The 142158-nt window shown below is 35.7% G+C and overlaps 16 protein-coding genes and 1 long non-coding RNA gene across 21 annotated transcripts; 12 read left to right on the plus strand and 5 right to left on the minus strand.

The window, feature by feature from the left end:
- Positions 1–2114: 2114 nt before the first annotated feature.
- LOC110681744 (disease resistance protein RGA2-like) lies at positions 2115–5813 on the plus strand. Its single transcript, XM_021857870.1, has one exon. The coding sequence runs from the start codon at positions 2115–2117 to the stop codon at positions 5811–5813; it is 3699 nt and encodes a 1232-aa protein (XP_021713562.1).
- A 675-nt stretch (positions 5814–6488) lies between these two features.
- LOC110681869 lies at positions 6489–14241 on the minus strand. 2 transcript variants are annotated; one of them, XM_021858017.1, is made up of 4 exons: positions 13475–14241; positions 12741–12848; positions 12471–12561; positions 6489–8850 (listed from the first exon to the last, which is right to left on the minus strand). In XM_021858017.1, exon 4 carries the CDS (start codon positions 6892–6894, stop codon positions 6679–6681), a length of 216 nt encoding a protein of 71 aa, XP_021713709.1. In that variant the 5' UTR covers positions 6895–8850; positions 12471–12561; positions 12741–12848; positions 13475–14241; the 3' UTR covers positions 6489–6678. The 2 variants fall into 2 exon arrangements, with proteins under 2 accessions (XP_021713709.1, XP_021713708.1); XM_021858016.1 differs by lacking the exons at positions 6489–8850; positions 12471–12561 and having other exon boundaries at positions 12693–12848; positions 13475–14239.
- Positions 8844–9782, plus strand: LOC110681870. The gene has a single exon (XM_021858018.1). It carries the CDS (start codon positions 8970–8972, stop codon positions 9177–9179), a length of 210 nt encoding a protein of 69 aa, XP_021713710.1. The 5' UTR covers positions 8844–8969; the 3' UTR covers positions 9180–9782.
- Positions 14242–15208: 967 nt separating the features above from the next.
- LOC110681745 lies at positions 15209–16056 on the plus strand. The gene is made up of 4 exons (XM_021857872.1): positions 15209–15231; positions 15405–15478; positions 15594–15685; positions 15787–16056. Exons 1-4 carry the CDS (start codon positions 15209–15211, stop codon positions 16054–16056), a joined length of 459 nt encoding a protein of 152 aa, XP_021713564.1.
- An 11082-nt stretch (positions 16057–27138) lies between these two features.
- LOC110681871 lies at positions 27139–34212 on the plus strand. The gene is made up of 3 exons (XR_002503358.1): positions 27139–27300; positions 27746–27844; positions 29784–34212. It is a non-coding gene; the product is annotated as an uncharacterized LOC110681871 (long non-coding RNA).
- Positions 34213–35306: 1094 nt separating this feature from the next.
- Positions 35307–36289, minus strand: LOC110681746. The gene is made up of 2 exons (XM_021857873.1): positions 36257–36289; positions 35307–36137 (listed from the first exon to the last, which is right to left on the minus strand). Exons 1-2 carry the CDS (start codon positions 36287–36289, stop codon positions 35307–35309), a joined length of 864 nt encoding a protein of 287 aa, XP_021713565.1.
- A 782-nt stretch (positions 36290–37071) lies between these two features.
- Positions 37072–40244, minus strand: LOC110681747. Its single transcript, XM_021857874.1, has 3 exons — positions 39753–40244; positions 38730–39434; positions 37072–38625 (listed from the first exon to the last, which is right to left on the minus strand). The coding sequence occupies exons 1-3, from the start codon at positions 40242–40244 to the stop codon at positions 37072–37074; spliced, it is 2751 nt and encodes a 916-aa protein (XP_021713566.1).
- A 14567-nt stretch (positions 40245–54811) lies between these two features.
- On the minus strand, positions 54812–60915 carry LOC110681872 (uncharacterized protein At2g02148-like). The gene is made up of 8 exons (XM_021858019.1): positions 60278–60915; positions 59654–59777; positions 59194–59535; positions 57695–57857; positions 57122–57245; positions 56997–57041; positions 56049–56312; positions 54812–55120 (listed from the first exon to the last, which is right to left on the minus strand). Exons 1-8 carry the CDS (start codon positions 60500–60502, stop codon positions 55019–55021), a joined length of 1389 nt encoding a protein of 462 aa, XP_021713711.1. The 5' UTR covers positions 60503–60915; the 3' UTR covers positions 54812–55018.
- A 1379-nt stretch (positions 60916–62294) lies between these two features.
- LOC110681748 lies at positions 62295–64136 on the plus strand. The gene has a single exon (XM_021857875.1). The coding sequence runs from the start codon at positions 62295–62297 to the stop codon at positions 64134–64136; it is 1842 nt and encodes a 613-aa protein (XP_021713567.1).
- Positions 64137–66730: 2594 nt separating this feature from the next.
- LOC110681749 lies at positions 66731–67396 on the plus strand. Its single transcript, XM_021857876.1, has one exon. It carries the CDS (start codon positions 66731–66733, stop codon positions 67394–67396), a length of 666 nt encoding a protein of 221 aa, XP_021713568.1.
- Positions 67397–75019: 7623 nt separating this feature from the next.
- On the plus strand, positions 75020–79500 carry LOC110681873 (30S ribosomal protein S16-2, chloroplastic/mitochondrial-like). 2 transcript variants are annotated; one of them, XM_021858020.1, is made up of 4 exons: positions 75020–75203; positions 75319–75463; positions 75567–75612; positions 79002–79500. In XM_021858020.1, exons 2-4 carry the CDS (start codon positions 75331–75333, stop codon positions 79240–79242), a joined length of 420 nt encoding a protein of 139 aa, XP_021713712.1. In that variant the 5' UTR covers positions 75020–75203; positions 75319–75330; the 3' UTR covers positions 79243–79500. The 2 variants fall into 2 exon arrangements, with proteins under 2 accessions (XP_021713712.1, XP_021713713.1); XM_021858021.1 differs by lacking the exon at positions 75020–75203 and having other exon boundaries at positions 75212–75463.
- A 1540-nt stretch (positions 79501–81040) lies between these two features.
- LOC110681875 (nucleosome assembly protein 1;3-like) lies at positions 81041–84959 on the plus strand. Its single transcript, XM_021858022.1, has 11 exons — positions 81041–81193; positions 81310–81353; positions 81492–81575; positions 82401–82493; positions 82857–82941; positions 83038–83099; positions 83187–83401; positions 83487–83664; positions 83754–83797; positions 83996–84203; positions 84537–84959. The coding sequence occupies exons 1-11, from the start codon at positions 81154–81156 to the stop codon at positions 84603–84605; spliced, it is 1122 nt and encodes a 373-aa protein (XP_021713714.1). The 5' UTR covers positions 81041–81153; the 3' UTR covers positions 84606–84959.
- Positions 84960–86699: 1740 nt separating this feature from the next.
- Positions 86700–92700, plus strand: LOC110681876 (putative pentatricopeptide repeat-containing protein At2g02150). Its single transcript, XM_021858023.1, is given in 7 exon segments — positions 86700–87712; positions 87715–89945; positions 90677–90793; positions 91526–91678; positions 91762–91841; positions 91931–92054; positions 92240–92700. Coding segments are annotated over 2 exon segments (2730 nt in total). The 5' UTR covers positions 86700–87027; the 3' UTR covers positions 89760–89945; positions 90677–90793; positions 91526–91678; positions 91762–91841; positions 91931–92054; positions 92240–92700.
- Positions 92701–93909: 1209 nt separating this feature from the next.
- On the minus strand, positions 93910–97479 carry LOC110681877 (zinc finger CCCH domain-containing protein 17-like). The gene is made up of 3 exons (XM_021858025.1): positions 97015–97479; positions 96235–96345; positions 93910–96135 (listed from the first exon to the last, which is right to left on the minus strand). Exons 1-3 carry the CDS (start codon positions 97147–97149, stop codon positions 94153–94155), a joined length of 2229 nt encoding a protein of 742 aa, XP_021713717.1. The 5' UTR covers positions 97150–97479; the 3' UTR covers positions 93910–94152.
- A 2204-nt stretch (positions 97480–99683) lies between these two features.
- Positions 99684–104369, plus strand: LOC110681878 (plant UBX domain-containing protein 7-like). 2 transcript variants are annotated; one of them, XM_021858026.1, is made up of 8 exons: positions 99684–100075; positions 100929–101063; positions 101760–101837; positions 101938–102006; positions 102135–102278; positions 102406–102508; positions 103568–103833; positions 103925–104369. In XM_021858026.1, the coding sequence occupies exons 1-8, from the start codon at positions 99974–99976 to the stop codon at positions 104087–104089; spliced, it is 1062 nt and encodes a 353-aa protein (XP_021713718.1). In that variant the 5' UTR covers positions 99684–99973; the 3' UTR covers positions 104090–104369. The 2 variants fall into 2 exon arrangements, with proteins under 2 accessions (XP_021713718.1, XP_021713719.1); XM_021858027.1 differs by lacking the exon at positions 100929–101063 and having other exon boundaries at positions 99692–100075.
- Positions 104370–105127: 758 nt separating this feature from the next.
- Positions 105128–114478, plus strand: LOC110681879 (protein CHROMATIN REMODELING 19-like). The gene is made up of 12 exons (XM_021858028.1): positions 105128–105949; positions 107309–107426; positions 108860–108900; positions 109003–109253; positions 109336–109516; positions 111397–111582; positions 111867–112040; positions 112453–112611; positions 113085–113162; positions 113439–113575; positions 113745–113963; positions 114048–114478. The coding sequence occupies exons 1-12, from the start codon at positions 105338–105340 to the stop codon at positions 114205–114207; spliced, it is 2316 nt and encodes a 771-aa protein (XP_021713720.1). The 5' UTR covers positions 105128–105337; the 3' UTR covers positions 114208–114478.
- Positions 114479–124266: 9788 nt separating this feature from the next.
- On the plus strand, positions 124267–134592 carry LOC110681880 (protein indeterminate-domain 5, chloroplastic-like). 2 transcript variants are annotated; one of them, XM_021858030.1, is made up of 4 exons: positions 124267–125219; positions 125840–126239; positions 130597–131888; positions 134161–134592. In XM_021858030.1, the coding sequence occupies exons 1-3, from the start codon at positions 124994–124996 to the stop codon at positions 131831–131833; spliced, it is 1863 nt and encodes a 620-aa protein (XP_021713722.1). In that variant the 5' UTR covers positions 124267–124993; the 3' UTR covers positions 131834–131888; positions 134161–134592. The 2 variants fall into 2 exon arrangements, with proteins under 2 accessions (XP_021713722.1, XP_021713721.1); XM_021858029.1 differs by having other exon boundaries at positions 124271–125225.
- Positions 134593–142158: the final 7566 nt, after the last annotated feature.

The following is a 142158-nucleotide window of genomic DNA, read 5'->3' on the forward strand; positions in this document are numbered from 1 at the left end:
CCGACAATGTTAAAGGGGTTAAATTACCTAATCAGTATTGCAGGGGCTACTCCGTCAATATTATAGGGATATTTTGTTCATTTACAAGTGGACACACAGCGTGGCCAGCCGCACACAAGAAGCAAGGTCTGTTTGAAAATTATTTTATTATTTAAAAAAAATAGATATGATGAAATAAGTAGTTCAAATAAACTTCTTCATAAGGGTTTTTCTCTGTTTTTTTTAAAGGGCTTTCCTGCTGATGACACGACTTTGCTTCCATTATCAAACAGTCTCGACTGGTAACTTGGTAAGTTATAGACATAATCGACTCTCTTTATGCAAATCTTCCTCTTAATGAGGACGATGGTGGATCTAGGTGCTATTGATTCATCGCACCCCATTGAAAAATTGAAACTTAAATATGACATTCAAAGGTCAATGTATGCAAAATGACTCCAAAACCTTAAATTGAGCAATTTTTTGGACACCTAAATTTATAAAATAATATTTATATTTTGGCTTTAAATAATTTTTTAGTTGACACCGTTTGAGCTTTACTCTATTCACGCAATACACTTTGACTCGTTTTTGTGATTTATAGATACGATAAAATTATAATCATATGGAATCTTGTTTGAATCGTCTATATGACTATAAGTATATTGACTCGTTTTTGTGATTTATAGATACGATAAAATTATAATCATGTGGAATCTTGTTTGAATCGCTATATGACTATAAGTATATTTTATTATTATCCACTTTTTATAATTTTACAATGTTAATAATTGAAGTTATTAAGCGTTTAAAACATACGTTGACAAGCCTGATAATAGAAAGGTATCAACTAAAAAAAATTGAGGAAGTATACAGGTATGCGCATGATATACCCAATTGCACCAACCGATTATTAATGATGAGAATAATGAGGACCCCTATCAATATATCTTAGGGTTTGCCGACCTACAATGATATGGTTACCTAACTTACCTCTTAAATATAAGCAAACATACATGTGCTGCTTTGGATTTTGCAATAATGTACTCCGTAGCATCAATCCTGCCGTGGACCGTGGTTCCAGCATCTTGTCTGAAATTAAAAAACGCATTCTGAATTTTACTCGATCGAAAGGCCATATGATGCAGGGGAAAAATAATCCATTAATTCGTTAATCGTGCAACAACATGCTAACTAATACTCCGTAATATATTGAAAATGTCTAATTCAGATTAGCAATGCAAAGAGAATCTTGACGAAGTTTACTAGTTCAATTGATAATTACGTGTTTAGTCAACGGGACCTTACAGCTAGCTAAGCCGAATAGGCAGCCAGATACTAACTCAAACAAAGCTCAGACAAGCTAACTAAAATGGGTGACATTTCTCAGTTATTAATTATGCAAATAAAATGATAGATAAGGATGATGCACTTTGTTATGTAACCCTCAGTCTCTAAACTCTCTAACTATATCATGATTATTATCCATCGATGTGTAATTTACTCAAATCTGCTCTTATGAGATGTAATGAAAGCAATTATGCGATGCTCAATTTTTCATACAAAAGGATGTAGTCTGTAGATATATACTCTGTAATTTATTTATTTAATTAATTAATTATTTTAACGGTAAAGAGAAGACCCTGACTGAACCTCAACCCTCATGGTTTTTTTAGTTCGGTATTTGCGGGTCAAACACTTTGAGAGTAATATAGTAAGGGGGAAATATAAGGGATCTCTACCCTCAAAATACCTCTAGTGGGGATTGAATTCCGGCCCCAATCTCAAAGTTGGAAGGTACAATCTTTCTCACTATGTCAAGCTTAGATTGGTTATACTCCGTAATTACTACAGTTGCAAATCAACTTTTTGGCGGAATTTGAAAAATGCATAAATAATATAGTATTTTAATGTTTATGTAATTTGATTCTATGGCCAGCTGTCTGAGTGAGTGGGGGTGGTGTATGTAGGGATCATTGGAGGGGGGGGAGAAAAAAAGAAAAAAAATTAAAAACTTTGGATCAATTAATCAAACAATTAAACCTCTTACCCTCTCTACAGAATTCATCACCTGCCACTAAATTCCTGTACAATAATCAGCATTCCTTGACTAGTAACGGCCAACAAAAGCAAGAATGTCGGCAGAACAAGTGACATTGGTGAACCTCAAGAGAACCTTGAGTGACTCAGAAAATGAGAAGCTATTATCTTCAATGGAAGAACTCCAGGCTTTGAGGGAATCAATTGTTATTGTTAACGGTGCAGTGGCAGCAGCAATGAAAAAAAATTATCATTCGAGTGGTAGTAGCCTCAAGAATCTGGGGGCTCCGCTGTATCAAGCTGATGACCTCGTTGATGAAATCATTGCTCGCTATCGTAGTGGAAGGCTTTCTGGAGTTGCTGCTGCAGATCTGGAAAGAAATCTCAGATATGCCTTGCATAGAGTGGTCAGTGCCAGTAACAGAATTACAGAGAAGGCCGGTGTTCGCTTCTCCTTTTCTGTCCCCTCTTCGCCAATGGCCAAGCTAAGCAAAGTCTTAGGCGAGCTAGGGAAGAAATTGGAGGAGCAGCATGGTTCAATTGATGACGATCTTCCTGTAAGCTCAGTCGACCCTCCTCATGATTACACTCTCTCTGAAAATGAAGTTATTGGGAGACAAAGATATAAGGATAATATCATAGATAATCTACTTAAACACAGAGAAAACGAAACAAGTGTCTCTGTCATTCCTATAACTGGATCAGCAGGAATAGGGAAGTCAGCTTTGGCTCAGTTAGTGTATGACGACGAAAGAGTAAAGAATCATTTTGACTTAAGAATGTGGTTTCAGGTCTCAGAGATAGCTAATGAGAGGGAAATCATTCAAGAAATTGTGTGCTCTTTTGCAAATAGGGGGTCTAATTACAGGCGAAATCCAAAACCTGCTAAATCTCAGCATCTCAATGGGTTGACATTTCGTGATATGTTGGGATGTCGAAGTATTGATACTTCTGGGATCCATCCTAATACTAGTACTAGTAAAGATGAAGAAAACATGGAAAACTCCTTTACTACTAAAGAAAAAGAAGATGAAGATGTAAATAACAACTACGAGCGCCGACTTCGGAAAGAGATTGAAGGGAAGCTCTATCTACTTGTCCTAGATCATGTTTCCATAAAAAAATACGGGTCCCCTTTGAAAAAGTTATTAGCAGCAGGTGCAAGAGGAAGTCGAATTTTATGGACTACACGGCTCTTTGAGGGGCCAATTTTTGCAAAAAATGAAATTATGAAGTTCTATAAATTACAGGGGCTGTCAGAGGATGATTCAAAGCGTCTGTTCAACAGATTTGCTTTTGGAAAAGACTCACAAGAGATTGAAGAAAAGACTACAATGGTGACGGAAATTGTTAAAAATTGTGATTTTGTTCCACTTACTGTAAAGGTTGCAGCAAGCTTTCTTTATGACAAAAACAAAGATCAGTGGTCATGTTTCACTAAAGAATTGAAAGATAACAAGGACAAATTTGAACATGTCTTACATGTGAGCTACAATGATCTCCCAACTCGGCTTAAAGCTTGCTTGAATTATTGTTCTTTGTTTCCTGAAGATTTTCGTTTCAACAAACACGACCTGATTAGTCTCTGGATAGCACAAGGATTCGTTCACCCACCCAACCAGGGTGAAAGTTTGGAGGATGCAGCAGAGAAGTACTTTCTGGAATTGTCACGACGCTGCTTCTTTGAGGACGTCACCACTGATTGCTTGGGAAAAATAGTCACTTGTAAGATGACTCATATTATGTGTAGAAAAGAATTGCAATATTCAGCAGGGGTTGAGAGCTTGCACATGACAGATAAAGGGGTTAGTCTGGAAACAACATGCAAACATGTTTCTTTGACATGTAATCAAGACTCGTTGAAGAATATCTCATCATCCGTTCTCCAAGCTCAGAGTTTACGGGCACTTTTCTTAGTCAAGGAGCCAGACTGTGACGCAAAGATAGATTCATTGCAGTGCAACACGTTGATCTCCAGTTTTAAATGCCTTAGGGTGTTGGACTTGCATGATCTTGGAATAGAGGAATTGCCAATATCTATTGGCAAGTTGATCCATTTGAGATACCTAGATCTCTCCAGGAATGATGGTCTGGAAACTCTCCCGAAGTCGGTCACAAAATTGTACAACTTGCAAACACTGAAACTCAACTCCTGCACAAAACTGAGAAGATTACTAGGTAACTTTGGTGAACTAACAAACCTTACACGTTTTGAGGTTGATGAGTGTGATAGCTTGCCTTGCATGCCTCTAGGCGTGGAGCAATTAACTAAGCTCAAGACGATGAGTCGTTTTGTAGTTGGTCAGGATTGTTGCAAAGACATGGTTAGCAGTGGGTTGAAAGCTCTGGAAAAACTCAACTTCTTAAGAGAAGACATGGTTAGCAGTGGATTAAAAGCTCTAGAGAACCTCAACGACTTGAGAGGACGGCTGGAAATTGAGTTGAAAAGAGGTTGGACAGCCACGATAGAAGAAGCCTCAAAGGCAAAGTTGAACGAGAAAATCCATCTAGACAAATTAAAAATCAGCTGGGCAAAAACGGTCTCAAATTGTAAAGATACTTCACAGAGTTCACACAATTCCAATCAAGAAAAAGTATCTCACAGGCAACTTCTTGATAATCTTCAACCAAACCCAGAACTCAAAATCCTCTGTATAGAAGGATATAAAGGGCAAGACTTTCCAGATTGGGCAGGGGTGAGTATGTTGGCTTCTTCTCTCCCGAATTTGATTGAAATCAGCATTGAAGGATGTGACAAATGCACACATCTCCCACCGTTTGGGAAACTTGAATACCTCAAACGACTCACCCTGAGACATATGGCTAATGTAAAATATGTGCAGAGAGAACCTTTCCACCAAGAACCTAGTCCTGCATCTCCATTCTTCCAAAATCTGGAAGAGCTTAACCTCCACAACTTCTACAAGTTAAAAGGATGGTGGAAGGAAAAAGTGCCGATAAAATCTAAAGAACAAATTCCATCCTTTCCTCGTCTTTCCAAATTAAGGATATGGAACTGCCCAAAGCTGCGATCAATGCCTTTATTCTCAGGAGTTGAAGAACTAGACTTGCGCAACATCAATCAGATGCTTCTAGAAGAAAGTTCAAAGAATTTTCCTACTGAGACTCATTCCATAGTCAAATGCCTTCAAATTAAGGACTGCTCAACCCTCAGCAGCTTCGCAGAAGTCAAAAAGGGGTTAGGTGGGCTCGCTTCTTTAAAACAGCTTGTGATTGAAAAATGCCATTCTTTGAGTTCATTGGCATCAGAATTGTCGAACCTCAAATCCCTGGGGGTGCTGGAGATTTCCAACTGCAAAGAGCTCGACCTTTCTGATTACGTATCAAATCCATGGACCTCATTGGCAAGTCTTCACCATTTAACCCTGAGAGATATCCCAAAAATGAAGACTCTCCCTGAGGGACTGAAGAGTGTCAAAACTCTTAAATCATTATGTATATCAGCTTGCACTTCCCTGACAGAATTGCCATCTTGGATAAATTGCCTGACAGCACTCCAGCACCTTCAGATTAAAAGCTGTGAGGCTGTAACAAGGCTGCCAAATGAACTCAAGGAAGTAAACTCTCTGAAGAAAGTTGAGATTACCGAGTGTTCTGCTTTAATGGAACGTTGTAGAGAGCCTACAGGGGATGACTGGCACAAGATCAGACATGCTCGGGTACTGCTCCATAAGTCATGGCGTTATGGACATACCTCACAGAACAGATCTAATGTTCGTGCACTCACAGATGTTAAGTACATCGTCATACCCATTATAGCTGCAGATACCTAATGGTATTTGAGAAATTTCAAATTTCTAGCAAATGTTATCATTTTTTATTGTTTTTATTTTTTTGGGTCCTTTCATTTTGTCTTGTATAGCCTTGAATGTATCATATAAAGAGAATTTTATCATCTTTTACACAAATCCTTCAGATTATTTTCCGCTTGGCTGAAGCTGTACAAATAATACAAGTACAAGGTTTCAAAATAAAATAAAAAATAAAAAGAGTAGTACAGTCTTAATCAATGATTGATCCTGACCGTTACTTTTTTTTTTCCTCAAAGTATGGTCTTGCTTGGTAATTACATCCGTAATTATCATTGTATTACTTCGCCATTCTTTTACTATTGCTATATGAATGGTGATTATGTTTTCCAAAGTATATATTAATCCTGATACAACATTAATAATATTGCGGTAAAGATAATAATTAAGAAAAAAAAAAAAAAGCATATACCAGTAGGCAATAAGCATGAGCTTATCATGGTGTCTAGAATGCCTTCTAATACTAGAACACAACATGAAAATCGAAATAATAAGCAAGAGCAACCTGTTGGACACTAAAATATCAGAACTGTGTTTATAAAACATGATTAAATCTTATCAATTTATTTTGTTTTCCAACTGCTCACACTCTGCAGCTTTGAGCTAAAAGTAATATTATGTTACAACGAGAAGAATAAGTTGAGCAAAAAGGGTATAGCATACGACCAGTCAAATATAATCTTCCCTTAATATGAGCGCGAAAACTTTACAACTCTCTATCTAGAAGCTGAAGGAGAAATAAAATTACAGTTGGGTAACAGAAAGAAGTAAAGAAACAAAGAAACCCAAAGCTTTTGCTGATGGCCAGAATTCTGGGACCTTTAATCGATTATACACCAGAACGTATGTGGATGCCAATGGCAATAGTCAAGATAGTAAGGATACAAAAATAAATAACAGCATGGATCAAAATAGAAATCCCACTGGTGCTCATATTTCCAAACTCCACTATCCTTGTTCTCGCAGGCAGTTGAAACAGCAACCCTGGCGACAACAATATGAACAGCCCCACAGACACCACCACCGGCCCCCAATCTACCATCATCTTTCTCTCTGTTTTTTTTTTCCTGACTCCTGCTCTCACCCTCCCTCTGCTTCTCTCAAGTGCTATTTCTTTAAGTGTCACTCTAGCAAACACCTGTCTCTCTCTTAGTCTTTAGAAAAGTGTAAGGAGAAGGAAAGAATTCAGAGGGAATATGTAGAGCAAATGAGTGGGAATTCCTTGGTGAAGAAGGATAAGAATGAAGGGAAGGAAGACAAGCTAACGAAGGAAAAGAGAAGCAAAAGAAGAGAAGTGGGGTAATAAAAAAAAGCTAAGGAGGGAAGGGATCAGGAAAGGTATAGATGTTTTAAAACACTTAGTGGGTTTGCTTTAGTAGATCAAACAACTGTTTTTCCAATTTACGCTTCACAATATAGTTAAGAATTACTGTCTGTGTGTGTGTGTTATCTTCTTTATGGGTGCTTTGCCTTTGCTTTAGTTTTCGATCGTCGGAAAAAGCAGCAGGCAATGTGTAAAGTTGTGGACTCAAGACTTGGAAAACGTATGCAAGGCTTCTTTTTTTTCTTGAGTTGGCTACTAGGCTGGTTATCAAAAGCTATTTTGTCTAACAAGATTGATAAAGCTAAACATGATTAGATACAGCAAAGATCCTTTCACATTTTATATGCCACTCATTACTCGAGAGAATGAAAACAGACATATGTATGTACATACTTTATGAAAGGTAAGTTATAATACTCTCAAGGCCAAAACCACGCTATTTACATGTATATAATAACACTTGACATATTTTTATCTAAATGAAGGGGAAAAAAACACTCTAACCAGACTATAACCCTCATTTTCTTGGAAGTGAGGGGTTTAATATGCAATCATCATTCTATCACAAGGAAGGATTCAATCTTAAGACCTCAAGATTACAAAATGAATCATCAACCAATTATAAACCTTACTTGGTGAATAAAACAATTGATATTGACTTCGGATTTCTTCTCTGTTTCTCATACCAAATAGTACCAACCTTATGTCCAACTTTAATATCGCGTCTTCATATTAATACATGCTACTAATAAAGACTCACCACTTAGAAATTAAAGGTTATATACTCCATTCAATAGACTACAGAAAGAAAGGAATCCACTTCTTTTATCCATCCTTCATTTGTACTCATTTACTTCCCATGTGGTGATGTGCATGTAATAAATTACTCCCTCCATTCTTAAAAGAAAACCTCATTTTTCCAAAAATTATTATCTCTAATTAAAAACTTGTCTTTCATATGGGTGAGAATGTGTGATATGTCATCCACTAACTTCTATTCTTTAATCAACTTAATTCAACAAAATCATGTAATGTCACTATATTTTCTCACTTCCCCAAAAACAATACACTATTCTCACTGTCTTTTTTTATTCAACTAAATCAACGATTCCGTGCCAAAATTCCTCTCCTCAAACCTTCATGTCTATGAAAAAGGTTTTTTTTTTGGTAATATTTTCATTTTGTGTAATAAAACTGTAGTAAGACAAAATATATAAACCCACATTACCTACGGGAAACCAGCAGCCTAACATTACCTCTATTGGTACTCAATCAGCACATTACCAATTCAAATAAGCCAACAATAAGTAATACTTTAAATAAAACACAATAGTCATAAACAAAATCAACAGCTAATAAGTTATATATAAAAACGACTTTTAATTATTACCATATTATTACCATATTTAGAAAGAAAGCATTGAAGATGCTCTAGATGAGGACAAACTGGTTTTCTTTTAGAGGCTAACTTGAGATAAAAGCAAAAGCTGAAGGTAACCCTCTACGGGATGTCATCTACCATGAAGTACAGAATCAATCCTAAATCCCTATCAAGTTCCATGATTTCGATCTCGTGATGTTTCCTTCCAGACTGGGTCACCTCTTTTGTCTGAGCACTAATCAAGTTGTATTAATCTGTCTCTCTCTATCTCCCAATCTACTGGCCCAGAAACTATCCTGTATATATAAATGAGACTCTGTTTAATCTCCAAAATATCACACCAATCACCATCAATACATCACTCAAGAAGCCATCTAAAAAAAAACAGGGCAATCAGTAAGGCAGAGAAAGAGTAATGGCAGATTGGGGACCAGTGGTGGTTGCGTTGGTTCTGTTTATTCTGTTGACGCCAGGACTGCTGTTTCAGCTGCCCGGAAAGAACAGAGTTGTGGAGTTTGGAAGCTTGCAGACCAGTGGGATGTCAATAATAGTCCACACCGTCATCTACTTCTGCCTCATCACCATTTTCCTAATTGCTGTTGGTGTCCATATATACACCAACTAGCCCTCACTCCTATGCTGAGATTTTCATGTTTCAACTGTCTGCTATTTTGATTTGTTATTTATTGGTTTGTTGGCATTCAAATCCATTACTTTAAGATGTTTGACACTCCTATAATGTAATCCTTTAAAGATGTTTAATGATATTACAATTTCTATACTCAGACCACTGAGAAATACTTGATCTTTAACAATCACGTAATTGCAGCAAAGCATAAACTACACAGTAATCACTTGACAACAAGAGAATGTATTAACTAACAAACAGCAAATCACAAACTATCATGACAACAATAAAGATTTTGCACTCTGCAGAGTGATGCAAAATCTATAGTATATCATCAAATATGACATTGACCTAAAGTTTGTGTTAACAAATAACACCCTTGGCTATGGCTATGTGTTAGGATCCAACCTCTTATGTCTTTATTTAGCTTATGTTAAACTTTCAATGTATTCGTGTAAGTAGTTTAGGCGCTAGAGGAGATTATTGTGTTACTGTCATTTCAGTGTTCACTAGTATTTCTCCATGTAAGCAATATAAAGCTCTATATGGAGCGATGGTTGAATGAATGAAAAAGCTCCTATTCGGGTTGCCTTGCTTTAAGACTTGTGTGTTGATTTAAGCCTTTATAGATATTGTGTTTGCCTTGTTTTAAAGCTCCCCACCAAACCAAGAGACTCTCAAAGACGCCTACATCCTTGTCGGTTCCGCTTGTGCCCGCTTCGAAGTATCGGCCATCACAAGCCCCGACCCTGCACTCGTTACTAACGATTGCCTCATTGAGATACCTTTGGTCCGTGTTGCTGTGTGCCCACGAACCTCTCTCACTCTAGGCTTGCGTTCTTGTTTCTAAAAGATAAGAGTGCGCCGCACGATCCGGTGTCAAACCACTCGGACCGTGACAGCTATGGCAATAGCATAATAGCATATGTAAGCCTGATAAACGCGTAGAACATTAGCATAGCATTTTAAATATACTTGTTAAAGTAATTTTAGCAGAACAAAAGCATATTTGACATATCCCACAAAGGAAAAAGAGATTCTACTCTGTTTTTTTTTTAAATAGCTAGGGGATTCAAAGAAGTTTGATCAAACTGTAACAGGAAAAAAAATAGAGACAAATTTGATAAGAGTAACAAAACCTTTAACCTAAAAAAGAAAAACTAAATCTGATCTAGTCAAATAATGAATCTAAATTGACCCGAAAAAGATAAAATATATATATATATATGCAAATAAATTTAGTAGTTCGTATTAAATATCTAAAATTAACAGTTTAACACTATAGACAAATATAATTGTGGTGAAAAAGATGGACAAATCAAACCTTAAAAGTTAAAACATAAGAAAAAGAGTTGCGGTTCTTTTTACTGTTCAACTTAAGAGTTTGTGCCAAATTGCGTTCACTTACGTTGAAAGGGTCAAAAGGAAACTAGTCAAACTACAACACACACACAGACAGAGTCTGGTCAAACCCTCAAAAGAAATCTAGGCTGTTCAAGTTACTCCAAACCCTCAATAAAATAAAATAAATTAAAATTTTAGAAAAATATAAATAAAATAGAATGAAAAATGGTGCTAGAGTTGAACCCATGTATTTCGACTATTTCCATAGACCATTTCTTTCTGATCTAGTTATCCCTTCCCAATAGAACATAAACCACTGTATCCAGAGAAATTCAAGATTACAAAACAAATGGCACTTTGGGGAGTATCCCTGGTGTTGCTGGCATTTATATTAAGCGTAGTGCTATCACCAGGAATGGAATTCCAGCTACCAGGTAATAGTTCACAGTGAAATTCAAGAGGAGGCACAATTGTTCTCTGTATTTTTTTATTCCACTTTTCTTTCTCGCTCTCATCGTCATTTTATTACAGTAGCATATGACCGGGAAACTAAGAGTCCGAGACACACAGCATGTGATTGTATTTACTATCCTTTTGGTCTCAAAGCCCCGTCTAGTAGTTAAAAATATGGCTACAAATTTTATTTTTATTTTTTTGGTCTAAAGTAATTCATTTATGCTTTTCATATGCAGACCCCTTCATCTGTCTGCTCATCTGCAGCGCACCTTGGTGCTAACTTCTAATTTCATTAGTAAGTGTCTAGCATCTTTGTATCTCAAATGTCAGGTCAAGTAAGCACAGAAAGTAAAGAATTTTGGGGCTACAAGAACAGCTGAAGTGTGATTTTTACTACGAGGACGAAAAGGAACTGTGAAACATGTAAATCAATTCTGTATGTTTATTTTTAAATAAATCCAATCTCATCCCTTCCTGTGTTCAGGGTGTTCAGCACTCACACTTTTTAACTCTACTCAATCACAACCCTTTACCCTTCTTAAAGGTTTGATACAAAGGCATGATCACCAAATAAACCTAGGCATAAAAATCCCCGGATATTTAAAGAAACAACAAACAACACTTTTCAACAGCACTACAACACTATATTCATTAAGTCTATATGCTGCAATAAGTTTAAGCTGTACATTTGTACTTCTTTTAGGCTAAGTCCACTACACTGTATGAAAATAGTTGCAAAGAAATTATTGTACATGGCAAAACTAGGAGGAGGTTTTCTAGGGGAAAAAAAAAGAAGCTAGTAACTAATTCTGTAATGCAGAAACCCCTAATGAAATTTAGATTTTATGGTACAGAAACCTGATTCTGCATGTTCTTAAGCACAGCGCCATTTCATTTGGTTAAGTCATCCATTTCCTGGACATGATTGCAAAAATGCAAGAAGTCTGCAGTCATAGTAGGATTTCCAGTAAAGGTGTTCAGTAACAGATGGAAATTTCACTACAATGAAATGATCTGTAGCTGAATGAGTACCCAGAAGAGATATAAAGCCATAAAAAGGTACAAGGATGAAGGTTGATCAAAAAGAAGACTCGGAAGGAAGAAAGCTAAAGGAAGTTTAAGAGACAACATTGCCACAACAGAACCTGACTTCAGACCTTACAGAAAACCCTAAAACCTACTCACTTAGTAATTTGATTCTGACTTCCGAGCCAAAACAAAGCACATCCAAGTGACCCAACACTAAATTATCCAGAGTCTACCACTTAGGCACTTACACCAAATCCAGAGTCAAATAAACAGAAATGTCTAAACAGTATCCAAGAAATTACTTCCAGCACTACAGAACAGCAAAATTTGGCTGGTACAATTACTTTTGGCATACATAAAAACTAAATGAGCAATTACTATATATTTATATGTTTAACAATAAGATAAAAATGCAGAAATCAGTCAACTAGCATTCATAGAGCAGAAAAACAATCTTACAACACTAATGTGGACAAGATTCAGCCAACGTAACTCAGCAACCGAATTTCTACAATTGACAGGCCATATCATCCTCATGAGCATTTCCAAGCTGAAAAGAATGAGAATGTTTAAACACTAGTCAATAATACACTACCACCAGACCCAACACACAGCTATTTCTGGCCTATTTTAAAAATGATCAATTATCACAAATGCATAATTTTAGCAAGAGTATGAGAATCCAAAAACCAGTCATCTAGTATTCATTAAAGAGAAAAACATTCTTACAAGTTACAACACTAATATACTAGGACAAGAGACCGCAACCACATTTCAGCAACCCAAAAGTTCTCTCTACAGTTGACAACCCACGCCGTCCTTATAAGCGTTTCCAAGCTGAAAAGAATACAACCAAAACACAATTAGCACATGCACTATGGCTAACCAAACTTAAGTTTATAGAACAACAATTAAGCACATGAAGGAACTAAAATTTAGAAGCTCAACAATGGGCTTCAATTTCCTAAAGATTCAGAATCCAAAAATTGTCTCTCTTTATTCAATAAAAACTAGAACTAGTGAACTACACAAACTTGCATTAACAATTCTAGCATATAAACTAAAGGATGCTTATCGTAGACAACCTCAGACCAACCAAGTGAATCGGATATTGATTGATACATAATTGACTGGACACTACTTGAAACTGGCTATTCTGTTCCAAAACAGAATGTTCCAAATATCTATTCTCAAAAAGGAAACATTGATTAGCAAGTGCGAACATAGTATAAAATTGAGGTTTTGCCAGTTATTCGGTTCAAAAAGGTAGCTAACTACTTAAAAACAACAGGTTCCATTAATCTTTACAAAAAAACATGGACCATATATATACATCATTTCAATCAAATAACAAAATCACACATTATAATTACAGAAATAGAATGAATATAATCAAATATACATAAACCAAGAAAAAAAAGGGCTAAAAAAACCCTAAATTGGAAAAAAAGAAGAACCCTTACCAGGAACATGTTGGGGAGATAAAGCCCAGCAAAGAAAAGAACGTCCAAAATCAGACAAATTGGAGAGAAACCCAGCAAAATAAAAGACCAAAACAAGTCCAATAATCCATGGCATCAATATAAATCCAATCAGAAACGCCACTGATCCAAGTATCATCAAAGTTAGCGAAATTCCCAAGAACAAACAAGCAAACGACTCCGGAGAAATCTGTGTCGGGTAATACGGCGTCGTATTACGGCGGATTGATAACGAGGAAGAGGGAAAAGGAAGTGTGATCGGAGTTGGATACCGGAGAATATGAAAAATCATAGAACAGAGGTCGTATAAAACCCTGATTTGCGGATCATCTTCTTCGTTTCTAGACATTTTTTTCCAGGAAATTTCGATGATTTGATTTGGATATTAGGGTTTGAGTTGAAGGTTTGATTGTTTGAGATACAGAGAATGATGGCGGCAAAAAAAGATAAGGATTTTGATTGAGTTTGTAACTGAAATTTTGGAATTTTGACAGATATAGTTGAGTGATTGCACGGTGTACGTGTACCCCTAATTGGCCAACTAGAAGGAGAATCCAAAGTGACTGAGTATGGGCAGTGAAGCGAGCCAACGAGCAGGAAATAGCGGGGCCAGGTCACTTTCCGGTGCAATTAAGTGTTCCCAAGTCGAGAGAGTCATTGGGTCGGCCGGTCGGATTTCTTCAAATTTCTCTTTCCGATATAGAGCAAACTTTTTGCTTAAAAAAAAAAAACATATATATATTATCTCTTCTCCAATTTTCTCCACTACTTTTATTTTATACAATTTTTTATTTTCCGCCAACCTCACTACCTCCATATTTTATTACTTTTTCTAATTTCTCCTAAAACTCCAATCATGGAAAAATGGAGAAGTATATATATATATATATATATATATATGGGAGGGATCCGGTAAGAACCCCTCCTTATATAAGAACCCTACTTATATAAGAACTAATCTTAATCGTAAGATTAGATTGATATGAACGGCCACGATTAAAACAAATCACAAACCCTCAAACTCAAACAGCTTTCACTTTCTCTCTCCTCAATCTAACTGTTTGTGAGTTTCTCTCTCCTCAAAAGTGCCAGAAGCTGAACTTCGAAGAACTTTCAACAATTTTCCTTCATTTTCTCGGTTAAAATCAACAACATCAATCATAAAATAAGTTAAATTTCACAAATTAAGAGCAAATTTTGGCGAAAAAACTCTAGATATCACAATTCAGGTATGATTATATTCGACCATTTGTTTGTTTTTTCACGAATTTTCAGTGATTTTTGTGATTTGATATTTGCGTTTTATCTGTTTTGATTTTCATAAATTTTGCATGAGTTCGATTTTTCTGATTTGATTTTAATGAATTTCGCATGGAGTTTGATTTTTTTGAGTTCGATTTTTGCAAATTTAGGGTTCGAATTTAGGGTTCGATTTTTGCGGATTTAGGATTCGAATTTAGAGTTCGATTTTTGCTTATTTTTGCGGATTTGTAGTTCGATTTTAGATTTCGAATTTCGGAGATTTAGTGTTCGAATTTAGGGTTCGATTTTTGCTGATTTTAGCGGATTTCGATTTCGAATTAATGGCTGGTGGAGGCCAGCACTGCTGTCGGTGATGGCTATGAGGCTGTTTCGCCGGCTGACGGTGTACCGGCTTATTGCGAAATCCCTAGACTGATAGAAAACCTTGCTTCAAGCCTCAATGGTGGTTCACTAATGGATGTTCAAATTAGGGATAGGTGATTTCAAAGTTTAAGCTCCTTCATCTTTTTTGGCTTTTCTTTTTACATATTTTGGACGTCATATCTGTTTATGCTATTTCAATTTCATCGCTATTAGTACTTAATTCAGTTATATTTTGTTATTGAATCTGCTTTTATCAATTAACTCTATTTTTTTTTCTTTCTGTTAGCCTGTATAATTTCAGCATAGTTACTTGTCAGCTAGCACTCAGGCTCCCAAATGGAAAGAGAGAAAGTGGAGAGAGTAATGTTGGGGGGGAAAACATTTCAAATGACAGCGATCTATGTGTTTTAATATTTAGGCCACTGATAAAGTCCTCATAAGCTGGTAATTATTGCCTATAATTTAACCTTGATAGTTGATATTGTCCTTATAGATGCTATATGCCCTATTTTGATATCGAAGAGAGTATTGCTCGCATCTAGCATTGAACTGATGTTTTTGTTGCTGGTATACTTTTAGAAGGTTGAGTTCCTAAAGAAAGGAAGCTTTAGTCCTGCTGAGCTTGAGGCTCTGGTCTCCATCATGCAAATAGCTGGTGAAAAGGCCAGGGCAGAGCAAAGCTGGTGAAAGGCCAGGGGCAGAGCAAAGCTGGTGAAAGGTCAGGGCAGAGTAAACCTGGAGAAAGAAGTAGTTCTACAGGAACACCATCGATAAGTAAATCAATTACTAGTTTGGAAGCCATGGGCGTACGTGTATTCGGCCTTGATGAACCACTTGTTGGTAATGCCAAAGAAGAGGTATCATGGGATACCATTGCTGGCTATGATCAGCAAAAGAGGTATTTAAAATGCGGGGCTTTGACGGTGAATTATTTCTGATGAGGGCTTCCCTAGTTCAATTCACTAATAATTTCAAGTAAGTTCTGATAAGTTTAGAGAAAGGTCTTTAGGTGAATTAAAGGAAGTCAAATTAAAATGGTATACCAGAATGGTCTCTCCTAGATGGAGGGTATATGGAAACAAAAATTTAGAACATCAAGTCAATTTGATTTGTATAAGTGTTTGTGAGTAGTTGGTATGGCTAAATTTAGAACATAGGAAAAAAAACTTTAGAACATAAGTAGACTAAATTTAGAACATAGGAAAAAAATAATTTAGAACATAGGTAAAAGAATATTTAGAACATAGGAAAAAAAAAACTTTAGAACATAGGTAGTAAAAATTTAGAACATAGGAAAGAAAAAAAAACTTTAGAACATAAGTAGACTAAATTTAGAATATAGGCAAAAGAATTTAGAACATAGGTAAAAGAATATTTAGAACATAGGAAAAAAAAAAAAAAACTTTAGAACATAGGTAGAAAAAATTTAGAACATAGGAAAAAAAAACTTTAGAACATAGGTAGAAAAAACTTTAGAACATAGGTAGAAAAAACTTTAGAACATAGGTGTAGAATATACGAACAACTTTAGAACATAGGAAAAATTTAGAACATAGACAAAAAAATTTGAATATAGGATATATATGTAGAACATGGACAAAAAAACTTTAGAACATAAACAATAAAATGTAGAACATAGGAAAATAGTTTAGAACATATATATATTTAGAGCTTAGATTGAAAAATTTAGAGCTTAAGCAATAAATTATAGAACATATGCAAATAATATTTAGAACATATGATAAAACCTATTAGCTCAATTGGAAGAGCACTATGCAAATGCATAGAGGATGTAGGTTCAATTCCTACATAGGTTATCTTTATAAATAACTAAAAAAACTTCAAATGTTTTTTTTTTAAAAAAAAAATCCAATAAAACAAATTAAATTAGCACTAAGTTATATGAGCAGAAAATAAGTAGACTAAATTTAGAATATAGGAAAAAAAACTTTAGAATATAAGTAGACTAAATTTAGAACATAGGAAAAAAAAAATTAGAACATAGGTAAAAGAAAATTTAGAACATAGGAAAAAAAAACTTTTAAACATAGGTAGTAAAAATTTAGAACATAGAAAAAAAAAAACTTTAGAACATAAGTAGACTGAATTTAGAACATAGGCAAAAGGTAAAAGAATATTTAGAACATAGGAAAAAAAAACTTTAGAACATAGGTAGAAAAAATTTAGAACATAGGAAACAAAACTTTAGAACATAAGTAGACTAAATTTAGAACATAGGAAAAAAAAAATTAGAACATAAATAGACTAAATTTAGAACATAGGAGTAGGCAAAAAAATTTAGAACATAAAAGAAGAATTACAGAAATGCCATTACTAAAGGATCATTTTAGGTGGTTAGATCAAAACTAATAAAGGGCTGAGATTGGTTCTTATATAAGATTGGGTTCTTATATAGAGGAGGGTTCTTACATGAGCCTTCCTCTATATATATATATATATATATATAAAATATATATATATAACTTTTACAATAAATCATCATTGTTTTTACGGTTTTTAAACCATATACCCTTGAATTCACCATCAAATCAAGTCATCACTAATGTATAAAGTCGGTCTCGAAGCCAAGCTATGAGGCATCGTCCGCATCGACACTCGACATTCCAATTTTTCGTAAGTGTCGAACCATGTAGGTGACAAATCTAATCTAATATCATATAATAACTAATATATAAGGGATTTGTTAAACATCGCCCACAAATTACTACATAAAGCCCACAAAATTCACTTGGTTTGACAAAATTGCCCTTGACCTTAAAAAAAAAACACTCACACTCTCATCACTCACACTCTCATTGCTCATCTTCTTTCAACCTCTCTTAAAAAAAAAAAAATTTCAAACAACGGCAATGTCGAGGCGGCAAGGCAAGGAATTGGCGGCGGCGGAGGGAAGGATGTCCCAAGGAGGCAAGGTACAATTTGTAAAATAAAAAATAAAGGGAAAAACCGCCGTGACGGCGGTGGGGCGCCCTGGCTGGACGCCCAGCAAGCGGTGGTGGCGCCAGCTGCAGACGCCGCCACCAGTTGGTTGGCGCCTGGGCTGGACGCTATAGCCACGGTTGTGGCGTTTATAAAAGGCGCCGCAGCCATGGCTGTGGCGTCCAACCCAGGCGCCAGCCCACTGGTGGCGGCGTCTGCAGCTGGCGCCACCACCGCTGGCTGGGCGTCCAGCCAAGGCGCCCCCCCCTTTTTTTTATATTTGTTTTAAAATATTGTTTTTAATTTTTTTTTTTTTTTTTTTGTGTAATATATTTTTGAATTGTTTTTATATTTTGTTGTTTATTTTTATAAATTTTTTCAATTTCGTTGTATTTTTTCTATGTTTATATTTTGTTTACAATTATTTGTATGTTTTTAGTTTATTTGATTTAGGAGTGGTAGCTATTTTTCGTATAAATTTTTGTATGTTTATATATTTTAAAATTTTGTGTAGAATTCACTGGGTCGTCATGGTGCGGGGAAGAATGTAGAGCTTCTTAGTAGAAGCTATTCAGTGGAGAGGTCGGGGCATAGACATGTCAGATCCCGTGGTATTTCGGCCTCAGCTCGTAGAGAACGGATCCACCGTCGGGATGAGGATGACGATGATGATGCTGAGGAGGGTGACCAGGAGGAGGAGCAGGAGGAGGGCGCAGATGAGGATGAGGATGTGGACGATGGCAGTGGACCGTATGATGATTACGGTCCATTCAGTCAGAGGGTTGATGACATGTACGAGACACATATGGTGGAGGTGCGTAAGGGTAGGGGTGGTAGGTTTGTTAGTAGATCTGGCACATCATCTGCGTCCACTGTATCTGGGGCAAGCAGGAAACGGTCGAGGGCCGGTAATGATTCTTGGGTTGTTAGGAGTGAGGTGCCCGGTGGGCCTGTTGACGGGAGTGTGATTCCTAGCTTTCTAGGACACATAGCTGCCCGTATTTGGGAGGACCAGGAGAGGCCTTCAGTTACGGGGTTGTTGAAATGTCATACCCGGGAAAAGACTTGTAGCTTTTTGCGTACATGGGCTGAGGCTTGGCCGGCGGAGAGCGAGATGTTCGAGCGACTGGAGGGCACTGGGGTGAATCACGTTCCTGCCACCATGCACGATAAGATTGACAGTACGCTGATCACGGCTTTCATTGAGCGATGGCAGCCGGATACAAACTCTTTCCACCTTCCGTTCGGTGAGATGACGATCATGTTACATGACGTCGAGGCCATTCTGGGGATTCGTGTTGAGGGTAAACGACTTTGTGCTGTGATTGATGCGGATCAGGCAGATTTGCTGGCAGAGTTGTTGGCGGTGGACAGGGCTGCACTGTACACCGAGGCGCTAGGTGTTTGGGAACACGGAGGTGTGAAGATCGCATCCGTGTTGCAGCGGTGTTTGTACCCCAGTGCACGTAGGACGCACGACGCACAGCTGAGTGCTTATGTTTTTCTACTCCTCGGATGTACCTTGTTTCCGGATAAGAGCGGCGGAAACAAGCTCAGGCCACGCGTTTGAATGTCTGCATGCTCACCAATAACAAGCGTCCTCCAGAATGAATGGACCTGATCAACATGTAACGACGCCCTTTCCTCTGTAATGACGCGGTGAATGGTGCATGCGCAAGGTAATCCATGAGTTACTGAAATAGCACACCCACACCGAGCATACACTTCGTCAGCCAAGTCCCTCATCCTGTTCAGCTCAGTGAGAATCAACCCCAAGCAGTAGTGCGACACACGACCATGGAGAATCTTAAATATAAAATGGCTATACATCGTACCATGTCGTCGTCTGGAGTCCTCTAGAGAGTTCCTGATGTCGTTCTACTGAGTTTCAATTGACTTGTTCAGTCTAGCGAACAGTGTATCCAAAGCAGCGGTCGATGAATCAATCCAGTCCTTGGTAGCTCTATGAGCGCTCTCAACTCTACATGTTGTAGTGTTCCCAAAATGAAGTACCTGGTTTGTCCAATATTTGACAAAATTTTCCCTGTGAGGGACCCATTGCTGCATCACATAGTCCACCAGTGCCGGACACCACTGGTACGAATCCCTGAAGTTAGCCAATGCTCGCTCATACGCTTCCTCTGTGGTAGCCTGTAGGATCTTCCGCCACTTACCATTCACCAATCTCTCTGCCATTTCCAAATTCTTCTTGAAAAGGTTGTAGGCTTTCACTTTCACGCAGTTGTTGATGTGCCATGTGCACAATAAGTGGTTCGATTCGGGAAACAGCTCTGCTATGGGGGCAAAGAGACCTCCCTCACAGTCGCTGACGATGGCTGCTGGATGAACATTAGGCCCGATGTAGTTTCTCAGCTTCTCCAACACCCAATAATAACTTGGAGCCGTCTCATCCTTGATGATTGCATGACCAATCAGAAAGTTCTGGTTCGTTGGAGTCATCCCCATGATCTCAACCAGTGAGAACTTGTACTTGTTTGTCTTGTACGTTGAGTCGATCAAAATCACAAATGGCCAAGACTTGATCATATCAGCACAATCAGGATGCACAAGGAAAAGATGAGTCACCTCCGCTGTATCTTCATCAGAATCAAACCAGAACAGGTAACCACGTGATTGTGCCTGGTGTAGCAGCTGTTGTATAGGGTTCCTTCCCTCTGACCGTTCAAACCTGAGTTGCTGTCTGACGTTGTAGATGTGTCTTCGGTTTGGATGGTCTTCTGGAAATTTCTCTAACACAGATGCTAATATTTTAGCAGGCTTCACTTGAGCATCACTCATTTCTTTCACAACTAGTTTCGCAGCAGGACTTAAGCCGCTCAGTTGTCGATGACCCTCTTCATATACTATCATCTCATGGTTGTGATACCCCCATTTAGAGTAACCAATCACTTCCCAACCGTCACGACTCCGTAGTTGTCGAACCTTTACTCTGAACTCACACCCACAACCTTTCCGCTTTGTATCAAACCGAGTGGCTGTACGAAAATCTCTTTCTTCTCTTTTGCGATAACGGTCACATCTCAAAAAGCGATCCATTCTACCATCCTGTTGAGATTTATGAGTTACTACTACCAAGCAAAATCCAGCTGCAATTGAAACCTGTTTTGCCCAATCAATCGCCTGTTGAGCTTCTTCGAATGGACCATCATGTCCAAATATCCCACTGTAATCATTTCCGTCTCCACCATATTCCTGCATCAATTATATATTACAATAAATACATTTAACGGATAATACATTTAATTTCTATATTTACACAGAATTAACACAAAAAAAAGCATAATTATATATAATCAAACTTAATTTTTATAAAAACCCAATTCGAATTTTCAAACTAAATTTAAAAATATACCATTTCGAATTTTCAAACTTAATTTTAAAAAAACCTATTTCGAATTTTCAAATTTAATTTAAAAAAAAAACCCATTTCGAATTTTTTTAAAAAATCATTTTCGATTTTTTTTTTTTTAAAAAATTAAATAAAAAACAACAACAAAATCAAAAAAGAAAAAAAAAATTAATTTATAAGGGTGGCGTCTGCCAGGGCTGCCACAGCCACTGGACTGGCGCCTGGCAGGGCCGCCTCAGCCAGTAGAGTAGCGCCTGGCCAGGACGCCAGACTGGTGGTCTGGGTGTCTGGGCTGGACGCCACTCTGGTGGTTCTGGCGTCTGGCTTGGACGTCCAGGCTACGGTTTGGGCGTCCATCCTAGGCGCCGGAGCCACTCCGACGTTAAACCGTGAATTTTAACGGTGACTTACCTCGTTTTCCGTCGACGACGACGTACCTCCGGCGTCCCCCGCATCTCCGGCCTGCCCTCCGGTCTCCCCCGACGAGCCAGTACGGCTCCACATTTTTTAAACCGAGATTATTTCAATTTTAGAAAATGGGCATAATGGTCACACCAAATCATATTTGTGGGCTTTATATGGTAAATTGCGGGCGATGTTTAGCGTTTCACATATATAAAGCTAAACTTTTAGCCAGGTCACAAAATAGCGACACTTGGCATTCCAACTTTTTGCCAAGTTTCGCGCCACCTTGAATAGATTTAAATAGACTTCATATGATAAAAAAAAAAAAAAAAAAAAAAAAAAAAAAAAAAAACCGTCAAGTGTTGCACCACCTTGGATAGATTTCATAAGATAAAAAAAATAGGTAAGAATTCTACTTTCAATCAAATTAGGATAGAATTTTAGAATAAGATTATTAGCTTAGAGTTATTTCTTCGATAAAATACCAAATAATAAATTTATAATTAGGCCACAAGACAACATCTTTTAGTGTTTTAATTTTTCTCCAAGTATCAATATAGATTGACTTTGTAGCAAAAATAGTTAATTTAGAATTCTATTTTCAATCAAATTGAATCATAATAGTATAATTTTATCTTAAAAGTCCATAAACTACCCGGGCATCACCGGGGCACAAAACTAGTATATATATAAAGGGGAGTTTTTCCCCGAGCTTTTAGAGAGCCACGTAGGATTTAATTTTCTTAACGAGCTATGTAGGATTATAAATTTAAGAGCCAATTAAATAAGAGATTATTAATTTCTTTTACAATTATATAATTCAAATGACACATAAGAAAAATTGACGAATGAGATTTTAAAGTTCAAATTAATTAAATACAAAATATTATCTTTTGAAATTAGGAATTTTATCTAATATTTTTAAACTAATATAATAACAATTTTAATCACATAAATATGAAAAATTATTTTTAAAAACATACTAACAAACCGTGCATCACACAAATTTTAGTTGTAACCAATTAAATTAAAAGTTATTAATTTATTTAGAAATAATTAACTTAAATGCCACGCAAGCAAAATAAGTTTAGTTTTAATAAATATAATCATAACTTTTAATGAATATCGTATAATTTAGTTTTATTTCCATCATAAAATTCGTTTAAAAAAGTTCTTTAAAATAACATCTAATTATTTAGTTTATAAAAATAATAGAGAATAAGTAAAAATAAGTAATAATTAGTAAAAAATAATTTTTGTAGAATAAAAACATAGAAATCTATTTACAAACAAAACTACAAAAAGTACACTATTATATATATGATATATAGGGGTGGTTATTGGGCGGGTCATTGCGGGTCATAAGCGGGGCAAGTTGATTGCGGGTCATGATGATTATTTAGTGGGTGAGGGTCGGGTTAGGGTCAATAAAGGTTATGGTCGGGTTAGGGTTGGGGTATAAGTGAAGTGGGCCATTAACGGGCCTTTACCCACATACTTCCATTTAGCTGCTAATATGAACATGAACAAAAAAATAGCAATGCATATTCACATCAAAAACCCAGAAAATATAAAATATAAATATTACTTAAAAAACAAAAATAAAACCCCAAAATTCCTGATTCATCTTTTCAATTTGGTTTAATTAAAATAAAAAATTGTGATTGTGAATTGGAATTTTAATGCACTGTATATAAGGTACCAACCACCTCTAGCACCACCAAACCAACGCCATGAATAAGATAACTCATACAATTTCTCTTCATTTTCTCTCTCCTAGGGTTTCCACTTCTTCTCTTCTCCATCAATGGCGTCCAAGCCATGGCTGCAACCTACTACTACGTACAATCCATAAGAATCGTTTTGGGATTCCGACGAAGATGCGCTTGATCCTCGTTGTGGTCATACCCTTACCACCGTCGCAGCTACTAAATTTGGATGCTCGAAAGCTCGAAAATGCTGATTAGATTACTCTTAGGAACGAATCAAATATGCAAGAATTTGTAAATCAATTGAACAATTTTAGGGTTTTTAAGAGGGGATGAACGAAATTGGATTTTTTTTTTTCCTTAATTCGTTTTAATTTTTTTAAAAATTGGGTTTATTCTTTCTAACAATTTGGCCCATTAAATTAGCCCTTTAACTTTTCTTTGATATTAATGGATTGTCAATAAAAACCCTTTATTGACCCTATATCTTAAAGTCTTTCAATGACCCTGTCCATTAAAACATTAAAGGCTTTAAACCCTTTAAATTTTGGCCCGACCTTATTATCAATGTGTAGCCCTGTCCAATAACCACCCCTAATGATATAGTATGTTTAAATATCTTTCATCATCAAAAGACATTATACGTCCATATGTAACATTTTAACCTAATTTTATCCTAAAATTTTATTAACAATTTGGGCATCATCCAATTCTTTAAAATGTGATTCATTTATAATATATGTTAATAAAAAAATAGAAAATCATTTAAAAAATTGAAAAATAAATAAAATAAATAATAATAATAATAATATAATAATTTTATTGTGCTTAAAATACTTTCAATTCATTAGAAATAATTTAAGTGCAATAAATCAATATCAAATTAATAATATCATATAAATCTACCTACAAATAAAACTACAAAAAGTAAACTATAATATAAATAAGCGATATGATATTGTACGTTTAAATACTTTTACATTGTCAAAAGGGATTATATAATCATATATTTTTTGACATTCAAACTAATAAGTTTAGGACAATCCGGACATCGCCCGGGAACAAAACTAGTATAATATCTACATAGTTTTAATGTAATTTGTTAATTAATAAATAATTTTAATATAATTTATTTAATTTTAATTTAATTTTAATTTGAGTATAAAATTATGATTTAGTTTGATTTAAGATAAAATATGTGCAAATAATATCTTTTGGATTATTAGATTAAGTTTATAGTTAGTCATATCGTCATCGAAATTATACTAAGCGTTAAAGAGAAATATATATGTGCATATCAACAAAACGACAAGAGTTGTTTGTCAAATTTTTTTTAATAATTTTTTATATTAATAAATCATATACGATTTATAATGGAAGAAGTTTCCAATGGGTTAGTGCCAATGAGTTAATGTCAACCGACTACGAATATCAGTTGGAGCATAACATGTAGAATGTGAATAATTTCATAAATATTTCGATACATACAATAAAGTGATTGAATATACTGAATGTATTATGATTTAAAGTTAGCCAAAATTGATTGATTTTGTCATATTATCTATTTTGGGTTGATTTATGTTTTTCTATCTAATGCATCTTTTTAATCGATTATATTCTTATGGGTAGAAACATATTATTAGGCAAAATCCAGGAGTGCGCGAAAATGGTGTAATAAATGGTGTAATTAATATACAAGTATGAGAAAAAGGCAATGGTGTTTTAGAGAATGATGTTTAGGGTCAGGCTGAGGGTTAGTGACGTAATTAGGAAGTTTGGAAAGGAATAAGCAAATGTCGAGATAGGAAAAGGAGGAGATAATATCGTCATCAAAATCGTACTACGGCTCAAAGAGGAATATGTACACATCAGTGAAACTACAAATGTAGCTTGACTACCAATCAACTTGTGCCAGCCGACTACACCTATAAAGATGTTTAACCTGCATAAATTAGCTGCTTTTTGGCTGCATAACGAGTGACAAAAATGAAGGAATTATGTCTTCGATAAGTGCAATTACTAGATATATCAAGGATACTATTATGGAGATAATAAGTTCGTTCTTTTGGGTCGTCATTGTTTGTTGCAAGATATGATAAATGATCTTTAGGCTAGTATACTATATTTTTAAAACTCTATAAATTCACCATACAGCTTGAGTTTTACAAAAAATATCACCAAATGCCCTTAATGATTAACTGCGACTAACTCTTTTAGTCATTAAGCCTAATTATGCCACATGGCAAATTTTAATTAGTTTTCTTTTAAATTATTAAATTAATTCATTATTGTAAAATGAAAAGGAAAGAAAACACCGTCAGCCACCCTCCCCATCTTGACCGGCGCTAAGCCCCTTGCTCCACACTCGTTGTCGGCACACAATCCCGCCAAACCACCTCCACTCTTTCCCCAACCTCGACGCTCCATTTCTCTCATTTCCTGCAGCCCAAACCCGCCGAAAAATAGGCCCTTCTCTAAATCAACCCACTGTCCCTTAATTCCGGGACCCCCAAACCCTAAGCCCCACCTAAAACTACCTAAAAATCCAACCATCCAAAACACTAAATTTACCCATTTTCTAAGTGGTTGAATTGGTTTTTTGGGTGGGTTTTAGGGTTTATGGGGCTGGAAATAGGGAACATGGGTCAATTCGGGGTGTAAGCTATTTTCAAGGTGTTTCGGGTGGGATTTGGGGTTAAGGTGGGGCAAATGGGAGGAGGGGTAAGGTTCAGGAGAATGGGGTAGGCTGCATGCCGATCAATCGAGGCTAGGCAATGTAGAGGTAAGGGGGTCATGTTGCTTAGCCGGGAGTGGGGGTGAGGAGGTTAGGGTGGCTAGTTGGGATGATTGTTTTTTGTTTAATAAATAATCAAATACTTCATAATTAAAATGTTAATTAATTAGTGGTTGCCACGTAGTATTCTAAGCCATAATGACTAATGAAGTTGACGTTCGCTAGCCATTTGGACATTTGGTGACATTTTTTGTAAAAATCAAGAATATAAGGTGAAATTGAAAAGTGTTATGAATATATAAAATAAATAAACAATTTATTCTTGGTATATGATAAAAAATTAAATTAAATCAAATCTAAAAATACTATTAAATAAATAAATAAATAAGGTATGCATTAATTTGAAACGGAGTTGTATATAGTATGTACAATCCGAGTGTGTGATCCATTCGACAAATCAAAGTGTAAAAGCATCTCCAATGGTAAGCTAATTGTTAAATTAGCTTGCCATGCCACATATGATTTTTAGCTAGTTTTTTTGTAGCTTTGCACTCCAATGATTAGCTACTAGCTTGTTGATTAAATAAGCTTGATTTTCTCAATTAGCTTTATAAATTTAATTATTTTTAATATGTTAATCTCTAAAATTCTAAAAAAAATTGAAATATTTTTTTCTCAGCAAGCTAATTTGCTTGAACAAGCTAATTGTAATTTTTAACTCCAATGATCTAACTAGAAAATTTTGAAAATTATAAACAAGTTCCTAACAATAACCATTGGAGTTGCTCTAATAGGCTTTTTATGAGCTTGTTTGTTAAAAAAAAAAAAAAAAAAACAAAAAAAAAAAAAAAGTAACGGACAAACGGCCTATAATAAAAGGTAGCACGCCAAATGAGCAAAATGAAAATCAATTTTGCCTTCTGGCGCTACGTTTCATGTCGGTGAACTTCTTTCGCGGCAATTACAAAATCAAATTCCTAGGTTTCCTTCTCAATCAGAATTCGGCAGAAATTCGAGCGCAAAGGTTAGGGTTACATAATTAATCGATGAATTGATGATTATTTACTTGTCAATTATACAGTAATCGATGCAATTGATTGGATTTTAATCGAATCGCATTTTAATTTTCGAATAGACTTATCGTTTATGATGAATGTGGTGTTTTTGATTCGCACAATTTTGTTTTTAGAGTATAAATATGAAATGAAAGGAGTGTAATGTTCTACTCCGTATTATGATTCTTGATTTTACCGATTGAGATAAGCTAGGGTTTATTTTAATTTAATTTCCTTACTATTTGGTTGAGCCTGTTTCTATTTTTAATTTCAAGTATAATTAAAGGATAAAGATTAAAGCACCTTTCTAATACAATTATCTTATACTAGAAGAATTGAGTCTAATGTCTTATTTTTGATATGCATATCATGTTTTTGATCTTGTGAAAGTGACTTTTTAATTTTTAATTGCAGAATAATAAATTATTCTGTGTTATCTACTCCACGTATACAATTAGCGAAGTGTACAACTAGGATTCAGCAAATCTCCTGTGCTTTAGTGGAGCTGCGTAGGTGAGATGACTTTGATCCTCCGTTATCCATAGTTTACGATTTATAACTAACACGACGAAAATCTTATTACTATATCAGTAAACAGTTCAGGGAGCCAACAGATGCACTATTTCAGTATTTTTTAACTGATGTGGATATATTTGGGAGAATAATAACAAGTCGAATAAATTTGAAATAAGTTTGCAGCAGTCCAATAAATTTAGCTTGGACAGTCTTATCTTTTTATGTGTATTGCTGTGAAAATTTGCTGAAGCTAAATTGCTTAAACCTAATTATAGTAGCTCTCGTTGTCTCAGACATACCATTGCCTCCACTGATATGGCCATGAACAAAACTGAAAATATAATGTACTGTTTCGTGCATTTTGCTCTATTCCACCTTGTTGCAGTATTACTTGTATTAGCCAATAGGCTGTTTTTCTTGTACACAAGTTGGTGCATGATCTAAAGTCTTTGGAGGGTTAAGTAGATAAACTGAATTCTATAATATACTGGTCCATGTGTTTTGTTCTGTTCCTAAGTCAATGAAGAAATTTATTTTAGGACATAAGAAGAAATTACAAACAGATTAACAGAATAATTTCTGCATCTTTCAGAGTCGAAGTGGAAGTTTATTTTGGGATGGATGGGGTAGCATACATGAACCTAAAGCATACAGATAATTTAAAAATAAAAAAAAATGGTTTTCTTAGTGGTTCTTGCTTCTATTACTGAAAAGAAGGAAATATCATGCAATTTTATGATACTGTTCTGGATTCTATTTCTTTTTTCTTTCTTTTAATTTGGAATAATTAAACATAAAGATTGATGATTTGAGGGGAAATCTTGTCTTTTTAGAAAAGTATTATATTGGCTTGTTATCAACAATATGCCTTAAAAAAATCTTAGTCCTACCGGCCAATCTTCTGACTGCGTAAAAATTATATGTTAACTATGAAGCAAGATATATACTCGTATCTTAAACGAAGTATATATTGCTGCTTTATTGATTAATAATATATCAAATAAAACTGATATACTTTTTCTTCCTTGGACTACCCTTCAGTAAAAGTTACAAAGATTTAACCATCATCTATCCCTTAAGGATCAATCTAAACTGGTAAACTTATGTTGTCTTGCAGCAGCAGACTCCTATATAGACATGCTTTTTAGCAACAAAATATGAACAGTGAATAAAGACTTTAACTCCAATTATTTGCATGACTTTATATCGCTTTCTCTATGAAGGTGAAGCTAATGGCATCCTTCAACCGGATTGCAGAACCTTCATCTACTACTTCTGTTTATAAGTCAGCCTGTACATAAACCTCTATCAATCCAGACACATCAATCTTTTTTTTTGACAGTAGAATAGTCATGAAATGTTAGGTTGGCTCATGTTCATGAATTAATTTGTTTTCATAGATTCAGATAAATCAACCATACAAAGAAATAGAAATATTGGCACAACACTTTCTCACCAGTTGTCTTAAAATTTCTTGTGGTAGATATTAAAATTCATCAAACAGACTTGCACGTGCTAAATTGGAGGTTCTAACATCTTACAATTCAAAATTTCAAAAAAGCATTCCTTTCGCTTATGTTAACACATATAAGTACATTATGTTTTTTCTATCCTTGAAATCCTTCAAACTTCAAAGTGCAGAAAAAGCAAAGTAATAAATTAGTGAGTGTTATCCACACCACATAGTATTAAATTATTTGACTAGGATTAGGCCTATCTATAAAGGACTATAGGAATAATCCTCCCTTATCCATAGTTTAAAATTTTGAACTAGCTAAACAATTTGATTTAAAATATGATTAACAGAAATGACATTGTAATATGCATCTGATAATTAATGAATTGAACTGTGGAATCTTTGCTGAATTTGTTTCTGTCACTTAATGCTGGTTCCACAAATATATGAAGAGACATTTTGACACCAAGCTCATTGCAGGAACCAACAAGTACTGATGAACAGATACAGAGCAATGAATTTGAAGTAAATAGTTCGCAGTCCAACGAATTTTCTATATGACGGACCTCTGGTCTCTGGACAAGTTGCTGAATTCTGATAATGGTGATCATATTGACTGATTGTACATGAAAATTCTTTCTATGTGAAGATAGGAAGAACATTTGGCACTAATTAACAGAGTCAGAGAGACCCTTTCATGAGTTTCATCCAACTCCTACCTTGTGATTTTATGGAGGTACGCCATTAAATCTTTTTGAAACCAAAGTATGGACTAGTCTTTCTTGAATATGACTTGGAGATATACTAGATGGTTCATTAACTGATAGTGTCGAATTTCTCCAAGTAATTACGATAATTCATGATTGAAGGAATCCATACAATACTGTTCTGAGTTATTCAGTTTTGTGCCTAAGTTAGGGTCAGATTTTTTCAAGTTGGAGAAAGAGAAAGTTTCACTTATATAAATCTAATTTAAAAAACAAAATATCAGCAGGAACTGTCAAACTCTTGATGATGAAAATGTGAAAATGATCTGTCTTGAAATGTTTCTTTCATCTGTTGCTGCAGATATGAAATATGAAATGATAGATTCTGGTAATAATAAGTTAATGATTCAATTTAATTTCTTTTCTTTTCTTCTAGACTTAAAAGACTTAATCTAGAAGTGTCGCTGAAGATAATTATACTGGCCTGTAATCAACATCATACCTCAAAAAAAGGCACAATCATTATGATAAAATCCGTAGATGATTAAGATTATTCAGTTATTTCACCACTAAAAAAGGCATTGCATAATTGCATTGCTTGGCTGATTGGAAATACCTCATGGAGACTTAGCATATATGTAATCCAAGTGGACCATTCTTGAACTGAAAGCACATAGAATAAACCACCCTCCATCTTTATAGGATTCATCTTAATCTGAATAGCTTATAGTAATACAAAATGCAGTATTAGAACCCTATAAAAGGCAAGCTTCCTAACATATCATTATAAAAGGCAAGTGTACAATAGAGCATCTAAACTTCAATTCAAAGAATTGTTTAACTTGAATACACTTCCATTATGAAGGTCAAGCTGATCCCATCATTCTACCGAACTCCAAAACCTTCATCAACTACTTCGGTTTGTTACCTTGTCAATCAGGACAGAAAACCTTTATCAATCCAAACACTTTCGTATCTTGTCCCTGACAGCAAAAATGATTCTGTCAATCATCTGGACAGCTATTTTGGTGCTGTTGCTGATGAATCAGTTGACATGAAGGCCTCAAGCTACATTTCTTCAGTTAAAGCACGCTTTAGGCATGAACTCCCTTATTCAGATTGAGTATACATTTAGGGCCAGAGTTTTGATATGTTCTTTCATACTGTGTCCGAGTCATTATGCTATACCTTGTATACAAATTGAGGTTATGGTAATAACTAGTTGTCTTTGTTACTCATTTTGAACCATTATTTGGATATAGGTGCTTATAAAGGGTCCTTTGGTAAAAGACAATTATATATATAAATACATACAATTATTTATTTGTGTAAAAACTGCTTTTATTACAAATTAATCTTTTTAAATTCAAAACTGTTATATACCTGTGTGCAACTATCAAATCCTCATAGTGAGGAACCACAAAAGGTGGAAAGTTGGCTATATAACTATTATCCAAATTTATATAAATACATTCAGGCATTTATTTTATGTAAAAGCTTCTTTTACCACAACTTGATCCTTTTTTAATACGAACCTGTAACATACCTGTGTACAACTCTATCAACTAATCATAGTTTGAAACCACAAAAGGCGGAAAGTTGGCTATAAAACTATCCAAATAATCCAATTAAAGTTAATTCTTGAGGCATAAACCAATGAGGATGTAAAAAGTATGTTCGTATTAATGGCATAACAGATGCTGTAAGACAATCTTGCCTTGAAAGTTAAGGATTCCTTCTGATTGCATCTGTATTTTTTCCTCTTGGTAAGGTTGTTGATTATTCATGAATTCCAATCTGTTCTTCCTTAGCAGCATCTGGTTCTACACTTCAATTATTGCAAGTTCCCTTAAGGTCTAATAAGTAACTTGTAATGGAAGTCCAAAAGTTCGAGTGAGCCACCAAAATTCTTTTTCCAGCATATTCCATCTTAATTGTTAATTTTAATACTTCGTATTGAACTTTTTTCATTTCTGAAATATACATATGATGGATCACAAGTATTAAAATCTTGAAATACAACTGGTACAGACCCCATCAAAATCTTTCTTATCTTGAACTTTATTTTGAATTATTTTCCCAATTAAGCTTTCTGACATTATTCTGCATCCTTGAGCCACGAAAGGATCATGTCATGATGATACTGATGATGAGACTCCGGTCTTATGAAACTTACTTAGGCATCCTTTAGTTTACTAGGGATCTTTTGGTACAAAGGTCATGTGCATGAACAATCTGACTCAGTTAACTTTTGATCCACTTGTGAATTGTTCTTATTTCTTCATGATGACCCAAAGAGAATGGTTTTTGAGTCGGTTGTTTGCTTTAGAAAGGCAAACACCTTAAAATTCATCACCAATAACAAAATGAATCTTAAAATTCATCACCAATAACAAAATGAATTTCCTTATCTTCAAAAGTCCACAAATTTTATTCGTTAACATCATCTTTCACTGGTTAGTTGCTATAAGAGTACGTCTAAAGTCAAACCACTTTGTTGGAATATCATCGTTTTCCTTAAACACTATTTCCTTCCCGGCCTCTCACCATAATCTTCTCCTCCTCAATCCCCTGTCTGCCTTTTAACCTCTAAATAAAGTGATAAAAGGTTCTTTGTAATAAAGCTTATTGGTCCATAAGTCCATTGCAAAATATACCAATACTACAAAATCCTATTAATCGAAATATACTATTCCCTCCATGGCTCCATCCTTGGTTCATCCCATGACAGGTTTAAAGCTTAGGGTGAGCCACTTTCTCATGTAGTCGTGGATATGCCTTCTATGTGTGCCAACATAAAATATTTCAACTCTCTGCCTCTAATTTAGTCAGCTTCTAAAATCAGAGGAGTTTTTGACCCACTTAACATATTCTAGTGACTTTACAATTGGACATATGCAGAGAGGTTCTTCAAAAAAATTATCTTACTTACCACCTTTTGTCACCAATATCAGATTTTTAATTTGGTTTTACCATAGGGAATAGATTTTCTGTACTGATCCTGATTTACAGGAACCTACAAAGTTGGACAACATTAAGACTTTTTAATTCCTTCTATCCCAGAGCTCCTAAGTACACGTGTAACAAGTGCACGATAATGCTAACAAGAAAAACATCCTATCTTTACTTGATTTGATTCCATTTCCCTTACCTTGATTAAAAATATGGTTAAAGATATAAATTAAACAATTAACTATAGAAAAGGGACTAGATTATGGAGGAGCTGAACTAGGATTGCTTCATTATCACCCTGATGGCGAATAAAAGCAAGTGTTCAGGTATGTTCTCTTTACACTAGCTAGTGTTTTTTCAGAATTATAAATAATTAGTACACGCGGATTAACCATTGTTTAGAAGGAATTATTAAGTGATTCGGTTAGATATTTTTTTTCACTTTTCAATGATTTGCATACTAGATTCTCCATTTCTCCTAATTGTTTAAACACTAAAGTTCTGTAAACAGATAAACTTTGATCAATTTAAAATCATTTAACCACCCTGAACATTAACCTACCCAATTGAGTTGAACCGTCATTTTCATACCTGAAGGAATATATTTCATTTTTATCTTTATAATAACTTTATGGACCACTAAAATATGCACCAAAAACTCACTACTTAAGGCCCCCTTCAGTTAGTGAAGAAGCCAACCACACAAAGGTAAACACATCAGTATACACTACACACACACAACAAAAATAGCAGAGATGGGAGTGGTCAGGACATCCTTCTTCAGAGCAGCAGAACCTTCATCGACTCTCAGATATGTGAGGCCGAATCAGACTTTTCCAACTGCCGCGTTGGTGGACTATGTTGTCAACCATGATGCCAAACCTCAGATGGCACGAAAAGTTTCGTTCATCACAGGGGACAGTTATAACTCTTACAAGCCAAATTCAGCCGAGGAGTCCAGTAACTACTTTGGAGCTCCTGCTGATGATTGTGTTGATTTTAAGGCTGCTAACTACATCCTCCAAAGGAAACTCAGCCTTCAATATGATTCTGATTAACAGCCGAGCTCTTACTATGAATGTAGAGCTTGAAAGTTGTCTTAATTCTCTGCTTTCTGGCTTTATAGTCTATGACTTTGTTTTTAGGAGTTGGAAACTGGAAGCACTATGTAAGTTTTCTTAATGAAACTAGCATCATGTGTAACAAAACCATAAACATATATAAATCTTCTGTTCTCTTGTACTTCCTTATATCTTGTCCTCTGATCCTGCTAGGTATCGAGCTTAGATTAAGTTATACTTCGTAGTATATATTCTTTGGTTTTTCCAGAAGCAACTGTTTTGTATGCTTAAATCATAGATGTCCACCGTAGCAAAGTTTAAGAACATTTGGATGGTTCCATAAAGAAATCACTGTGTAAGAACAGTCACAAAATGAACATGGTAATTTTTTGTTCATGGTAATTTTTACTATGACTATAAACCAAATGTCACTCTATGACCTTGAAGAAAATGCGCCTACATAGTTTTTTCTGGTCACTCCTACATGATTAAGATCCCGTCAAATTTTATTTTTTTTTAAAAATAAAAGTAAAAAAAGAAATGGGCTTATATCGGCGATAAACTAGGGTAGTGAATAAAATTGGGACATCTACAGGTCCAATAAGAGACTGGTCTTATACAATCAAAGCCCATCTGTGGATTTACGACTCCTTTGTTAAAATCAGAAGACGTGGAAATTACAATGTTATATACAACACTTGTATACTTGATTTCATTGTTCAATCAAATACGGATTAGAAAATTTTCCACTTTGGTATCCTGAGGTTTGACTTAATTTCTCTTCATTACCCTATGCTAACGGATTTTCAATTTTGGGGATTGAAGAACATTCCATGGTAAAAATAAAAATAAAAAAAATAAAAAAAGCTTACATAAATCTTGAACACAAATTATTTTATGTTTAAAGTTTAAGCCTAAAATCCAAAATAATTATTCATACGATGATTAAGAAAATCAGTAGAATTATTGTATACGAAGTATATGTTATATACCTAACTCAAAATTATTGATCAAATTGTAAAATCCTTATGAGTTAACATTAAATACCAATCAAGTGTTCAATCTAGGCATTAGCAAGAAGAAACCATTAATTACAATTATAGCCCAAAACTAGTCTGGAAATTTAGCCATATGCATGTGTAAGATATTATCCCTCAATCGATTATGCGATTATTGCAAATATTAGCAGATTTAGCTATACGTAAATTAACAATAATGTAATAGTCTCTCAAGGATTTTCTTTAGGAGTTTTTTTTTTGAAAGGAGACATAGAGCATCATATATTAAGAGGAAAGGTCCATACCGGACAAAGTTACAATAATCTGAGGGAAATTGCTAAAACGAATATACTCCGCATTTCCACCCGTATCATCCCTAGCTATAAGATGAGCTACGGTATTACAACTCCTCTTAGCATGAGAAAATAAACAAACATTAAAACTTGCTCTATCGACTCTAATATCATCATAGACTAAATCAATAGGAGAAAGCCCACCATCATGATAAGAAATAGCCTTGATCATATTAATAGCATCCGATTCCACCCACAAATTAATGTAGCCAAACCGAAGTGCTAACCTCAGCGCATATCTCACTGCTTGTGCCTCCACACACTCGGGGTTCGAGAGCTCCACCCTCTTTGTTGCTGTCATGATAAGGCAGCCTTTATCATCTCTAAAGACAACCCCCAGACCTGCTGACCCTGCACTCGGGACATAGGCATCAACATTTGCCTTGATGCATCCCAGAGGTGGGCACTTCCACACCACGCTGCTGCCCTGAACCTGCTGCACAGAGAGTTTAAAAACCTTTGTGGCATATTCCTCATAATCTTGCACTAATGTACAATACCCCGTTGCTAGCATCACCACATCAGGTTCTTTTCCTTCAAAAATCCATAGATTACGACAGCGCCATGAAGCCCACATCAAAGCTGCCATACGCAGCAACACCTTACTCTCTACCCTGCTGTGTAGCCACTCCCACCTTTCTGCAAAAGATTCAGTTGGAGCATCAGCCAACTGATCCATCAAACCACTATGACCCCAAATTTCAGCAGCAGCTTTGCATTCAAAGAGAGCATGAATAATAGTCTCTCGATATGCCCCACAAATCTGGCAGGAAGAATTCTCAGTAATGTGACGTTGCCTCAATCGATCTTTGACAGAGAGATTACCTTTTACCGCCCCCAAAGGAAGTGTTTAATTTTTGGAGGCCCTTTCATATTCCAAACAGATTTCCAAAGCTCTTCATTATCGGCCACCATAGCATTTCCATCCTCGACCCCTCTGGCTAACCAGTAGCACGATTTTACAGAGAAAAAGCCACTCTTTGTACAGCACCAAAATCAGCTATCTGATCTTGAATGGTGGGAAATAGGAGTTGCAAGTATCATAGCAGCAGTAGTATTATCCACAAGCCCCCTGATTTTCTCAGCATCCCAATCGCAACCACTTACAGTCAATAACTCGTGCACCAGCATGTTCTCCTCCGCCCCATCAGGTTGTTGCACACAAATAGGCTTACCATCCTTCACTAACCAAGCATCTTTCCACGCTCGAATATTAGCCCCATTCCCTACTCTCCACACAAGGCCATCACGAAGCAAGCCCTTCGCACCCCAAATACTTCTCCAAGTATAACTCGGATCATATCCTCTCCTAGCTTCCATAACACAAGTGTTCTTAAATATCGAGCTTTGAGAATTTTTTATGCTAAGCATTCCGAATTAGACATTAAACGCCATACTTGTTTCGCCAATAGAGCTTGGTTGAAACATTTTAGATCTCGGAACCCCATACCCCCTTTTGCCTTTGGTAGACATAGCTTCTCCCAACTTTGCCAATGCAACTTCCTATTATCAACTGTAGATCCCCACCAAAACCTACATAAGAGTATGAATTTCATCAATTAAGCCCTCCGGAATTTTAAATAGACTCATCATATAGGTAGGGATGGCTTGAGCAACTGCTTTGATCAAAACTTCCTTCCCCGGCTTTGAAAGAAGTTTCTCCTTCCACCCATTCAATTTCTTCCAAATTCTCTCCTTTAAGATCGAAAAATGACTTTCTTAGATTTCCCAATTATCGTCGGCAATCCCAAATACTTCTCATGTCTTTCAACCTCTCGAATTCCTAGAGCCTCCACAATCGCCTGTCTCCTTTCAATTGTTACACATTTGCTAAAAGCAACCTCCGTCTTATCTAGATTGACTTTCTGACCAGATGCTCTTTCATATATACTGATAATATCAGCTATTTTCGAACATTCCTGCAGAGTAGCTTTAGCAAACAAAATACTATCATCGGCAAAAAACAAATGAGACACCCTAGGAGCCGCATAGCACACCCTCGCCCCACTAATCTTCTTTTCACTTGCAGCTTTTGTAATAAGACCCGAGAAAGCATCTGCACACAAGAGGAACAAATAGGGGGAAATAGGATCTCCTTGCCGTAAACCACGAGTCGGAACAACCGATCCACATATCTCATTATTCACTTTAAAAGAAAATGAGACGCTGGAAATACAATCCATCACCCGGTGAACCCACCCATCAGAAAACCCCAATTTACACATAACCATCTTCAAAAAACACCATTCCACCCTGTCATATGCCTTACTCATATCCAACTTGAGTGCAACATTACCCTGTCTCCCACCACCCCCTCTTTTCATCGAATGGAATATTTCAAAAGCAGCCATGGCATTATCAGTGATTAAACGGCCCGGAATAAAAGCACTCTGATTTATCGAAATTATGTCATTCAGAAAAGGTTTGATCTTATTTGCCAAAGTCTTCGAAATAATTTTATAAATTACATTACAACAACTTATAGGCCTAAATTCAGTCATGTATTTCAGATCATCACATTTAGGAATCAACACAATACAAGTCCTATTAATCTCCGAAATATCAATCAAACCATTCCACCAATTTTTAACCAGAGCAACAATATCAGAGCCAATAATGTGCCAAAATTTCTGAAAAAATAATGCGTGCATTCCATCCGTACCTGGTGCTTTATTCGGGTGCATTTGAAATAAAGCATCCTTGATCTCATCAGCGTCTGGCTCCTCATCCATAGCATTATTCATCACCTGCGTAACACAATGCTGTACACCCTCAAGAGCAGCCTCAAATTGAGAAGGATTGTCAGTCGAAAATAGAGACTCAAAATATTTTGGCACAATATTCTTAATCTGCACCTCATTCGCACACCAAACCCCATCCGAATCAAAAAGCCCTCCAATTCGGTTTTTTTTCTTCCGTTGACTTGCTTTCCTGTGAAAATATGCAGTATTTTTGTCTCCGTCTCTCATCTCGTTTGCACGGGCTCTAGCATACCAATAAGACTCCTCCAACCTTCGTAGTTCATTTATTTCATCCGCAAGTTGTTCACATCTCGCAAGCATTGCAGCATCTACCTGAGCTCCCTGCGCATCTTGAAGGTCAGCCTCACAATCTTTTATCTTTTTCTTCACCTCTCCAAATGATAATGCTGCCCACTTAGACAAACGATCCGCACAATAAGCAATCCGGTGATGCGGTTCTCTTCCTTCACTATCCTTCCATGCCTTGGAGACCACCTCCCCACATTCATCCTTCGACAACCACAAAGCTTCGAACCGGAAAAGTTTTTTCCCCTTCTTCCCCTTTCGTGATAATTAATAGTGTCTAGCAATATTGGGGTGTGGTCTGATGCTACTCGAACAAGATGTTGTACTACAAAATTGGGAAAAATAGAACACCACTCGTCACTCCCAAGAAAGCGGTCAAGTCGCTCGCGAATGACCGTATCCACATTGGTACCCCTCTGCCAAGTAAATATACAACCCTTATAGCCTAAGTCACGAAGAGCACACGAGTCAATGGCATCCCGAAACGCATCCATCAAACATTCCCTCCTTACCGCTCCACCATCTTTCTCGGCCATACTGACAATTTCATTAAAGTCACCAAACATGAGATACGGAATATCACACGACTGTTTTAAGTTTCGCATCAAATCCCACGTTTTATACTTGTTCTCGGTTTCCGGCCAACCATAAATACCCATAGCCCTCCACAAAGGAGTCCCATCCCCATCACGTATATTTGCACTAAAATGATGGATGGAGTATGACAACATTTCCACATTTAACTCACGCCACCAGAAACACATACCGCCAGATCTCCCTACACTACTAAGACAAATGCCATTTTCGAAACCACACCGTCTTTTAATCCTCTCCGTCACACTACTATCAACCTTAGTCTCCATTAAAAAGACTTTGTTCGGCCTCTCTCTCCAACATACATCTCGGAGAGTCCTCTCCGTCCATGGGTTGCCAATCCCATAGACGTTCCAACTCAAGATTTTCATTGCCCTTCGAGGGGTTGGCTTCTCCCAACACCCTCTACTTGGATATAACTGTCCCCAGTGAGTGTAACCCCAACAGCTCTTCTTTTCGTCTCAACTCCATCATACTCATTCATTACTATATCACTCTCCCCCAAATCAAGCCCCCTCTTTTTTGTCATAGTAATATTGTTACCCACCCCCTCCCTGACATTGCTTCCCTGGTAACCCTCCTCCATTCTCTCCACCCTTTTTTCTTGTCCTTCCCCGTAATAATATTCAAGTCAGACCCCTGCTGTCCCCTACTGCTCTCCTTCACCGACCCAGTCCCAGCTAGCTCCCCAATATCACCCATATTATTTGTTGCCCCCTGCCCCACCACCATATTACCCCCCCTGTAGTATTAGAAGGAATACCCTCCACCTTCTCATGCCCCTCCATATTACTCTCTAAACTCTCAACATCAATTCTCCCTCCACTAGTAACACCCCCTCCCTTAAGAACACCACCACCATCAACCACACACTTAGGTCTTAGCACCATTTTATTACTGCTAGGATCAAGCACCGTCGCCAAACTAACTTCCCTCTCCTTCGGTTTCACTGCAGAAGCTCCATCCTTTGTTGGGGTAAAAAGAAGTTTCCTAGCCGCACCAACTGGGCCAAGTCTAATACTTTGTTTCACATTTTCCCCACTTCGACCCTTACGTAGCACATCAATTTTCTCAGCCCATACTCTTTCTTTTTCCCTCGCAGTAAAATTCTTCATCGATGGTTTAGGTGGAGAAGCTCTTAGCCAAGTACCATATTGATATACGATCGTATCAGCCGCCTCTCTTTCCAACTGCCTTACTGCACATTCTTTATCAGTATGGTCCAACATGCCACAGAAAAAGCAAAAATCGCCTATTTAATATCAATCCACTTTGACTGTGAGTTCCCTGTTGCAATGAAGACTCCTCTCCGCAGCGGTTTCCTCACATCAACAATAATTTTTAATCTCATGAATTCACTCCAGCCAAGGGGATCCGAATCATCGAATTCAAGAAAACCACCCAAAGATTCACCAATGTCATACATTGTTGAAGAATTGCGCCTATTGAAAGGGACGTCCAGTAATCTAATCCACATTGGTGATTTATCGAAAACCACCTCAGACGGTTGTTCACCGCCCTGAATATCCTTTAGAACCAGCAATTTACCATCAAAGAACCAAAGGCTCCCCTCAATGATACGGTTCTTATCAGGTTCAGAAAAAAATTGAAAAACGAACAAGTTTGTATCCACCATTTTGATTGCAACATTATCATCCAATCGCCAAATACCCAGCAGAGTTCTCTTCATAGCTTCAACATTAAAAGTCTTAACTGTCCACAATTTACCCACCAAAACCAGACGGAGTTGTTCCTTCGATTCATCCACATCCTCGATCTCGCCGTTCACACCAATAACCTTATTTTCATCATCAGTTAACTTAAATTTTTCCCAATCCTTCAGAAGATCGTCCTCCATAATTACGAATCAGATGTTGGGAATATACGTTTAGAAATTAATGAATTGGGGATTACGAAATCAACAACGGAAGAAACGCACAACAAACCCTAAGCAAAGGACTACTAAACCCTAAGCAAAGGACTTACATATTTTCTTTAGGAGTTATGCAAGCATAAAATTGTGAAACCAAAACATCAAGGATTTTCTATTAACAAAAGTCAGAATCACCCAAAATATAAAAACTATAATAAAAGAAATAATAAGGAAAAAAAAAAAAGAAAGAAAGAAATCAAAGAAACCCTAATTACTCTAGCTCTAGTGCTTTAGTACATGGAAGTGAAAATTGCTACTGAAATAAATTAGATATACTCTACTTGAAAAGAATTAAGCCAATAATAAGCCACAATCTTTATTAATTGACTTTACTAAACTCTTACAATTCATAAATGTAACCAACAAACGTACCTAATAAAACTAAAACTAATAAACAATAACGTAACAACCCTAACAAATAATAATCAAAACATCAAAGAATTAATTGAATGATGATTATTGATGAGTAAACTATCTAGAATAAATCTCCATCATACATGAGATCGATTGATCAACAATCATGGACAAATTAATTAAACTTAATCCTCAAAAGAGAATGTGTGCCCTATTGCAGTTCCAAATACCATGACAGGTTTTGCTTTAACAATAACAAAGTGAAGAGCGTTGTTGTACCGAAACGTTGCAACAAGAATGTAATCATCTTCTTGTAACCCATTCTCCTTCTTCAGCCTAGGCCACTCCCGTCTTTTCCCCGACTTCAAAACATACTTAAATCCGGGATCATCCTTGTTGTTGTTGTTGTCGTTGTTGTTCTTCTTATTTTTATCAAAATAATTCCATTTACTAAGGGGCATCACGTACACGAACGATCCCATGATGACCTTGACGTTGATATCCGCCTTTTTAAGAAGCTCTTTCTATTTGTTAGAAACGACGTGTCAAGTTTTTCTGCTGTGAGGGCTAGTCGTGCTTGTTGAGGTGCCATGTCAGATGGAGTCATTCTCTTTTCCATAATTATTTTCACTTCGCTGATATCTTCTTTGTTGTATCCCAAATTACGCCTCACATGCTCAATAATTGAGGCTTTAGTAGCATCTTTATTATAATCAACAAAACATAATTTATTATTACCACTTTTATTGTTAGGCTTCTTGACCCTCTTCTTCTTAGGTTTGCTGTTGTTACTCATCACGTGCACGGGGGGTTTAAGCTCGACTTTCGAGGCCTCGGGTTGTTGTGATGATGGTTTGGCAAAGGTAATTTTGAGGTTGTAATTAGGGCTTCTCATAATGTAACACTCTCTTTGTATCTTGGATTTTGGTTCATCATCATCTTCGGAATTAGGTTTTGTTGCAATTGGAGATGAATTTGGTGTTAGTAAGGAAGACAAGGTTGTAGCATTGCTTCGTTTCTTGTTGATCAAGGTTGTGGTGGTGTTTTCTTGGGTTTGTGATTTCTCCATTATCGAAATCGATCAAGAAAGAAGAAAGATGAACAAGAGAGAATGATTTCAAGGGAATGAATTGAATGAAGGTAGCTAAGTGCTTAATGAATAAGTATATATAGGAAAAATGAATCAAGAGTTTGGGATGATTTAGGAGTGAATAAACGTTGTGAGCAAGTTACCTAAAATATCTGTTTTAGTAGTAATATGATAGTTTTTTAGGAAATAAAATCCAAAGATTTTGTACAAAAATTTAAAAAATGATAAATTTATTTTAAGAAATGATATCTAAAAACCTCGATTATGATTGGATGTGTACGAGAGGATATCATCATATCAGGTACGTTATTTAAGAAGATCAGATACTCTAATATTTTAGGAAACTTATTTATATACTAGGAGTATTATTAGCTAAGCTGAGTTTTGTTTATATAAAATCTGATCTTTTTCAATGTGATGATATGAATATAATTCATCTTTTAAATAATTACTCCCCACAGTTATAGTCCAAGAATGATAAATTTACGAAATTGGCCACCAAAACTTATGCAATGGCAATAAGTCCATATTTAATGGATTTCTTAGTTTATGTACAATCTAATTCATTCATTTTTTTTTTAATTACATCAATTGGAGTGTATAGTTTGGAGTTTTACACTTGTCAATGCAAAATGTTGTTCATTAATATCTTTGATTTGCTTATAGTAAAAAAATATATATAAATTTTGAATTGAAACTAACAAATCAAGACTTAGGCCCAGTTCTCTTCACCTTCAAAAAATAATATTAAGTAAAAATAATTTCAGTTCAGTAAAAATTCAGTTCAGTAAAAATAAGTTCAATTTAGTAAAATTAATTTCAGTTCAGTAAAAATAAGTTCAGTTTAGTAAAATTCAGTTTTCTTAAAAAAGAATTATAATAGAAAATCAGTAAAAATAATTTCAGTTCAGCAAAAATAATTTCAGTTTAGTAAAATTAATTTAAGTTCGGTAAAAATAATTTAAGTTCAGCAAATATAATTTTGTTTCAGTAAAAATAATTTCAATTCAACAAAAATAAGGTGAAGAGAACAGAACCTTTTTTAATAAGATCCTCTCAATTTAAAAATAAATAACAAATTAAATTTTCCCATTTTTTATGAGCTTTAATTTGAAAAATCCTTCCCAACCAATTACAAACACTGAAGTCACAATCAAGCTAAGTAAGCTAAGCTCATTTCTTTTTGTGTCTTGGCTAATAATTTTGGGCGTTTTCTTAAATATGGGTTCCTGACTCAATTTAATTGGAGGTTTTATGAAATTAGGGTTCTTGACACAATTTAATGGGGATTTAGTGAAGGACTTTTTGTCAAAAACTACCTAATAAAACCTAAATTTTGTGAGAAACTACTTGATAAAAAAATTGTATGAAACTATCTAATAAATGGTAAAATGTTGTAAGATACTACCTTTAGCTGAATTTCCACTGTTATCCTAATTTTATGGCGTTGACCCATCACAAAATACCCCCAAAAACCACCGAGGGGGTTGGTTTTCAAGGTGATAGGGTTGGATCCGAAGGATATACTGAGTTGGTGATGATTGAGGGTAGTTTCGTGCTTCTGGATGGTGGTTTTGGGCCGAGTTGGAGGGTGTCTTTCGGTGTGGTGGAGGTAATTTCATGTAGGTTGTGGTGGTTTTGTGGTTGGAGGGTGGTTTTCGGCATGGCGAAGGTAATTTCATGTAGGTCGTGGTGGTTATTGGGGATGAAAGTGATGGTTTCGGGGGTGTTTTGAGGTGGGCCAGCGGTGAAAATTCGGCAGAGGTAGTAATTTACAATATTTTACCTTTTTTTAAATAGTTTCTTGCAACATTTAACATTTTATTAAGTAGTTTCTTACAATATTTTTTTTATTAGGTAGTTTCTCAACAAATCTAGATTTTATTAGATAGTTTAATTTCTGACAAAAAGTCATTTTATGAAATTAGGTTTCTGACAGAAATTGATTGGTTTTTTTTTTTTTTTTGAAATTAGAGTTCTTAGCACAATTAAATTGCTCTAGCTCTAGTGCTTTAGTACATGGAAGTGAAAATTGCTACTGTAATAAATTAGATACACTCATATTGAAAAGAATTAAGCCAATAATAAGCCACAATCTTTATTAATTGACTATACTAAATTTTCTTAGCGAGTCATGTAGGATTATAAATTTTTGTCGCAACCAGTGAAATAAGAGATTATTAATTTCTTTTAAAATTAAATAATTCATCAAACGCCACATAGGCAAAATTGGCGAATGAAATTTTTAAGGTTAAATTAATTAATTATTATATATTATCTTTTAATATTAGGAATTTTATCAAAATATATAACAAATTTTAACACATTAATGCAAAAAAAAAATATTTTAAAAAAAGTCAAACAAATCGTGTATGGTACCACTAAATTATTACAATAATTCAATTCATAACTTCTTGATGCAACTAACCGAGAGTGTAGCTAAATATAATCATATCATGTAACTAATATATAAAGCTAAACTTTTATCCAGGTCACGAGGCAACGACACTTGGCATTCTAACTTTTCGCCAAGTGTCGCGCCACGTTGGATAGATTAAATACACTTCAAAGATAAAAAAGTTAGTTTAGAATTTTATTATGAATTAAATTTGTATAGAATTTTAAGATAAAATTGTTAATTTAGAATTTTATTTTCAATAAAATAAAATTTGAGTGTCGCGTCACGTTGTATAGTTTTAAATCAACTTCATAAACAAACCCGGGCATCGCACGGGGCACAAAACTAGTTCATAATACTTTTAAACATCGTATGATATTAATTAAACAACCCTAACAAATAATAATCAAACCATCTAAGAATTGGATAAGTAAGCTAATAAGAATTTATTTTTATTTTTTTTGACAGGAAATAAGAATTAATTTGGTAACACTTGATTCAATAACAGAAATTAAAGAAACCCTAACAAGTAACAAACGTACCTGATAAAACTAAAACTTATAATAATCAAATAATTAAATAAACAACCCTAACAAATAATAATCAAAGAATTAATTGAATGACGAGTAAACTACACAGAATAAATCTCCAGCATACATGAGAGTGATAACAGTCTTGGACAAATTAATTAAACTTAATCCTTGAAAGAGTAATTATGGCCTATTGCAGTTCCAAATACCATGACGGGTCTTCCTTTGATGATGACAAAGTGAAGAGCGTTGTTGTGTCGACACGTTGCAACAAGTATGTAATCATCTTCTTGTAGTCCATTCTCCTTCTTCAGTCTAGGCCACACCCGTCCTTTCCCGGACTTCAAAACATACTTAAATCCGGGATCATCCTCGTTGTTGTTGTTGTTGTTGTTGTCGTTGTTGTTCTTCTTCTTATTTTTATCAAAATAATTCCATCTACTAAGGGGCATCTTGTACACGAACGATCCCATGATGACCTTGACTTCGATATCCGCTTGTTTAAGAAGCTCTTTCTCTTGATTTGTTAGAAACGACGCGTCTAGCTTTTTTTCTGAACCTGCCGGGAGGGCTAGTCGTGCCTGTTGAGGTGCCATGTCAGATGGAGTCATTCTCTTTTCCATTATTACTTTAACTTCGCTGATATCTTCTTTATTGTATCCCAAATTACGCGTCACATGCTCGATAATTGAGGCTTTAGTAGCATCATTATTATGATCAACAAAACATAATTTAATAGCAGGCTTCTTGATCTTCTTCACTTTAGGTTTGTTGTTGTTGCTGCTGATCACGTGCACGGGGGTTTTCGAGGCCTCGCCGGGTTGTTTGTTGCTGTTGTTTAAAGGTTGTTGTTGTGGTGAAGGTGGTTTGGCAAAGGTAATCTTTAAGTTGAAATTAGGGTTTCTCATAATGTAACATTCTCTTTGTATCTTGGATTTTGGTTCATCATCATCTTTGGTGTTTGGATTTGTTGGCAAGGAAGACGAGGTTGTAGCATTATTGTTTCGTTTCTTGTTGATCATGGTGGTGGTGGTGTTTTCTTGGGTTTCATCTGATTTCTCCATCGAAATCGATCGAGAAATTAAGAAGAAGGATGAACAATTAAGGGAGAAAGATTTCAAGGGAATGAAGATTGCGTAGAAACTGAATATGAAAGTAGAGTTTGTGATGATATAGGAAAATATGAAAGTAGAGTTTGGGATGATGTAGGAGTGAACAAATTGAACTTGGTGAGCAAGTATCCTAATTGTAGTAGTAATATGATACGAGTAGTTTTTAGGAAATCAAATCCAAAGATTCTGTTCATAAAAATGATAATCTATCTCATTTTAGGAAACAATATCTAAAAACCTTGATTATGATAGACAGATACTCTAATATTTTAGGACTACGAGAAGTATTAGCTAGCTGAGGTTTGTTTATAAAAAATCTGATCTTTTACAATAATCTTTTACTCAGCCCATTTAAAACCCTTCTTAGATTGTACTTGTATTACCAAAAAAAAAAAATGTTAGGTTTATTTGAAAGTCATGATCTAATTGTAATTTTATTTTCGGTGCAAATTCTAATTGTATGTTAATACAATGAACATAAATATTTAAAAAAAAAAAAAAGCGGGTTTACACTATTTTATTGTGTGGCAAGAAAGAAGAGGAAGAATTTCATTCCCTAAATAATTTCACACGTGACTTTTCCCCAAAATTACTTCTCTCTCCTCATTCTCTTTTATGAACTTTGCTCTATCAAGGCCATTGCTAAAAGCTTTCTCTCTCTTCAATTTGCTTTTATTTCTCTCTTCAATGCAAATGATGCCATTGCAAGACCCAAACACCTGAACTCCCTGAATTGAGAGTGGAAGCTGGACCTCTAAGAAAGATATCTTGTCATGGTCGAATTCTGCAGAATAAACAGATTGATAACAGAAGAGGAGATGACGATCGGAGTTGGAAATTAAGGGTTGATTGAGATGAAGTTGGATGAAATTGGGTGTTTTGATTAAGGAATTCCAGAATTTATAGACGCATTTGAAGCGTACAACTGATTTAATAGGTAATTGTGAGAGAATCTCTGTGATTATCTCAGTCGGAAGTGTCGCCATTGTTGCCGCTCAAGCTCTAGAAGTACAGTCACGCAGACACGCAGTGTTGGAGGCTGCCTAATGGGCGATGCTCGAACAAGTTTGAATGGGCTTGTTTGAAAATGGTGGTGGTTCAATTTTTGTGGGTGAGTTGGGTTTGTTCGTAAAAATGGAGGTTCTAATTTTGCTGAGTTTCTTCGATTTTGATTTTGATACTTTTTTTTTTGAAAGAATTTTGATTTTGATACTCTGTTTTGCATTTGTAGCTTAATTACTTTTGTAAAAAAAAAAAGGGTCACTTTTGTGAAAAAAAAAGGTCACTTTTGTGATAAAAAGGGTCACTTTTGTAAAATAATGATCATTTTTGTGAAAAAAGAAGTTATTTTTATGAAAAAAGAAGTTATTTTTGTGAAAAAGGGTCACTTTTGTAAACATATGAGTCACTTTGTAAAAAATAAAGGGTCACTTTTGTAAGAAAAAAAGGTCACTTTTCGCAAAATGTTCGATGTACAATAAAATTATTGTAAATCGGGGGCATGCAAAAGGAATTGTACAATGAAAGTCCCACCCCCTTACAAAACTCTATTTGTTTATGTATAATTATATTAACTCTATTTTCTATTTTATTGTTTATAATGTGAAGCTCGTGTTATGTACAGTTTGTTTATATTTTATACAACAAATCTAATATATATATATAAAGGGGAGTTTTTTCACGAGTTTTTAAGCCACTAAGGATTTAATTTTTTCAGCGCGCCACGTAGGATAATAAATATTAGTGGTAGCCAATCAAATAAGAGATTATTAATTTCTTTTAGAATTAAATAATTTAACTGACACGTAAGCAAAATTGGCGAATGAGATTATCCAGTTTAAATTTATTAAATATAAAATATTATCTTTTAATATCAGGAATTTTATCTAAATATTTAACAATTTTTAGCACATAAATATATATGTAAAAAAATTATTTTAAAAAATTCAAACAGACCGTGCATCGCACGGGTTTCATCTAGTATTTTATATATTTAAATGATAAAATTTACTAGTATTATTTTATTCCTTGTACGTAATTCATCATTTAATATTTTTATTTTAAAGTAAATTATGAATTTGGTCGGTCATTATATTTTAATTAAGATAAAACATCTAATGTCAAAAGATAATATTTAATAATAGTTTATGTGACAGTTTAATTATTTAATTCTAAAAGAAATGACAAATCTCTTATTTAATTGGCTAAAGCGCAAATTCTAGAATAAGATATTAAGATGTACTTTCATTAATTTATTGTAAGAAAGATTAAAATTACCTTAAAAGTATTTAAAACTCCATAAAATACAATTAATTTTTTCCCTCAAACAAAAATATACAATTGGTTTTGACTTTTACCACCTCTAAATAACCGCTTATTCTTTTTTACTACCTTCATTAAAAAAAAAGGTTTATTTTCCATTATTTTACTACCTCCAAATAACAATTAATTTATTGGCATGGAAGATCGGGGGAGATGAAGAGGAAATGTTAAAAAAGTGGACCTTACTAATGGATTTATGGACGAAATCCGTTAGTTCGTGGTAAAACCCAATTTTTGGAAATTTTGTTGATGGTGAAATACTGTTAAATATGGAATAGAAAATAAAGAGAGATGAGGGAAGATTGTTACGTTATATTTCATATTCCATCTAGTACGGGATATATATAATGTACATTTCCTAGGGTTCCATCAATGGATAAGACCAAATACCCAACTCTAGAATATTCTAGATTGTACATGGGATAATAGTCATCCATATTTAGATATTATCATAACACTCCCCCTTGGATGACTATATATTGAATAAAACAATAACTAACATTTACTACAAAACCTGTACAAAATAATACACTATAATGCGCATAAGATGCTGCCTCGTTAAAAACCTTACCAGGAAAACCCAGTGGGAAAAAACCATGGTTAAGGAAAAAAGAGTGCAGCGCGCATTAACTCCCCCTCATGACTACATCACTTGAGATCTTTAAGACGACGCAATCCAATGTCGTAAGCTAACTTTTTGAATGTTGTTGTCGGAAGAGCCTTAGTAAATAAGTCTGCTAAATTCTCACTTGAACGAATCTGCAATACATTTATATCTCCATTCTTCTGAAGATAATGAGTGAAGAAAAATTTAGGTAAGATGTGCTTTGTTCTGTCGCCTTTGATGTATCCTTCCTTAAGTTGAGCAATACAAGCAGCGTTATCCTCATATAAAGTTGTTGGTGCCTCTTTCCCAGATGATAAACCACAAACTTCTTTTATATGTTGAACTACCGACCTTAACCATACACATTCACGACTAGCCTCGTGAATTGCTAAAATCTCAGAATGATTGGAAGAAGTAGCTACAATGGTTTGTTTCATGGAACGCCAAGAAATGGTAGTACCACCATATGTGAACACATATCCAGTTTGTGACCGACCATTATGAGGATCAGATAAATAACCTGCATCTGCAAAACCAATCAAATTTTCTTTGGACAACTTTGGGAAAAATAAACCCATATCCTTCATACCTTGAAGGTAACGAAGTAAATGTTTAATCCCATTCCAATGCCTTCGGGTTGGACATGAACTAAACCTTGCTAATAAATTAACTGAAAATGATGTATCAGGTCGTGTATGACTTGCAAGGTACATTAGTGCTCCAATTGCACTAAGATACGGTACTTCAAGACCAAGAATTTCTTCATCATTTTCCCGAGGTCGGAATGGATCTTTCTCTACTTCAAGTGATCTTACAACCATAGGGTTGCTCAATGGATGTGCTGTATCCAAAGAAAATCTTTTAAGAACCTTTTCTATGTATGTTGATTGATGCACAAGGATTCCATTCTCTAAGTGCTCTATTTGTAACCCCAAGCAGAATTTTGTCTTTCCTATATCTTTCATTTCGAACTCTTTCTTTAAATAATTGACAGTCACTGAAATCTCTTCAGGAGTTCCAATGATATTCAAATCATCAACATACACTGCAATTATAACAAATCCTGATCCAAATTTCTTTATAAAAATACATGGGCTGATAGGATCATTCTTATAACCTTCTTTCAACAAATACTCACTTAGACGGTTATACCACATACGCCCAGATTGTTTCAATCCATAAAGAGATTTGTTCAATTTAATACAGAAATGTTCTCGAGAACTAGATTTTGCTGCTTCCGGCAGCCTGAATCCTTCTGGGAGCTTCATGTAAATGTCATTATTCAGTGGGCCATATAAATAAGCTGTGACTACATCTATCAAACGTAAGTCAAGTCCTTCTCTTATTACCAGACTAATCAAAAATCTAAAAGTAGTTGCATCCGCCACAGGAGAATATGTCTCCTCATAATCAATACTAGGTCTTTGTGAGAATCCTTGTGCAACTAAGCGTGTCTTATATCTTACAACTTCACCCTTTTCATTTCTCTTTCGCACAAAGACCCATTTATATCCCACTGGCTTTATACCTTTAGGTGTACGGACTACTGGTCCGAATACTTCTCTTTTTCCAAGAGATTTTAATTCTGCTTCAATTGCTTCTTTCCATTTTGGCCAATCATTTCTTTGTCTACATTCTTCAATAGATTTTGGTTCATGATCCTCATTATTATCCATAACATCTAATGCTACATTGCATGCAAAAACATCATCGACGTCGATTTGATTTCGGTTTCATGTAATTCCAGACATGATATAATTTATTGAAATTTCTTCATTATCAGGTACCTGAATTTCTTCTTGTATCATGTATAAAGTCTCTTCTGGAGATCCTTCGGAAATTGTTTCTTCAATTTGACCATCATCAATCAATGCTCCTTTTCTTTTCCGAGGATTCTTATCTTTGGAACCTATTGGTCTTCCACGTTTTTGGCGTGGTTTAGACTCATTAGCAATTTTATTTTGTCCTTCCGGGACATCTATTTTAAATGGAGCATTAACAGCTGGAATATGCGACTTGGTCACTCTTTTTGGGTCAGCAAACGAGTCTGGCAATTGATTCGCTAAACTTTGTAAATGAATTATCTTTTGAACTTCCAGTTTACATTGTTTAGTTCGAGGATCAAGATAGGATAATGATAATTCATTCCATTTAATTTCATTTTCCAGCTCTCTCTTTTCACCCCCTAATGTTGGGAAAAGTGACTCGTTAAAATGACAATCTGCAAAACGAGCCGTAAATAAATCCCCTATTGTAGGCTCAAGATATTTAATTATTGACGGGGATTCAAACCCAACATATATCCCCATCCTCCTTTGAGGACCCATCTTAGTGCGTTGTGGTGGAGCTATTGGAACATAAACCGCACATCCAAAAATTCTTAGATGGGAAATATTTGGTTCCTGACCATAAACCAATTGTAATGGGGAGAACTTGTGATAACTTGTTGGCCTAATGCGAATTAGTGTTGTTGCATGTAATATAGCATGTCCCCAAGCAGAAATTGGGAGATTGGATTTCATAAGCAATGGTCTAGCAATTAACTGAATACGTTTTATTAATGACTCTACTAGACCGTTTTGTGTATGAACATGTGCTACAGGATGTTCAACATTTATCCCAATGGACATGCAATAATCATTAAAAGCTTGAGATGTAAATTCACCAGCATTGTCAAGCCGAATAGTCTTAATGGGAGTATCTGGAAAATGTGCCCGTAACTTAATCAATTGGGTAAGTAGTCTCGCAAACGCCAGGTTACGAGTTGATAACAAAGACACATGTGACCATCTAGTTGATGCATCAATTAAAACCATAAAATATCTAAATGGTCCACATGGGGGATGTATGGGCCCACAAATATCTCCTTGTATACGTTCCAGAAAACTAATTGATTCAAAATTAATTTTAGCTGGTGATGGGCGAATAATCAACTTGCCTTCCGAGCAAGCAGCACATGAAAAATTATTATGAAGAATCTGCTGGCTCTTCAAATAATGTCCACATGAATTCGTAATTATTTTTCGCATCATTATTGAACCGGGATGGCCTAACCGGTCATGCCAAACAACAAATCATTAGTAAACTTCTGGTTTACTATAGCATGAGCTTCAATAACATTGATTTTTGTGTAGTACAAACCACTAGAGAACCAAAACATGTTTTGAGCCATGAGTTATACTTGTGATTTGAAGGAATTCGTTATTTTCTTCATTGATTGTCTCAATATGATAACCATTATTGCGAATATCCTTAAAACTTAATAAATTTCTTTGAGACAATGGGGAGTATAAAACATCAATTATTTTAATTTCAGTTCCCCAAGGCAACTTTATAGTGGCTCTTCCGGAGCCCTCAATGATATTTGTACTACCCGATATGGTACTTACATTAATCATTTTCATCATCAAATGAGAGAAATATTTTTTATTTTTAAGTATTGTATGTGTAGTTGCACTGTCAGCAAGACATAATTCTTCACCATTCATAGCAAATTGAACTTGAGTAATATCCATGTTCTTCATGAAATAAAATACATGTCAAAATCTTAAGCATAAAAATAAAGATGATAAAACAAATAAATCAATAAAAACACTCAAATAGTTCATAAATTTATAAAGCAAAAATCCTTATTACAACGAAAGAAATAAACTTAAATAAATTACTAGGATAAGCAAACATAAGTCTAATACTTAAAACTGACATAATACAATATAATTTTAATTATTCCCTTCAGTGAAGAAATCGGCAACTTCTAAATGACTTGTACTGTCAAAATCAAAATTATTCCCTTCCGGGGAAGTAAGGAAATCACCAACATCAAATTGATTGGCATTGCCAAAATCAAAATCACCTTCACCATCTTCAAGAACAAGGTTTGCCTCAACTTTCTTTCCTTTCTTCAATGATTCTTGGTAAAGTTCAATAAGATGCTTTGGAGTTCTACAAACCCGAGACCAATGACCTTTTCCTCCACAACGGTAACATATATTGTTATCACTTTTTTCTTTTTCATCCCTACGTTCCCACTTCTGGTGGGAATGTGAGTTTGTGAAATGACCTCCACGACCTCTACCATATCCACGTCCACGACCCCGGCCGCGCCATTGGCCACGACCACGACCTCTACCTCGACCACTACTGCTGGAATGGTCCCTGTTTTTAGTTTCTTTCCCGTTATGGGTTGTCACATTCGCTTCAGGGAATGGAGTAGAGCCAGTAGGACGTGATTCATGATTTTTCATTAACAACTCGTTATTTTGCTCAGCCACAAGATTAATTCAGAATATTTTTTAAAACCTTTTTCTCTATATTGTGTCTGCAGGACAATATTATTAGCATGGAAAGTGGAGTATGTCTTTTCAAGCATTTCTGCATCAGTAATATTTTCTCCACATAATTTCAATTGAGAAGTTATTTTAAACATAGCTGAGTTATATTCACTAACAGATTTAAAATCTTGCAATCTCAAATTTAACCATTCATAACGAGCTCTAGGGAGTATCACTGTTTTTTGGTGGTCATACCTTTCCTTTAGATTACTCCAAAGGATTTGTGGGTCTTTCACAGTTAAATATTCATTTTTGAGCCCTTTATGGAGCTGATGGCGAAGAAAAATCATGGCTTTAGCCTTATCTTGAGGTGTTGCCTTATTAGCCTCTTTTATTGTTTCACCAAGCCCTTTATCATCTAGGTGTATTTCATCATCTAACACCCATGATAAATAATTCTTTCCGGTAATATCAAGGGCCACAAATTCGAGCTTGGCAAGGTTCGACATTTTTCACTATACAAAATAATATTAAAAGATAAGTATATATAAATAGTATTCAAAAATATGTATTAAACGTTATAATCATGCATAAATAAACCTGATACAAATCATGCATAAATAAGAACGAAATAGAAGGGGAGAATGTTAGCATGGAGAAAAATAAAAATGGAACCTTAAATTATATATCATGCTCTGTATTCGTTATATATGTTGATATTCCAATAAATAAGCATGCAAAAGTAGATAAATGTTAAATTATAATTGTTATGGGCTGTGATCATACTTACATGATAATAATAATATGGATTCTAGATAAATGTTTGGTAATCCTACTCAGTTGACTAGCAATGGTGCTGATAACATGTTAAATATGGAATAGAAAATAAAGAGAGATGAGGGAAGATTGTTACATTATATTTCATATTCCATCTAGTACGGGATATATATAATGTACATTTCCTAGGGTTCCATCAATGGATAAGACCAAATACCCAACTCTAGAATATTCTAGATTGTACATGGGATAATAGTCATCCATATTTAGATATTATCATAACAAATACAACTTTCTTTTATGGAGCTAGTAAAAGTCAAATTTTCCTTAAACTCATTAAAAATTAAAGTTATCCTTACATTTACACAAGTAAAAGTTACCATAAAATTTGCTACCTAAAAATTATCCACAGATTGAGGGTCTTTTAATAATATTAATGAATGTCTGCCGTATACAAGAGTTATTGAAGCAATTATAACAGAACCATTGTTCAGGAGTTCATGAATATCTATGCATATATTAGCTTCACCTTCAATCATATGAACATAAAAATTAACAATGAACGAATTTTGAGGCCACAAGAATCGTGCATAAATTACCAAGAGCGACTCATATCCCAAACCTCTTCGTACCACATTCAGAGCAAAACTTGGAAGTTGGTCTCAAGTACGGAGATCCACATTCATCACAAAACTTTGCGGGACTAGTTGGCTGGAAAAGACGGGAAAAATGGAAAATGGGGGGATAAATCACAGGTAATTAGGAAAAAGTATCTAGCATATAGAAAGAAGCTGGAATTTCGAAGTCAATAAATCATAAGATTATGCCAACTTCTAAGGAATGCAAAATAGTAATACAGTAACCTTGCAAAAACATAACCCTCAGTCCGCAACTCCTCACTGAACAAAAACTTCTGAAAGGACATGCTCATTAGAAACTGGCTACTGGTTAAAAGGCATCATTGACATTGACATTGACATCGACAATGCTTTCAATCCATATAATTCTCTAAGTAATCTTGAATTTGAAAGTTTATATGCCTCACAAACTTAAAGAGGTGACCAAAACATCAGCAAAATGGAGCAGTTAAGATTATATAAACACACTACGAAGCAATTCTCCATCTAAAATACTCCTTTAATCCATTAAAGGTTGGCATGTGTAGAGTCTGGGGTGCCTGAACTCTGAAGCTAGTCCACTCCTTGAATAAGTCCGGAAAATCTTCCATATAGTTCTGATACTCCCTTACAAGATCTTTTTCGTGACTAAGTGTTAGAATCCGCCTCACTAAGCGATTACAAATATCAGCAGATTTAGCTATATGTAATGGTCTCTCACAGAGTTCCTTTAAGAGTTGATGCATGAACTATGAACACAGGTCCTTGGGTATTAACCAAAATACAGCCTCTCACGGAGTTCCTCTAAAGTTAATGCATATGCAAGGGTTTTGTAAGCAATTTAGTGGGGTGGGAGCTGAGGGGGTAACTGCTTAGACTAGTTAGAACTAGACATGAATAATAACACTCCACCCCCATAAGACAGCAACTAGTGAAAGAATTGACTTAAAATTTTGCTTCAGAATAAGATGGAAATATGACTTACGGAAACAGGTAATATGAATAGATATAAGAAAACTTACCATCACATGTAAACGACCTACTACATGACTTCCTCCTAGAGACTCTAATGATGCCATGTTCTGAGAAAGAGTCGGAGATTCATGGCCATGAGCAATGTCGGGTAAATGGGAAGATTGCCCACTTTCATGAGTGCAAGCTAAGAGAGTAGCCTGTTGATTCTGGTCAAGAGACTGATGATGATTAAGGATAATGGTATCATATCGTGGCTGGCGAGCCAACGTCACCAAAGAATGTTTGGATGGTGTCTCCTGCTCCCGTGGATTCTGCCATATGCACTTTAGCAGCATTAATCACAGAGGATAAAATAAAATTTAAAAAAATTGTGGTTTTCAGCATAAGACCAAAGCTTGGCATCTTTAATTAACTTATTTTGTATATGAGTTGGATAGTGAAAAGGGGATAAAGTTTCTGAAAGACAGGAAGTACTAACAGATTGCTGTCGGAAAGAAAGGTGTGGTCCTAACTTTTGAGACCAGATACTTCGGTTCAGGAGGTTGGAAGATTATCCTAAAATGGATTTGGCTATTCAGTAGGTCTCACCAGATAGAGAAGAATGATTGTAAGGCCAACAATTTGAGCATATACTGAAGGCGTTCATTTTGGACTAGATAATACTCTTATCTTCACATTAGACTCATACTGCCATACCTCACAAACTTTTTCTGTTTGGGTCTTATTTCAGTTAAGCATGACTAACCCACTTTACTGTCTGCTAACAAGTGCTGTAAGTATTTTCGAATACTGGTAATTTTTTTGGTAAATGGATCCCTAACCAATTATCAATAGAAGTTGATAAACATAAACAAAAGGTATGCTAAAGATATCAATATTTAAATCAGAAATTTCCACTCAGAAAATTAACCCACACTGCCCGAGGGATGCTAAAGACACTATCAGCAGACGGGTTTTTAATATAGAACTCAGAAAGTCAAGTTGAGTCAGCATACCTCTGTTGCAGACTGGAACTCGTGGTCACTGTTGCTGTTGTATGACTGAGAAAAGATATATCAAGCTTCATCAACAAGTTTCATATTGTAGAAATAAAACCATATACAGATGAGAATGAGCTTACAAGCAAACCAGGGACAGTCGGTGAAGTGTTTGATAAAGCACGCCTAACTTTATGCCTTGGGTTGTAAAACTTATAGTCCCTAGCTGTAACTGCTATTTCAGTCCGCCCTGTCAAACGCTTGAACCTGTAAGATCCCGAACACTATTTAACATAGATGATAAACCACTTGCACTTTATATAGATGATCATATATATAGCTTTTCTTTGGAACTTTTTTCTACCGTTAATACACTATCACATATACGAGCTAAGAAGGATTCCAACATACTTTAGAGCATGACATTCATGCAAACTAAAAACTGCTGAAATAAGGTGTTCCAAATCTAAACTGCATGGAAGATGCCTCAGATAGTCAAATTTACAGATGTATAATAATATTATTAAATCTTCATAAACTAAGGCACTTCTGACTTTATTTCCAAACGCTCTTTCATCTAAAGATTAGAAAGTTCCAAATGATCTATCAAAGCAAAATAATCACTGTAGTACTACTTGGGCAAGGACATTAATAACTATTTAACATGTGTAACCACAATAGGCTACTACAAGCATGTATAAATGACAGAAACTAACCATTCTGCATCATCAACAGGAACAACAGTTGGTCTCTCAACAATATCTAAGCCATTGGCCACTACAAAACGAACCCTCTTCTCTTCTTGGACAACTAATTCCGGAAACCTAGTCCTTGTTTCGAGAGAAGTAGCCAATTCCCTTCGTTTAAAAGAATAAGAGCCTATGTTCACAGGATGCATAAAATGTTAGACAATAAACTTAATAAGATGAAAGAAACATCCAGATAATGTATACATTTTTTATGAGCATGAAAAAGAATTCTAGACTTACTAGTTTCTCAAGCTGCAAAGTTAGGCTAGTTCAAACACACATAAGATTCTGATTTTTTTAACAGACCAATCCTCTGCCATATAGGCTATAAGACCGACTTTCATATCAAAAATATTACACTTCGGTAAAAATTCTTTTAAAGACATTATAACATAGAAATAAATGTTTGTGCAACAGGAAAGTACATAAAAATATAATAGTAAAACTAAACAAGACTTGCATGAGATAATTCATTAGTGAGGTACAGACCCTTTCCTTAACCAAGAAAAGGTTCATGCGACAGGAAATTACACGTTGATAAAATGTTACAAACTAAATAATAGAGGTATAAGATAATTTATTAATGAGGTAAAGACCCCTTCCTTAACCAAGCAAAGGTGGGTACCCATTGGAGGCAGAAAATGAAATTTATGAACAGCCTGGCTGGGCACCGAGACAAGAGCTACATATTTATTTCCCCATAAATATGAGTCAAACAAAATAAAGAGCAAACCATAATATGATTTCATTAGATATACCCTTAGAACTATAGATATTGCAAGGGTCAAAGAACATGCAGCCAGTGGCCAATCACAGCTACCATGCAGTGAAAGGAATACTAAAGAGTAGTAACATCTGATTGGCTTGACTGGGCAATCAGAATTACTCAGATCCAAATAAGTGTAAATTGCTAATATATACCATTTGAATAGGAAAGCAGATGGACAGAGAAATTGCTCATTTGCTACTGAACTATTTTTAAATTTGTGTTTGCTATTCCTGTAAAAGCATCAAACCATTCAGCGACGCTGATGTGAATCAAAGAAGCTAGTTGGTTTCATAGATAAACACTTGTTTAGCAAGGGTCTAGGCAGGACAAAGCCCAAATGCAAGGAAGGGACTGCAGGGTGGGGGGAATCAATTAGCCAGCAACAAGCAGTGTAGGCCCACTGTCTATGGAGTTAAATAAGTACACAATGTTAACCTGGAAGGCTTACAAGCTGAGTTTATATAGTTAGGCATATGTTCTTAATATTATTTAGAAGATGAAGGCTCTGATTCTAGAAACTGTATCCGACCCAAATAATGCCTCTGATATGAATTGATCAAAATTAATCTATTTTGTTATCTCACACTAATTCACTTGATTTTTATTTTTTTCTTTTTCTTTTTTCTTCTTTTTTATGCTATCCCTTACTAAAAAACAATGAAGAGATAAGCCAACAAAAAAAGCTAAAACATGCTACCTGTTTTAGGAAATTTCTGAGTCAACTTTCTGTAGAGCCCGCCAGATGCTTCTAGAGCTACTCCAATAGTCTTTTCACGCAAACCATTTAATAAAGCAACTCTCATGTTCGCTTCACTCACCAGAGTTTCGTACAAATTAGCCACGTACATCAGCGGCAAAACAAACCTTGGATCTCCTTCATATTGAACTTCAGCAGACTTTCTCTTGTTTGATTTATCACCTCCAGGCTCAACAATATTATCAATATAAGCACCCGGCTTCTCAATAGTATGATGTGTGATAAAATTATCCACAACAATTTGCAAGAATCTTGCCCTTGCAGTTTCAATTGGCAAAACATCTAATACAAATGTAATTCATATAAAGTTGATTGAGCAAGTGAAGAAAAAAGCACTATAAAGATGCAAATGCTGAAGCAAACTAAGACATATACAAGCATGTAATATGGTAAGATTTACCCTTTGCTGTTAAGGCATGACAGGAATTTCTAAGAGACCCACTACTTTCTAGACTAGATCGATCATCTTCAACAACAATGTTAGGAATCTGAATTGGGGTCTTGTATACCTCATCCAAGCAATCCTGGATAAACACAGAAAGGCAAATCAAACATAAAATTGAAAACTCATCGATGAACATTAAAAATCGAGTCAAGATTCAACCTTTAAACCCTCTATCCACAGTTTCAAAAGGGTCAGCTACTCAGCTCATACAAGTATACAACAAAATCCACGACATATTAATCATTACATGTTCCAAAATTCTATACATTTTGGACCAAATAAACATTAATTGAACTAAAATTCATAATTAAAATTTTGATCTTTATCCCCTGCTTTAACATTAACTTATGGCAAGTAAAGTCACAATTCCCACAAAACACCATATTTTTTGTGACCCAACTTTTTCCCTACTCTCTCTGAAACATTCCAATAAATCAAGAAAAAAACCCAGAAAATTCTGTCAAATAATCACATGTAACATACACAAAGACAATCACAATATAATTAGCAGTTAATCAAAAGAATAACCCATTAAATTCAATCATAAAACAAATAATTAACCCAAAAAATAGAACTTACAATATTATTAGAGCCCTCATCATGATCTAAACTATCTTCAGTAATAGCATCACGATCACCGTTGCTAATTCTGTCGATTTCGCCGTCTTTTTTAACTTCATCTAAATTTCTCCCATCAATGTAAGAATCTACTGATCTTAAATTGATATTATTATTAACATTATTGATGTTATTTTCATCATTATCAATGCTACTATGATTATGAATTGGAACCCTAGATTCCATATCCCTTTTGTAATTCTACAATCCCATCAATTATCTCACCTCAAATACCCAAACCCATGATTTTGATTTGGATTTTCAGCTTTATTTCTAATCAAATTCTGTAAAAAAAAAAATGAATTGGGTAATCGAATTTTGAAGTATATTTTCCCGCCAGAAGAAGACGGAAAAGGGTTTTTATTTTTTATTTGATTGAAATTAACGGATATACAGACTGAGAAGAGTGAGGAGAGAGAAAATGGAGGTCGATGAGAGTGAAGGGGGTGACCGGAGCTAAGACCATACCAGTTGTATAAACAACGAAGGAGAAATTGGGAAAATTCCTAAACCTAATTCCGGTTTTTCCAAACCGGTTGATGGTGTAATTTTTAGGATGAACTAATTTTTTATTTTTGTTTTTTCAAAAATGGCAAAATCGAAATTAAAAAGTGTAAAAAATAAAAATAATTTGTTTATATGTGACCGTGGTTAGGTTTTACAAATAATTATGGAGTAGCTATTGTTGTGGGTAAAAATACCTCATATACGTGGACCAATCCCATAGTGACACGTGGCCCAGTTATAGGGTGTAAGATGCCACCTAATTCAGAGCCCTTAAAGCCGCAGGCCAGTTTCGTCGCGACATGTGGCCCAGTCAGAGGGTGACATGTGTCGTCATGAGAAGATGCCATGTGTTAAGGGCATCTGTTCCCTTAATAATCTACATGCCAGAAAACCCTAACAACGTCAGGGCCCAAATCCCGAGAGATATCAATGAAAGCCGCAAAACGGCGCCCCCAGAGTAGCACGTGGCATTCACTTATTGCACAGCCAATCACGTCACGCAAATCTAGGGTATAAACCCTAGAGAGGGGCACGAGTCCCACCCCTATAAATACCCCAATCATTTATGATGGGAGGGGATTCAGACAATTGAAAACAACATAGCATTAAATAGCTCCAACTTCTCTCTACTTTCTCTCTCTAGCCTTTTCCATTCTGATCACTGACTTGATCGTCGAAGGCGAATATTCCGTTGATCGGAATATTCGTTGTTTTGCAGGCGGGACCGACTCATTGCCAGAAGAGCGTGACCAGTATCCCAGGAAATCCAAAAAATACCCGAAACATTTGGCGCCGTCTGTGGGGATACTCGTACGTTATGGCGATAGACGGTCAGACACCTAATCCAGGCGAGGATGGACATGTAGAGGATTTAATCCCTACGATCCGTACTAGCGATTCTCTGATAGCCACATTTGAAGAAGTTGATGACCCTCCTGTTACCGCTGCCTCTCTTAAGGCCGCGCTTAACAAACTCAGAAAAGAAATTGAAAATGGAGCCTCTACCTCTAGGCAGCCGCCCAGGAGAGAGGAACAGAGGGATCCAAAGAAGACACACAGCAAAGCAGTCCATGCAACGGACGCTGGAAACACGCCATTTCGAAGGCCGACTGGAAGGTCCCCGAGAGTACCGCGGACTAATTTCTCTGACTTGCTGGTGAAAACGCAGTCGGCTGGGGGGAGGAGTAGGCAGCCTCGAAGAGAGGAGCCTGAGCCGTCCAGACGATGGAAGGACGCAAGAGATTACCTTCGGCAGAAGCAGCGGGAGCGCGCCGCCTACTCGGACACGGCCTCAACCCCGACTATGCCGGATGATTTTTCACATCATTCTCTTTCCCAACATACCAACACGGCCATCTCCAGTGGAAGTCAGACAGTCCGCACCCCAACTCTTATTCCAGTCTTTCATGCCCCAACTCCTATTCCAGCACAATCATTGCAATATCAGCCTCCTTAGGGGTTCAATGGCTTGATGCAGCCGAACCCCCAGGCGTACGGGCCGTATGGGCAGGTGTACGGACAGGCTCCCTATCTGGCTGGACCGTCCATGCAAACGCAACCCATCGATTGGCAGATGCGCGTACTTACTCTGGGAGATAAGCCGCCCCCGTTTTCGCAAGATATCTTAAATTCCCCTCAGCCACCAAAGGTGAAGAGTGTACTTGTGGGAGCTTATGATGGCACGGGCAACCCAGAAGAGCACATCACCTCGTACAGGAACCTGATGTACTTGCAAAGCGTAGATGATGCTACTTGGTGCAAATGTTTCCCGGCCACTCTGAAAGGTGTGGCACAGGATTGGTTCAACAGTTTGCCGGCCGGTTGTATCAATTGTTTCACTACTCTTAGTTTGCTGCTCGTGGGAAATTTTTCATACAACATACCGCCTCGAAAGACTAGCCTTAACTTGGCGACAATCGTCCAAGAAAAAAATGAGGGCTTATGCTCGTACGTCCAGCGATTTAACCAAGAAAAATCCCAAATTCATAATCTGCCGGACGAAATGGCTTACTCTGAATTTCTCCGGGGATTAAGGCACAATGGTTTTAAATTTGACTTGGTAAGGAGAAAGATTCGGACATACGTAGGTGTTCTGCGGGAAGCCGAAGCTTATATTGAGGCGACGGACTTTTGTTCGCTCACAAAAGCAGAAGCGCCGGCCAAGGGGGCTGAGAAGAAACCTTCTCAGCACGACTCGGCCGACCAAAAGAAAGAAAGGAAAAAGAGAAAGGAAGTCTGGGTACCTGATGGCCAGCCACAAAAGTCCAAGAAGGTCAAGGCGTACGAGCCTCAGTTTGAATTCAAGGATTGTTATTATATCTTGATGGAAATCAAGGATAAGTTTGAGTTTGAGAAGCCACAGCCGCTGAGAGGCCCGGCTCAGTATAGGAACAAGAACAAGTATTGTCATTACCACAAGGACGTGGGACATGACACAAATGATTGTATCAACTTGAAGAGACTGCTGGACAAGTTAGCCGAGAAGGGCATGCTGAATTCATATGTGATGAAGTCCAAATTCACTTACACACGGACAAACAACACGTCCGAGCAAAGACAGAAGAATGATAAGAACAAATATAAAGAGGATGATGGCAACATCACTGATTCAGGCATTGTGGCCGTGATATCAGGAGGATTTGCCTCAGGTGGTCCCACTATAAAAGGGATCAAGCAGGACGCCCGGAACCTGGGAAAGGTGATGCAGATGGATTCAGTAAAGGCTGAACCCTTCCCCGAAGTAATCATCAGTGAGGCCGATCGGGGGGAGGTCAAAGCCTTGCACAATGATCCCATGGTATTCATAATGAAGATATCCAATTTGAAGGTCGGACGAATATTGATAGACACGGGTAGCGCGGCTGATATCATCAGCCTGGCCGCCTTGAAGAATCTAAGCTTCCTAGAGGATGCTCTTCAGGACATCACTCACCCGCTGGTCGGATTTGGGGGGAATGTCATCCACCCAGTGGGGCGGATAGACTTACCTGTCCGATTCGGGCAAAAAGGGGAAGGAAGAGATATGGTTGTCCGCTTCTTGGTAGTGAAAGAACTGACTGGATATAATGTCATACTCGGTCGTCCTACACTGAATGCAGCAAAAGCAGTCATTGTGCCTCACCTAATGCTGCTAAAGTTTGAAAGGACAGACGGGAAAATAGGTACAATCCAAGGAAGTCAGAAGATGGCTAAGGAATGCAATCAGTTTGTGGTTAAGCCTACAGCGCGTGGACCAAAATCGTCCGAGCCAAAGAAGAAGGAACCTCACTCCCAACACACCAGGTCGGCCAGAAGCGTAAGGCGACCAAGATAGAGCAAGCATAGCAGCTAATGACTGTCGGACGGCCAGAAGAGCTACGCCCCCAGCCGGCCGGCAGTCACCAGGATATAGTGCTTGACCCCGATCAACCAAGTCGGACGGTCAATGTGGGCACTATAGCTTTGGGTGTGCTTGGGGATGAGTTAATTCAATTATTGAGAGAGTTCAAGGATGTATTCGCCTTTGATGTCGGCGAGATGCCAGGTATAAGCCCAGACCTGGCCGTGCATAAATTGGCTGTAAAACAGGTCGTTAAACCTGTCCGCCAGAAGAAAAGGAATCATGGAGAAGAGAGGAATCAGGCGGCCGCAGCATAAGTCAAGAAGCTTCTGGACGCCGGTTTCATTCGGCAATGTTATTACCCAGAATGGGTGGCCAATGTGGTCCTTGTCAAGAAGCCGAATGGAACTTGGAGAATGTGTGTGGATTACACCGATCTAAACAAGGCATGCCCTAAGGATAGCTTTCCCCTGCCCAAAATCGACCGCCTGGTTGATTCGATGGCCGGGCATGTCTTGATGAGTTTTATGGACGCATACTCCGGATTCCATCAAATTCCGTTATGGGAAGAAGACCAGGAAAAAACAGCGTTCGTGACTGAGCAGGGGTTGTATTGTTACAAAGTTATGCCATTCGGCCTTAAGAATGCTCCAGCTACCTTTCAACGACTTGTTAATACAGTCTTCAGAGATCAGCTCGGCCGGAATATGGAGGCGTACATTGATGACATGATTGTCAAGTCAAAAGAGCCGGCCGACCATTTGAAGGATCTACGAGAAACTTTCACCGAACTCAGGCGGCATAAGATGATGTTAAATCCAAAGAAATGTGTCTTTGGTGTCGAGTCCGGTAAATTTCTCGGATTCCTAATTGATCAACGTGGAATCGAGGCCAACCCTGAAAAAATTCAAGCTGTCATGGACATGAAGTCACCAAGGACAATTAAAGAAGTCCAAAGATTGACCGGCTGTCTGGCCGCACTTGGTAGTTTTCTGTCAAGATCAGGTGATAAGTGCCGCTATTTCTTCCAAAACATAAAAAAAAAAGCCATGTTTAAGTGGACAGAGGAGGCCGAGGAAGCATTCGTACAGCTAAAAGGCCATTTACATACATTGCCTCGGCTTGTCAGTCCACTTAAGAACGAGAAGCTATTTATCTACCTTGCTATCTCAGAACACTCCTTAAGTGCCGTCCTACTTGCTGAACGGGACGGCCGCCAGATCCCTGTCTACTTTATTAGCCACGTTCTACATAACGCTGAGCTAAGGTATCCCCCCATTGAAAAATTTGGCTTGGCATTGTACATGGCATCAAAAAAGCTGCGGCCATACTTCTTGGCACATTCAATTGTGGTCTACACAGACCAGCCTTTAAAGAAGCCATTTACAACGCTAGAGGCAAGCGGCCGTATGCTTAAATGGGCCTTGGAAATGAGAGGCTTGGATATTACATTTGAGCTAAGAAAAGCAATCAAGGGGCAAGCCTTTGCTGATTTTTTAGCTGAAATGACTCGGCCGGATCTTCAGACGGCCGGAGATCAAATCTGGAAAGTGTTCGTGGATGGTAGCGCGACAGCTACTGGTTGCGGTGCAGGTGTTATATGCCAGTCTCCTGAAGGATATAAGTTTGAGTACGCCCCGAGATTCCAGTTTCAAGCCTCTAATAATGAGGCCGAGTACGAAGCCCTCTTGGCCGGCCTAAGAATGTGTAAGGCGGCAGGAGCAACAAAAATTGATGTATGCTCGGACTCTCTACTTGTAGTCGGCCAGGTGAACGGAGACTTCGAGGCGAGGGAGCCGGCCATGATAAAGTTCTTGAAGATTGTAAAAGAGGAGGCTTAGAGCCTAGATCATTTTACTCTACAGCAGGTCCCTCGTTCGTCCAATCATCAGGCGGACGCCCTCTCTAAGTTAGCATCCTCAGCATCATGTGATACTCCCAGGTCAGTGTTTTGGGAAGTGAAAGAGAAGAGGAGTATTGACGCTGAGCCAGTACACGCCATTGATAGAAGCTCCACTTGGATGGATGGGATCATATCTTACCTAAAGGACGGATTACTCCCGGCCGATCCTAAAGAGAGCTGGTTGATGAAAAAGAGAGCGAACTAGTTTGAAATTAAGCAAGGAGAGTTGTTCAAAAAGGCATTTGTAAAGCCGTACCTGAAATGCATCACTCCTGAGAGAGGGCATGATGTCTTGGATAATCTTCACCAGGGGCAGTGTGGTTCTCACATTGGAGGACGAGCTTTGGCTGAAAAGGCTGCCCGCCTGGGTTACTACTGGCCGAGCTTAAAGTCGGACGCAATGGAAATGGTAAAGAAGTGTGACAAGTGCCAGAGGTTCGCAACATTAATTCATCGACCCGCCAACAGTCTTTCGGCCATCAGTAGTCCGCTCCCCTTTGCCAAATGGGGAATGGATATTTTAGGACCGTACACACCAGCGTCCGGCCAGAGGCGGTATGTGTTTGTAGCAGTAGACTACTTCACAAAATGGGTAGAGGCCGAGGCCGTCCGGGGCATCAAATGGACGGATGTTTCAGCTTTCATATGAAAGAGTATCATTACACGCTTTGGCGTTCCTCAGTCTATGGTGTTTGACAACGGACCTCAGTTCGAAACGCCTCAACTCAAAGAATGGTTGGAAGACCAAGGCATAGCTCATTGCTTTGCTTCAGTCGGCCGTCCACAAGCAAATGGTCAGGTAGATGCATACAACAAATTGATCTCCAATGGAATTAAGCGCAAGCTTGAAAAAGCAGGCGGCTTATGGGCTGACGAGTTAGTTAATGTGTTGTGGTCCATACGAACCATGGCCAAGAGTTCCACAGGAGAAACTCCCTTCTTCTTAGTCTATGGTGCCGAGGCGGTCCTTCCAATTGAAATGTATGAGCCCACCCTTAGGGTGATGCTATATGATGAAGCGACCAATTGGGAAGCCATGAAGACCGCCCTAGACTTCCTCCCTGAAGCTAGGGGCAACGCGGCTCTTAGACACGAAATCTATCGTCTTCGGATGACAAGGGCATACAATCGCCGAGTGTCAAAGCGGCCGATAAAATTGGGAGATCTGGTCCTAAGGAAGATGGAGGCTGTGGGACGAGCAAATGAGGATGGCAAGCTGACCCCAAATTGGGAAGGGCCTTATCGAGTTAGGGAAGAGGTCAGAGATGGGACTTACCGTCTTGAAGCCATGAACGGCCGACCCATCCCGCGTACATGGAACACTGACAATCTGAAGAAATATTATGTTTAATTACTTAGCCAAAAGCTGTGTATACAACTAGGTATGTTGACCAAGCAATGTAAGTCGTACGACCACGACAATGTAATTTTGACAAATTAATGAGAAAGTCAAACATTGTTATAATTATTTTTCCATTTAATTGCACAGTCATAACTTATACGGATAGGCCGCGTGAAAGTTGCAAGTAGGTTGCTTGCAACATAGCAACACGGTCGCAGAACAAAAGTAAATTAAATAAAAAAAGAATTGGCAACTTGATCCCAAAAGTCACATGAATGCGTCCGCCCTTAATTAATGCGGACGGTAAAGGTAAGGTACCCTGTGAAACCCATATAATGGGGCAAGGGCATACCTAGGCATTCCAGCCTAACCGAACATGAAAATTTTAAGTTGAGATCACACTTGGAATTTTCTGAGTGCGTCCGAGCGATAGTTTCAACGGACAAACTCACATAAAGCCAACTGAACGACCAATTAACGTGTTGATTCGACGTACCACCTAGTCCAAGGGAAATCATTATTATGATTTGATTAACTTGGTAGAAGTCATACCACCTACGGTATAAATTCTACAAAGTCAATCAAACCACCCAAAGTATGGACTAGGCGAACGCCGAATAAAGGGGCATACCCCCCGATTGTACGAAGATACAAAAATACGCGTACATAAAATCGCTCAAACGTGAAAAAGTATGCATACAAAAATGCAAAAGCTTAAGTGCAAAATTTTCAAAGTATGAAGCAAAACCTGAAAGCTGAATTAATAAAAGGACCGCTCAAAAGGCGGTAGAATATCTTACATAAAAACCGCTCGAAAAGGTGGTTGAAAAAGTCAAGAAAAATATACATAAATAGAGCTTAAAAGCAGAGGAAGCTGAAAGTCAAGGAGCGGCCGGGGTTGAAGCTGAATCATGGACTGGGATGGGATCCTGAGAAGCTGCAGGAGAGGCGTCCTCAGCTGGCACCTCTTTGCTCTCCGCTTCACCATCATGGCTGGCCGCCACTTGATTTTCCTCATCCTCTGAGGTTGTTGGTGTGGCGTCCAGCTCTGGAGAAGGCTGTCCAGCCTTCTTAGCTTCTTCCCTGAGGCAGACGAAGTTGAGGCGCTTAGTGAAGTGCTCTTGAAAATAGGCGGCCTCCCCATCGTCCACCATGAGCTCGAACGCTTCGAAGAAGAAACTCTTCAGCCTATCCTCAGCGTTTTGCTCAATGCGGACGACCTCGTCTTCGCTAGGGGCCCGAGGCGTCTTCAGCTGGAGAGTCAAGTCCTCAATAGACTTTTTCAAGGTCTCCACCTCGGCCCTAAGTGCGTCCGCCTCGTCCAGGGATTCTTTCAAATGCTTCTGGGCTAAGGACACCTCACTTATGAGCTTCTCTGAAGCCTCAAATCCCTCCTTCTAGCGTTGGCCGTCCAGGAGGGCCTGATCCCTCTCCTACCTCATAGTGTCCCTGGCTAAGGCCTCCTGTTCGAGGGACTTACCCAGTTTCACCAGATCCTCCGTCTGCCGCGTTTCCTTGTCGGACAGCGCATTGATCTGGGTATCAAAATATCGGCGCTGGACGGCCACTTCCCCAGTAACATCATCCTGGGCCTTCTGGACGTTTTCCCAGGCGCGCTTCAGCTTTTCGTTTTCTTTCTCCTTCCATTCAAGGAAGGCGGTCAGCCGCAAGAAAAGCTGCGCACAAGAAAAACAGGGTAAATGTGTTAGCAAAGTAAGAGTGAAAAATTGACTAAGTGCATTTGAGGGGAAAAGTTACCTCAGGGCTGCAATTGATCATGGGGCCGAGGAAGCCCTCATGTATCCCACGCAGCTTATCTCGCTGCTCAGCAGGGACGGCCCGGGCCATGGCTTCTCGCATAACTTTTCTGTCCGCCCCAGTAAGGGACTGGCCGGGCGTCTTCATGTGTAGCTCCTCTGCAATATCTGTATGCGGACGCAAAGAGTTTAATGTAAGCTTAGTAAAAAAGAGAAGAAACAAAATAAAAAATCCAAAGTTACTTGGACTGACCGTCAGAGAAGCTTAGAGGGGTAGGAAGGTTGAAAGTGAATGGCGGGGGCGGCGCAGGCTCGTTATCCTCTTCCCCCGTCTGGCCAGGCTGATCGCCGGCCGACTAACTGGCATCAAGCCAATCAGATTCATTGACTCTTTGAACGGGCGGAGTCACTTCTGGCCCGGTCGGTTTTGCCGGGGTCGACTTACCCCTATCGTCCGATTTCTCGGACCTAACATGACCCGACATGGCGGTCGGATCTATGGACTTGGAGGCCTCGTTATCGCTCAGCCGGGGTTGTTCTCCTTTGGACTGCTTAGAGACAGTCCGCGACGTCGTCTTGGCCGCAGAGGTGGAAGTGGTCTTGGACGCGACCGTCTTCCTTTGTTTGGACGCCTTGCCGTCCTGGTCCGTCTTGGACGCAGGGGACGACTGCTTCCGTTTGGACCTGGGGGTTGGAGTGGCCAGCTGTAGAAATCAAAGTCAGTAAAAAGAGAACAAGATAATATAATTGATAGGCCGAGCCAAGTTAGGAAGAAGATCTCTTCCGTAAAACATACACGGACGAGAGGAAGAAAGCTAGATGGGTTTACTTACTCCTTTAGTTTGCTCGTACAGCCTCTGGCGAGCCTCTGGCGAGCCTTGTACCGAGCCAAGTCAATCTCGGACATGTTGACCTCCCCTTTCTGCTCCTGGTCAAGCATCTTGTACGCCTCAGCTGAAAGAGAAAAGGAAAAAGTGTTAGAAAATTCTTCAAATTCCAATAATCTGCATATTTGTAAGAATATGTGTACATGCGTCCACCTTGGGGCAGGTTCTTGTACAGGCCATAGACGGACATAAAAGTGGGATCCCGCAGCCAGCTGGATAAAGGGACACAGTTACTTGGAACGCGCTCAGTTTTGCCGCCCCTTTTCACCCGCTTGACTTTGAAATATTCAAGCTGGTACTCCTGGCTGGGGTGGACGGGTGGCTTATCGGGCTTGAGGTCCCCGCATCCAAGTTGAATTGGCTCAGCATTGAACCGATTCATCCGCAAGTTAAATTCAACGTCCTTGGTTTTGATGCGGTAGAATCGGTGCTTCCAGTCACACCACTTAGAGACGCGGTCCACCACCATCATATAATCTCTAGTGGTGCTCAAGATGAACCAGCCGTCCGTGTCCGCGTCCAGCTTAGTCAGTGAGTGCATCTCACAGAAAACTGCAAAGTCCGGCTTGAAGCCTTTGCAGATGCACGTCACTAAGTACCCAAAAATATTCAACCAGCTGTTTGGCATTAGCTGGAAGAGGGCTATTTCATACTCGTCCAAGACTGTGCGGACGAAAGGATGGAGGGGGAAGCGCAGTCCAACGTCTAAGGCCGCCCTGTAGACGCTGAAGGATCTTTGGCGCGGCCTCTCTTCTTCCTAAGCGGCCAAAGCGCGGGACTTCCTTGGAGGCTGGATCTCAAAACCCTCCCCAAGGTGGAGGAATGCTTTGTATTCCTCAAATTTGTAGTTCAGGTAGCCCAAGGTTGTGCTACCCACCGACAGGCGAACGGATCCTTGAAGTTGTCAATATTGGCAACATCCTCCTCGATCACCTCTTCACCCTCAGCGGCCGCCGCATTTCCCTCGGCTGCATTCTCAACTTCATCCTCTTCTCGCTGAGGAGCGCTCCAAAACTCGGAAGACAGCACTCTGTCCAGGTCGGCTGCCTCTGCCGAGCTGCGGCTCCTAGAACTATGGCCGCCTCGGGGAGAGATAATGTCTTCAAGTGGCCGTTTTCCATTATCTTTGGCACCGGCCGCCTAACTCCCAGTAGGAGGAGCTCTGCGAGGGGGCAGGTCGGACGGTTCATTAATTGAAACCCCCGTTCTTGGTCTGTCCGACCTGCCATATCGGAGATAGAGTTCTAAGGGAGTGGGGACGGACGCATCAGCGTCCGCCCGAGAAGAAGAAGGAGGCCCCTCACAGAGTAGCAACTCGGCCCCATCCATGACCGAGCTGGCATATTGGGGGAACCTCAACCCCGGAGTTCGCCCGGACGTTCCCCCCATAGCAGAAGCGCCTTGAGTTCTTTGACGCTCCTCGAATGAGGAAGTTACTTCCACGATCGAGCAGTGAATGCCCGTGGAAGCGGTCGTAGGAGTAGTGGAAGGGGTCTCTACGTTAACATTGTTTGGGTCACAAGGAGGCCTAGTGTTTACCAGACTTCCGTCTGGATTTCTGGCCGCATGACGATCGTGCGTTTGCATAGTCCGTGCCATGTTCGACTGCAGGGACAGAGAAGAATGGGTGGATGTGAGTTGGTACGCACTAGAAATGGACCCACTCCATGAAGGAGACAACTCGTCTCCGTCCACTCTAGACTCCTCAGTCCTAGGCGAACGGCCGACCTCATGAGGAGAAACGGACGAAGCCGAGTGTTGAGCCAACTTTTAAATAAACAAAGAAATAAAAAGACAAGAAAAAGAAAAACAGGCGGCCTACCTCCATACGTGTTGAAAACTTGGAAGCCTTGAAGATTGATCGGAAAATTCGACAAATGTCACCGGAAAACTCAAATGTGTGGCGGAGCTCTTGAATATTCAAAGGAAAACGCACTTTATCTCTCTAGAAGCTCTTATTTCTCTCTAGAAAATGTAAAGTTCCAAAGTGCCAAAATGAAGTCAAACTCCTTGTATATATAGGGAATATTTATGGGGGTAAGATAGTAAATTCATCTTTCCCGCCTAACTTAGCTGAACGGTTACTATTTGAAAAAGTGACCTAGAATTTGGAGGGACAAGGAGCAGCTCCGTTAAATTAGGCGGAAAGGATGACCTAATAAACGGCGCGTCCAAAAGGGAAGTTGGCAGAATTAAAGCTCTCTCCGAAATGGCAAGACGGTCGCAAAAATCAGACGACCTACCTTCGTCCGCACCATTTGAATATACAGGCGTTCGCCCTAAAATTGTCAGGCGGACAGAAAGTTGACAAAACTCTAATACATTTGTACGCACCAAGGATACTTGAGGTCAGAGGAGTCGGCCTGTAAGCGTACGAGCCACCCCCTCTGAGGGGCAAATGTTGTGGGTAAAAATACCCCGTATACGTGGACCAATCCCATAGTGACACTGGCCCAATTATAGGGTGACACGTGTCACCACGGGAAGATGCCACCTAATTCAGAGCCCTTAAAGCCGCAGGCCAGTTTCGTCGCGACACGTGGCCCAGTCAGAGGGTGACATGTGTCGTCATGAGAAGATTCCATGTGTTAAGGGCATCTGTTCCCTTAATAATCTACATGCCAGAAAACCCTAACAACGTCAGGGCCCAAATCCCGAGAGATATCAATGAAAGCCGCAAAACGGCGCCCCCAGAGTAGCACGTGGCATTCACTTATTGCACAGCCAATCACGTCACGCAAATCTAGGGTATAAACCCTAGAGAGGGGCACGAGTCCCACCCCTATAAATACCCCAATCATTTATGATGGGAGGGGATTCAGACAATTGAAAACAACATAGCATTAAATAGCTCCAACTTCTCTCTACTTTCTCTCTCTAGCCTTTTCCATTCTGATCACTGACTTGATCGTCGAAGGCGAATATTCCGTTGATCGGAATATTCGTTGTTTTGCAGGCGGGACCGACTCATTGCCAGAAGAGCGTGACCAGTATCCCAGGAAATCCAAAAAATACCCGAAACAGTTATTTATTAGAAATGACAATGGATCGAAGGTAGTTTGGGTGATGCTTCTTCCGCCTCCATCCACCAACGATTAGGGGTGAAAGTTCGGTTTGCGGTTTGGATTATTGCCAAAACCGAATCCAATCCGAATTAATTCGGTTTAGGAAATCTTAATCCGAATCTAAACCGGATTAAGATTCAATCTAATCCAATCCAAACCGAATTAATTCGATTTTTCAAATTAGAATCCAATCCAAACCGAAATTTGTTCCCTTCTTTTGCAACATTCAAATCCGAAACTCGAACTTTACTCTGAAAATTCCTACAATCATTTCTTGTTAACTACATTCTTTGTGAGAGAGTAAGATATTGAGAGAGGAGAATTGAGAATTAGGTTCTTTTTTTAAGTTTATATATGAAAGGGGAAAGTGGTTGGATACTTTGAAAAAAAAATGGGCTTAAAGTATTGGGTCGAAATTCGGTTTGTAATTCGATTTTCGGTTTTTTTAAACCCCAAACCGAATCCAATCCGTAATCCATATTTTTAAATTTTTCCAATCCGATCCAATCCGAATTTAAAAAAAATCCAAACCGAATTACTAATTCGGTTTGGTTTTCGGTTTGGTTCGGTTTTAATCCAAATTACTTTCACCCCTACCAACGATCCATCCATTACCCGATCCATCCATCACCTAATTTTCCTTCACCTAATTTTCCATGACGGATGGATCAGGTGATAATTCGAGTGAAATAAATATATAAATACGACTTTGCACTTTCATAAATAAAATTAAGCTTAGGAAAAAAAAAAAAAAGTGATCAATTTATTAAAACTTTGATACATCCTTTCTAATACTTGTTCCTTTTTACTAAATCAAAAACAAATGTCAATTCCTAATATTACAGTAGACATTTTAAAAAATATATTTATTTTAAATTTTTTTGTATATGAATTTAACGGGTGGATGGATGGATCGGATGATGGGTTGGATGTATCATCATCCGAATCTGACCCGATCCGTCACCCGAGCCATCCATCATCCATCCGTCACCCACTTAAGTTTGGGTTTTCATCCATATATTTGGATCTGGTGGATGGCTATCCATCGGGTTTGGATGATACTGCCACTTCTATTGTTTATGAGATCTGACAAGCGACAACTCGTGATATATTCGAGTTCGAGTGGATTTGATTTGAGACCAAGCTTGAATCGCGATGTTGGCAACCTGAGTTGAGTTGTCGATAGTTATTACCACATGTGGCAAATCGCGAATTATTCAAGTTGAACAAAACTTAGCTCTAGTTGTTTCGTCTCGAGACAAAACTTTTTTTAATTGTGATGTTGGCCAGATGAGTTGATTTATTCCATCATTGAGTATGGTGTATAGTAAAGGCAATATATCTATTTTTAATCTATTTACTCTAACAATGTTACTAAGACCGATAATAGTTGGTTTAAGCGGTAAGTAGCTTGATGTCGCTTAAGGATGTCTCGAGTTCGAGCCTCACCGAATACAAAGAACTATTATTAGGAGACTCACCCACCAAAAGCCAAAGTGTGCAACTTGGATCAGATCCGAATGTAGTTGGAGCTAAGCTCTAGTGAATCGGATGGGGCAAAACTTTAACAATCCTACTACTAAGATGGAAAAAAATACAACAATCTCATGATCGATTTAGTCATGAATTAATTCATTAAAACCTTGACTTAACTTGAGTTCAACTCAAAATGTTAGCAAGTTCTTACTCAAAAAAAAATGTTAGCAAGTTGTGTCAAGCTATCTCAAACTCCAACTCGATTAAGAGTTTGTTCACATTTATTGAATTGAACTGAAATAAATATATTATTTGAGAAGAAAATTAAGAGTTAAACTGATCTAAATTAAAATTAAGGTGAAATGAACCAGCCTTAACTGCACACCCCATTCAATGGATTATTTCGTAGAAGGTATCGTAATTATACGATAACAGATTAAACCTCCGTATTTCAATCATTTGTATTTCCTGCTGCCAAAAAATACCCCGAGCCACATTGGGTGCTCCAATCGCATAACCCACAGACCCTTAATTGCTTATTGTAGCTTGGTGTCTGCTGCTGCTGTGACTCAGACTGAGTGTGGCTCGTCTTCCTCAAACGTTGAGACATCAAGTTCTTAATTTATACCAGGTTAAACCCTTTTCTTACTCTAAAACCCTCATCTTAATTTCATTTTTGCTGAAGAAATTCCTAATTTTTATTCATTTTTCTCACTGGTAATTGATTGATTTTGTTTGAAATTTAGAACCCAGAAAAAATGGTGGTGAGAATTCGATTATCTAGATTTGGGTGTAAAAATAAACCCTTTTATAGGGTTATGGCGGCTGATAGCAGGTCTCCTAGAGATGGCAAACACATCGAAGTTCTTGGCTACTATAACCCTCTTCCAGGTTTTCTTCTCTTTCCCCATTTTCCCTTTTTTAAAATATTAAATCTTGGATTATTTCTTATTGATTTTATATTATTTTTGGTTGAATTATTTGATATATGTAGGTCAAGATGGGCAAAAGCGAATGGGGCTTAATTTTGATAGAGTGAAGTAAGTGATTATGCATTTCAAATTGCTTTTTTTTTTTTTCGAATTTAATTGTTTAATATGTTGCATTATAGTGTGATTCTTGTTAATATATGATGAACACCTTGAAAAATGTTTTTTAGAGAAGAATTTGGTAAATTAGGCTGCATTTGTGTGGACTATAGTTTGTGAACTTGCAGATGAAAATGTAGAAAAACTCGGCTAGTTTCGACCTTAATATGAATTTAAGTTGATCATTGCTACTGATGATAAGCTAAGTGAAGTAGACTTTTGAGGGGTATGAAGATAATGGGTTTGTCCCGGAAGAAAATGCTGTTTGCCTCTATACGACCTTTTTTCTTGGTGGAAGTGCTTGGCCGATGTTATCTACTGAGCTAACTCATATAAGGATCATTTGCTGCTGTCCTGCCAAAAACAATTTCAAGAGGGAAAGGTTTTTCCATTGTCCTGTATCTTAGATTATTAGGTCTTAGGTGTGTGTTTGAAACCAATTAGCATCGTCATTTATGTATGATATGAAATTGTGTGCAAGCTGCAACAGTGAGTTATTTTTATTCGGTTCACATTTCGTGTTTATTTAGGCGCTTGGGTCTTGGTGACATGAACATATGGAAAGCAATGTTGGCATCCCAGATATCATTAGGATGGGGTCTGGAGGAAGTTAGTGGGTGCTAGTATGCTGCGATTTGCATTTTGTAAATGGTTTGTATCAATACCAAGTCTTATAACTACAGATATATATATAAAAAATAAAAAAAAAATAAAAAAAAAAGCACTATATACTCTCAATCTTAAATCATAAAGCACTATATGTTTCATTGAACTTTTTCTAGAATCAGGCCTTATCCATCATTTTTTCCTTTAACTATTATGAATAAAGTATTTGGTCTCAAGTCTCTGTTACTTGTTGATGTTATCTTTATTTCTATTGTCGATTTCTTGGTTAGGTTTCCTACTCTAAGCTTTAGCTTGGTTTATTAGGTCTATGAACAAGTTCCGTCAAGTCTATGGGTATCCTCATTGTGTTCTGTACACTTTCCATAATGTTTTATACAAAGTATAACATTTGAGTGAAGGGTAATTCCTTTAATATCAGACCCATTCTGACCTTTAGAAGCCCATTAAACTCTTATGGTCACACTCATGAGGTACTATTGGCGGCTGGTGAATCTCGACAAAAACAAGACAGTAGCTTCTTCATGTCATTTTATGGTCCCAAGTAGTAGATGATCGCAGGATCCAACATTATAATATGAAAATACCCATGTTCAAGAATCTCTTTCCAATGTATGTGGGAATTCTTAAGCTAGTGAAAGGGAAGAGCTTCTAAGTTCTAACTTCTAGGCTAGCTCTAGTGACCTTAGTCACCATTTAAACCATATTTGATGTAGGACCAAAGTCGCCATAGCCACTGAACTTGAAATATATGACTCAAATCTGTGAAAATTTTCTAATAATCTGTTGAAACTCAAAAAGAAATTTGAGGAGATAGCTTTCTTCAACTGTCATAAGGACTCTGGAAGAGATGACACAATTTGTATCAATGACCCCAACCAATAAATGTCTATATTATAATCATGTTTTGGGAACTTGTTTGGCATATTCATGGAGGCTTTTCAGCTGTTGTTAACTGAGAGTTTGTAATTTTTGAGTTCCATATTAATATCTGAACCTAAGCCTAAAATTGTTGGCAAGAACCTAATTTTGAAAACTATAACTTATTCCTGTGACACTCTTTAATTCATTTGTTTAGAGCTCGCCAAACAAGCAGAGTGAGACCTCTCTAGGTGCTTGTCTACAGCTCCACAATCTTGTTCATCAAACTAATAATACTATAGTAGCATTGTCCCCAACAACAATTTTGGTTGACAAGCTAAGCCTATTTATTATGGCCTAGTCTGGAAGGATGGGTTATGTCAATGCAATAACTCAAAAAAATTAATGCAAAAATTATCTCTTGTTTTTGTCTTGACACTCCTTTTTGCGCAAAGGCACGTACTATAATGTTTTCTTTAGTGTTACATTCATTCAATCAACCAATCAAAGCCTTAATCCCATAAGAGGGGTCGGCTACATGAACCAAAACTGTAGTCATCCACAAAAATCTTCTTCCTTCATCCCTTACGATCAAATACCTCATTCTCATGCAAATCCATATGCTTCGTATCCTTCCTAACTCCTTCCAACCAAGTCATGATACTTATCAGGAATTTCATCCATCCATTTTCTTATACACTAATTATTGTTCTCTTTCCATTTTAGATTTCTCAATTTTAACGTTTCATCATCTAATGCCTAATGCAAGTTAATGCATTATGTTGCTGCTCTTTAAAATGAGCATTCAGAAAATTCATGATGGTTTGGTTCTTTTACATATTGGTCTTGATTGCTATATATGCTTCACTGAAGTAGGATGCAATTTAGCTGTAATTTGTGATACTTTGGTTTTGTGGTCTGGAATATGATGCCATAAAAATGAATGTAAATCATTTTGTCTTCCTCCTGTGATTTTGACATACTCCATAATGGAAAGTTTCTCATGTATGAGACATGTGAATATATGATCCAAATTGTTATTTCACTGTTTGGTGAGGATGTCTGGCTTCGAGGCTTCAAGCTGCTAGAATTAGGCCCTCGTCTTTCTGGGTGTTTACTTGGGCGATAATTTGTGAATGTGATGGATCTCCTACGAACATTTATTGCTTATGTTGGAAGAATTTTCTTACATCTTCCAAATTATAAATCTGGAATGTATTACTGGTCACTGTACTCCTTGTGCTATGTTCAACAGTTCAAACACAAATATTCTAAGGAGCAGCAGCATTGAATCTGCCCCTGCTTCAAAAAGATAGGCAATACAGTTCTGATTGATTGATTATTCTTTGATGTTGCCCCTTTCTCTTGTTAGACAATTCTTATATTTTGTTGGGATGGGAGGTATCCTGTGATGGAGGTTGCTTATGGACTCAAATTGAAAACCTGCAGTTTAAAATGTTATTTGTTCATTTCACTTTGGCATGCTGAATTATTGTCCCTAGGTTTTTTTTTTTTTTTTTTTCAATCGATTATCTTGTTATTTTCTTGTTCCTTTTCGGATGGTTCCTTGTGAAGTTGGCCGACCCTACATCAGTTTGGGACTAAGGCGTTGTTGTTGGGGGAGGGGATGTAAGTGTGGGTGTGGGTGGTGGTGGTTGTGGGGGAGTTCAAGTTATGTTGATATGAATTGTGTGATTCATCTACCCACACGTCCCACAGGGATGATTGTAGATGTTGCATTTATAAGAGCCAGTCAGAATTGTTGGACTTGATTTGACTAATTTTGCTTGACTTGAGTTGTGTTTGATCCTTTGCAAGCGTCTCTTGATTTTTTTCTTTAAACCCATTATCAACAGGTATTGGCTTTCAGTTGGAGCACAACCATCAGATCCAGTTCAGCGAGTTCTGTTTAGAGCCGGGTTGCTCCCTCCTCCACCAATGATGGCCTGGGGACGCAAAGGTGGGCCACGTGATACCCGTTTTGTTGATCCCATGACTGGACGTGTTTTGACTCCAGGAAAGCCTAGCAGCTCAGAGGATTCTGAGAATCCCAACATCAAAGATGCAGAAATAATAGATACCCCAACCACTTCATGATGCATTTTCTCATAGGTTTTTAGATTTTAAAGCAGACAACCCTTTTCTGCAGTTTGTAGTACAAGTTTATGCATATTTACGATATACAAAGTACTTGGATTAAAATTACACTGTTTGGAACCATTGTGTGTTTGGAGGATTCCTGTCAATGCCTCCTCTTTTTGGTTGTAAACTTGTCAAAAGAAGGTTGATCATTGATGTTGAATAAGTATTTCTATTGGTTGGCAATTCCTGTCCGATATAGTCAATATCGTTAAAGGTCTCATTGCACCCTGAAGAGTCTCTTCAGATAAATCTGTTAGAATTGGACGATCTAGGAACAGTGAATGTTTTGTTCCTAATTTCATTTCCTGCAAAAAAATCTCCCTTTCATTTATTGTTCTTGTGAAGCAGACAATGACCTCTGAAAAAGCATAAAATTTGTAGCAGAAACACAATAATTTCAGGGGCAAGCACAAAGATTTATCAAACCTATTCTTGATTTGCCCGCCTGGAGTTTCATGGGAGATTTACAATGATTTAACAGCAAGCACAATATTTAATCATGGCCTTATGGGCCAGTTACGTCCTTTTCTTGTTTCCCTCCAAGGCCCCAAGTCACACAACATGGGGTAGAGTTAGTTCAATATCTCCTAAACCACTTCTCTCCCTAGATACGTCCCCATAGATTATACTACGGCGTAATATTCTACGCTACCTTAAGAAGTTTATAGGCACGTAGCGTATGAGATAAATCTAAACGTTCAATAGGACTTTGATAAAAACTCATTATAGGCACGTAGCGTATGAGGTAAATCTAAACGCTTATGATTAATTAAATATTAAATCAAATACTCCATGTAAAATGGGGAAGAAAATGCAACTATTTCCTTGTCAATAAATAGATGAAAAATTTATTCTTCGACAATAAAAGAAATTGACATAATTTATGGTTTGAAAGAAGCATATAGAGCAGAGATCTTCAATTTCCACCTACTCTATCAAAGTAAGAGAATTGTTTGTAAAGATCCGTATGGGACTAATGGCAACTATTGGCTATTAAAGCTTCCTGTATAGTTCTTTGAGAATTAAGAGGTTAGATTCATTTTTCATTAAACTAATTGCCAAATACAATTCAATACTCCAAATTTAGACAAACTTCTTTAGGCTTTACCAAGCAAGGACATCACCAATAGTTACATACAAAAAAATGTAGTTATCATTGTATAAAGGTAATTCTTCTATAATTTTAATGCTACATTATGCTCCATACCTTTTACAATAGGAAATGAAACGAGCACGAATCAATCAACCATATCATCAGCATCAAAAGAACTCATTTTAACCGTGCATAGAAGTCATCTAAAGATTTTGTCATCACGCGGTAAATACGTTTAAAACCGCAATTTAAACCATGTATCATGACAATAATGCTCACCATATAAGACCGTCTTCTTAATTGGAATATCGCAATTAAAATCAAGGAATGTAATGAACAAGTTGCATTGTATTCCTATTAAGAAGTTTGAACATCATCAATGCCAGCTAAAATCTCTGAATTATCTGCCACAATCATACTCTCGTACCATCAAAAAAATTCAAACCAATTACTTCACAGCTCATAGTCTCATACCAACAACTTGTAAAATTATAGGGAAAAAAAAAAACCCAAAAAAGTATTTGGATTCGGCGGGAAAAAGCCCAAAATCCCAACCACGTAACCATTATTAAAATAAAATAAAAACTAAAAAAACTTCATTTTTTATAAAAAGTACCGTATTTATTTAAGTGGGTCCCATTTCCCATCCCTTTTTTCTCTCACATAAATACAGTCTTTGAACCCCTACTCTTTCTCTCTCTTCCGCTCGAAAATTAGGGTTTTTGAGCTTGCGAAACCCAGAACTTTATCCCTTTCTTTCTCACTCCTCTAAAATGGCTAACAACGATATCAACATGTCCACCATCGCCGCCGGTATGTTCTTCGTTAAACCCTAATTCTTTATTTTTTCGTCTTCAATTTTTTATTTTTTTATGATTTTTCTGTTCTTCAATGTTTTTGATTTTTGTTTTTTGATTTTTTTACTGTAGCTCTTAATTCAGCGGATAAATCAGCAATTCTTAACGCTCTTAAGGTTATTCAGTCAGTTTTCATTTTGTTTATTCAACTTTGTTTAATTTTAAGGTTTTTTTTCTTTTTTTGTGGACTTTTGAAATCTTTTAGGGTTTAAGCTTTTTTTCTTTTTATTTTTTATTTTTTTATTTTTTTCCAGGCTGCTAAGGCTGAGAATGAATCAATTCTTGAGAAGTTACCGCCTAATGTTCAGAAGCGTGTAGAGGTTCTGAGGCAGATTCAGGTACTTGATATTCCGTTATTTTTTTTGTTTAAATTTGAATTAATTATTTGTATTTATTTATTTATTATTTTTTTTTTTGAGGAATGGAAATTATTATTAGTATTATTACTATAATAATGGTTTTTATGCAAATGTGATGATTTTGCCTGATATATACCAAATTCGATGTAGCAGCGTTAGAAAAATTTAGTCCTGTTTTTTTTTTGTTGTTTTTTTTTTTTTCAAAAAAAAAAGGGTTTAAGTTTGCCCTGTCTGAGCACGGGTAGGAAGAATGGCTGGTAGACTTAGGGTGACCGTGGTAGACGTAGTACGCATTTGATTGATATTCGGTTTAAAACACACTTATTTTTTTCGTATAACAATAGCTTAATCGATGCCTGATTAAACAGTAGTACTCGATTATACTTTTTACTCTTGCGGATAGTAATTGGTCAGTTACGAGGGTTTTGTTTGCAAAATCTGGTTTGAGAAATTAATGGTATGTTTCCAGTTTTTTGTTTAATGTCCTTCTATAGACATTCCCGTTGTTTAGGAATGTGAAGCTTTCTTGATAAGATAATAAATGAAATTTGCTTCCCACGTGTTAACGTCATTATTCATAAATGTTTGTAAACACTAGCTTGGTAAGAAATTCTTCAATAAGAAGTTTATCCCGAATACTCACTTTTAATGTTTGGTGGTTGTTCCTGAAAAGTAAAATTCCAATATGAAGCTCTACAATTTATTAATATGACAGATATTGGTACAAGTTTAATAAGTCTTGTTGTTAAGTAGCTGCCCCAATTAAATGAATGCTAAAATTATCCTTACCGTTTTTATTGACAGAGTGACCATGATGAACTTGAGGCAAAGTTCTTCGAGGAGAGAAGAGCACTTGAAGATAAATACCAGAAATTATACCAACCACTCTACACCAAGGTATGCTAACTATGATACTTCTTGATCTAAATTTACTCTATAGTCTTAAAATTACTACTGCTGAAAGTATCGTTAACTACTTTCTTATAAGGATATTTATGAACGTGATGTTGAATAAGTTCTTGTATCCTCATCAAGTAGTGTTGTTGTACTCAATTATGCATATTTAACCACAATATGTGGAATTGTGGAGATTTGAACTATGGATGCCCAAATTTTTTTTTGTGCGCCATTACCTTTGGAGCTATTGAATTTTGAAAGCTATATTTATTGAATGTTAGGAAAACTTAATTTGCTTAATTTACATCAGTATTTAAAGACCAGTTGTTAAGTACCTTAATCAACATTGGTGTACTTTTGCAGAGATATGAAATTGTTAACGGTGTTGTTGAAGTTGAAGGAGTTGTTAGTGAACCAGCAACAGAAGAAGCTGATAAAGCTGCTGAAGGTACTTAATTGAAATTCACTATTATGTATATATTTGAAGTTAGAAATGTTTCATGCTTTGCTTCTTGTTTCATGTTTTGTTTCTTGTTTAATTCAGAGAAAGGAGTGCCTAATTTCTGGGTCACTGCAATGAAGACTAATGAAGTGCTGGCTGAATCAGTTAGTACCTTATGATGTCAGCTTTATTTACTACTTGTCCTCTACTTTTGCTGCTTTTTACTTATTTATTTTTCTATATGACTATAGATCCAGGAGCGTGATGAAGAGGCTCTCAAATATCTTAAAGATATAAAATGGTCTAGGGTTGAATTGCCCAAGGATGATGCTCAAAAGGGTGAAGCCTCAAAGGGATTCAAGCTTGAATTTTTCTTTGATCCTAATCCTTTTTTTACAAATTCTGTTTTGACAAAGACATACTACATGATTGATGAAGATGAACCTATTTTGGAGAAAGCCATCGGGTATGTAGCTTCTTTGCTTTGTTCACTGCTTTCAATGATTTGTTATCTTTACTTCAAGATTACTGATGGCAATTGATACATTTAGGACGGTGATAGAGTGGTGCCCAGGAAAATGCCTGACTCAGAAGATTTTGAAGAAGAAGCCAAAGAAGGGTTCTAAGAATTCCAAGCCCATCACAAAAACCGAAGCTGTTGATAGCTTTTTCAATTTCTTTAGCCCCCCTGATGTCCCAGAGGATGAGGAGGAGATTGACGAGGATGCTGTGAGTTGTGCTTCACTGTGTTAAATAGTTTGACTTGTTGAAGCTCTTTACTTGGTGCATTTGATTTGAATTTTACCTTTTTTTTACAGGCTGATGAGCTACAGGCCCTTATGGAACAAGATTATGATGTTGGGTAAGCTCATGATCTCCTTTCTTTTACAGCTCACCTGATGTCATGTTGTTGGCTTAGTTACATTCAAAAACACAAAGTATATGAGTTCAATTTGATTTCTCACACCACATTCTTAAATGATATTTATGAAATGGTTATTATTGTGTGACTTCATCCTCGTATATAAGTTGAATAAGACTTTCATTTTATTGTCTACAGGTCAACAATTCGTGACAAAATCATTCCCCATGCTGTTTCATGGTTTACTGGGGAAGCTGCACAGGATGATGACTTTGTGCTAGGTGAGGACGATGATATTGATGAAGATGACGAGGATGAAGATGAAGATGAGGACGAAGATGAGGATGAAGATGACGAAGATGAGGATGATGATGAGGAAGATGACAAACCCAGCCACCAGAAGAAGGTAATAGGCAACTAAAAGAGATTTCTTTTCTCTTGCTAAATATAACTTAACTAGGACTTTACAGTTTGCTTCTTTCTTGTCATTGTATTTCTGTGTTTCTTCTGTACTTGCCATATATTTCTACCTCTAAGTTTCTTCTGCAGTGATTACTATTTTTTGGGCTTCAATTGCATTGATGTACTTATATTTGCTTGTCTTGTTTTCCCAAACTACTTCCTCAACTCGTCAATGGCACCTCCCCTTTTCACGATAAGGGGATAGTAGAAGATATATAAGGAAAGCTGAAGATATTGTGCATTTGATTAACAGTAAATTGTTGGGCTTTTTTTGCAGAGAGGCGCAAAGGCATCAGGAGTTGCCCAGCAGTCTGGTGAAAGGCCACCAGAGTGCAAGCAACAGTGATTTTATTGTGGGGTGTGTTGATTGGTGATGTCAATGGGGAAGAGCAGCAAAATTTTGGATTTATCTTTTTTTTATTTTCCTTCATTTGTTATTAAGATTATCGAAGGATGCCCATACAGTTGTAGTTTCTAGTCGTTTCTATTTTTATTTTCATGGATGAGACAATCTGAGTATTAGTTCGCAAAATGGTGTGTAATAGGGAATTTGTCAAAACAAATATCTATATATCTTATATTGGTGAAGCATTTGCTCTACCGAGATTTTGTTTAAGAAACTGTCCTGGGCAACTTTGATATGGAGTTATGTGCTCAGTGATTCGGTGAATACAGTTGATAATAGCAAACTTATTTGATAGGGAGTAATTTTTTTTAATAATGTTTTTCAATACATAAATTTAATTATAAATATATTATTATCAATAAAAAAAAAAAAAAATTGGAAAAGTTGGATTTGAAAGTAAACCTTTAGAGGAATCTAACAATCAGTCGAAGTTAGTGCTGCCGTGCTGGCAGAAATTGATATTAATATGACGAATTTGACACAAAAATATTTGGTTAGTGTCAAGGGTTTTTTAAATGTTTAATTATGCGAATCAATTCTGACACGACATGCTAATTTAAACAAGCTAGGATAATGAGAGATTTCTAATACAAAATTTACACAATTGCTAGCTCTAGTCAAAGTAGAGTATGTATATTTAATTTAGAATTTTCGTACTTCTTCCGTTCTTTTTTACTTGACCCGCTTTGACTTTTATACTATTCACTACTTCTTTGACCGTATTTTGTGAATAATAATTAAGAAAAACATATTCATGTAAGATATTTTTAAATTCGTCTCAACAAGTACTATCATAATATATAACTTTTATAATTTTTACTTATCGAGAATTAAAGTTATTGATCGTTAAAGTTTTGCATTGGCAAACGTGATAAAAGAAACAGGTCAAGTAAAAAAGAAGAGAGGAAATATATAATAATATAGGTTATGTTCATTTTCTACGGGAAAGACTTAGATAGGAGTACATAAATCGCTTTATATATCTTTTCAAAAAAAAAAAAAACGCTTTATATATTGTGACTAATGCAACAAAATATAATAACATCTGGTTTTTATATAATACTTCATTTGTCTCGAAATATCTTACACTGTTAACTTTGTACACATGTCAATGCACTAGTTTGACTTTATTTTTACATACTTAAATATCAACAAGATTTTTTTAAAAATATATTACGAGACTTTATATTAATACCTATCTAACAACATATTTTATTTCATAAAATATGTTTTTATTGTATAAGTAAAAATTATGATAAAAACTAATATATGAATAATGAAAAAAGTCCAACATCTCAGATGTTCTAAGTCTGAGGAAGTAGTAAGTCAAAGTAAGTATATGTAGTGTAAAAGTCAAACTAATGCTATTATTCAAGTTTAATTGAAATACGTCAAAGTGATCAATCATTTTCATTTTTGGAAATTATCATTTGTATTGAGTATTACTTATAGATCGTTAAAAAAAATACAGTATTTTCTAAAAGGGAAATAACACATAAAAACTGTTAATAAAAAAAGTAAAAGAAAATCGCGATTGATACGGGATAATTTTTCTCTTTCATTAAAATTTACTGATTTCTTACTAATGGTTGAAATTATATATATAAATCATCTTAAAAACACAGGTAGGTTGACGTTGGAGAGTAAAGAGGGAGGTAAGAGAATCCCCCTACTCCCAAACATTTTATAATTAGTGGGATTTGAACCTGTGACCTTAAAATCACAAGGTGAGTTTCTATTGGGCTACTAACTTCACCACGCTGTGTCTGGTCGGTAAAGGCTACAAATACAATTGTTGTATATGGCCCTTACAACAATTGTATTTGTCATGTTCCATTATATTCAATTTATATTTGACTTCTAATTTTCTCCTATTTTCTATAATATGTCAAATTTCTAATGGTATTGTATGTAGGGCTATAGATGTATGTGTATTGGTCTATATCATTGTTTGTTACTGTATTCCGTATTTACGGTACAATATTCCATTACATTCATCCTGATTTAAATGTATGATTTTTATACGGAGTAATTTTTACAATACAAAATTTTAAAAATAATGAAAAAAATAAAAAGGGACATTAAACAAAACAAAAGCTGCGTGTTTGAGCAGCCTAAACCCTGCAAACCCAAGCTCAAACTTATGCCCAACAGTTCTCATAAACCCTAAATTAGAACTTCAACCCATTTTTCAACTTGTTCAGCTCTTAATCACTCTACTTCTTCTTCTTCACATCCTATTTACAAATTCAACAAAAACAAAATTAATTTTTTTTGGGATTTCAGGCTAAAACTTTCCCCAAATATGTCCTGCTATGACAATGGAGCTCACTGAATTTCAACAACCCATCAATTATCAGCGATGTTATTGTTTCTTCGCACTTTCTTTAGCGTTGTTGGTCGCAGAAGCTCCATTTCCAATCGCATAGGTGCGTCCATTGTTGCCCCGTTTCCTCATAATAATATGCCTTTCTCTCTCCTCCCTTCGACCCACTTCATCATTTGTCCTTTACAATGCAATTTGATGATCTGGGTCACTGGTTTTTTGTTAAATTTTAGATACCCTTTTATCAGTAAAGTAAATTCTGATTGTTTCAATGAAGTATTTGATAGAGATTATATGAAAAAATTAGTTCTTGAAGAGAGGTGGAATGATGCTAGGATTGGTAGTTTGTTTAATTCTGCATTAGCCCCAATTTTAGTTTCAAGGGTTTTAGTTGTATTGAAGGAAGAACCTAAATTAATGATGAAGTTCTTTCGGTGGGCGAAAACGCGTATTGGGTTTAGGCATTCTACTGAATCTTATTGTATAGTGATTCATATCTTGTTTAGTAGTAGAATGTACCATGATGCAAACTTGATACTGAAAGAAATGATACTTTCGTCCAAGCCGTGGCCTGGTGTGGATTTGTTTGATGCTTTGTGGTTGACAAGGAGCGTTTGTGTTACGGGTTATGGAGTATTCGATGCGTTTTTTAGTGTGTTGATTGAATTGGGAATGCTTGATGAGGCTAGCCAGTGTTTTGAGAGGTTGAAGAGATATAGGGTCCTCCTAAGGTGCGTTCGTGTAATAACCTTCTAAGAAAGCTTTGTGAATCAGGTAGAGGTGGGACATCAAGGAAGATTTTCAGTGATTTGCTTGGGGTTGGGATGACCCCATCTGTGTTTACTTATAACATAATGATATGTGATAGATGCAAGGAGAAGGATATGGTAGGAGCTAGGGAATTGTTTAATCAGATGAAAGATAGCGGCTTAATACCGGATATTGTTACATATAATACACTGATTGATGGGCATGGAAAGCTTGGCCTGTTAAAAGAAACAATAAATAGTTACGTGGAGATGAGAGAAGTAGGTTGTCGTCCTGATCTTATAACATATAATACTCTGATTAATTGTTTTTGTAAATATGAAAAGTTTCCTCAAGCTTTCCAATTTCTTCGTCAGATGAAAAGTGATGGTTTGAAGCCTAATGTTGTAACATATAGCACATTAATTGATTCTTTTTGCAAAGAAGGGATGATGAGAGAAGCTATGAAATTTTTTGTTGATATGAGACGTCTTGGTCTCTCTCCAAATGAATATACATATACTTCTTTGATTGACGCGAATTGTAAAAGCGGAAATCTTGGTGAAGCTTCAAAAATAGTGAAAGAGATGTTGGAGGTGGGGCTTGACCTAAATGTTGTAACTTGTACTGCTCTGATGGATGGCCTTTGTGACAAAGGGAGAGTAGAAGAAGCAGAGGAATTATTTAATACTATGCAGAAAGCTGGCATAATCCCAAACCAGAAAACCTACACTGCTTTTATTCACGGCTGCATTAAAGCTGGGAAGGTGGAAAAAGCCAAAAATATCTTAGAAGCAATGAAAAAGAAAGAAATAAAGACAGACGAGACTCTTTATGGCACCCTTATCTGGGGACTTTGCAATGAAGGAAAAGTTGAGGAAGCTAATGTTTTAGTAACTGAAATGAAACAGATTGGTCTTGAGGTAAATAGCCATTTGTTCACAACTCTGATAGATGCTTATTTAAAAGCAGGGAATGCCATAAAAGCTCTTGAACTTTTCCAGGAAATGCAAGAGTTTGAAATCATGCCTACTCTTGTAACATTCATTGTGTTAATTGACGGTCTCTGCAAATTGGGACTGATCCAGGATGCAGTTGACCATTTTTACAAAATGGAAGCTACGGGTTTACCTCCCAATATTTCTATCTATACGTCTCTGATTGATGCTCATTGTAAAAGTAATTGCATGGAAGTGGCAAAAAGGCTTTTTGATGAAATGCAAGCAAAGGGGATAGTTCCAGATGGATCTGTTTTTACAGCTTTGATTGATGGGAACTCAAAGCATGGAAATGTTGAAGAAGTCTTTAACTTAATCAACAAAATGACCAGTTCTGGTTTGCAGCTGGATTTGTATGCTTATACTTCTTTGTTACAGGCTTACTTTAGAGCAGGGGATGCCAAAGGGGCCCTTAATCTGTTTCAGGAAATGCAGAACTTGGGCATTGCTCCAACACTTGGGACTTACACGGTTTTGATTGATGGTATGTGTAAATCGGGATTGGTTGAGGATGCACTGGACCAATTTCGTAGGATGGATGGTACTAGTATATCTCCGAATGTTGTCATATATACAGCTTTAATTGACGGTCTTTGTAAAAGCAACTGCTTGGAGATGGCTAAAGAACTTTTTAGTCAAATGCAAGCTAAGGGTATGGTTCCAGATGTAGCTGCTTTTACAGCTTTGATCTCTGGCAATTTAAAGTTTGGTAGCATTGAGGAGGCATTTAAGTTGAAGAATGAGATGATTGATATGGGTTTGGAGCTTGATTTACAGGCATACACCTGTTTGGTTCAGGTGCTTGCTGACTTTGGTCAACTTGAAGAATCAAGAATGTTATTTGATGAGATGATCAGGAAGGGTATTCGCCCTGACAAAGTTATTTATGGTGTACTGGTGAGAAAATATCTTGACCATGGAAAGGCTGATGAGGCTGTAAAATTACAAAATGAAATGATTAGGAATGGTTTCTTAACTGAAGATAGAAACTCTGCTGCTATGGTGCACAATCGCTGTAGATGATGGTATGAAGCTTCAACACTTTCTGTGGGATGTTTTATCTTGTTTGAGAATTTCTAGAAACCTTATAATTGCAGTGAACAAGTCAGCTCAGCCAATTTGTGTTCATTCATGATGCTTCACACAAACCCTGGATGCCAATAAAAAATCCGATCTCTGGGTGTTCATAGAGAAAATTTCATCCTTGAGGTTAGTTTTTCTATTGATTCACAAGCACTCTAATAAAATTTATTAGGCCTAGTTGTTATTTTGCTTTGAAACTAGATACAGTTAGGATAAGGTCGCATGGATAGAATAATGGTGATTTTTTTAAAATTTCTATTTCTAAAATGTGATATGGCCTTGTTTGGCTATCAATAATTGGTTATTTCACTTAGCATGTTTGATCAGCTAGTATTGGTTGTATCGGTTCATTTGTCTGTTGTTTGAGTCTTCTCAAACTGTTACTTGTTTGAGCCAACTTAGCACTAGGTGTTTATTAAGATCTGTGTTTGAATCACTAGTTGGGTGTTTTTGTGAAATATATGTAGTAGATAATTAATTGAGTAAACAGCTAACAGTCAATGAGAAAAAGCTACTCATGGCACCTTTTTCAAGGTCATGGAAAACCATTTGCCAAATATGATCTTTCACTATTAGGATGATATGAAATAGCTTAAAGTTAAAGGGTAACTAAAAGAGGCTAGCAAAAAGTCATTTACCATACAAGGTCAATGTGCCTAACATGTGCTTGTCTCTGTCTATCACACCAAGACACATTCTTCCTTTTAGAAGTGTCTGTTTGCCTGTACAAGCTTAGGTGCTACTTATTGTCTTAATGAGCTGCTGTGATAGCCCACCCCTAGCACATTTTCTTTCTTCAACCTTCTCTTCTCTTGCTCTCTCGTGTTTTACTTGACCATGCTTCTTTTTTGCATTAGTGCTCAGGCTCAATGTAGCATTGAAAAACACAAGATTGGTGATGATCAATCATCAATTGCTTTTCTAAGGAGAGGAGCCAGTTCCTATCAGTTTTGTGCCTTTGATTATCCAACAAGGTATGCCAGTATAAGTTCCCATAGAGGGATTATGAAAATGTTCCAGCTTTATGGCAGTGCTGTTCTGTGTAATTTTTTTTTTTTTTTGGTATTTAGAGAGCCACAAGGGGGGTGGGGGGGTGAGAATCGATCCCAAGATCTCTTGGAATCGGGAGGGAAGCTCTAACCACTTGAGCTATCCCTCACTCTCGCTGTTCTGTGTAATTCATAGTGAAATAAAGTCACCTTTTTAGCTTCTTTATGGGCTAAGCAACTGGGTCTTTCCCAGACTATCCCACGGGCTAAGCAACTGGGTCTTTCCCAGACTATCCCACGGGCAGATAAAAAGGAATTTGGCTAATTTGTAGATGTATTTTTCTGTTACTTGTGATGGAGGAGGGAGAAGGGAGGAAGACAGCAATGAAAGTACAAAGTTGCCCTAAAATAATATAGCAAAACGTCTTATATAGTTATATACCCCCTGATGTACCAATTTGGTATCAGGCTGATGAACAAGTATTTTCTCTTTTTACTTTAGTATTGCTTATTCATTATAAATAACTGCTGTCAACTATGAAAATGGTCTAGATCATTGTTTTTGTTGCTTCTCATGTACACTTCCTAAATCCATATAAATCATGAATGTGATTTTTCTTGATTGCTTTATTATGAATTCCATTCTATCCCATTACAAGTACGTAACCATTCATTTTCCTACCTTACCCTCCATGATATTCTGTTTTATTATTGCAGATAATGTAGGCGTTCTATCCTTAACTTTCAAGATAGTTCCCTGATGAGCTTTAGGCACTACTAATATATTCTTCACATACTTGGACAAGATGTGTCAATTAAGGAAATCGCAAGAGAGCCTTAAGACAAAATCCTCCTGGATTATCGGAGCAGGTAGTTACAAACTGTTGATAAAAATTTAGAACTAATCAAGCTTGTCTTATGAGTGTGGCTGTGAAACTTTACTTTGCTGATAGATTCATGTACCAGAGACTTTTACTGCTGTTCAACTTTCCTTCCACGCAACCCTTTGTTCCTGTAAAAAATTACCAAACAGGTAGCCCCTTCTATACTATTTATAACTAAATCTTTTTTTTATTTGTCCAGTTTTTACTCTGGATTTTAAGCTCTTGCTATTTATGACAGGCTGCAATCAAGACAAAGTGTGCAAACAAAAAAAAGAGAAGAATAAAGGAACGTGAAGGGGAGATCATGGAAGAGGAAGAAGAGGAGGGAGGACAAAGATGTGGCATTCCTTCGTAACTAAAAGGTAATATCTTTCATCCTTGGGAAAACTAATGTTGAATAAAGAGGATTTTGTGTACCCATTGACAAAGTGAAAAAAAAAAGGCAGAACATTCCTGAAAAAGATTTGCTACCAACCAAACTTTCTTAAGCTTTTCCATGAAAACATATGTACTTTAGAAACATCATTGATGCTGATTTTATTCGCAGCTCTGGCTCACCTACTGAAGACGGCCAAATCAAGTAGAAAGGCGACACCTTTAAGCTACAGCAAAATCAATTCTGCGGTGTATGGATTTCCATATGTACATAGCCTTATTCCTAACCGTGGCCATGATCAGTCAAAAGTTCAGTGGTAGATAAATTGTACGAAAGATAAACCCATATGCGTGAGATTGCCATAAGCTGGCCTCAAGTCTGAGCTCCAAAGCATTTTACAGTTTTAAAGATATCTTTAAGCATCTAACAGTTATGTTGCCATAAGTACAAATTTTGAAGGCATTGTCTGTTCGATCTTAGACCTCAATGAACATGTACAAGTCTATATTGATTTGCAAGGTAAAGTAGCCAGTATTAAGGCTCCAAACACCTTTATTTGACATTGTTCTTGTAATCGTATTTCAGAATGTTTCTGCCTCTCTGGTAATGCTAATGGATTTTCAATCACCTCATTATCTTCGTAAACTATCATTACCATCTTTAATTAGTTATTTGAAGGTTGCATTAAGTTTATTGAAATTTCTTAAAATCTAAAACATGTTTAGAGGAGTCGTCCTTTATTACAAGTCTACAACATATAGCCGCCTATCAAACGAGCGCTCTGTAATAAGTTGTAAATTCGGGTAAATAGCTCGGGTTTGGGTCGGGTAAGAGTGGGTCAAGTCAACTCGGGTCGGTGTTCATAGGAAATCATCATCAGTCAGATATACCAGTTGTACTCTGTACACACCCGCTCAAACTTTTGTTTTTATTAATGGACTCAAATACAAAATTGTGGATTTTGGTGTAACTTATCCTGGAGCACATTGAGTTATCACAAATTCACAATCTTGTCAAGTTGTTATGGACAGTATCAAATAATATTCTGGATATTTCATAAAGCGAGTTTTCCAGCTTTTCCAAGCTAGCATAACAATGGCTGCAAATTTCACCTAAAGTACACGCATACAGATTTTTTTTTTTTTTTTGGTCGATGATCACATCAAATTTTAATACCAACATTAAAAAGTTAATTGTTAAATTTTTGTACTTCATGTAAATGTGTAATATATACTCCATTTGAATCAAACAAATACGAGTAAATATTTTATTTTTTTGATAGGATACCAAGTTACCAATAAATACTTTGAATGGGAGTTATTACTGATTAATTCAGTTTTGTGTTATTTATGCTCCCAAATCCTGAGGTGTAATATAATTATTGTGATGATACTCCGTTCTCCATGATTTAAACTAGTAAGTTGACAAAGAAATCCGGAAAAATGGAGTAATATGTTGTTTGATTGCTTTAGTTGTTTAAAAATAGGAACAGACAACATAAACATACCATATCTGCTTATTATTAATTATGGTAAGAAACAAAGAAAAGCAGCAGAACATGTTTCAGACCAGCAGTTCAAGTTGCCTGGAAGTTGAATCTTCACAATTCAGCAAATTATAATGAAAGTGCCATTGCTCAAAATAGTACAAGTATAGACAAGATTATTCTGTGGAACAATGACCGTTACACTACCATCTTTCCACCTTCGAATTCAGAAGTACTGTCAAGATAACAACTCAAACGAATACTGTTTAAATGAGGCTATATTATTATTGCCATAACTGACGATCAATTTCTAATGACTAGAAAAACCACGGCGTTCAACAAATTAGAACCATCATAACAACAAATCACTGCAAATCTTATTGTAAAATGGAATCAAGCTACTAAAAATTTCATTCATTAACTCTAATGTTACAATGGTGTCTACAGAAAAAAGGGGGAACTATTGAAGGCTCCATAAAATTGAAAAATTTCCCTTTAGAACAGTATAATACAATTAGAACATACAAGGAGAAAAAGCAGATAAGAGCTGAAAAAACTTAACTAGAAGCAGAATCAATGATCAAGCAGGAGTTCTATTTTAGAAAGAAACACCAAGTTTCTTTGCGAAATCATCTCCATCGTCTTCATCCATGAACTCCTCTTCAAGGTCACCAGTTTCACCATCATTCAGATGATACCCTTCTCCGTCATCTTGTTCATATTCATATTCCCCATCATCCCCATGATCATACTCTTCATCAAATTCATGCTCTTCACCATCAGCTACAACCAAAGCCTCTTCTGCTTCAGGTTGTTTATTGTCGTCAAGTGAGGGAGATTCACTGTCACCATTTGACTTTATCTTCTTATTTGAAATTTCACCTTCTTCTTCATCTGCCTCAACTGCCAGTATCTTGTTCTCTACTTTACTGGCCTCTGCTTGTTCATCAGCAGAATCAGAGGCGACTTGTTTTCTTGTATCCGCAGCACAATTTGAGGGACTGCTCGTCAAGTTTACATCATTTTCATTGTCCTTGATTTCTTCTTTATCGTCAGAACTTGTACCACCAGTAGAAGCTGTTCTTTTTCTCTTCAAAATCTCACTTAATGGCTTGGGCCCAGCAAACGCAATATTACCCTCAGTTCCAATAGAACTGGCTAAGACTGTGTCTCTCAACTTCCCCCCTGAAACTGGTTCTTGGCTCTTCAGCTGATGTGACTTGCTATCAGTATTTTTGGTTCCTTTTAGCTCAGACAAGCTTTTTGGACCGGCAAAATTGACATCATCTGATGGAACAGTATCTTTTCTCATCATTGGACCTTTTATCATTCTTCCCTCACGGCTTTCATCTTGTTTCATTCCACTCAATCTATCTCGAAGACGACTTGGTTGACCAGAAACTTGCTGCCTGCTTGGAGATAATCTTCCAAAGCTCCTACCTCTTTCATTCTCTCTCTCTGAGTAAATATCATTAACACTCACTGGAGAAGATTTTCTAGGAAGCTTTATTCTACCCTGAAGACGGTGGCCACGAGAACTCTCATGTATTGGTGAGCGGCGCGAGTCCCTCCGAGTACTCCTGTAGCCACGATCCTCAGCACGGTCATCATGGCTGTAGTCAGAATTAACTACCGACTTCAAGCCATTTACCCTCCTATGCTTAGATAAACGATGACGCAAATCAGAATTTTGATTGACATCAAGACTCTCAGACTTGTATGGAGGACCTCGCCTGTCCATGTGAGCAGGTTCACCAAGTGATCTTTCTGATGATACCCTACGATGATCCCGAGCATACTTCTCAGGCATACGATCAAATGAATCATAGCCACATCGATTGTGATAAATTTCAGGCTCAACATCAGCAACTGAACCGTAATCATCCTGACGACCAATGTCAAACTCGTTTAGATTTCTTCCGTCACGACCTCTCATCTTCCCATACTGATCTTCATTGTGATAAAACTCATCCTCGTTGACTTTATTATCCACAAGTACATCAAATCCAGGAGACGATTCCCTCAATGAGTCATCAGCATCTCTACAATTCTGAAAATAATGGTCATCATATGAGCCACCGTGATGTGCACGTCCAGTCCTGCTTCTGGAATTTCCATTGTCAACAGAAGACGGTTTTATTTCCCCATATTTAGAAGACCCTGCGGCGGTCACACCACTAGGAGGTAAATAGCCTTTTCCAACAGTTGCTCCATTCGTCGGCCGAATGGACTGATTTTTTGGAAATGCATTAGCTTGATGTGGCGTTTCAACAACCTTAGGTTTATTTGCTTGGAAATTCATTTGGGGTTGTGTACACTTTTCGAGACTACCAAAAGCTTTCTTGAAAGCATGAGCTCCAGGCGTAGGAGTGCTGCTGGATGGAGCTTGTTGAATCTTGGTATTAGGAGGACTTGGGCCATGCATGTAAGGGCATCTATCGGCTTTTAAGCACTGTCCCCTCTGAAAGAAAATGCAGGGAACTTGCTTAACTGGATTCTGAGGAGCTGAAAGCATAGGTAGGCCAGGCGGTACAAGAGCAGAAGGCCCATCAACTTGATTTCCCACCAAACCATCCAAAGGCTGAATAATTGGGAAAAGATGATTAGTAATAGTACAGTCTGGTGAACAAAGAAATAAGGCAAGAGTATATCATAACATCAACATAGAATAAGAACTTACAGGATGCCTGAATGAGCATTTAGGATTCAAGCAGTTCCCATTCATCCAGTACCAACAATCTGTTGGGTTCATCCGAGCATAATCACTATGTCGATACTCACAATCAACTCCCTGCAGACACACAGAGCAATACCGAGAGCATGTCAGTTAAACAGAGAAAAAGAGCCACCAATTTCAGCCAATCATACAACCAATTAGGCCTATGCTTCAAAACCTTAGGCTGTTAGGCAACAGTACATCATAACATTAGCTCGGACGTTATATACATACTAATTAAGCCTATGCTTCAAAACGTGTCGCTTTCGTAAAGAGCATACGACCAAATCAGATAACACTACTGGTTTTACAAACATACATAACGTATTTCACATATGCGCATCAAGCAAGATCCAACATATTAGGTAAAAATTAAATTGAAAACCTTTCTCTTCTATTTCACAACTTACACAAAATAGCCAATCAAAATCACACTAAAATCATAACCCTAGACAACGAGGATAACCAAAATTAATCGACATTCAAAGAATTGTTTTAAAGATCGAAACCCTAAAACCGAACAAGTTTAATTGAGAAATAAAGTGGATCCAAATCAAACCCAATAACAAACGCAATCCCTAAAATCAACTTCAAATCAAACATACTTCACTCAAATCCCAAAGATTTAACCGCCGAAAAATCAAAAACCAGAAATCAAACAAACACAAGACAAATCCACAAAATCACATAAAATTAATCAACTCAAAATCAATCAAACCATACTTAGAACAAATCAAACAATACCTTTTTACAGGTCAAGGGAGAAGCCAAAAAATAAACACAATCAGTATTCCTCTTCAAAGATTCATCCTCCGGCGCCGAAGACGAAGGAGGGCCTTGCTGGGGTTGCAACGCCTCCTTAGTAACGGTAGTAGCCATGAATTTATTGTATAATTTCAACTTCTATAGCGTCGATTTAAGCTATAGATCGATAAATCAGGGGTAAAAATTGGGAACCGCGGAAACCCTAAATTAGGGTTTGATTTGCGATTTCTTCCCCAAAATTAAAATTGGGATTAGGAGAGAGAAAGAGAAAGAGGGATTAGAGTAGAGAGAGAAAGAGGGAAGTAATTTTTGGGGATTAATTAAGAGAGAGAAGTTGAAGCTGGTTAAGGTTTAAGCTGGAAGCGGCTTTGTTGGCCTTCTAAAAAGCTTTTCTTTAAAAGGCCAATAGATTGATACTGGCTTTGTTGTTTGGATGAAATACTTTCTTGTTTTGCCTTTTGTAGCCCACACTTTACCGTTTTGGTTTGGTTTTTTGTGTACCATATATACCCTGAGGCCAGAGGGGCAGGGCTGCAGAGCGTGTATAGCCGATAGACGATAGTCGACGGTGATGGTTAGTTATGCATCGAAGTTTAGGCGAATCGGGAAGGTATTAAATGTTCTTTGCGCATTAGGTTTCTCGACAATTGATTCTGAAGGTCGACGGTTTGTTAATTATGTGTTGAGATTTTGGTGATTTGGGAAGCTATTATAGATGCTCGTTTTCTAAGTTTCTCGGTGTTGATAGTGATCATAATGAAGGTGCTAAAATCTGTAACTTCAATTCTATCATAATGAAGGTGTTAAAAGGCAGTGGAAGATATTTTGATTCGTTTACATCGACATTGTCTGCGCGCGAAATGATATTTTGTGGGTTTGATTCATACTAATTTAACATTGGATTTGAGTGATGTATTTCGGTCATAATTACTTTCAATCTGCTCTGCTAGTTTACATCATGTAATGCAGATGACAATCTCTACATCTTTAAGTCTATTAAAAGGCAATGGGTGATCAAGTAATCCATCTTATTTGTCGTTGTTGGTTTGCAAAAATGATCTCTTATGATTTAATTATGTATCAATTTAATTCTTCTCGAGGCGAAGCAAGCAACATATATAGGTCTAATTGCGATTATTATAATCCAACCATGCTTTTCTAGTTTGATTCAATAACGAGTTTCACTTTTGTCGTCTTCTGTTAGTTATTTATACCTACCTATTACAAGGTAGTAATAAAATTACCAGATGTCGATAAGAAATACAATTGATTCACACATATGCTATTTAATTTTCCTTGTTGAAAAAATAATAGAAAAAATAAATAAATACAGATATTTAAAGTGCTTGTGTATGGCTTGTGAAGATTATTTTTTATTTTTTAAAAAATATGATCAAGCAAGGAGGGCGGGCTTGATTTCCTACCATCTAAATTCGGGTTGGACGGGCTCAACTTGATTACCTCTACCCTAACGTTAAGTTCAATACTGACTAGCGGTTTGAGAGGAAAGTTAAAAGGTGAGATTTCCGTCGATTAAGACTTTACTACGTTGGAGGTTTTGTGGGCAGAGTTTGGGGATGGGTGGCTTTAGGTGACCAATGAGAGTAGGTAGTGGCTTTTATGGTACTTGGTTGATACTTGAGGGGGATGTTGAGTAGGGTCGTGAAAATATAGACTTGGCTAACCATTATGAATTCATTTCTAACTACTTCCTCCCCTTTTTTAGTTGTTCCAATTTCACTTTTATGGTCTAATCAACCTTATGCTCAGTATATATGCGTAATTATTATAAAAAGTAGATAGTTTGAAAATTCATTTTGATACAAACTTAACATCTCACATGATATGATCTTGACCATTTTAATATTGTATAGTTTGAAAAAGTAGAGGTTTTAAAAGTTGGCCACAAAAGTGATAAAAGGTTACCAACAATTTCATACTTTTTTTTAAAAATTGATTTTGTAGGGGCTACCAACTAAGTTTTATAAGAGCTAATTACCTTCCATTTTAGAGGTAGCTTACTAAGGGATACAAATGTTGCTCAACCTATATCATAGTATACGGTTACCAAATATAATATATACAAATTTACTTTATAAAGGTTTAAAACTTGAAGGAATATTGAATCTTATATTTGAGGATTATAATTTATAGGAGGTTACCTATTAATGTTACAAGGGTTACTTACTTCATTGTTGATAAATAAGTTTTCCTCGATTTGGTGGTTGTTACTCTCAATTTTTAAATTCATAAACCAGTCTTCAATCTCTACGAATTTTTTTTGACTAAGGGTCTGTTCACTTCAGCTTAATATCATTTTAGTTCAGTTCAATTCAGCTCCAATCAGTTCAATTCAGCTCCAATCAATTTAGTTCAGCTCCTAATTACCTTCTCTCATAAAATATTCATTTTAACTCAAATCAATAAATGTGAACAGACCCTAGGTGTGTGTTGACGTCAAAAGACACATACCATCATTTTTCATTAGGCTGTCAAATATAATCCAACCATTTTGATTGCATTAATATATGCTGACATGGTGCGTGATCACATGGATTTTTTATGTGGCCACCTAAAATACACGTTGAATATATAGTTACCACATAAATTATAAAAAACACGCTGATTATATAATTACAACTTAAATTATACCAGTAATTTTTATTTTATCCAACTATATATGCATAAAGTTATGGAAAATTTATCAAAAATAAAACCCAAAAAAAACCTAAAAACACAACTCCATATACCATCCATTGTCATCCGAGCCAAAAAGGCAATCGATTTCGTATACTCCGTAATTTTATACAGAAACAAAGCCCTAAAGTATTCCCCATCACTCTTCTTTTTTATCAAAGTTTTTGCAATATCTCAGTAATCAAACCAATCAACCATTTCTTCGATTTTCAATCGTCATTAACAACGAAGCTCGAAATCAATGGAGGACATTCTCTCTGCTTCCGATAAGCAGGTTATGGTCTCCAATTTCCTCGAGATCGCTGTTGGCCAGACTGCCGATACTGCCCGCCAATTCTTGCAGGTATTTTTCCCCATTTCTTCTTCAATTTCATAAATTAGGGTTTATTCACTATAATGCTCGATTTGATGATCGCTGCACAATTAATCATGTATTCTGTAAATTTTATGTGCGAAGTGTAAAATTGATTTAGAGTAATGGTAGCTCAGAAATTACGCTGCATCTGTTGGTTAGTGTGATGAATTGCGGAACTTGCTTTGAACTTTTTGCTGGAAGAAATTGTTTGGTTTGATTTTGTAAGACGTTAATTTCTTGATGCTTGTAGTGTAGTTCAATTTAGCTGATGGTTTTGATTTAGAACATCGTAAGTGTGACTCTCAGTTAAATTTTGTTATGTTTTTTCGATAGTGAATTTGCAACTTGGATTAGTGTGTAGATCTAGGTTGTCATCGTGGTGGGTTACAAATGTGTTGATCGGAAACTAATTTGTGTATCTTGTTTTATGTACCCAGTAATCGAATTTGTATGTAAAAAAGTTTGTTTGTTTTAATCTTAATTTCGGTTGGTCGGTGATAATTCACATTCAAGAAGGTATTTGTGGGAGGATTTTCTGGGAACCGGAAAGCTTTGTTTGTTTTTTTTTTTGGTAAATGCTTTTTATATCCATGAAGGCATGGATACATGCTAGGTGTCATCGTCTTTGTGAAGTCATGCAAAGGAAGTTTTGTTATCTTAATTGAAGGATGCAGTTTAAGTTTAGATGGAAGAATGGAGGTATGACTGAGTTGATGGGAAGTTTTATGGTTTCTTTATCCATCAGTAAAGGGGAAACATAGATGACTTCATTCTGTGTGATAAAGGTTTTCTAGACTAGTATAACATCTCCTTTGAGTAGTTTGATCTGTAACTTTTAAAGCTGTGTGATAAAGGGCACCCTGCTGTATGGGAAGCTGAACAAGGTGGTAGTTCTACAACAGATAGCTCTCGAGATAACCTTGCTGCTATGTTTCGGCCTCCTTTTGCTTTAATGACCCAGGGTCCTTTTGAGAAGGTTTGTTTCTGTTATAATTTATTGCTGTGAAGTACTTTCATTTCCTTCTTTGGGGTTTTTTGTAAGGAAAAGAGGATAGTTGTTCACCTGTATCATCTTGCTCCTTATATCCTTAGCTCTAGCCTCAAGTCCTCCCCCCCCCCCCCCTCTCTCTAACCTCAATTGACCCAATCATTCACTGTCCACACTCTCCACAACTTATTTCAGCTGAACTCTGCCATCTCTCAGGGACCTTATACTTTCTAGTTCCTACATTGATTTTTGAGCATGACCTTGTCTTTGCAATGCATGATTGAAGCTTGCTTTGCTTTATGAATAAAATAGGGACATGGGAGACTTTGGGCTTTGTGATTCTTCTGGCCAGCGACTTACTCTCTTATCTATCTTCGACATCATTATGATCAAGTTGATGATTTAATCATGTGGCAAATATCCGAGGGTTGGCTATGAACCTTTGTGATGCAAATTTTGTTGATAAGCTAGACATGCACTAAGCTGATTATTTAGTTAATGTTTCAGTGTGATGTTTCATATTTATTATTTTCTTCATCTCTGATTTTTTGGGGCCTTGCCCCTCTTTTATGACTGAGTTTGATCTGTAATTTTTAAAGCTGTTTTTGCCAAGTATTTCTTTTGAATGATTCATTTGCATCATATATGCTGTGTCATCATATTTAATGTAATGGAAAACTGCAGGCAAAACTTACCGCTGCTTCTTCGGACCAGTGGCTCGTGGCTAATTTACAATCCCCTACAGAATTTAGCTCACATATGGTTGGTGCCACAACTCTCTATCTCTCTCTCCAATAGATATTTTTTAGAATTTTTATTTGACATATTTGTGATATCTAATTTGTTGTAATGCGTTTAATAGCTCAACAGAGACACCTGGGCAAATGAAGCTGTAGCCCAAACTATCAAAACCAATTTTATCTTTTGGCAGGTAACTATCCTGTGTTTTTTCTCGTCCTATTTATACTCCTATGTTCCTCTTGTATGCTGACAATCAGGTGTGTTCTGTTTTAAACTTTTAATGTGCAGTTAGAATTTATTTGATTTATCTTAATGCAGGTTTATGATGATACAAGTGAGGGCAAGAAGGTGTGTAATTACTACAAAATCGAATCTGTTTCAGTTATTCTTGTCATTGACCCCATAACAGGACAAAAAATGCGTTCATGGTCTGGTATGGTACATCCTGACCGATTACTGGAGGTATGGGCTTTGCATCTGATAATTTAATTTACCATAATACCGAAGATAAGTTACCTCTTGAAATCACTTGATGGAATTTGATTGGCTTCCCTTTGCAATTTTGGCTGATAATATTATCAATTTGCAGGATCTACTGCCTTTCATGGATAGCGGGCCACATAACCATCATTCCTCACTCTCTCATAAGCGGCCAAGAGAAAGTTCTAATGTTCCTGCTCAGAAAGTCCAGGGTATCTTAGATTTTCTACTTTTTTTTTCCCTTCCCTTATGCTTTCTTTTTACCTGGTATCATCTAATTAAGACTATTACAGTTCCATATTTCCATTCATCATTTCATCCCTGACACTTTCAGAGTTGATTACTGTGTTTTTGGTCCATTTCTAGGAGTTCTTAACCGTTTTTATGCTATTTTTGCAACACATTTTACTCTCTTCTCATCACTTCATAATATTTACACTTCCACCCATTCTCTTTTGCCTTTTCCATCTTTTTTTTTGCACCTTGCCAATTTTTTTTTAATTTTTTTTGTTTGCACTTTTCCTCTTACTTTAACCACCTTTTCTTGCACACACTCACCACGTCAAAACTCTCTCCCCCCCCCCTTTTTATTTTTCTTATTATCTGTGCGACCAGTAAATTTTATGATCAATGGAAATAATTGAGGATTAGTTGCTAATAAACATGTGTAGGGTAACATTTATAGATCTGCCCATGTAAATATCCTTCCTGTCCAGACCTCTTTTCTGTTGGATAAAGGCTATGTTGTGCTTGGACCTTCTTGATTAGATGGACTAATCTGTATACTGAGTTTTCACATGTCTCGTTATAATTTTTGGTTTGTTAAACCAAACCAGAGTTTGTTGTGTGTAATTTCTCTGGTTACGTAGAAGTGGGATGAGTGAATGTATCTTTGTTTTTACGACAACAATCACCAGCACTTCATATGATTGCTTTTGCAACTGATGAACCAAAAAGGATTATGTTTCTGTATATATCTATAGATTTAGGGTCAAATGAGAAGTTCCTTAAAATCAGTAGCATTTTATATGCATATTTTTTGAACTGGATGTGCATATTTCTGTACTCAAAGAAGATGTGCATTTTTTTTTTTTTTTTGAATGTAATGTTTTTATTCCCATTTTTCCAGAATTTTGAAATATTACTAGTTTGGGGGAAAGAAATGCATATATACAGTGAAAAGTTGTTGTACATCAATCCTTCTCATTTTAAGTTATATACTATGTATTTGTTTTGAAAGTCTTGAAATTAAGGGGTTTTATGTTCTGCAGGTGAGACCACCGTAGATGAAGAGGAATTGCAACGAGCTCTTGCTGCATCAATGGAGAACATGAATCATCCGGATGAAATTGCTTCTGAAGACAAAGATGCAGTCACTGCCAACAAGGAGGAAGCTAAATGCTCTACAAAGATTCCTGTGTATCCCCCTCTTCCTGAAGAACCAAAGGGAGATAGAAACCTGCTTTGCCGTGTTGGATTTCGTCTCCCTGATGGACGAAGAGTTCAGAGGAACTTTCTGCGCACTGGCCCTATACAGGTTAGGTTTTGGCTCTGTCTCACCTCTCCCTCCTATTTTTTCCCCTTGTACCATGTTTTGATTGAATTTGCTGACTTCTTTTGTTCTGCAGTTGTTGTGGTCGTTCTGCAGATCCCAGCTTGGAGAGGCCGAGACAAGGCCATTACGGTTGACACATGGAGTCCTTGGAGCTGCAAAATCTGTGGAATATGATAGTAATTTAACCTTTGAAGAATCAGGGCTCTCAAACTCCATGATATCAGTTACTTGGGAGTAAGATTGATATGTTGCTCTCTCGGTATATATATTAAGTATATGGCTGAGAGCTCAAGCAGACTTTTGACTGAATCAGTGTTCTTGCAGTTTGCTCCGCCTTTTGTTTTGTCATATTGTTTGTAGAACAAGTATGATAGGAAGGAGTAATTATTGTTATGTAGTCCATATGTATATACTTAATGCCAACAGCTCATAGAATGGTATCTGTCAAATTACAGACAGCTCTTTGTGTCCTGCTTTAGCTCTTTTAATCCATAAGTTCTTTATATTCCGGTTTCACCCATGGAAGCACAAACTCTTTTAATCCATAAGTCCTGCTTTGCAAGTGCTTATTGGATTCCTTTTTCCTTTTCTGTCTCTCTCCTTATTATTGATATTATTATTATTATTGCTTTGGTGATATAGGTGTTTTTTTTAAAGAACTATAATAAAAATAATTAGTCAAATTTGTTTTGAACAAGCAAAATCACTTTGATCCCAAATTTAAATAATGCGAATTAAAAAGTGAAACCTTGCGGTCACAAGGTGCAATCCTCCTTGCTTCAGGTACATACTGGTGAGGAATGGCTTGTGAATAGCGGACCAAAATAACTACGAGGGTTGAGGTCCCCTTCCTTGTAAGGGTTGAGATCTCCTTTCCCTTTCTCCTCAATTTCAAGTAAATTGCTTGTATATACGGAGTAACTATGAGGGTCGAGGTTTGACCAATGCAAACCTATTTGAGTGACATTGCCATTACACATCTAAGAAAAGTGTTGCGTTACTTTTGAATCATGCATCTAGTATAAATCACTAACAATTAAAAAAAGTAGGTACTTAACGCAAAACCTAAAAGTTAAAATGTACTAAGACGGAATTGTGATGTATACATAAATTGATTTTATGATGGTTAAATTGTTCTAGGAACGGAATTGGGATGTATACATAATTTGATTTTATGACGGTTTTACCCTTTTACTCACTGATGCTAAATTGCTGATGCAGACATGCAGTTGCATCATAGTTTAGGATAATGAGCTCATCAAAAACGGGCTATGAGCACGGGTTAACCGGGCCCAAAACTCAAGAACGAGAGAATCCCGCAAAAAGTCCCAAATTCCCAATTTCATTTTCTCTCTCCTCCCCAAATCCCTCTCACTCCACTCTACAGCCCCCTTTCCCATTTCCCCCCCTTCGCCAAAATATTCCCCTCTATTTGGCGCTTCTTCTTCCTCTCACTCCCCAATTTTCCGACACTTTTCCAAACCCAATGAAGCGAGTTTTCGACGAAATCTCCGACGATGAATGGGAGAATCACTCCTTCAAACCCTCAAAAGTCCTCAATTCTTCTTCTTCAACCTCCAAATCTCCTCCTCCTCCCATTGAATCCTTCTCCTTCTCCTCTCGATCAGCTCCGATCGACCTCACCGAAGACGGTGACGAAGACTACGCGCCGCCGCCGGAGGAAGACGATGACGACGACGATTTGGAGGATCACGACATCGACGACGATGATTTGGAGGATCACGACGCCGACACACGAATTCGCAGCCGTGGTTTCAGCCGTGGAAGGCGGTTTGTGGTTGATGATGATGAGGATGAAGATGAGGTTGCTGATGATGATGATGAGTTGCAGGAAGTGGTGGAGGTGAAGTCCGAGGATGAAGAAGAAGAAGAGGAAATGGTGTCGTTGTCGGATACTGATAATGACGAAGAGGATGATGATGTTTTGGAGAAGGAGGAGGAGGATGTGGTTGGGAGAGCGTTGCAGAAGTGTGCGAAGATTTCTGCGGAATTAAGGAAGGATTTGTATGGTTCTTCTAAGGTTGAATGTGAGCGTTATGCTGAAGTGGATGCTTCTTCTGCCAAAATTGTTAGTCAGGTTAGTTGTTTTTCATGAATTTATGATTTTTTTAGGGCTTAGTTTTATATAATTAAGTTGTTTGTAGGTATTAATTTAGAGGCAAATGCTAATTCAAATTGTTTTTAGCTAATTTACTCAATTTTGTATTTTGGAGGATTGTGTAAATACATTTATGTTGAAGGTGAATGTGAATTCTTGTTGTTTTTAGCCGAATGTGGTTGCTTTGGACTTTGTCGCTAGGGTTTTTGTTTCGATTACAATAAGTTGTATTGTGGATTTTTGTATAAAAATGCTGTTTTTGCACATAATAGAGGACTATTAGCTATAATTGCCTCATTCTATGTAAAGCATGGTTCTTAGGGAACAAAAAAGGGTGACTCGAGGTAAAGTTTAAACAATAGTGGAAGAAAAGCTTGTTTCAATATGAGTGAAACCAGTGAAATTCTGAGCAACAATAGTGGAAATCATTGTTTTTTTGCGTCTAATTGATTAGTATTAGCTTTAATGAACCAGATATATGATATATCACTGGGATTATAATTTCCTAACATTTGATAGTTCACTACTTCACTCATTTTAGTTATATGTTTTTGTTGGGCTTCTGGTGGTTATGTGTGCTGTATACATGTTCGGCTACTACCAATATTTAGGGCGATGAGACAAGACAGAATTGATCACTACAGTATTTGCAAATGTAGGTTACTGCATAGTTGCTGAAGACTAGATGATGGTGTGGGGTAGTAAGGGTGGTTATGGCATAAGGAATTTTTGAGAGTTTAATACTTGAATTGCACGTATCAATCAGTGTAAATGTATTCTCTCTTCCCTATTTGTTTTAGATACACATTATTGGGAAAATAGCTAAATTCTACTCAACTAGAACACCAATGTTCTGCCAAGAATCCCTTGTGGATCCAAATTTACAAAGACTTCTCTATCTTAATCTGAAAATTATTTTAAAGGAAATTTTCTTCACCAAGATGAGGAAAGTATTGTAATAGCTCTATCACTTCTATGTATTGTACTAGTTCTTTAAGCTGAATCTAGAATTTTCAGATGCTTGTTATAAAAGTAAATTATTCTATCCTAGGGGCAATACTAGTATGATTTGTGGATTGTGGGTTGTGAAAACAGTATAAAAGGGAAGCTGTTTCTATAGGCTCAAGAGGCACCATTTGTTTTTACACTATGTAAGGCCTAGTGTGAAGTATTAAACTACTTTTGGATGAGATGGTTCATTTCACATCTCTGAGTGCATATTCAGCAAAAGCATGTTTTGAAATCACTTTTGTTGATTTTTCTAATCTTAATTTTTTTTACGCTTTATCTGTTTCTCATTCTGCTCCTTTCTATCTTTCCCTCTGCCTGCTATGTCAGGATGTTATTAATGCAGCATGTGGAGCAGAAAATTCAGACTTTCAGCCACTTCTCAAACCATATCAGCTTGTTGGGGTCAACTTTCTTTTGTTGCTGAACCGAAAAAAGATAGGTGGAGGTAAGAAACGTTTCTTATGCATCAGGTTACTTTATGAGTTAATTCATGCTTATGTGTTTTTAATATCCCCTGATGCTTTAAAAGCTGTAGACTACATTCCAGAATTCTTAGAGTTTGTCTGCATATCATCTTGCATCTAGGTGCTCCTTTTTATACATAGGTCGTAGCATGAAGTATGATATCAACTTTATAGATATGTTAACTATAAAATCATTGTTGATGCATTGCTGAAAGAACAATAAATTAGGATAAAATTCATGCAATTATGGTTTATTGTCATTGAAAGAACCAAAGAATTGTGTTTACAAATCATATTACCTCTTAACTTTAAAGAATTGTGCTACATTATAAAAAAAATAAAAAATAAAAATAATACAGGCTACATATCACTTGAAATGTCAAAGATCCATAGTTTAATCTCTCTTTCTCATATTCATGTCCCTTATTCACAAACTCTTTTACACATGAGCGCAAAAATTGCTCTAGCCCTTCAAATGCATATACTACTACTAGATTCTAAAATTCATCAGATTGCCCCAGAATAAGATGCATTTACTAAATTTCTGGATTCGTTAGTAATTGGGTAAAGTTTGCTCACACTTTCTTATCCCCTCACATCATCACTACTATACATTTGAATACTAGGGGAACAAGTGGCTAATAAAAGACGGTAATCTTAAAATGGTGAATTTGAATAATAACATTTTTAACCTCACTATTTTTGGGCCTCTTTGATCTTTTGAGTAGAGAGGATCAATTAGCGCCAATATCATATTTACCACATTGGCCACTATTTTTAGGGAACATCTTGATCTTTCGAGTAGAAAAAAGATTTAATTTTTCCAACGGTTGAACTCCCATCATGATCTTTAATTTCAGAAAGGATTAACTGGCTCCAACATTAGAATCTTCCCTCCCATTTTTTGTTTTGGAGAAATAATAAAAAAATTTCAAGAAAAGAAAAATAATGAGGGTAATATAAATTGGGATGCTTTTAAAAAGGAATATATGAAGATAAAATGATCACTTTTTGATGATAAAAAAATCTTAAAGATGGAATGATTTGATGAGTAAAATAAAGTGATGATAGGCTGCGAATCTATCCTGAAAATACTTTGTTTCAAAATACTTGCAACGTAGCATCTTGGGACATAATTTAAGGAACATATCAAAGAAGACAAACAAAAATTTAATTGTGATAACTTAATTACCGATAACAGAAATGGTTTGAACTATAAAGGTTTATGTTATATTTACTAAGAATGTGGCTTGCACACTGACACGATGTACTCACAAATAGACTCATGGGGTACACTTGTATGTTGTACCAAAGTTCATGTAACATAGAATTTTCTGATAATTGATGTTGAGAAAATCTTGTTATCTTGTTTCTAACTAAATCATTGCCTTTAATTGCTTATTTTGATGTGCAGCTATATTGGCTGACGAGATGGGTTTGGGAAAGACTGTTCAGGTACAATCATCAGTTATATTTAAAAAAAATATTCCCCAAATATCCTATTATATACATTAGTATCCTTAATTTGTATGCAACTTTTGTGCCTCATTATTTCAGGCTATAACATATTTGATGCTGCTGAACCACTTGCAAAATGATCCGGGCCCACATTTAGTTGTATGTCCAGCTTCTGTCTTGGAGAATTGGGAAAGAGAACTTACCAAGTGGTGTCCAACGTTTTCTGTGTTACAATTCCATGGAGCTGGTAGAGCAGCTTATGCTAAAGAGCTAAACTCATTGGCCAAGGCTGGATCGCCACCTCCATTTAATGTGCTCCTTGTCTGCTACTCCCTATTTGAACGGCACAGGTTTTGTGAATTATCTTTTGTACAGTGTTTTCATTTCTATTACATGCATGTATTCTGATTACGATGCTTGTCGTGGCATTAGCGCACAACAGAAAGATGACCGTAAAATTCTGAAGCGTTGGAAATGGAGCTGTGTGTTGATGGATGAGGCTCATGCGTTGAAAGATAAAAACAGCTACAGATGGAAGAATTTGATGTCAGTTGCAAAAAATGCAAAACAGCGTTTGATGCTCACTGGAACTCCACTACAAAACGATTTACATGTATGGTACTGGTGATAGCTTTCAGTTATCTTTATACATTTCAAAATATATCCTTGTGTGGTCAACATCAAAGACATGGGAAGTAGTAATTCTTAGGCAGTAGAAGGTGGAGTTATTAGTTGGCTAAAAGCATGGGTATTTGCTCTTCACAGGATTCTGAATTTACTTAAGTAGGTTCTATGAAATTGAACTTCCCGTGTTCTACAATACAACATTTTGTCATTCCTAGGAAATCAAAATACATGAGAAAAGTGATCAACCAAATAAACACATAGATTGCTAGCATTAGGGTCAATAAGCTCTATGGGGATAGTTTAATAGGGTTCTTCTATTAATTTGAAGTAGCTGCTTAATACTCCTCTTCTTGCTCATTTTGCTTGCCTTTCATAGAGTATGCTGGGTTGCAGAGGCACAGGGAAGAACTCTGAATTTTTCGGAAATCAAAGATTCCAATATCTAGTTATATTAGGCAATGAAGTGTTTGCGTAGAAGATATCCTCAAGGAAACAGATAAAATGAATAAGATCGATGAAATAGCTATCAGATGGTTAGAATATATAAGTGAGTGAATTCAAAATTAGTGTCATAGACACAAACGATACTTTATTGTATGTGAGTCACCTTTTTACTTTATGAATGACCAACTTTATGACCCTACCTTTGATAATTTAATCTATTCATTATCCTTGTTGGGTAGATTATTTAATTAAATGATGGTTATTCATAGAAATCTTATACTAAATAATTAATATTTATGTTTATCATTCTGCATATCTTGAGGATAGTTAATTTCTGTACTCGTCTTTGTTACATGCACTAGAAATTTCTGCCCAACAATTTGGATTGCTACTTTTCTAGGCCTGCTCTACATTCTCTTTACCCTTGCTTTTTGAAATGGTGCTCTGATAGAAAGTGAGCTCACATTTATTTTAGGTTGCCCCATTTTATTGTGCTCTTTGGTTAAAAATGCATGTTCTTTTCTGATGTGCCATTACTCAATCATGCTGCTGTTTGAATCCACTCATTAATCACACTTCTTAATACTGGGAAAAAATAGTGAACATATACAAACAGTTAGGGGTAAAGAGATTTAGACAATGTATGCACTATATTTTTTGAAGTTCTGAGACTAGTAGACTGTTGTTTGTTCTCTGTTTGGTTGCTCAAATGCATTGGAGAAGGTTCTTTGTAGTAATTTCGTGTTGGACTAAACCTTGTTTCTAACAAAAATAACCTGCTCCAGAAACATGTAGGTGTTAATGTAAATCTAATAGCGTATTTTTTGGCATAATTTTCTTGGGAATAATTTTCTGGGTGTATCTATTTGGCATATGCATGTGTTTGTAAATTTGGATTTGATTTATGTCTCTTCTCTTTGGCCCTATGTGAGGTGCAGCTAGAGGATTAACTTTCGCACTAGAATTTTATTTTGGGGATTTTATACTTTTAAGCCTAAAAGCAACTGCAAAGACATTCAATAGTGTGCCTCAACCTCATCCACAATACACCTGTGCTGGAAACATTGAACCTTCTCTGCAGTATTTTCTGTCAGTGCTCAATAACTAGGCTGGCTTGTGCCACTGTTAAAGCACTTGCTTTTACTCTCTGTTTTACAATCAGAAGATTCAGAACTCCCTTGTTTCGTATTTATGGTTGCTTTTGCTATTTGAGGATGAATTTAGCTTTTAACTAAAAATATCTCTTAAGCTGTATTGACAAAAAAAAAAGAAAAGAAAAAGAAAAAAATGTACTTACATTGGTAAATTAATATATATAAAAAAGTACTTGTATATATATATATATATATATATATTTTTTTTTTAAATCTTATGCTAATATGGCTGACGATAGCTTCCTTTTATGGCTCTTTGCTGCTGCAGGAGCTGTGGTCGTTATTGGAGTTCATGCTGCCTGATCTGTTTGCTACAGAAAATGTGGATTTGAAAAAGCTACTTAGTGCTGATGATTATGATCTGATTGCTCGTATGAAGTCTATACTAGGTCCATTTATCTTGAGGCGCTTGAAATCTGATGTAATGCAGCAACTTGTAGCTAAAGAACAACGTGTAAGTTACGAGCCAATTTTTTGCACTGCTTAATAGTGTTGTTGAGGCCTTTGGTTGTGAATATTCAAAAGGTTTCTCATGATCCCTCCAACTTTGGCTTATAATCTCTTAATATGATAAAACCTGAACAAAAATTATACAAGTACTTTTATGACACAAAGCTAACAGTACCATTTAATGTATAATTATGAAATGGAGGTATCATCATCATCATCTACTAACTCAGGTTATTCGTCATCAGTTGTAAATTAATCATTTGGGATTTTGAATTAATGATAATGCAGGTTGAGTTTGTATCCATGGATAAAGATCATGATGATGCTTATAAAGAAGCCATTCAAGAGTATCGTGCAGTGTCTCATGCTCGCATGCCCAAGGGCTCTGACATTAATTCAAAAAATGTTGCCCAAGTTCTTCCTCGCCGTCAGATTTCAAATTACTTTGTGCAGTTTCGTAAGGTGCGTTCTGCTGCAGATCATGTCTTTATTACTATATTTTCCGTTAGTGCTTGCTGCTTACTGATTTTGTATGCCACATTTTCCTTATGGCTTCTAGGAATGAGAGGATGGGTATTGAAATGAGGGGTTAATTCCTATGAAACCCATGTTTGTTGCGAGTTGACTCTTACATGTTCAAGAGAGGGGACGAGAGGGGAAAAACTTTCATTTCAAAAAAATTTCTTAATTATTAATTTCACTTACTCTTATTAAGTATATTTGGTTTCCAATTTATTACAGGGACACCTTTCATTCTCACTTTTAAAAATTCTTATCCTACTCCCTCATTTCTAATCGCACAACTCCACAAGATGATTCATTTACACCAAATGAGTTTTATGATTGAAGTTTTATACTCTTATATGGTTTGCAGATTGCAAATCATCCTTTGCTAGTGAGGCGTATCTACAATGATGGTGATATTGTGCGGTTTGCCAAGAAGTTGTATCCCAAGGGCGTGTTTGGTCATGAATGTACACTGGACAGAGTAATAGACGAAATGAAGAGTTACAGTGACTTCTCTATTCATCGGGTAATGCACCCGCTTTCAATTTATTTTGGCCAGGGGATGGGGGGAAACTAGGCGGATGGAAGTTCTATGCATATGCATCTCTTGTTCTTGTGTAGTAAATAAAAAAAAAGAGTTTAGGTGTTGCATATTAGAAAGGTCCTTATATTCAAAATAGTATCATAAAAATCGGTATTTTACTTTATCTAGCTACAGTTATACCCTACCTCTACAAGGAATTTTTCGTTCCTTTTTTCTTTTTAATATTTATGGCATATGGATAGCTAAAGCCCTGCAGCAGCACCTGGCTAGTTATTACTGTACTAATTTTTTGTTAAATCTTAGAGGCTAGCATCACTTTATCTTTTTAGGTTTTGCAAAACATCGTATAAATCAGTTATGCTATAGAATGCATGGAATATATCTGGTCAGTTAACGAGGCTGAGAAAATTTGTTCCTACTTCCTGTCATGAAGTGTATCAACTTTTGGATTGCAGCTTCTAGTTAGCTATGGTGTTGAGGATGTGAAGGGAATCCTTCCAGAGGATCAGGTTATAAAGTCTGCAAAATGCCAGGTAATTTCTGAACCATGCCCTGCTATATGGACTTTAGAAGTTAAGGAAGCTGAATTGGGAAAAGCCACTCTATGAATGGATATTAAATGATGAGAGTGGATGTGATAGTAAGTGAGATATCAGGTTACTGAAAACCACCATGAACACACTTTAATCTCTTAAACTTTGCTACATTGCTAGTAAATGGAAGTCTTGTTGACAAAATATAAAGTTCGTGTGGTAATTAGGAAAAGACAAAATGCTCATGTATAAAAGAATTTATATTTGTTTATACAGGCATTGGCTAGACTTCTTCCCTCCCTAAAACAAGATGGTCATCGTGTTCTCATATTTAGCCAGTGGACGTCAATGCTTGATATCTTGGAGTGGGCGTTGGATGTGATTGGGGTTTCATTTAGACGCCTTGATGGAAGGTAAAAGGCCAGTTTATCTGTTTTGTATGTTAAATGTGTGAGTTATTGCAGGGCTTTTTTTCCCCCTAAGGATCTAGAACAGCTGCTCTCATTTTCTGTACCCTTATCATGTTGCATTCATTCCAACTAGCACAGTTTTTTGTGTGCTAAAACTAGTTTGTACTGGCAGTACGCAGGTGACAGAGAGACAAACCATAGTAGATACTTTCAATAATGATGCTTCAATATTTGCATGCTTGCTCTCCACCAGAGCTGGAGGTCAGGGTTTGAACCTCACTGGAGCAGATACTGTCATCATACATGATATGGATTTCAACCCTCAAATTGACCGACAAGCAGAGGATCGATGCCATCGTATTGGCCAAACAAAGCCTGTTACTATATACAGGTATATTATTATTTTATTAAATGATCAGATACTATCAACTGTCTTGTCGAGAGGCTAAATAAGATAATTTTTCTGCTTCTGCAGATTGGTGACAAAAGGTACCGTAGATGAGGATGTATATGAGATTGCAAAACGGAAGTTAGTTTTGGATGCTGCTGTTTTGGAATCTGGGACGATGGTGGTTGACAACGGTATGCCTGAGAAGACTATGGGTGAGATATTGTCATCGTTGTTGCTAGGTTAACGTATATTTTAGCTCCTTTTTTATTTTGTAAACTTTGGCTCTGGGTATATGTATGGGTATGGCGTTGGGTAGAATCCGCAGTTATTCTTATTCATGTACTATTGTATAAATCAACTAATTTGTGAAGTTCATTCACTATGCTTATAAAAGCATATGTTATCCTTGTGAGAAGGGTATCCTAATTTTGTATCTTTAAGTGAAAAAGGTGTACGTTACCCTTACTATAGGTAGAATTTTCTTCATCTTTGAAATTGGGCCTAGAACCTTAAAAGCCCGCTTTTTTTATGCTTTATTCTGAACTCATTCAAATTACCATTAATATTCTTCAGATGTGGTCTTAAATCAAACATGTTCTGTAGAAAAGTAGTAATACCTCCGTATTTTATTGTTTGCAAGGGAGGGGTATTATTTCTGAGACGGGATAATTCTTTTGTTACAAGTAATGAGAAACGGAGGTAGAATTACCATGGATTTGGACTTGACTTTTTGTGATTCATTTTCATCACCGTCATTGCTGTAAGTTCTATGACTAACACAACTTATAATATAAATCAATTAATCAAATATCAACCTTTAAATGGGATTATTATACGTATTATTGATTATGGAATAAATGTCAATATTTTCAACGAAACTATGCTCAATAAATTGGGAAAAGATGATAGTTCATATTCTTCATAAATGGTCATCACGCGTGCTCAAATATTCCTCCACTATTGTTCATCGGCTTAAATTTGATTGCTCTATGAGGAATGTGGAATTTAATTTTTCTATCTGATTAAATATCAGTGAAATATGAAATAATTGACCAAAGGACTATCAGTTTTTTTTTTTTTTTTTTTTTTTTTTTTTTTTTTTTTTTTTTTTTGGGGGTGGGGGGGTGGGGGGGACTATCTGCTCATAATTTGTTAGTCGCACATAATTTGTTAGTCGCATATAATTGTTCGCATTTAAAACTTGTTTTTTCTTGGAAATTAATTAATACACTAGTTAATAGCTATGGTTATTCTTTTCCTCAAAAGTAAAAAAGCTATGGTTATTCTAGTATACTTTGTTAGTATAGTTTTAGAGGTTAATATACTCAACACCTTAAATTGAATCGTGTTTATATTACTATCTTTATTATTATTTTTTTTTAAAAAAAAAAATCAGGTTTACATTATTGTACGTCTATACTTTAAGACTCTCATAGTCTCGTATGATCAAAATAATAATTACTTAAAGCGTTAGTATATAATGACATAAGGCGCAGTACCTTAAGTGAAGAAAGTCACATGCTATCTCTTGTTAATGAGCATGACATTACACTATGAGCTATGACCAATAGATGAGATTATGCATGTCTAATCTATATTAATCACAAAAATTATCAATTGATGTAACTTTATAGAGCTAATCTTCATTAGTCACAAGAATCATTTTTTATAGTTAGGTAGTCATTTTCACAATTAATGTATGTGCTTATTTAAAGAGTGAGCTTAATTCTCTTATCGTTACTATTATGTTGTCGTTTCATAGTTTGCTGAGCCATAAGTAAGTTTTTCTTACCGAATTTGTACTCAAAATTGTTCAAGAAGAAATTGGAAGAAATTGAGAACTATATTAGTCTTAAAAGTAAAATATTTCCAACACAATAATATGAACGTGTCATTCTTAGAAAAAGACGGTTTATATTACGTTAGATCACATTAATGAAAGGGTTGATTGACTTTTTCTTTGGATTGGGTATTATTTAGTTGTCACACAATTGTTGTTTTAATTAATTTTGGACGGTAACTCATTTTAGTGACACTTAAACAATTGTACAATACTTAGTTTTATATAGTGCGCATAGAGCTATTAAAGGACAAATGATATGAATAGTTTTGATTTTAATTAAGCGTTAAGTATCATCTTTGACATCTCTGAAATTTTAAACTAATTGACATTTACTATATACACTCATCTTATAATTTTGAACTAAACGATATATCTTTAACATACAAGGTTAGTTTGAAGATATTCATATATCTATATTTTAAAATAACAAATTAGCTAGTAATAGTATGATTACATGTATTAAATCAACCCTTCAAAATAGAAATCCAAAGTTTTCTTATGCAATTGCTTATAGTAGAACTTAACAGAAGAGTAAGAAACTTTAGTTAAGAAATGTCTTCTTTATTATTATATCATCCATTCACTATTTTTTCGTACTCAATACTCCTCTATAAGTCTATAGATTATATATAGTTGCTATTATATGGAAATTAAAATAAGAATCCAACAAAAAGAAATAGTTAGTTTAAGCTAATCATAATAATAATGATACAATGTTGTTTGATTAATCAATGCGTTACACATACTAATATACTCCGTAATAAGCTGAATTAGTGTTAATATGTGTACCTATGTTGCTGTCTTGTAAGTCACTTTTAGCATAAGTCCTCTGATAGCCTTTTATGTACTTGTTGAATTGTAAAAATTTGTAAGTGCATCAATAATTAAAGTAAGCTGAGTTCATTTATAAAGTTTGTTTGTCTAGATTTCAGTGTGCCTTTCTTTGCTTAGCTGGTAGCAAGGGCCCCTGTTTGAGGGATATTTATTAAATCCGACCTTTAGTGAAACCCTCAAGGGTCATCCTTAGGGATATACTTGTATTTCAAGAATGATTTTAGTGAAAATTTTAGATTTAAAAGTCGGAGAAATAGCTAACTGTTAGAAAAACTAAACATGTTATGTCTCTAAATTTTGATAATATAGTTTGATCGAAGTTAACAAGAAGGAATGATTTTGTAAACTTGAGAGAAAAAGAAGGTTAATATTGTACTAAAACTAACTAGTGATAGTACGAGTAACTCCTCTATCTTAATGATAAAGTGTAACCGTCTCTTTTTTTTTTTTTTTTTTTTTTCTCTCTAATATAATCTGAAAATACTCACAAGTGAGTTTGCGATAGGTTTTAACACATATGGAGTTTTGAAATTCAAAGTTTAATAGTCCGATCAACATCGATTTTGATAGTTGCAATCTACATTCAAGAACGAGCTTATATCATTGAAACTTTTTTAAAAACGAAAATTCTATATAATTAACAATAAGAAATTATAGTGGGATTAATTTTTAAAGGATATTCTAAATTTCAACATCACCAACAATAAAAGAAATCACTTTATCTTATAAAATAAAAAGAAAGTCCCATCTTAAACAAGGGAAACAACACATTTCTCCGTAGAAGAATTAAAAAAAGGATTGTTTAAAAATTGAGAATGATTTGTTAATCTCAAGTGGTTGGATTAGGTCTTTCGTGGGTCCAAGAGATTCCACCTTTTTTGTGATTAATAGGATATTTTAAGAGCAATGATAGTGACAAAAATTATTCTAACACCCGACCAACTTACCAAGGAATTGATCGATTGAGATTTTTAAGTCAAGAAAATTCGCATGCAAAAGTTGAATCACTTGTACGTATAGCCGTATAGGTCCTCCTTTGAGTTAAAATATAGTAAAATTCCTATGCCGGATATATGATCTCTGTTCGAGATTAATAGTCATATGTACTAATATAAGTGACTTAATATATAGTTTTGAAAATTTTCGCTAACTCTACCATTTATTTGTTTTCCATAGTTACATTAGTGAAAAAAAAATAAAATTAGAAAAAGAAATATCTTGCTCTAGGCTATTAGATAACAATTTAATATATTTAATTTCCTATAGAGTGTGCATGTGAAAAATAGGAGTCAATCGATGTAATAAACGTCTATTTCTATATAACATTTTCACTTTTAGTCATTTTGATAAATATTCCGAGACGTTTGTTAGTTTCTAAAAAATACCCAAAAGTTATACATATATATACTGAATTGAGTGACAAAGAGAGGATGGAAATACTTAAATATATAACACAATTATATATATCATGCATCGTGATTTTGTAAGATAATATCATATACTTAATTATATGGGTGTTTGAATAGAGTGACAACCAACGACGACGAAGGGAGTTTGTTACAAACTTACAAATATATACTCGCTGTACTTTGTAATACAGTTATTTGTAACAAAACCCCAGTTTATATAAGGTCAAAACCTTTGTGTTTTCTAGCATGAGATGATGATGTCAAGGAATTAACTGAACAAAAGTATAAATGTGTGATGTTTTAAGTTGTGGCCTTATTAGACGAGTTTGGTTATTTCAAATCAAGTATGTTGGTATCAAATGTGGAAAACATTAACAATATGTTTTTTATTTATGGATAAGAAATGTTATATTATACAAGTATCAAACTTTGTTTCTCACAAACATAAAACATCAACTTCTAATCGAATTTGTATATTGGAGATCATATCATAGAATGCCAAAAAAAAAAAAAGAAAAAAAATAAAAAAATAATCAAATATATTTTAAGAATGGAGGGTAGTAGATATTTTGATAGTAATGTCTATTTGTCATTATGTTAATTAGCAAATATACTAATTAGAAGTTTGAGAAGATATTGCGTTAGTCCGGACTGACGAAATGAATATCCACAATTAGCTGGATGATATCCACTATTAGTTGGATGATATCTGGCTATATGATATCATCTCTATATGACATATCATGGCTGGATGATATCATATAGCCAATAGAGGATATCATCCAGCCATGATATCATATAGCTAATAGAAGATATCATCTAGCCAATGAAAGATATCATAGACACAATCATAAATGATATCATATCCCAATAGAGAATATCATCTAGTCATGATATCATATATCCATTAGAGGATATCACCACCCAGTAGAAATATTATCAAGCCAATAAATGATTTCATATAACCAATAAAGGATATTATCTAGCAAGGAGAGATATCATCCAACCAGTAGAGAGGGTATGATCTAGCTAATTGAGGATATTAAAATCCGCATTTCGTCAATCTGGACTGACATAATAGTTTGTGTTAAAAGTTTATGCATAAATATAGTTTTATTTATCATGCAATACGTACAACAAATAAAATATCCTTCCTACTACTATGAGAATCTATACATAATGGCATTTTTGTTTTGTCAATGAGTTCATCACAAGCTTGATTCTGAAGAATCTCATAGATAGCTAGGTTAATTAATCAAGCTATTTTAACTTTTCACCATCTATGTAACTTTTCCCTAAATACCCTAATCACTAGTATAATCCTTGGTCAAACACCAATTTTCAACATTTATTAATTTTATAATTTTTGGATCTTATGTCTCCCAAAAAATACCGCCCTTTTCATATATTATTTATATAAGAAAAGTCGATCACATTTTCTATACATATAATAATACTACGTACTTTGTAATATCTTTATTATTATTACTATTAATCAAGTTGTAATTAATTACACTTCTGTAAGAACTTAAGAAGTACGGTTAATAATGATTATAATGTTTAAGACTGACCATATATTAAAAATTGGACTCTACAACATGGACTACCCTACAAAATATGTATAAATTGAATCGCATATATTTATACAATTATATATACACCTTGATTAGTACTCATATAATATAAATACAAATCCTAACATTCTACAATTTTGCAGTTTTCATGTACTCATTTTGTAATCTTGCTGTTATCACATTCGTATTATAATTATTAATTATATTTCTAGGTCTAGATGCATATGGAGTTGCTTTGTTAGTAGGGTTGTTATACCTTGGGCCCCGTATAATACCATAATATATATTATTTTTATAATTAAAGATGAACCATATTATATGATTTTAATCGATTGATAGACTTGAGATTTAGTTGTTCAATAATATAAAATTGACGACCTTGTCAAGTGAACTTATACCTAAAAATTCTCTGTCATTTCTATTCCCAAATATTAAACAAATGTTGATTATTTTAGTTAGGGTGGTAGAAAACAAAGGAATCTACCAAGGATTTTTCTTTCCCGGAGTATATAGGAATTGAACTTATTGAAGTGATAATTGTTTGGATTTATATTGTCAATTTTTCAGGTGAAATGTTTTATCAATATTGAGAGTAGTAATAAATTCTATGAAATTTTTTAAAAATTAAATCGAGGAAAATTTTGTATATCTTAGCTTAGAGTTTTATCTTTTGTACAGCTCAACAATCAATCCTGATGAATCTGGTCCGAAGTTATCGAGAATTTGAAAGTTTCAATTGGATCCACTATATATACTTCATATATAATATATAATACTCCGTAGTAATAATTTTAAGTGTTACATTATACGGAGTATTGCATACATAGAGTTTAAGCATAGCGCAAAATTAAGTAAAATCTATATTGGAATTATCCACTCTTACTCATCTCACACTAGCACATTGATATTTTTTTTATAAAAATAAATAAATATATAAATAAAAATAAAATAAAACAATAAACATCATTCATATTATGTTTACAGCTCTTAATTTGATATATTTAGGACAATTAAATTCATGACAGTAGCCTTAATTTAAATGCAAATATGCAATAATCATTGACATAAATTAAACTACATTTGTACAATTAAATTAACACCTCAATTTCGACAACATTAAGACAAGTAGTCATCGCATGATGTCACAAGAGTTAAGGAAAGTAACCGAAACTTAAATGAGACATGCCAATAGAAAGAAGCTGACGGAAGAAATGTAGGCTAATATAATGCTTCTATTAATTAGGAGAAACTAAGTTTGTACTAGCTAATTAACGAGATATGATTTAGTACGAGTCTTTATTTTAGGGTGTTTTTTCAAACTTTGATCACCTTCGCCAAAATACTTAAGTTGTCGAATTTGAGTTTCTTACAAGAAAAAAAAAAAAATTATAACACATGTCAATGTTTGTAGTTGAGTCGAAACTAGTATCATCGAATACAATTTCTCACACATATATTATGTTAATTGAATTATCATAAGAATCATGAAAGATGGTTTAATTAAATGTTCAAAATTTTTTAAGTAATTCGTTTGATCGTGCTCAAAATTTGTTACTAGTATGAGTAATTTCATCCAAGTGGTTTCGATATTCCCTAGCAAATCCGTTGTCAAGAAGACTTATTATGTGCCACATGTAATTATTACATGGATAATATCTTTATTGATTGAAAAACATGCGAAATTTTACATATTTTAAGCGTTTTTTGACACATATTTTTAAGAATAAGAACTGTCACAATCTAAATTCCAAGGGTTGGCTGTCAAAAATTAAAAAATAAAAAATTCTAAGGGATAAGATCCTAATATATGAACAAGTTCCTGAATTGAACAATAATTTTTGCCTTGCATCTGGTTAATTCTCTGAAGTATATATGTAATTCACCACATTACAACAATATAATATTCCAAACAATTTTATTTTATTTTATTATTTTTTTTTTTTTTTGAGATCGAACATAATCTAAGACTTTATTCGATTTAAGTTATTTTCACTTATTTTAAAAATTTACAATCGAGACTAAATTTAAATTCAAGGAAATGAGAAAGGTTTAAATAAGTTCAAGGTTGATGCATGATGAGAGTTATCGATGTTCAACCTACAACTAGATTAAGTTCGATTAAGTTTTACAAGTTCAGAATAATTTAGCTAAATTCTATATAATTGAAATCGAGTGAATGGAAAGCATTCGAATTAATAGCTTTTTGATTGCATGTCTTAAGACTCTTGATTATAATCCCACTTGTATTTATGCTTGAATTTTAGAGCTGTATATAGTGATTTTTATGCCAAAACAAATTTTCTTTAAATGAGTCAATATCCACTATTAAAAAGAAAACAAGAAATTTCCTTTAATACGATCACATCAAGCTAAGGTATCTTCATGCATATGTCAATTAGGGTTGTGTATGATTCTTCACCTGAATTAGTGCGGTTTAAATCTTCACGCATAGTTTGAAAACTTTCCGAAATCCAATTTTATTTAAATTTAGTACAAATAATCCAACGTAATCAAAAACATTTGACGCCTAGAGTATACATTTAATCATTTTGATATTTAGCTTTTTAGTTTTCATTTGTTATAAAATTGTCACTTGATCGATCAAATAATCAATAGATAAACATTTTTATGTTTATCAAGGTAAAAGACTTCATTTTTTTTAACGTGGGATATATAACTTGTCCCACATTAATCAGAGAAGACTAGAAGAGTAATGATGATTTATACAAGTAATATTTCCTCTGTTTCTTTATAGTTGACGTGTTTCTTAATGCATAAATTCAACCATTAATAACATTAATTATTGATGAGCAAAAATTATAAAAAGTTGATAAGTTTAAAAGTATATATTGTGACGTAACTAATAAAATCTCACATGACTATATTTTTCATCACAAACACGGTTAAAGAGAATTGTGTGGAAAGTATTAAAGTCAAAACGTGTCAACTAAAAAAAACGAAGGTACTATAAAGTTTTGGGCTATGTACACCACCTATAACTAGCTAATTGGCATTAGGATGGTGAAACTCATTAACACTTGGTCCAAAACTTATTCTCATTAGGTGATGAGTGAGATGACCCAGACTTATTAAACCGTTAATGAAACTTAAATGGTATCAAGCACAAATTGGTTGTTAAAACTAATGTTTGATAACTTTTTAACAACTCACATGTGAGAATCAATGTTAAGATCAAATGCCCAATTTATGGGCAATAAAACTAATTAATGCTCCATACATAAAGACCAAATTGAAATAGTTTGTTCAACACAACAAACTTAAATTTAAAGTACCTAAAAAAAAATTGAATTTCTTTGTAAAAAAAAAATGAAAGTGAATGCAAAAATAGTTAAATGTACTATGATATGATGTAAATAAGCATAAAATCCCCACGATTGGGAAACTATTGTATTCAAAGACAAAAGTAAGTTAAAACAAAATTAAGAGTAAATTTAGAAGGTAAAAGTAGTAAAAATTTAAGCAAAGATAGCAAAGCAAGAGAGCAAGTAGTAAAGGTAGTAAGGAGATGATGTAAGAAGAAATTGTCGTCAAGTGTTTGGGAGGGAGTGAAGCTGCCCTTTGCCCTTCAGCAATGTGGTCCCCACTTACCCCACATACGACACTCTTTGCTGCGTGAACACGGAGAGCATCCAACACCCCTCCTCACATTTCCCATCCTTATTATTTCTCTCTTATTATTTGTTTATTTAATTAATTAATGTAACTCATCAATTAATTACTTGTCTCTTATTTTAGGAAATATATCTCATTTCATTAATACATAGTAATATCGTAGATATTGTATACAAACAATCTCATTTGTATTTTGAATTGAATCGAATTGTATGTAAAGAGGAATTAACTTAATTGATGAATGGATCAAATTAAAAATTAAATAAATTAAGTTCAAATAAATAAGATGTAAATTGGTTATGTGTATACATGAGTTTTTAAGTTGTTATTTTTTCTAATTTTGTGGATGTTGCCAACTTGCAATATTTGTGATTGATAGATGTTTCCTTATACGACAAAATGTTGCAAAATATATAGAACGGCAGAACTGTGGGAATACAATTTTAGTGATGTGATTTACTAAGTTAATTATATTTATTTGGATTATGCCAAAGGTATGGTATATAGAGGGTGGTTGATAAAAGGGTGACTTAACTTTTCTTAATTAATTAAGGGTAATAAAAACGTTTAGTGACACGTGTTTTAAACCTATCATAACTGATTCGTTGACCCTCTTATAGAATCACCTCAAAATTTGACACCTCTAAACAATTGTTAGCAAAACGGTTCACACAGACGACCTTGAAAAATAATAATATATGTAATGTGTTAGTAGAAGTAGCCACAATAGCTGTATTATTGGAACATGTAAGAACTGTTAATATGTGTTACTAAAGTTGATATCAATGTCAATATCTTATTTCTTGATTCGTAACATTACTTACCATCTTATATTAGATGATCAATCGACTCAATTATAATACATAATAATTTGTGCATTATTTAACTTACTATATATACTAATATGATTTCGTACTCTCAATTTCACTAGAAAAATGTCTACATAATTAAAATTATGAAACTAGCTCACAAAACTTTCAATTCATATTTTACAAATTATCAATTATTTGTACTTATACCACTAACAGTGACATTTTTTTTCTTTTTAAATCCCAATCCAAAAATCAAAATCTCGACCAATATTATCATGGAAAGGAAATTTCCAGCAATTTAAATGCAAGTGGAATGGTTAGCTAGCTTTAAAAAAAAAAAAAAAAAACAACTAATCAATCAAATATAAGATAAAAAACCTTCTTTTTTTTTTCCAATTATTTATTTATTTATTTTTAAAAAAACTATTCCATTTCATGGGTTGATTCTATCTCTTTCTCTATGCATCTTATTGTATCTCCCTTATTTTTCATAAAATTTCAAATTCTCTTCTCCTTTTTCTCTCTCCTCTCTCTTTCTCTCTCTTTGTCACTCAAAAATAAAAATCTCTATCCATTTCCCTCTCATCTACTCTCTCATACACAAAACTCACAAACCCCATTTCTCTTTTTAGGGTTCCTCATTAATTAACCTCTACTAGTTTTTAAAATCGCGTATTTTGGGGATTATTTTGATATCAGTTATAATTCTCAAAATTAAAATTGTAAGATTTGCATGTGGGGTGGATAGGATTTAATTCATCCTCCCCTTTCTTTCTTCTCTCTCTCAAATAGATTATATATTGGATTCTCTCTCTTCAACAAGTTCATACAAACACTAGATACATAGCTACTCCATCCAAAAACCATAACCAAAACCACTATTATAAAAAATAAAAATTAATTAAAAAAATAATAATCTTAACAAATGGCGGCATCTTCATCCTCTTCGGCCTTCTTCGGAAGTAGAGAGGCCGATGTGATGAAGCTCGCGCATCATCAGCATCAACCCTCGCAACCACCACCTCCACCACCAACCCAAGTTTTGCAAAATCAACATTCGTCCGCGGCCGTGCCGCCTCCACCTTCGTCATCAGGAGCACCTCCCGCTAATCCTCAACAAAAGAAGAAGAGAAGCCTTCCTGGAACACCAAGCAAGTGTTAGCTCCTAAAACCCCCAAATATAATTTTATGAATTATTATTTGCTCACTATTTTTTTTTCCTCTCTATTTTTAGTTATATATGTCTTCAAGTGGTTTTTGTCTATTCCTTTCTTTTTTTTAATTTATTTTTTTAAGGAAAGAATTTTTTCGAAAAGAAAACCCTAATTTGTGGAAGCTTCATGACAAAGAAGATGTGAGAAAAAAAAAATTGAACATGGATTTTTCTTCTCTCTTTTGTTCATTTCTGAATAGACTTTATCTACTACTAAACACGAACTTATATATATACATACATATACACATATATATACAACATTTATATATCTTGTTGTACTTATTGTATGTTAGTTTGTGTTGACAATGAAAATAATAAATCTCAATGAATTAAATTTTGTGTTTTTATTATTTTGGATCGTTTCCATCTTTTTTATAGATGAGTTACTACACACACAAAAAAAATAATTACGGGTAAGAAATAATTTTATGAATTATTGTACTTCCGTCGTCTCTAAAACTGAATTCATTTATTGTAAAGTTTTGAGCGATTAATTGATAAAAGCTTTGAGGATTATTGATTACGATAATAATAAATAATAATTGTGATGATCAGATCCGGATGCGGAGGTGATAGCGTTGTCGCCGAAGACGTTGATGGCAACAAATCGTTTCATTTGCGAGGTATGCAACAAAGGATTTCAAAGAGAGCAAAATCTACAACTTCATAGGAGAGGGCACAATTTACCGTGGAAGCTTAGACAAAAGACTAACAAAGATCAAGTGAGGAAGAAAGTGTACTTGTGCCCTGAACCCACTTGTGTGCACCATGACCCGGCTCGTGCCCTCGGCGACCTCACCGGGATTAAGAAGCATTACTCGCGCAAGCACGGCGAGAAGAAGTTCAAGTGTGAGAAATGTAGCAAGCGTTATGCTGTTCAGTCTGATTGGAAGGCTCACTCTAAAACTTGTGGTACTCGTGAGTATCGTTGTGATTGCGGCACTCTATTCTCTCGGTACGATTTTTTTTACCATCCTTCTTTTTTCCGTGTTTTTAAATAACAGGTCACATTTTTTTTTAACTCTGATATGAGTATGACCATTTAAAAAAATAAAAACAATTAATGCTTAAGGTTGACTAATTTTGACTTGGAGTCATGAAATGTGACTTAATTCGTACAATTCTATTTAATTTTATTTAGGCTATAGTATGGTTTATAAATGTTATTGAATGTTGTTGTTTTGGTATTATTTGAGTGCGTGTTGTTGAGAGTATATACGAGTTATGAAATTCAGTGCATTAGCATATTGTTTTTGTTGGTGTGTGTTTTTGTTTTTGGGTTAAAATTAGAAAAATACTATGGATTAAGTGAAAAAAGCAAAGAAAATGCAGGTACTTATTTGACAATATATGAGTTTGTTGTAGTTTTCTTGAGAAAATAAAAATGGCTGCTGATGATGTGCTGTTGTTATTCTTGTTAGTTTTTTTCTTTTTTTTTTCTCTCTCTTCTTTATTTTTCATTGAAATTCTGGGTCAAGCTGTTTTAAAGTAAAAATTAACATTCAAGTACTAACAGAAAAGGAAGATGAAAGAAAAAATAAGAAGAAGAAAACGCCACCACGTGAATCCATACACGAGTCGTTTTTCTGAAACCACTATGCCATGTAATAGCTACTAGTCATGGCTAGCTTTTTGTTTTTCTTTTTTCCTTGTTTTATTATCGCAATAATTGAGTTTTTACGTGAGATAAAAAAAAAAGAAAAAAATATATATAATCGTGTGAGGTCTTGTTAAATTAGTGTTACAGTGTATTTTCAAAAATCAAATTCTTGTTTTTTAATGTAAATGTAATTGAAGATATTAACATTACGGTTTATTATATGTTTTGAGATGCATAAAACTTTAATTGTTACAATAATAAAATAACGGAAAAAGTATTAAGTAATTAAGTATTAACCAATGATGTAAATTAAAGCAAAATAAATATGAATCTCATTGCATTATTGGACCGTCACAACAAATTTCTGTTGCAAAATTATTTACGATACATTTAATGAAATTACACGAGTAATCACACTATTAAAACGATTAAACATGTGAGAATATCCAAACGGATGCTACTTTTATTTTATTCGGTGTATCTGAACGGATGCTACTTTTATTTCTTGGGTGTATCCGAACGGATGCTACTTTTATTTCTTTGGGTGTATCCGAACGGTTGCTACTTTTATTTCTTTGGGTGTATCAGAAAGAATTCAGCTTTTATTTCTTTTGATTATTCTCTCAAACCGTACATTATTAGTTTTTTTTTTTAATCATTTAAGATGCTCTAATTTTGATTTTAAATATTGCAAAAATAAAAGAACATAAGAAATGTTACATTATGTATTAATTAAAAAAAATGTAGATTAAAAGAAATTTTAAAATGAATTACATTGGGCTGTGACTGAAAATAAACATCTGTTACAAAATTTATTTAAATTTTTTTGAGGAAAGATATGTTACAAAATTATTTACTATACATTGAATGAAATCACAAGAGTAATCGAGTGTATCCGAACGGACTCTGTTTTTATTTCTTTGGGTCGTGTATCCGAACTGATTCTGCTTTTATTTCTTTAATTTTATCCGAACAGATTCTAATTTAATTCTTTTTTTTATTTCCTTAGACTTGGTCCTTATGTTTCACTCCCTAGGATCCTTTTCTTAATTATTTTTTGGTCTAATAAAAAAAAAAAGTCATTTTTACAACATTAATCAATAAACTTTTATGCTAACTACATGCTCAAATACTCCAATACATTTCACTTTATAAAGGTCGAACATGTTAAAATGTGTGCAAAAGGTTAAAACCAAACTTATTTAAAAAGTTGTAAAGCTAGGTAAGAGTATATAACTTTATAATAATAATAATAATAATAATAATAATAATAATAATTCGTATAATTATACTGACGCCGCCTCGAAAAGTACGCCACTGCCCTAATAGTAGTCGTCGTTTGATCCCTATTCACGTGTTACAAAGAGAGAGAAAGAAGGGGTTAGTTGGTTACTAAGTTTGTTGCGTTATGGGTTGGCTAGATGTGATCACTTCACCCCTGCAGGTACCCCCTTTTCATGATAAAGTTACCATCTTCAATTCTTTTTTTTTCTCTCTCCTCCAAATATAATTGTACTAGATTTATAGATAGAATGACGCTTATTGTAGTAAAATAGACACTTCACGAGTTTTACGTATGATTTTAATTCCCAACACGTACATATACACAATCTCGCTTAGCTAGATGAATAGACAGGTACCACTGACATTTTTAGAAGGTAACGTAGCTTGTTTTTGTTATTTTGATATCGACACTCTAACTACATTAACTTGTATTATTACTTGTGTGATTATATCGTGTTTGAACGTATGTGTAATTGAGAGGTCGTCACTTGATGATCGTCAGTCTTACTAGCTATGGTAGTAACGTAGTTGTATAGGGAGGTTGGGCTGATGAAAACTATACTGAAATACATTTATTATTATTCATGGTCGTCTTAGGATGGAGGGACTACATACGTTCTCCTCTTTGATTGATTTTCTTTCACTATAATGAAAATATTCTCTACTTGCATTTATTGGAGGGTCAGTCCATAATTTGGTAATCTTTTGTTGATTGATTATAAACTCTGTTGCTATTCCATCTTACTTGAATTTATTGCACTGATTTTCCCTCTCTTTCAAGTACTCTGAGCAAAACTGTGTTGTACTTGATGTTTTTTTTTTTTTTAAATTTTTTTTTTATTAATATACTTGTATGAAGAAATTATTTTTTCTACAGTATAATTTTTCAATATATGTCGGTATTTTTTTGGCTATAATCAGTACGAAATTTATTTCCTTTTATGGTTATAAGTAAATAATAATTAATTCGTAGTTTGTGTATTTTCATGTGAACATCTTAATCAGTTGTGATTATATAAATGTGTCCATTATTAATTACTTAAGTGTCCAATTTTGCTTCCTATTTTGAAATTTCATGAAACTATTGAGTGCCTATTGTACTTTGGTTAAAAAAAAGTACTTAGAAAATCCATATTTTTGGTAATAAAGTATGCTAGAAAATCTCAAGGTATTAAACCCTTTCACACTATAATTTAGTCATTTTGCTAAAAATGTGATTTTTCACGTTAGAACACATTTAATGTTGAACATTTTTTGTAACAACATTGAAATTATTGAGAAACACTTGTAATTTAATTTGAATTAAGATTAAGAAAATGTATGAGAACACATTTAAAAGACTATATCAAATTTCAAAATTAACATAAAATGATACATAGAGTAATTGGTGAAGTGCTAAGATAAATTAGCTCTAGTAATTTTTATTTGGCAATTAACAATCAATACCATATGATTTATAAACAACATCATTAATGCATAAACTCACTTATTGACTAGCAACATGAATTCTTTTAATTAATACAAGAATGAAATTTTACAGCTTAATTATTGGACAATTGATTAGAAATTACCCCTCCTTAATTGTATCTTAAGGTTAAATCTTTATAAAATGTTAACAAATGCATTGAAGACTATATAGTTCACATGTTGTACTAACTTAAAACAATACATGAAAATAAGCTGATTAAGTGATAATAAGATAACAAATCGAATTGTATGTTTTAATGTTTAAGTCAAGGCTAATTACATACCTTAATATAAATTTGATTACATTATCAATCAATATATAGTACCTTTGTTTTATATTAATTGCAAAAAATTAACATAAAGTGTGAGTATACAGTATCTAATTTTATCACTGTAAATAATTCAAAACGGATCGGAATTAGTAGCTTACATTACATATTACAAAGTGAGTACAAATTATTGGAGTATATGTGTTAAATAATTTTGGTGACACAATTTGACTAGCCATCAAATTCTGTTACACTGGACTCTCCACCTAAAACTCTAAAAGCTAAGATTTGGAATCTGAAAACAAGCTAGCGGTCACAAAATAAGTCAATCTAAAGGAGAACCTAGGTACTCTCATTCGATGACACCATTCATGACAAACATGTACTATATATGGTCACATGTTATGATATGTCATACTTAGCTATAGTACTATTATACTACTACTACTCCTACTATTATGCTACTTGTACAACTATATTTGATGCTTTCACTTGGATTAAAGCTGCGATACTTGTGTATACGACTAAAATTATTTACCCCTTTAATCGCCAATTATTGCTATTGTGGGGATTCTGTTAATCGGACATATAATGTAATGTAAATGGATTTTAGGTATTCTAATATGTGTCATTATATTATAAAATGTGATTATGTTGTGTTTAATGTTCATGATTAAATTTTGTCATTACAGACGGGACAGCTTCATAACTCATAGGGCGTTTTGTGATGCACTAGCTCAAGAGAGTGCAAGACATCCAAGTAGCCTATCCACCCTAGGAAGCCACTTATTTGGACCTACTTCCGCGGTTGGTGGTGGTAATGCCGGTAACAACAACATGGGATTAGGAGTTGGACTTTCTCATCAAGTGGGCAACCATCTTCCGGTGTCGCTTTCCGATCAAATGACCTCTGACATCCTCCGCCTTGGCGGTGGGGCCCGAGGTGTTGGGACCGGGCAGTTTGACCACCTCCTCGGGCCGGGCTCTTTCCGGCCACAAATGCAGCAATCTCATCAGGGCAACTTTTACTTGTCTGATCAAACTGGTGGGCCCAACCATTATGCTAATAGTAACAACAATGATCAAGAAAATCAGTCTCAAAATGCTGGTGGTGGAATCTTCTCCAACAAGCTATTCACCGGGCAGCTGCCCGTGCCCGACTTAGGGTTTTTCTCAAACAATAACAACAATGAGAACACCAACACCATCAACACTAATAGCACCACTGGTAGTGGGGACCACAATGGGATGTTCTCTTCTTCGGGTGGCGATGCCCTATTCGGCGGGCCCTCTTCTGGCGGCCTCTCTTCCCTGTACACCACAGGACCCGGCCTCCAAGGCGGTAGCCCCCACATGTCCGCTACCGCCCTCCTCCAAAAGGCTGCCCAAATGGGGTCCACAACCTCCACCAGCAATGCTAGTGCAACTGCCCTACTAAAGGGACTAGAAGCGAAACCAACACCGCAACAATCCGCACCACCGCCACCCCCAACAAGCGCCGGGGGTGGCGGGTTTGGAGGATTATTTGGAGAAAATGACCAAAATAACCTCCATGACCTACTCATGAGGGATAACCTAATGAACAACCCCTTCTTTGGAGGTGATCACCAAACTGGAGCAGCTAGTGATCACAATGGTAACTACGGGTTCAACCCGAATAAAACCGGGCTCGGTGTCGGATCATCAGACAGGCTTACAAGGGATTTTCTTGGTGTAGGAGAGATAGTGAGAAGCATGAGTGGTAATGGAGGAGGATTTCCTACAAATTCACAAGGCATGGCATCCTTAGAAAACGTTACAACTGCTGATCATCAAAGAAATAATAACAATAACAGTAATTCTGCAGCACCAAATAATAATAGTAATGTCAATAATACTGCTCCTTCAAGTAGCCAAGCTTTTGGTGGTGGTGGTGGAAATAATTTCTAGTCAATTTGGCAAATCAAAGAAAAAAAAAAAAATTTACGTCAGAAGTCAAGTACAGGTACGTAAATTCGTTACATTTTTATTACTCCGTAATATGTAGTATAATTCTTATGGTAATTTGTTACATAATTACATTATTAACATGATGATTTATTTTTACTGAAATAGAGTCGGTAGATATAATTTTTAAATTTTGTTTGGGACGTGAAAAATTATAAAAAGTGTAATTTAACGATGAATAATAATTATGTGATGATGACGGTCCAAAGGGGGTGGTCACTGCTTTTTTTTGGGGAGGAGGAGGAGGAGGAAGAAGTGTGGGCTATAGATTTGTTTGTTTTTTCTCGTGTTTTTGTCCCTTGGTTTTGTTGGTTTGTTTGAGTTCCTTTATTTTTATTCTCTTTGTTTTTTATTTTTAAAATTTTCTGGTGTGAATTTTTGGGTTGAGTCACGGGTCACGGAATATTATTTGATCATATAACAAGATTTTTGTGTTACTCAAAAATTAAATTTTAAATTTTTTAAAATTCTTTGTGGGTGCCACGCATGTGAATGTATTTTGCTCCATTAATTGAATTATTTGCCCAATTGCCCTTGTTTTCTTTTGAATAATATCTATGATTATCAATATTCAAATTTGTGAGAAATTAAAATTTATTAATAATATACTTTTTGAACACTAAGCATGTATATTAACCGACTTAAGATGAACATTTACATGTTAATTTAAGCTACATTAAAATAAGCAATTAAATTAAAACACCACAATATTTTTCATAATCTATATCTTTATTATGATCATAAAATTGATAAATTTATTTACTTATGATTAAAATAGTAAAGATTGTAGTAATTATATATCGTAAAAATTAATAAAAATAATGCTTAATCAATGTTTAATGGTCAGTGAAAAAAGTCAAAATTCAACTTACTACATGGTAAATTTTATGACTTAATCCGTCACATTCGGTCGATTTAAAATAGATTAACATTCTAATAATGTGGCCTATTATATAGATCGCACGTTCCTGATACAGCTTTAGAAAACTCAACTTTACATACAAACCCAATGAGAGTGTACATGTGTATGTTATGTAGTAGTATACATAAGAGATCAATAAATACCTACTACATGTTTTAAGAAAGAGAATGAATGTTGTGCTTTATTTGGTTAATCCAATTGCAATGTTGGTGAAAGGTTAACAGGAATCAACCTTAGAATAAAGTATAAATTACACGAATGAGTAAAAAGATGCTCTTTTTAATATTTTTTTCAAGGGAACATGTAACATCTAATATGGACCCGCTGAATAGGATTTGAACATCCACTTTTCCTTCCATAATTCATTGAGATTGATCATTGATGGCATGATTTATCGATAATGTTGTCTATTACTCCTAGATCTATTTTTGTCCTCTTAGATATTATTATCAGACCAATTATGAGCTCACAGTTTTTACTGTTTTAAATACAATAATTTAAAATAATGAGTAACTATTTTTCTCATTTTTTACTGTTTAACTCGACATTAGTCATACTCATACATTACATTTTTTGTAAATTTTTTTTGAAGCTTGTCAATTTGTCATATATTACCTATGGGGGAAAGACTCCAAATAAACATTATTGTCTTATTAATATTTTTCCTACACTACAAACAAACATTATGATGATATATAGTGATTATTTATGAATTAATCTTGGGGGTTATTGCTAATTTGTGTGCGGAGTACGTTTATAATGAATTATTATAATTCTTATATTTTGAATGTCGTAATGCTAATAAAATTAAAACAAGTAATTTTTCAATTACTTGACTTGTTTGCTTTTCATTGTCTAGAATAAAAAGGGTTAAAAATTTATGGTTTTGGTTCTTAAGATTATCTTTGTTGTTTGTGTATTGTGTACATACTCCATTATATTTAGTAAGCTTAATTATACAAGGGAGAAAGGAGGGTAAGACATGTTTTAACTTTATTGCAATTGTTTTAAAAAGGGGGGAGGGATGTTTATGAGATTAATTTAATTTGTCTTGATCATAAATTTTTATCTTTATGTCATTTATTAAATTGATCTTTAATTTATATTTGATATGCTAATTGAACATAAACATGTTATATACTATTTGTATTGTATGAATATACGGAGTATTAACTAACTAAATACTACGGACAGAGTATTAATTATATTAACACTAATTTTATATGGGATATTTTATAAGAATTTTTGTGACAAACTACTTCATACTAAGTATATTTTAGTTTTTATATGGTACCTTAAAGATAGTCTATCCTTACAAAATATCTGCTCTTTTATTTTTGTACTGCAGGAATTAGGTTTTGTTTAAAAAAAAGACAACTTTGCCTCCCATCTAAAAGAACTCAAAGTTCATATGAAGCTTTGTTAAAGCAATGCAAGTTAATTAAGATCGTCATTGGTTTTGCTAGCTGACTACCAAAATTCCATCAATAGATAGGCGACTGAAGTTGATGCTGAGGCTGTATGATGATGCGCATAAGAGAGGTGGATCGAGGATCAATCGATTTTTCGAATCGTTTTAGTTTATAGACTTAGTTTTGATAAATTTTATAGACTTTTTTATATATTAATTACCTGACTCATGTTTATGGTAAATGTGAATGAAAAATCTCAAATGTTTAGTAACATAAAGTAGAAGAGTACAATAACTTTGATCTTCATTCCAGTTGAGAGAATTTTTGTTCTGAAATCGAGTATCTTGAATATAGTTTTCAATTCTTGACATGTTTGGCATAAAATTTAATGGTTTCAGGTATTAGTAAAGATATTAGATGTTTTGTTAGTTAAGATATTAAATTAGTGATTTTATAATAAAATGAAATTAGAAAATTATAGAGGTGGAACTGAGGATTGAAATTAAAGGGGTATTGTAGGGGACTAGGGGGCTACTTTAATTTTGGTTATGTACTTAGTATTATATCACTAATTAAAATATGTATGTCAAGGATTGTCAACTACTAAACTTACTTGGTTTTAAATCTTATGGTTTAATGTTTATATTCGGCTAATTGCCATCTTTCTGTACTAGAACATTTGAACTTTTTTATTATACACCACATTTGGTAAATTGGCCCAATAATTAATCACATGCAATTAGACTTATTAAACATATATTAAAATTTCAAGTCAAGTGTTTCAAAATCAAGTCAAACATATATTAAAATTTCAGGATTGTAGGGGATGCATCACAGGTGACCATATAATGTTATTTGAAATCACATACGGCCATTAATCGGTTACATAAAACCATAAAGGCATGTTCATGAAGCTTTGAGTCAATGAAAAAGAGTGCACACGTATACATAAACGGTTGAATATACAATTTAAAGGGAAATTAGATGGTTCCAACCATGCATCCAAACAAGCTCTCGAGGTGTCATGGGGTCAATAGAAAGTGCCCTGACTTGTTTTCTTATTGGGTCCAGAAAAGTTAGAAATTTGTGCGAAACTTAAGGTTATATTCTACACTTTTGGACCAATTTTGAAAGTTTGGGGATCCGTTGTAGAAAGCTCTTAACATAGTAAGGGATGCAACATGGGGTCATATAATATTGTTTGGAATCATACACGACAACTAATTGGCCACATACAGGGCTCGCTGCGACCTTGACTTAATGGAGGGAGCTAAGACATAGGCTGTAAATGACTAAATTGATAGTTTAAAGGCAAAGTGGTTGACTCTAACTATCCAAATGGCCTCCTAGGGTTCATGGAAAGCACTTTGAATTTTTTTTTCAGGATTTGAAAAGGTAAAAGACTTGTAAAAAATGAAAGTTATATACAAAAATGGGACCAGTTTTAATTTAGAGATTTTGGGATTCGATGTCTAAAACTCACGAAATTGTAAGAGATGTATTCTAGGGTTATATAATAATATTGGAACCATGTTCTACCATTAGTCGGTCATATACAGTCTCATGGTGGCCTCGATTTTATTAGAGAGATGTTAGCCATAAAACGGATTGTTGCAACCGTCTAAATGGACTCTCAAGGTGTTTTGAAATTTGTGGGAAGCACCCCAACCTATTTCCTTTTTCAGTCCAAAATAGTAAAAATTTATTCGAAATTAAATGCTATAATACACAGTTACGAGTAGGGTCTTTTTTTTCAAAATTAAAGTAAATATGCAGGGTGTTTTCTTGGGTCATATCAGAGTAAACACAATGGTTGCCCATAACCATTATGGTTATCACTTATTTAATTAATTTCTCTATCTTCCACCTCATTATAACTCTTATACCCACTTAATAGCCAATGTAGCCCAATGGTTGATCATGGTTACACATCTTATCTCTCTTACTTTTACCCAACCCCACCACACAATCTTCCTCTTTCACTCAATGACCAAGCAAATTGGCCATACTATTTCACTCAATAACCAAGCTTTATAACCTGGTTATTTCCACAACCAGGTTATTGCCTTTTATTCCCAAAAATTTCTCTCTCTTCATTTTTTAATTATTTTTCCACATTCTCTCTCCCAATAACCATCCTGAATGGTTAACAGTTGGCTATACTCTCATACAAGTTGGTTTGGAGCCATAATATGTTTTTCAATTGGTGTATAAAGTCTAGAGAACGAGTTTGGTTCGGATCGAAGTGATTAATCACAGCTTAACAGGTTGGCTACAGTCATCGATCCCTAGCAGTAGTAGGCTGTTGAGTTAGTGTTATATCATGTTTAAAATGGATGATGAAACAAGACTAAAAGTTAATGAGTTAATAATTTGATCATGATGACTAGTCATGAAATTCATTCAGATGGACTAGTCATGACTGGATCATAAGTACTAGCTAGTAGCTACTGCTATGAATCTATTATTATTGATTATGATGCTATACATCCACATGGGACCGATTATGTTTTGTGACACATAACATAACATAACATATCAGGCCAATCAGTTTTGAGTTGTTTGTACAACTTTTTACCAACAGCCCAATTAGATTCCCTTCCAAAAGATTTACTCACACTAAAAGTGGAATTGCTTGATGACTTAATCATCAAACTCATGTTTTCTTACAAACCATAAAGTCGTTGGAGCTTCTAAAGTTATGATTCTTTCTTCTTTCCAACTTTTCTTAACTAAAAGCTTTATGTGACATAACATACTTTGGAATTTGATATATTTGACCAAGTTAAGGGCTTAGATGTACAATAAATAATTCTAATGTATTACTCCGTATTTTTAGGATTGTTAGTTAGGGTGGAGATATATATTGGGTGCCATCTTAGCTAGAATTGGTAAAGAATTTTCGGGTCTACATTCGGAATCGATATTGTTTGGATCTAATTTTTATTTCAGATTTTAGATCCATTTATCTAAGTTTTAGCTCATATTCCTGATTTTCTGAACCCTTTATTCACCACGTATTCAACAGGATTAGTTTTAAAATTAGATACTTATTTGTTATGTACTTCATAAAAAATAATTTGAGCAGGTCTCACTATTGAAACTTAAAACTTCTCATTTCTTGTTCCAATATTTTGGATTTTGTTCCATAAGTTATCACCAATACTTGATATTCCTCGTCCTTAGTTGATACTTGCTCTACTTCGATTATTCGTATTATTTGACTATTTGCACTACCTCACTTAACCAAGTTTTTAAGGACAATATGGTACTCCATGATTTGGTACCAAGAGGGGGAAAATGAGCAGGCCCAGACATCAGATACGTGAAGACAGTACTTGGTAGACTTGTCGTATAGCCCACACCTTATGGGCCTATTTAAGTAAAACAAAATATAACATGAAAACTATTGTAAAACCATCTAAAAGCCTATTGAGCCTTGTAAATGAAGAATTCGTCAAACCGTTTAGGTGTTAACTATGTGTATGTTTTTTCAGGTGCACTACTATGTAGAGCTGTCAATTCGGGTAAACGAGTCGGGTTTTGGTCGGGGAAGAGTGGGTCGGGTCAATTTGGATTAATTCCATAACCTATGCGTGTCGGGTTTGGGTCGAGTTTATGTCGGGTTAATAACAGGTCAGGTTACATTCGGATCGGGTTAAAAATAGGTCGGGTTAAATTCGGGTTTTCACAGGTTAAAATGGGTTAGGGTAATTCTCGGGTTCGAGTCGAGTTTGGTTTAAGTTAATAATTTGCAAGTTAGAATCAGGTCGGGTCATTCTCGGCTTTGAGTCGGGTTTGGTTCAAGTCAATAATTTGCGGGTTATAATCATGTCGGGTCATTTTCAAGTTGGGTCAATCTCGGGTTCAAGTCGGGTCCGGTTCAAGTTAATAATTTGCGGGTTATAATCAGGTTGGGTCATTTCCAAGTCAGGTCATTCTCGGATTCAAGTCGGGTTATGTTCAAGTCAATAATTTGCAAGTTACAATCAGGTCAAGTCATTTCCAATTTAGGTCATATTCGGGTTCAACTAAATATAAATAGATAATTATCATTTTTATCAAGCTAATTATTTCCTTCGACTAGAATATACATGGTAATATACTAGGGAACTATAGTCTATAATTTAGGAAGATAATTATCTCCTTTGACCATACAAAAAATAAATACTATATTTAACTCTTAAATTTGAGGATGATGCTCCTTTCTTTTGCTGGCCTAGACCGACTTGGTCTCCCTAGACAAAATGTTTTGATCAGCAATAATAAGGTGGTCTAAATTGCATTTAAGATGATTTGAAATCGGGTCAAGAATAATTTGGGTTGAATTCAAGCCGGGTCAATAACAAGTCGTGTTAATTTCGAGTCGAGTTAGTAACAGATCGGGTTGAATTTTTGGATCGGGTAAGCAATAGGTCTAGTAAAATTTGGGTCAAGTCAATAACAAGTCGGGTTTAATTTGGGTCAGGTCAATAACAAGTCGGGTTGATTTCGAGTCAGGTTTGTAATAGGTTTGGTTAAATTCGGGTCGGGTTAGGAACGAGTCGGGTTGAATTCATGTCACGCTAGTAACAAGTCGGGTTAAATTCAGGTTTTGACGGGTTGAAACGTGTTTGGGTCAATATAGGTTTAAGTCGGGTTCGGTGCAAGTTAATTAAATTGGCCGTTGTAAACCAGTAAATCGGTGCAAATTGTAATCCAGTAAAGTGGTCGTTTAAAGGCAAATTGGATGGTTCCACCCACCCAATTGGACTCCCGGAGAATATTAGGGACCATGATAAACATTTTGGTAATTTTTATTCCGGGTGGAAAAAAAAGTCAAAATTTTCCAAAATTAAAGAATGTCCAAGCTTTTTGAGAAATTTTGGAGGATTCAGGTCCCGGAGTCGCAAAGTCTTAAGATTTTAGGGAATACGTTTGGGGGTCATAAAATGTCGTTTGAACCATATATGATCATTATATATTGCCATAGATGTTCGTGTTAGGCTTGAGTTAATGAAATCGGTGCAAGTTGTAAACCGGTAAATTGGTCGTTTAAGGCAAATTGGATGGTTCCACCCACCGAATTTTACCCCCGAAGGTTATTGGGAACCATGGTATATATTTCGGCAATTTTTTTCTTCCAAACGAAAAAAAGTCAAAAAATTCCAAATTTGAATGCTAATAGCCACGCTTTTTGAGAAATTTTGTAGGTTTCAAGGACCGGTGTCGAAAAGACTTGGGATTTTAGGGGATACATCTTGGGGTTATATAATTCCATTGGAACCATATATGATCATTATATGTTGTCATAAATGTTCGTAGTAGGCTTGATTTAATGAAATCGGTGCAAGTATTAACCAGTATATTGGCCGTTAAAAAACAAATTGGATGGTTACACCCACCTAATTGGACTCCCGGAGTGAATTAGGGACCATGGTAAACATTTCAGCAATTTTTATTTCCGCACGAAAAAAGTCAAAAAATTTCAAAATTGAATGCTAAGATCCACGTTTTTTCAGAAATCTTGGAGGTTTCAAGGCCTGGTGTCGAAAAACCTTGAAATTTTAGGGGATACATCTCGATGTCATATAATGTCGTTTGGAACCATATATGATCATTATATGTTGTCATAAATGTTCATGTTAGGCTTGATTTAATGAAATCGATGCAAGTTGTAAACCGGTAAATTGACCATTTAATGGCTAATTGGATGGTTATACCCACCCAATTGGACTCCCACAGAGTATAATGGACCATATTAAAGATTTAGGCAATTTTTATTTCTGGGCGAAAAAAGTCAAAAAAATTCCAAAATTAAATATACACGCTTTTTGAGAAATTTTGGAGATTTCAGGGTCCGGTGTCAAAAAACCATGAAATTTTAGGAGATACATCTCGGGGTCATATAATGTCGTTTAGAACCATTTATGATCATTATGTTGTCATAAATGTTCGTGGTAGGCTTGAGTTAATGATATCGATATGCAAGTTGTAAACCGGTAAATTGGTCGTCTAAAGGCAAATTGGATGGTTCCACCCAGCCAATTGAACTCTCAGAGGGTTTTAGGGACCATGGTAAACCTTTCGGCAATTTTTATTTACGGGCAAAAAAAGTCAAAAAAATTCAAAAATTGAAGACTAATATCCACGCTTTTTGTGAACTTTTCGAGGTTTTGAGGCCCGTTGTCGAAAAGGATTGAGATATTAGGGGATAAATCTCAGGGTCATATAATGCCGTTTGGAACCATATATGATCATTATATGTTGTCACAAATGTTCGTGGTAAGCTTGAGTTAATGAAATCGGTGCAAGATGTAAACCAGTAAATTGGTCGTTTAAAAACAAATTGGATGATTTCACCCTCCCAATTGGACTCCCGGAGGGTATTAGGGACCATGGTAAATATTTCGGCAACTTTTTATTTACGGGCAAAAAAAAGTCGAAAAATTATAAAATTGAATCCACGCTTTTTGAGAAATTTTGGAGGTTTCTGGGCCTGGTTTCGAAAAGCCTTGATATTTTTGGGGATACTTCTCGGAGTCATATAATGTTGTTTGGAACCATATATAATCATTATATAATGTCATAAATGTTTGTAGTACGCTTGAGTTAATTAAATCGGTGCAAGTTGTAAATCAGTAAATTGGTCGTTTAAAGGCAAGTTGGATGGTTCCACTCACCCAATTAGAATCCCGAAGTGTATTAGGGACCATGGTAAACATTTCAGAAATTTTTATTTTCGTGTGAAAAAAAGATTAAAAAAAATCCAAAATTTAAGACTAATCCACGCATTTTGCGAAATTTTAAAGGTTTCGGGACTCGATGTCGAAAAGTTTTGAAATTCTAAACAATAAATCTCAGAGTCATATAATGCCGTTTGGAAATTTTAAAGGTTTCAGGGCTCGGTGTCTAAAAGTCTTGAAAATCTAGGGAATTTATCTCGGGGTCATATAATGCGGTTTGGAACCATTTATAATCTTTATATGTTGTCATAAATGTTAGTGGTAGGCTTTAGTTAATGAAATCGAAAAAGTTGTAAACCGGTAATTGGTCATTTAAATGCAAATTGGATGGTTCCTCTCACCCAATTGGACTTTTCGAGAGTATTAGGGACCATGGTAAACATTTTGGCAATTTTTATTTCGGAGCGAAAAAAGTAACAAAATTCCAAAACTGAAGACTAATATCAACGCATTTTGTGAAATTTTGAAGGTTTCTGGGCTCGGTGTCGAAAATTCTTGAAAATCTAGGGAATATATCTCGGGGTCATATAATGCGGTATGGAACCACATATGATCATTATATGTTGTCATATATGTTCGTGGTAGGCTTGAATTAATGAAATCGGTGCAAGTTGTAAATTTGTAAATTTGTCGTTTAAAGAAAATTTGATGGTTCCACCCACACAATTGGACTCACCATAGGGTATTAGGGACCATGGTAAAAATTTCGGCAATTTTTATTTTTGAGCGAAAAAAGTCAAAAAATTCCAAAATTGAAGGCTAATATACACGCTTTTTATGTTTGAAACCATATATGATCATTATATGTTGTTATAAATGTTCGTGGTAATAAGCTTGAGTTAATTGAAATCGAAGAGGTTGTAAATCGGTAAATTGTTCATTTAAATGCAAATTGGATGGTTCCTCCCACCCAATTGGGCTATTGGAGGGTATTAGGGACCATGGTAAACATTTTGGGAATTTTTATTTATGAGCAAAAAAGTCACAAAATTATAAAATTGAAGACTAATATCCACGCATTTTCCGAAATTTGTCATTTAAATGCAAATTGGATGTTTCCTACCACCCAAATTGACTTTTGGAGGGTATTAGGGACCATGGTAAACATTTTGGCAATTTTTATTTCCGAGCAAAAAGAGTCACAAAATTCCAAAATTGAAGACTAATATCCACGCATTTTGTGAAATTTTGAAGGTTTCGGGGCTCGGT

Source organism: Chenopodium quinoa, unplaced genomic scaffold, assembly GCF_001683475.1.
Source record: "Chenopodium quinoa cultivar QQ74 unplaced genomic scaffold, ASM168347v1, whole genome shotgun sequence".
Taxonomy (NCBI): Eukaryota; Viridiplantae; Streptophyta; class Magnoliopsida; order Caryophyllales; family Amaranthaceae; genus Chenopodium; species Chenopodium quinoa.

Bases quoted from the DNA above. Each gene is read 5' to 3' on its own strand.
- LOC110681744 (XM_021857870.1), top strand. From the start codon at position 2,115: ATGTCGGCAGAACAAGTGACATTGGTGAACCTCAAGAGAACCTTGAGT.
- LOC110681870 (XM_021858018.1), top strand. From the start codon at position 8,970: ATGGCAGATTGGGGACCAGTGGTGGTTGCGTTGGTTCTGTTTATTCTG.
- LOC110681869 (XM_021858016.1), bottom strand. From the start codon at position 13,841: ATGTCTAGAAACGAAGAAGATGATCCGCAAATCAGGGTTTTATACGAC.
- LOC110681745 (XM_021857872.1), top strand. From the start codon at position 15,209: ATGGATGTTCAAATTAGGGATAG. The intron at 15,232-15,404 runs GTGATTTCAAAG...TCTTTCTGTTAG, and splicing joins GATGTTCAAATTAGGGATAG to CCTGTATAATTTCAGCATAG. The intron at 15,479-15,593 runs GTAATGTTGGGG...TAACCTTGATAG, and splicing joins AAAGAGAGAAAGTGGAGAGA to TTGATATTGTCCTTATAGAT.
- LOC110681746 (XM_021857873.1), bottom strand. From the start codon at position 36,289: ATGGTGGCCGATAATGAAGAGCTTTGGAAATCT. The intron at 36,138-36,256 runs GTTTGGAATATG...TCTTCCTGCCAG, and splicing joins ATGAAGAGCTTTGGAAATCT to ATTTGTGGGGCATATCGAGA.
- LOC110681747 (XM_021857874.1), bottom strand. From the start codon at position 40,244: ATGTTGGACCATACTGATAAAGAATGTGCAGTAAGGCAGTTGGAAAGA. The intron at 39,435-39,752 runs GTAATATGGTGG...CACTGGGGACAG, and splicing joins CTTCTAATACTACAGGGGGG to TTATATCCAAGTAGAGGGTG. The intron at 38,626-38,729 runs GTAGCATCAGAC...TGGTTGTCGAAG, and splicing joins TAGTACAACATCTTGTTCGA to GATGAATGTGGGGAGGTGGT.
- LOC110681872 (XM_021858019.1), bottom strand. From the start codon at position 60,502: ATGGAATCTAGGGTTCCAATTCATAATCATAGTAGCATTGATAATGAT. The intron at 59,536-59,653 runs GTAAATCTTACC...CATTTGTATTAG, and splicing joins TCATGCCTTAACAGCAAAGG to ATGTTTTGCCAATTGAAACT. The intron at 57,246-57,694 runs GTTAGTTTCTGT...GGGATCTTACAG, and splicing joins CCTGTTGATGATGCAGAATG to GTTCAAGCGTTTGACAGGGC.
- LOC110681748 (XM_021857875.1), top strand. From the start codon at position 62,295: ATGCAGCCGAACCCCCAGGCGTACGGGCCGTATGGGCAGGTGTACGGA.
- LOC110681749 (XM_021857876.1), top strand. From the start codon at position 66,731: ATGGTGTTTGACAACGGACCTCAGTTCGAAACGCCTCAACTCAAAGAA.
- LOC110681873 (XM_021858020.1), top strand. From the start codon at position 75,331: ATGGTGGTGAGAATTCGATTATCTAGATTTGGGTGTAAAAATAAACCC. The intron at 75,464-75,566 runs GTTTTCTTCTCT...TGATATATGTAG, and splicing joins CTACTATAACCCTCTTCCAG to GTCAAGATGGGCAAAAGCGA. The intron at 75,613-79,001 runs GTAAGTGATTAT...CATTATCAACAG, and splicing joins CTTAATTTTGATAGAGTGAA to GTATTGGCTTTCAGTTGGAG.
- LOC110681875 (XM_021858022.1), top strand. From the start codon at position 81,154: ATGGCTAACAACGATATCAACATGTCCACCATCGCCGCCG. The intron at 82,942-83,037 runs GTACTTAATTGA...TGTTTAATTCAG, and splicing joins AGCTGATAAAGCTGCTGAAG to AGAAAGGAGTGCCTAATTTC. The intron at 83,402-83,486 runs GTATGTAGCTTC...TGATACATTTAG, and splicing joins ATTTTGGAGAAAGCCATCGG to GACGGTGATAGAGTGGTGCC.
- LOC110681877 (XM_021858025.1), bottom strand. From the start codon at position 97,149: ATGGCTACTACCGTTACTAAGGAGGCGTTGCAACCCCAGCAAGGCCCT. The intron at 96,346-97,014 runs GTATTGTTTGAT...GTGTGTCTGCAG, and splicing joins CTCCCTTGACCTGTAAAAAG to GGAGTTGATTGTGAGTATCG. The intron at 96,136-96,234 runs GTAAGTTCTTAT...CCAATTATTCAG, and splicing joins AATGCTCATTCAGGCATCCT to CCTTTGGATGGTTTGGTGGG.
- LOC110681878 (XM_021858026.1), top strand. From the start codon at position 99,974: ATGGAGGACATTCTCTCTGCTTCCGATAAGCAGGTTATGGTCTCCAAT. The intron at 102,509-103,567 runs GTATCTTAGATT...TATGTTCTGCAG, and splicing joins TCCTGCTCAGAAAGTCCAGG to GTGAGACCACCGTAGATGAA. The intron at 103,834-103,924 runs GTTAGGTTTTGG...TTTGTTCTGCAG, and splicing joins TGCGCACTGGCCCTATACAG to TTGTTGTGGTCGTTCTGCAG.
- LOC110681879 (XM_021858028.1), top strand. From the start codon at position 105,338: ATGAAGCGAGTTTTCGACGAAATCTCCGACGATGAATGGGAGAATCAC. The intron at 108,901-109,002 runs GTACAATCATCA...TCATTATTTCAG, and splicing joins GTTTGGGAAAGACTGTTCAG to GCTATAACATATTTGATGCT. The intron at 113,163-113,438 runs GTAATTTCTGAA...TTGTTTATACAG, and splicing joins TAAAGTCTGCAAAATGCCAG to GCATTGGCTAGACTTCTTCC.
- LOC110681880 (XM_021858029.1), top strand. From the start codon at position 124,994: ATGGCGGCATCTTCATCCTCTTCGGCCTTCTTCGGAAGTAGAGAGGCC. The intron at 125,226-125,839 runs GTTAGCTCCTAA...TGTGATGATCAG, and splicing joins TCCTGGAACACCAAGCAAGT to ATCCGGATGCGGAGGTGATA. The intron at 126,240-130,596 runs GTACGATTTTTT...TTGTCATTACAG, and splicing joins TGCGGCACTCTATTCTCTCG to ACGGGACAGCTTCATAACTC.